General features: G+C 50.0%; 3 protein-coding genes across 3 annotated transcripts in view; 1 reads left to right on the forward strand and 2 right to left on the reverse strand.

Moving 5' to 3' along the window:
* Window positions 1-5,663: 5,663 nt before the first annotated feature.
* Window positions 5,664-91,086, reverse strand: IGDCC4 (immunoglobulin superfamily DCC subclass member 4). The gene is made up of 20 exons (XM_035554759.1): window positions 90,990-91,086; window positions 58,804-59,133; window positions 51,241-51,382; window positions 46,412-46,545; window positions 31,457-31,591; window positions 28,725-28,880; window positions 27,778-28,188; window positions 26,730-26,894; window positions 25,701-25,838; window positions 24,119-24,292; window positions 23,299-23,532; window positions 18,595-18,702; window positions 17,695-17,878; window positions 16,880-17,007; window positions 16,351-16,521; window positions 15,649-15,786; window positions 15,037-15,142; window positions 14,134-14,368; window positions 8,001-8,165; window positions 5,664-6,194 (listed from the first exon to the last, which is right to left on the reverse strand). Exons 1-20 carry the CDS (start codon window positions 91,084-91,086, stop codon window positions 5,664-5,666), a joined length of 3,882 nt encoding a protein of 1,293 aa, XP_035410652.1.
* Window positions 91,087-112,792: 21,706 nt separating this feature from the next.
* Window positions 112,793-135,186, reverse strand: DPP8 (dipeptidyl peptidase 8). The gene is made up of 20 exons (XM_035554754.2): window positions 135,131-135,186; window positions 133,257-133,526; window positions 132,173-132,285; window positions 131,050-131,223; window positions 129,991-130,159; window positions 128,628-128,738; window positions 128,124-128,252; window positions 126,173-126,234; window positions 125,054-125,154; window positions 123,769-123,946; window positions 122,316-122,475; window positions 120,776-120,855; window positions 119,790-119,942; window positions 119,027-119,162; window positions 118,076-118,221; window positions 117,655-117,801; window positions 116,765-116,917; window positions 114,570-114,712; window positions 113,746-113,857; window positions 112,793-113,155 (listed from the first exon to the last, which is right to left on the reverse strand). The coding sequence occupies exons 2-20, from the start codon at window positions 133,513-133,515 to the stop codon at window positions 113,033-113,035; spliced, it is 2,649 nt and encodes an 882-aa protein (XP_035410647.1). The 5' UTR covers window positions 133,516-133,526; window positions 135,131-135,186; the 3' UTR covers window positions 112,793-113,032.
* A 1,162-nt stretch (window positions 135,187-136,348) lies between these two features.
* The window catches only part of HACD3 (3-hydroxyacyl-CoA dehydratase 3), an 11,231-nt gene continuing 5,134 nt past the window's right edge, over window positions 136,349-142,445 (forward strand). Inside the window, exons 1-7 of the mRNA XM_035554583.2 lie at window positions 136,349-136,545; window positions 137,110-137,152; window positions 138,004-138,077; window positions 139,785-139,949; window positions 140,946-140,997; window positions 141,370-141,480; window positions 142,081-142,208. Of these exons, the coding sequence (XP_035410476.1) occupies window positions 136,459-136,545; window positions 137,110-137,152; window positions 138,004-138,077; window positions 139,785-139,949; window positions 140,946-140,997; window positions 141,370-141,480; window positions 142,081-142,208 (660 nt within the window). The 5' untranslated portion in view covers window positions 136,349-136,458. The remainder of the gene's footprint in view (window positions 136,546-137,109; window positions 137,153-138,003; window positions 138,078-139,784; window positions 139,950-140,945; window positions 140,998-141,369; window positions 141,481-142,080; window positions 142,209-142,445) is intronic.

The raw sequence follows: 142,445 nt of genomic DNA on the forward strand, positions 1-142,445 counted from the left end.
TCCTCCATGAGAGCCAGCCTTGTGGGGCTTCACTCACCCCTTGCTCAGTGAATTTCCATTAGCTCCAATACTGCTCCTGATTTACACCAATTAATTGCAGACTGAGGTCCCCAAGACACCATTAGTAGTTTCAGAGGATGAAGCAGGAGATTAACCTGTCTGAATTCACTCTATTTATTATTCTATGTGTAATCGTGGCTTCCCTGTCTGCTAACAGCCTGGGAGCTTTTCAACTTGCGTACACACACGTGGGGTTTGAGCATCTGCTTTGTGGTCAGTATTGGGAAGGAGAGCTAAAATTGGGGCACCCTACAGCACTGGGACAGCCCCAGGACGTGCTCCTAGAAGACACTTTTCCCAGTGGAAACCCTTTGCCATCCATGCTCAGGGTTGGGACCAGCCCTGGCTATGTGACAGAAGTGTCATCGCTGCAAAGAGGCGAGGAGATGGCGTCACTGTCCGTCCTTGGTGAGACCTCTCTCCCTTGGGCATGGCTGTAAAACACAGCGAGGGGGCACGCTGCTGTTTGGAGAGCCTGGGAGAGGCTTTATAACCACTAAGGTACACATTGCTCCCAGCGCAGTCGGTATCCAGAGTGGGATGGGAACGGCTGTGGAGCATCCCCGGCCACCTCGCTGCAGCAGGGCTCTTTGCCTCCCGCTGTGCTGCTTACTGCAGGGCTGCGCTGGGCAACGTGCTGCACCGGCCCCTTGCTGAGCTACCTGAGACCCCAGGAGCCTCGAGCCCAGCGCGGTGATATTGCCAGCTGCATCACAGCACAGCATGCCGCGGCAATAAATACTGCCAAGGGAATGAAATGCAAACAAATCTCTTATCTCCAGACCTCCGTAGTTCCAGCTCCCCTGTAACCACTCTGTCCATCCGTCCCTCTGCTCTGTTAATCCAGGTGCTGCCCTGTTCCCAGCTGCCCCACCGTGTCCCCTTGGCAGCCTCCTGCAAGCATCATATGCTGTGAACTGAGGTGGACGTGGGGTGTGCAGTCACAGCCCCCACAAAAGGTCCTTCCTTGCTCATTACCTGTCATTAAGAGAAAAACTCATCAGAGTTACGCAGTTTGACAGAGTTCCCTGTAACCACTATCAGCGAACACTATGCTAAGTGCAGATTTATTACCTCTATAATGCAGATAAAATGAGATTTTATGGCCCCGTAGTCCTGGCAGCATAAAGCAATAATGGAAACTATCTACTCTAGTAGGAAATGCATCCTAGGAAGAAAGGGAGATGCATGGGAGGTTAATAGTGTGTCCTCAGGCACTGCCAGACATCTTCTTGCCAATCTTGCTGGACACAAGCCACTGAGTATTTAACCTACTGCACCATCTATGAGAAGTCTCACCATTTGTTTGCTAGATGCTTCTGCTTATTTTCCCCATAAAAATCCCCAACAAGATAATGTACAAAACTGGACTTTTTTTTTTTCCTTCTAGGAATCAGTTCGACAGTTGAGAAATGAGTAAGCATTAAAAACACATTTCCCAGGGTCCAGCCGCTCCAAAGTTACAAGATGAGCCTTCCACAACAACTTTCTCTCTGAGAGCTGTAACAGACTGACTCCTGAGACAAATTCCACTGTTTTTTAAAATATTTTATTAATAATCCATTAGTTAAGGAATATAAGGACAATGTCTTCTTACACTTTAACACTAAAGAGTATTTGTGGAGTAAGAACAGTCTCTGAAGAAAGAAAGTTATAATTAAGTACAGCATGGAACCAAATACAGACACAATCTTCAAACAAGATCAAGTTCTGGTTACACATCCTTATGCAGTGTGGAAAGTTAAATGAAATTTAATTTTAAAATATTATCAAGGGAATACAATAACAGAACTAGATGGTGGATTTCTGCTGGACTAAAGACCTCTTTTCCAACAAGGGTATTGATTAGAAAAGACAAAATGATCCCTTCAAGACATCTATTTCTAATGAGACCAAAAACATATATAGCAATGTACTAAAATGGTTGTTTTCTTATACAGCATGTTTCATGGGCTGACCTCAGGATTATTAGGCTAGTAACATAAAAAACTCTCAGAACCTAGGTTATATGTTATCTGATTTTAACTATTTAAACCAGAACTTTATTGTCTGTTAAGTAAGAAATCAAAGAGTTGAGATATTCAGCTGAGTCATGTATTTCATGTAGCAAGGATTTGAAAGAAGTAAAGGAATAAGAATCGTGACTCTCACAGCAGCATGGGAAATATACAGTTGTGTAGCCAAATGGCAACGTTAATACTACAAAATTATGCCAGTGAGACAAATCTGACATTTTAACAATGTAAAACAATATACACCGGCAAAAAGCTGAATAGCAATAATCTTTAGTGTTACTGAAAGGAAAGAAAAGGGGGAAGGGAGCCTGATGCGTAGGAACATATATTAAGTGTGATGGGTAATTAAAGGTATCAACAGCTTGAGTGTCTGCGAGAAATTTGCAAGAAAGCTACTTATTTCATGATAAAAAATATATGCACTGGTTGTTTCAGCTTTACACGTAACGTGTGTACTATCTGTCTTCTTCCACTCATTTCTAACCCAGTGCCACACGTGCTCAGGATAGGGGGGCCCTGGGGCAGAGCTGCAGCAAACGGGGGCACCAAGGCCCCCAGACACCGCACGGACACAGCGCTCGTACGGAGAGCAGCCTTGCTGTTGCCATCAGCAGCGATCTCTTGGTCTGAGGGAACGGCCCTGATTTCTGCAGCTGAGGTCTGGCACTCCAGTCCACTGCCCCCCCAGCGCCCGGACATCCAAATGGTGCCAGCTTCGTGCCCTGGTAAAATTCACTGGGGTGGAACGAGATCAGAAGCAGCTTCAAGGTGGGGAACACAAAACTGTTTCTGTGGTGCCTAAGGAGAAGCGTCTGCTCTCAGAGCATGCAACTGATGTGGAGGTTTCACGATCGGCCCCAGACGATCCGGGGGAATGCCGCCACGCCATGCCTGCTTCACTGACAGGCAGGAACGGATTCCAGGCTGATCAGCAGTGCTTACCCCATGGCTGTACGATTCCTGAAGTCAGCACAGGCAAGGCAGAGGGTGCGTGTACCTCAGGGTGCCCCAGTGACTGCGGCACAGTCCTTCATCACCACTGGGCTAAGGCTCCATCCCCAAAGCCCCTGCATGGAAGCTCAGGGCCCAGGCACAGCGACATGACAGGGAGCCAGCAGAACTCCAGCACCAGTCGTGTCTGCTTCTGGCCCAACCCCTGGCACTGATCTCAGTGGCAGTGGTCCGCTGGTAGGCTGTCACACTCGGAGGTGGCAACTTGGTTTTGGAGGTGAAAAGAAGTCACCAGGGGTCCTTCTGAGTGAGCTTTTTGGGGCAGGTCCTTCTCCCTTTCTGCACATCACAGCTAGCAATGTGGCTTGTACAGGGTCTGCTCTGTCACCAGGGAAGGACAAGGGCTCTTCCATAAAACTAACAGCAACTCAGGTCCAGTATCTCCCCCCGCCCTCCGCAGCTGGTGCCTGATACTGCCCAGCTGAGGGTTTTACCTCTGCAATTGCACCCGCTCCCAAATAACTGTGAATTGCCCTTATTGCCTGCAATAACACTTCACTGCCTTATCTCCAGCCCTGCTAAGTCGTTAGTCTCAGGGTCTTGTGGCAGTGAGTTCTGGAGGTTAATTATGCACTTCCTCTGCCCAGTTACCATTTCTTGGCTTTCCAGCTCCATGCACTACCTCCTGCCTAGCCTGCTCGCTGGCACTGCTCTCCAGTCTCCGTGCCACACACCGCCTTTCAGTCATGGTGCCTCTGATCCTGGAACAGCGTTTCTGAAACTCCTCAAGACACCAAACACCAGCTGGAGCAACACCAGCTGGGAATCTTTACCCTCATTTTGTCTTTTAACAAACAGCCAGATCTCTGAATCCTCAGGAAGGCAGAACATTTACCAAACACCCCATGAGCAAAATTAACAATCCTTATCACCCCCCAGGAGTCCATCTGTAGTGTCCACAGCCGAAATCCATGAACCTGGAACAGGGCAGAGACAGGCTAAAGGACAGACAGAAGTTCACCCACCACCAGGAGGCCAGGCTGAGAGACATGTCAGCGGCAAGCCAACGGTGTCAACAAGGAAAGGCCAAAGGATGATTTTCAAATGTTATCTCTAATAAACCTAGACCTACCAGTGTCAGCACAAGGACTTGAGGACTTGATTTTAATTTTGTTCTGGTCTTAAAAAGTACTTTGGCCAGGACTCTCAGAAGTGACTAGAAATTATCACCTGTTCATCCAAAGCCTTCAGCAGGTCTACAGCTTACAGGAGGCTGAGAGCTGCTCTCTGAAAATCGGAAACAGCTGAGGTGTCTCCACTTGGGCACAAAAAGACATGTCCCCAAGATCACAGTTTACTTTTGCAATTGTTGAGTCTTTTTCCCCTAGATCACAGGTTGATTTTCTAATTGTTGTTTTTTCATCTTTGCTAGTGCAAACTTCCAAAGAAAGGCTGACCACCATCCCACCAGCTGAAGCAGCCTCCTCTGGCCAGCTCCTGCAAAACACAGTCCTACAGAGCGCACAACCCAACTCTCCAGCTGCAGGGAACGTGTCCTCCAGCAATACTTAGAAACAAACCAAGATAGACATCAGCTCTGCAGCGCTATTCAATAAAAAATAGTCAACAACCAGTGCAAACATATTCTTTAGAAAAAGGCAGTATAAGAATAAGTTAAAACCTATAATGGACTATAACAAAAGAGTAGATTTACTGCTTTTTTTTCTCCAACAGACATGAGGTAGTTGTGTTGTTAGGGAGGAAAAAAAAGAAAGAGAGAAGTAGTAAAAATGCTACTCTATACCACACACTACTCCACTTTATAAAATTAAATAATATAAAGATGCTCCAAGGAAATAAAAATACATGTTGTACATTAAAAGGACAGATGTGTACCTAAAATATTAGGTACAAGAACCTATGTAAAACAAAGTCCGGGCTGGTGAAATGACCCAGACACTGAAGAAGGTTCTATATAGTACAAGTTGTTAGAGGCACTCGTAGAGTGTGTAATAAAAGGCCACTACATCAGCCTGCTAGCAATAGTTACTGTGGTAGCGTACAAAGAGAGCCTTATAATCCTTTTAACCACGGGAGGGCAGAAAAGGCTGGTGGTTACAGCTCACTGCATTTGTTTGTGTTGGTTCCACCCCCTTGTGGGACTCTGAACAGAATTCATCCCAACACCACGAGGCAGAAGGTAGTGCCGAGGCCCTCCCTGGCGAACAGACGGTGGAGGAGAATCGCCCGGTGCACCCTGCCTCTTGCCAGCATCAGAAGGAGCCTTGCTGGGCGCCTCGAGGACCGCAGCGAGGTGACCGCACCGGCCCAGCGCAGCAGGCTCTGTCCTAGCCGTGGTGCTGGGTCAGACTTTGGAGACGGCTCAGTCCTGCTCCCACGAACACCGAGTTACTCACTAGCTTCAGCAGGAAGAAAGCTGGGCCCTTATCCGTCTACCTACCGGTTTCTTGAAGGCGATATGTACAGCTGACAGGTCCTAACCCTGTCCCGGTGAGATGCTGCAACTTCTTAGCTCGTGCTGGATCCAGCGAGTCTTGGGCATGCAGTACGTCACAGGGACAGGCCCTCCGTAGTGCTTCTAGCTCTCCCATGATCAAAATCAGATTAGTCTACTCTTCAGTGATTGTGGACACATGCCATGTTCTCAGATGCTGAGGATGAACTGGTTAAACCAGAGTTACTACACAGGGGGGCCTCCTCCAGGGCCACGGAAAGCGATTGGCACTTGACTGGCTGCACGTCCCCCCTGCATTCCTGGATGGAGTCCGAATCTCCGCTTTCCACTGAATCCAGACTTTCCCCGTGCCTGTGGAAGCCATTGGTGAGCCCAGGGATGCAAACGGCCTCGGTTTTGGGAGTCTCTCCGGTGGTGTGTAACGGCTCCTCCTGGGTCTGAACCTCAGAACTGCCCCTGCAGCCATCCAACGCTTGGCCAGCATCCTGCTGGGCGCTGGGAGAGCCGGGGAGAGCCAGCTCGCCAGAGGGCAACTCTTCAGGCTCCTGCTCCTCACTTTCTGTCTCTTCAGTGTCCAGGGCGTGCAGCTGGGAGTCGTAGTCTCTGTCAGAGGCTGAAAAATCAGAATGGACGATGACCTCTGCTTCCACTTGGTGGAGGCTGGCTAGGGGGTGGCTTTTCTTTGCTTCATTCTGTTATCAAAAAGGGAAAAAAAATTAAAAGGAAAAGTAAATTAATTGAGGGTGTGACCCAACCACGCACTGCAACATGCGGTGTTTTTTTAATCCCACAGAGTGCAATGGGATGTACACGTGCTGCTGTTAAGCATTATCTTGATATGTTTTTCAGAGCTGAAGCCTTAAGAAGCATCTCAAATCATCTCGGGATCATTATTCCTACTTTACATTTGGGAAAGCAAGTCCCAAGGGAGCGATACGCCCAAGGTTTCTTGGCAGGCTGAAGCAACCATTTCTCCAAGCCTCTGACAAAGACAACAATTTTCAAAACTCACCGGTCCATTTCTGTATTAACAGCCAGATTTCTAGAGGGCGAGCGGGCAGCACTTGAGAAAATTGGCTGCTGAGACAGCTCATGACAAGGACCCACGAGTAGATTCCAGGGCTCCCTTCACTTTTTTGGTTTAACCTTAGCTACATATCACCGTATGCTTGGTTCATTATAACCCTTGTCACAGCTTGCTAAAGATGGTGTAAACTCAAGTACTTACAGTCAGAAAGAAAATAATCAGTTCTCTTCTGCAGTTTCAATAGTTCAGGCTACGGGGTCTGCAGAAATCTGGCTCACAAGCAGGTCATTCTGCTTGTCATTCAATAATTCATCTGATCATCATGCAATAATTTACCAGTCAAACTATTTTGGAAGTTCCTGAAGAGCTCCTCAGGCAATCAGCGCTCAGATTCTGCGCCGTGTGATTTAGCAGTAAGAAGACGATTCGAAGTACGGAAGTGAGACATCCCATGTGTAATTCGTGCTCGCTGTTGAAGCCAACTTTGTGCATCATTTACATATTTTAACACTTTTCCCTCTTTGTTGACAAACCCTGATGGGTAAGCTGTGCTGTAAACAGTGCCCTGTAATTGGGTTGTAAAACATTGTCTTAACTCTATCCACAACGTTAATTACATCCTGTGTATAATTGATTTTCACACCACTATCTGGGAAGAAAACATAGGTGGCTTGCTCAGAAGAATTTGTTGGGGGTGAGCTGCTTAAAGCAGTAACCAGACAATTCTGGTACAGACAACCTGAGCAGGTACCAGCTTGCTTTGCTGAGGTGGCCCAGATGTCCCGATCCTCGCACAGACTCTCAAACACAGGCGTGCTTATTTATTCCCACGCAGCGATACCAGAAACAGCACTTCTTCCCAGTCCGTACACCCACATAAAGATGACAAATGCAGGGGAAATTGCTCTGCTCTGTCTGGAGAAGGAGTTTAAATCAACCCTCGATCTTTGACTCCTGCTACAGGCAAAAATGCAATTCCTCCATCAGGCAAGCACGCTGCAGATCTTAATTCCTCTGTGCTGAGCGCTGCAGCTCCTAACTCACAACCAGACTGCTGGTGCCTGGCTCCGGATCCTCAAGAACCAGGACTACCACAGCCTTGCTCCCAGCTGAGCTGCCTGACCCCTCTGGCCCCCACCCAAAGGCCTGAGCCCTTTTCAGCTTTTGTTTTTCTCCAGCCCTCTTCAGCACAGGCCCTTGGGGGGTGGCTTAAGTCAAGAGAGGAGACGAGGGGAGAGCTGAGGCTCTCAGAGATGCTTGGAAAAAAAACAAGCAGCTTTTACTCAAATCCCATCCGTCTCACTGGCATACACTCCTACACCCAGGAAAGAGATAAAGCCCGTGATCGGCCAACTAAAGCCAGCTCAGAAGAAAATATTTTCTCCTGTGCTGCAAAAAGGAGAAAGGAAGACGGGGAAAAAGGAGAAAACCACATCAGAATGCACAAGCCAATAAACCAAAAGACACCCACCAACACGGCATCGTAAACCAGAGCTTGTAACAAAAGCTTTTGTCCTGCGCTGGAAGGGAGCTTCAGTGATCCGTTCACAGCAGAGAGAGGCTCTTTTGTGATAGCGTCCCCATATCTGGCTATGCTGTTTGTCCAGGGCTGGTTAGCCGATTTATTCCATGAAGACTGCAGAAAAAAAGTGGGAGAGAGAAGAGATCCAATTACTACAGATACAGATCCTTATCCTCTTAAGCCTGAAATGAGAAATAGCTTGAAAAAGGAAAGTGCAAGTTGGAGAAAATCACACGGTGTTAGAAGATCGAAGCTAAATGCAGGGAACGCTTCTGGAGGCATCGAAATAGAAGCGGACTGGCACAGTCACCCCACGACAACAGGTTATTGCTGTGTGCCACGGTCTGATGCCGAGCGAGTGGCTACGAGTCGCCAGATGGCTCACAACGGGACTCGGAAGGGACCTTCCACTGATTCTCTAATTTTGAGTGTATATCAAGGCACAAGACCCACCTCAAGGTCCGCTGCAATAGATTCCCTGCAAAGCTGCCAACAGCCCCGAGCAGAACGAGCCTACCGAAAACACCGCAAAGCTGGAAGCGAACGGGGATGGTGGCAAGCCTGGAGCTGAACGACTCCAGTATTTGCTTTGGCAAAGCAACACTCCGCAGCGTGGAAAAGGACCCTCACCTGTGTGCAAGAGCTGAAGACAATGCTAAATTGCTCGCTCTGCGGTGCGGACACATTTCCTGCTCTCAGCTAGGGCCTGGGTAAACACTCGGCTATTGCCCATCAATAAAGAGGCACAAAATTCGGGGCCTTATTTCATTTATTTATTTATTTATTGCAACAGACCACCAAGCAATTCTTAGTTCAGCTTAAGTCCCCTGGGCAACCAGTGTTACCTTGTTTGTAGATCTAATTAAATTATATGGGCTGAACGCAATTTGTTCTGGGTTCTCCCAGCTTCCCCTTGCAATAAACTGTTGAATGCACACCTCTGTGCATGGGAAACGTGTGCCTTTAAGAGCTGAAGTTATTTAACAGTTCAGACTATTAGTTCACATGCATAAAAGTATTTTCTTTCCAGGGTCTGATTTTACTGGGCTGCCCTGCATCTACCTGAGCTCAGCCTCGCTACTGACGCAACCGCGCGGATTTAGGGAATACATGAGCCAGTCAGTTATCTGTAGGCTCCTTCCACAGATGTTAATATTTGTCCAGACTGACGTGAGAGGACGATGCAAGGTTAAAGCAAAGAGAAAGTGAAGAGGACGCCCTGACCTGACAAGTGTGTGCACACAGAACACTGGCGGTATGAGCGTGATGGCTGTTGAGGGTGAAGATTGAGGGTGAAGATGCACAGCACATCTGTTCACACCCCCTAACCACCTGCTGCTCACTGTCAGGCAGGGAAAAAAGGTTTCTGCTCTGCGATGTGGCCACTGCTTGCACAGCCCCGCTCTACTGCAGCAAGAGAGAAGGCAGCGCGAGCCCAGCTGAGGCAGCAAGGAGATCTCTGACATCAGCCTGACCTTGCGTGAGTCATTTGACCTCCTTGTGCTTTGGTCCATCTGGCTGGAAATTAGGTAGAAATACATGACCAGATGTTGTACGTGAGCCAGGCATTCCTAAGTCAGCTATTTAGCAAGCAGCAAACGCTACCTCGCACTGGCAGGAGGCACGTTTAAGCGTTCACGTACACGCCGAGGGGCTCCCTGAGCCTTCCCCGAGCCCTCTGACCACCCTGCCCTGGTGGGAGGCAGAGCACGTTACATCCCAGTGCCAACCCCAAGTCACAGGAGCTCGGCCACTGCCCCGGGATCAAGCCCCAGGAAAACAAGGAGTAAAGGGCCTCATTTAAGTGGCAGCACCCCACAGAATGGGGGCTTCTCGACCTGGAGCTGTGGACGTCAAGCAGTCACTAATTCAGAAGTAGATGCTGGAGGCAGCATCTTTGCTGTTTTTCTCTCCACAACCCTCAACAATACGCTCTGAGCCAAGAGCATTCCCTAACTGCTTCCCTTCTAAGCGGGCAAGCACTAAACTACACTCCAATAGCGAGAAATCAAGCAAACACTCACCCACGGCTCACAACAAGGAATATCACTAAACGCGAGTGCTGAAGCGACGTGCTCGGTTTGCTTCTCCTGCCATCTGAAAGGCTTTCTGCAGCTCCATCGCTGCCTGATGGCTTCTGTGCCTCTTCCAAGGAACATACGTTACTGAGCAAATACTGCCTGGAAATTTCAGCGCCGAACCTACACAAATATGCGCACACGCACGCAAATGTGTGGGTCCTATTATAGATGCTTGCCTGCATATTTGCCATCAGAGAGATCTGAGCATCACACGCATACACAGAGCAAACTTGAAAGCCTTCTTGCAGGCATCTTGTGAATACCAAAAAAAATGTGGAGAGAAACAGGCAGCTCTACTGCAATCCCCAATGGGCCATCTGTTAGCGGAAACGTCAATCTGCCATGTTTACATAGGTTTTGATGACTCCGGGAACAGCCTGCTCGGCTCTGGCTGAAATTGGCTGCAACGAAGAACAAACTTGTTTTGCACCACTTTGCAACTTTCAACAAACAGAAAAAACCCATCAGCCACACAACATGGCCTACATCCCACATGTTGTTGGAGCACGTTACGGTGCGGGGGATCCCTCTCGGGGCTGAGGCTCCGAGGTTGGGTAGCTGCAGTTAACTCCAGGTCTGCTTTCATCGTAGACCCAACGGTCTTGTGTGCCTGAAAGCTTCTGTTTCTTTCAGGCAGTATCTTCTGGTGTAATAAATGATACCGTTTGTTTCTACACAAGGGCAACAGCGAATGGCTGAAGACGACAAGGAAATTTTCTCTTGTTTTTTCTTTTTTTTCTTACAACAGAAGAATAAGGGTAAGGCGTGTCACTCTAACACCAATTTAGAGGGAAAAATCCCTTTTTCAGTCCACTGCAAACACAAGAATGGAAACTAATAAAAACATCTTCCAATAAGAGGTGTTTCCGCTACAGCTAAATCCTTATCAAAGCAAACAAGCCTCTTCATTTTAGCCTTCTCATAGAAACTCCAACTGATAAAAACGTGCCCAGACCATGCTGCCTTCCAGTGACAAGTAGAGATTTCATGCACATATATGAGCTGAGGATGACCATGTAGGAAATGCTGATCCTGAAACCTTCCCTATTTTATGGGGACAGTTATTTAAGCTAGCTTGAAGTCCTGCACGGAAGAAAGCTGGGGACATTTCAGACGTGCCCAGCTTTTAAAGGTGGCACAGTGGAGAGAAGGGACTCGTCGCTGAATGGTACCAGTCTGCAGGAGAGGGAAAGCCCAGTGCCATACAGACCAACAGGCCAAATCCCTGCCCACAGCGATGTAACACAAAGCTTTCCCCCGTCAGAAAAAGGAGAATCTCTGCTGGCTGTCAATGGGAGCACAGCTCTCATCTAGGACTCTCCAGAAAACATCGGGACTTTCCTTCCACGCAGAAAAATTTCTACACGCAAATGAAAAACAACCTGGGGAGACCCAAGTTCCCCGATGTGTTACAGCTTTTGCCCTCTGATTTACAGGGATGCTTCACGGGAAACGCGGTCCCCGTGGGAAGGAGGCTCCCTGGGACAGAGCTGGGCAGCAAGCAAGCAAGGTTCCAGCACAACAGCAAACGTTTCTAGGCCAAAATGCTCGGGTTTGGCTTCCCTCAACGAAAAGCTCAAGTCTTCCATGGAAAGCAGATGCTTTTTAACGCTCTCCCCCACCCCCCAAATTGCTTGGCCCCAAAGCAGCAGTGACGGAGACGTCTGGAGAAGAGCCATTTCAGCATCCTCGGTCCATCTGTCAGGGGAAACGGCGCTGCGGCACCACAGCCCGTGCATTACGGCATCACTCGTAGTGCGGGCTGCCGAGGGTGGCAGTCTGGGGGTCACTGGGAAAGGGAAGACATGAAAAAAAGGAAAAAAATCACTTGTCAGTGCTCGTACAGACCCTGGTGTGTGACCACTGGGGAACGCACAGAGAGGAAGGCAAAGGGGCTGCTCAGCAGCCAAGCAGAGGGGTCCCGTGAGGACCCCTGGGTGTGCCCAGCAGCACAAGGGCCACCCCACCTCCGCATGGTGCCACCCAGACACGATTTTGTCCCTTCCTCCTGAAGCCACGCTGCTGGGAATCCACTCGGTCCCACACTGTGATGGGAGATCAGGAGAGAGGGGCTACTGCTACTGTCCCTTCTTTGTGCCTGCACATCTCCTAACAACACGGAGCCTCAGGCTGCCACAAGGACAAAACCAATGAAGAATAATCCCCGAAATGCTACATAACGAGCCGGCACGCGAAAAGCCTGCAAGCGCAGGAGCAGCCATCGCTGCTGCTAACAGCAGTGCTACCAGCCAGCACTGAACAGGTCTCGGGAGAGCATTACGGGGTGGAGAGCCCAGCAGGTATTTGGAGAAGTCACACAGGCTTGTAGCTGCCAGCTCCTTGGCACCACAGCCACAGGAACCTGCCCAGCAGCAGCATCGGACTGCGAGTCTGTCCCAGCAACGTCCTGAGCCCTGTGCTGACATGATATGCTGCTAAATAAAAGGGATCCCTGAGACATTTCTCACTCCCTTTCTTTGTTGACTAGGAGTGCAAGTGCTGGTACCTGAACCAGAGCACCCTGGGGAGCCTCCCCTTGCCAGGATGGACCAAGGATTTCTTTCCAAAAGGATTTTCTTTCCTCTTGCCATCACTTCTCACAGAACCAACCACAGAGAGCAGGAGAGAAGAAATGAGAAGACAACAAAGGCAGTCGGCCTGGGTCTTTTCACACCCAAATATACCCACCAGGATATGAGGCGGGTGAGATGGAGCTCAGGCTAGCTCAGGTGGCACTTCCCAGCGGGAAGGGGGCAGTGGGGTCTCCTGTGCGGGCGCACATCTCCCTCCAGTGCCCGCTCCCAGCAACAGCAGCCTGTTGCTCCCGGCCACCACTCCAGTTCTGTCACCTGCAAGGTCATCCTCACCTCACCGGGCTCCTCGGGTGACAACGCTGCTCTCCGGGTGGCTGCTCCACGGCGATCCCTGCTTCCCTGTCCACATCCATCAAAAACCAGGCCGTTTACTCTGCTAGCAAAACCACTTGGCAAACTTAACTCTCACTTGCCTTTCCCCATCCAGTTAAGGAGGCAGAGAAACCACTGCCAGAATCTCCCTCTCCCACTGGAGGGCACTGCCCTCTCCAGCCCCTGCTCTGCCGCCACAGAAGTCATCCTGCAGACCTCTGCAGACAGCATTCCTGCTTTGGAAGAGATCTGGATACGCTGCCCCTAGAAAGGCCTCCAAAGGAGGGGACTTTCCTCCGCTTGACCTGTTCTCGGGGTAAGTCGCCATCGCTGAAAACATTTGTTCCTTGTTTGACAGAAAGAGCTGTAGGAAATTCCTCACACTCTTTCTTCGGCTCGGGTCCAGAAAGGCAGCTCCATTCCGCTGAAGTCCACGGACGCGGCTTGGCTGCAAAATATCTCCTTCAGCTGAGCGCTGATCCGACACGGCACTCGGGGACAGCCAAGAGCATGGCTTCAGCGCAAAGGGCTATCTGTTAAAGGCAGCTGAAGGCGTTTTATTTCCAAAAGGCCACAGCTGCCTCGCTGCTAGCAGCAAGCACAGGTTAGCCACGCATCCTGAGCTCACCTGCCCTCCTGCGACACACAAGCGTATTCTTGGTGCAAATCCCCTGCGTTCACAAGGCATTTGTCTTACTGAACCTCCTAATTACTTTACATGCTCTCCCCGGGTTACAAAGAGAGACATAAACAGATTAACTAAATTAGGCCAATTAAAGGTTCCCTAATGGAATGAAATGTTTCAGACAAGCTTGAGAGAGGAAATGGGCAGGGAGGAGTGAAAGACAACGCAACGTCAGGCAAGCCGGGAAAGACTTCTTTTCTTCTGGGGCTAAGGGTCCACTACCCCTGGCAGGTGGAACAGGGCGGCAGATGGCACGGCGATCCCAAACTTGGATCTGACAGCCTGCAGCCAAGACTACCAGCACTTTCCAGAGCCAAACAGAATCAGACCCCGACTTCCCAGCAGGATCACCCCAAATGAAGGCTCCTGCCTGGGGTAGGAGTCCAGGCACCACTTGCACAGGTCATTACCTTCCTCTTCCCATGAACGATGTCCTCAGGGAGGCTCGTGTGGATGAGGCTGTGCACTTCTGTCAGTTCTGTGATGTCTCCCAGGGGCACAGGTGCATCCTCCGGCAGCGGGGACATGAGGGACTCCAGTTCGTGCGCGTCTGAGGTGGCACTAGGAGCTGCCACCCCTTGCCTGCCCCGGTGGTAGTAAGCGTGGTTGCCAGCTGCCTGGGAATCCAGGCCTGGCAGGGCCTCCCTGAGGGAAAACAAGCAAGAGTTGACATTTCTGATCATCTTCACATTCCTCTGCCCCAAACTGCCACGAGACTGCCAAAGTTATCTAGCCCAGGCCACTCAGCCTGTCCCTGTAGAAGCAACTAGACCCAAGCCTGACACTCGTGAGGAAGCTGCTTGTTCCGAGGCCTGGGATCTCTCGCCAGCTCAAAGCTCTCCTCAGGCACTACGCTGGTTTCCTATCGCAGTCTCTCCAAATGCTTGTGGCGGGATCCAGACCCCTGGAATAGCAGGGGGCTTTGGGCTGAGTCCAATCCTACTTACACCAAGCTGTTAGCCACAGGGAGGTCGCTGTCTTTCATCACCTTCCCAAGTGAAAGTTTTACCAAACATCCTTAGAGCTGTCCAGCAACAGAAGGAAAATACTGCCCAAACACACATTTGCAAACGGCAAATAGTGTTTTTTTTTTCCCTTTTTCTTGCCTTTCCAACCCCCCCACTGGAAAAAAAAAAAAAAGTATGTTCTTTTTAGCTGGCTAGCACTCCCGTGACTCACTCTCTGCATTAACTGACGTCATGCACACCGCATCCCAAACTGCCCAGGCTGAACACAGGGAAGAAGGTCACAGTACATTTTGCCTCCTGCCACAGCAGCCTCCTCTCCCCCCTGCAAGGCGAGGTGGCACCTACCTCTGCTTGCTGTTGCGAAAGCTGGCGCACATGCAGAAGAGTATGCAGAGCAGCCCCAGGCAGACTCCCACAATGATTCCCGTGACAGAGTGGATGTCCAGAACATCTAGTAGGGGAAGGACAGGTGCATTATTTCAGCTGTTAACAGGAAGAAGGCAGAAAGTGTCCTGAGTTCAGAGAAACATTTCATTAAAACCAATGGGTGGTGCCTCTGTATACAAACAGGAAAAAAATATGGCTTGGCAGTGACAATTTAGAGCACCTTAAAGCAAGCTGGCATCCGTGTATATTCATTAATTTCCTGCTACACAGGCCTAACAAGGGCAGCGAGATGCAGGTGGCACGTGCCTTTCCAGAGGGGCCAAGATGGCAGAAGAGAGACTGAGTTCTGCTGTGGGATGGCTTCTGGGGCTGCTTGGGGCCTATGGAGCTGCACATCTAAGGACCCTGCTGTGATCCTCTGCACTCTCCTACCCACAGTCACATCTCACATTCTGCACATCTCACATTCTACACAATTCGTTAGCAAACAGAGAAATGCCACTGCTGATGAACTGTGGTTTTCAGCAATGCAACTCGTTTCCTGCCCCGGGAAAAAGGGGAAATTCGTACCAGACAATTTCTCCCGCAGCGTGTGCACATCCTTAACATTTGAATAGGGACCAGACCCCACCACTGTCTTTGCTCCCATCTTGAAGAAGTATCTGGTATCACTTTCCAGTCCGTGCACTTCAGTGCTGAAGATATTTCCTGATCAAAAGCAAGCCAAGAGAGGTTAAAAATGTGTAATTTCAAGTGCATTCACAGGGCTGCAGCAAAGCAGCAGCGGAAGTCTGCTGGACTGCCAGAAGTGAGGCATTTTGTGCCATGAGCTCTAAGAGGTAATTCAGACACCTCCTAGGTATTAATGAATGTGCTGCTTACAGAGCTGATGACACAGACTGCATACAGTGTTGCTGGCATACATCCTCCTAGGAGTGACCAGGCAGTGGCCTGTACCTGCTGGATGTCTGCTGGATGGCAATGGCTGGTTCAGCCCTAGATGTGTATGTGATTTCATGTCTCTCGGCAGTCATATCCCCGGACTCTTTTTATATGACCAGAAGCAAGGATCAGCATATGCCTCAAGAACGCTGGCAGCTTCAATTTGTTTGTCTGTAGTCAAAAATCAGCAGGAGTAACCAGCCCGGGCTCTGCAGGCTGACACACAAACCCAGGGGAGAAGGCAGGAGCAACCAAATAGCTGGTGGGGTATTTAGTTAAGCTTAGAGGAGACTGAACAGAGGTGTTTGCCTGGACCTCAGGAAGGCTCACCTTCTCGTGTCAGCAAGGTCCACATGTCGTCAGGCTGCGTGTTGTTGGCGTTGTACAGGATGAGGTACTCCACGATGATGCCATTGGGCTCGGCAGGAGGGCACCAGTGCACCTGCACAGCGTAGGGGTTGAGTGGGTGCAGCCGCAGGTCAGACGGAGGAGTCGAGGGACCTGGCAGATGCGAGTAAAGAACCACTGTGAGCAGCAGAAACAAGGAGGAGAGCACCCAACCTGCAGGGCACGATGACTGCTCCGTGCCTTCCATGAATCACTGGCACACATAAAATGACGTGTGACCCAGGTGACTGGACACCTTGTCTAAACAAGCTGTCAAGAGTGCAGAGGGAAGAAGGCTACTTAGCCCCCAACAGGGCAGGACATGTTGCACTCCTTCAGTGGGCTTGGGACCCGGAGCATCTCTCAGCTTCTTATGTACACAGTGACATCCGAGCTTGAAATCTCTCAGGGATTTGATGGAGATTCACAGAAATCCAGGAAAGATCAAGGTTCAATTCCCATAAATACTCACGGTCGGGAAGGGTGAACCGCTCCACCACGCTGCCAAAGGGCCCATCGATACCAACGCCATTGGACTGCACAGCAAACTCATACCTGGTGTAGGGCTTCAGCCCACTGATGAGGATGTCTTCATCTGAGCTGCCAAAAGAGGAGGCATTCACAAGGTCATTAACATGAGATGGAACCCATGGTTACCCTGGTACCTTACCAGGAGCACCATAAGAGGTTATCCTAACTCTTACAGTATTTGATTTTTCACCTAAAGCTTCATCTTCTGTGGTCATGTGAATGCAAGAGCACTCAGCTCCCAGATACAGAGAAAAGCAGGTTCCCAGCCTTTGGGACCCCTTTTTACGTACTTGCAGAGCAAAGCCTAGTTACAGGCTGAAAACCTGCATGGAAATCTAGATTTAAAATATATCCCCAAATCAAAACTCCTTAAACTCTATCCATTTTTAAACCAAACTTGAGAGGACCATCTCACAAATCACAGATGCTTTGAGTCTGGCCATAATTACGCCTGGCTTTGTCATCGACAGGGAAATAAAATAAGCACGTAAGGTCCATAAAATGCAGAAAAGATGCAGAGACTAGTCTGTAAATTGCCTCCTGGTATTTAAGTCATGGACAAACTCCCACTGTGGAAATCCCAGTGCCACATTTCACCATCTCTGAATTCATCCGTGACCAAGGCAGACAATCCCAGCATTTGAAACACCTATGATTTTGCCAAGAACTGGGACATCCCTGCAGATTCCTTCTCCCTTGTGTTTATTCCCGACATGAGCAATATATGGCAGATGAACCCTCAGCATCCCTCTTTACCTTGTGTAGTACGTAACAAGAGAGGCGTTTTTCAGGCCCCAAGGGCTGAAGCGCACGGTGTAGTTGACAATCTTGACTGTGGTGAAGTCAGGTTTCTTCCACCTGAGCCATATGGACGTTGAGCTGTTGGACTCTGCATAGACTTGGACTGGAGGCAGCGGAGGACCCTTCTGCACCGGGGGATCTACGGTGGTGCAAGACAAAGTGAAAGATGTGGAGATGCAATGACAGTGAGGTAAGGGACAGCCACCACAGACAGAAATTGGGGAATAAAACAGGCTGTGACGCTTGCACAAAGATGCTGTCCTCCAGTGTAACCACGGATGTCCTGCTTAGCCCATCTGTGCACAAAGCTGTCCATGCTTTTCCTCATTTGTGGGGAAAAATCCTAATGAGGACCTCCACACCACGCTGGTGGCGTACTGCTGGGGCACACAGGAGGCCAGCTTCAAAGTTACCCGCTCAACAGGCCCACACCAGGGTGAGGAGGAGCACAGGCTCTTCACCACCCTACAACAGACCGACAGGGCTGGGATCCGAGCCCCAGTCCTCAGAGCTTTCGATTTCTAACACTGAGAAACCTGGCATGCTGATCACCCACATTCCTGAATGTGTGTAACGTAAGAGACGAAACCCAGGTTACTGCACATTTCCAAAACCATCCCCAAGCCACTCATGGGGCCAGAGAGCACTAAGAAAGGGGATAATTTGCTCCTTTCTCTCCTTCCCAAGGTAACTCCTCCAAAACAACTGCAATGACTGTCAAAGGGAGTTCCCTTATGTTGGGACCTTCCCCATTTTGGTAACATCCCCGCTGAAGTCCTTCTTCTGTACCTGCACCTTTCCTTTGAAGCCACGTACCAAACAGACGAGACAGACAACGAACAGGGCATTCCTCACCTACTGCTGCTGCAGGTGCCTTTTCGGTTTTGCCCTTCCAAACGGCCGCATAACCGTCTTCGTGCTTATTGAATGCCACCAGCTTCACCTCGTAGAGCTTCCCAGGAGCTGGAAAAATCAAGCAGGGTTTGACTGGGCTTATTCTTCTTACCAGTCCCCCTCCACTCAGACATGTTTTCTTATAGCTGACTAGCTTTTCCCACCACCCAAGAAAGCAGCTCTAACAGAGTTGTATTTGCTAAACTACATCAGGACACACACACCCCCTTCCTCTTACAGGGTTTTCACATTCAAATATTGTCTCACAACCGGAGCATTTGTTGTCGCAGCTACTCCCTAGTTCTCCTTTCCCTTTTTACAGAAATTGTTACTAACAAAAGGACTTTCCATAGCCCCTGAGGGGGTTAAGCAATGTCCCGACCTGTAGCACATCATCTCAGGATCTCCTGACCCTTCTCCCCTTCAAACTACTAATGAAACCCCCATGGAAGTGAATGAACTGTGTTGTTTATTCTTGGAGTGAGGAGATCCTTCCCTCTCCTCAAAATGCACCCCATTTCTAAAGCCTTTCCTGATTTATTCACTGCCGTAAGGCTCCTCCTTCCAGCACGTCCCTGACCTCCCTGTTGTTTAAGTCACTGGGAGCTTTGTTGTATGGGGACTGTTTTGCCTCCACAGCAGAGTTCCTACATCTGCAGTTAGGAAAGCAACAGTGCAAACAAAACCCATGCCAGAAACCTAAAGATCCTCTTTACGCAGCCTTCCCATCAGACAGGCACACACTCCATGGGGAACATCATGCTCTGATCCCCAAATAAGCTGCAGGACAGGGCGCTGTGTCACCAAACAGCACTGGCGTGGTCCAGAACCCACTTCTGCCTTTCCTCCTGCCTTTCATTAGCTGAAACGTTCCTTTGCCATGCTAAGAAACATCTGAGGGGTTTTTCACGAAGATGTTTAATTGACAAAACAGCTCGGGACATCCAAAGTTCTCAAATAAGCCACTCGCCAGCTTCTCCCTTCAGCAGCCAGCCCACTCGGAAGCTCAGCAAGAGCAGTCCAGACTGTCTTTAGCTGCCTTGACTGCAGCATATTAATGACGTTTGTTGATTTGGGCCGTGCCTGTTCATTCCCTGCCCCGACAGATCACTGCTCCCTTTGCCAGGCAACGTAAGCAGAACAAAACCCTTCTTATTGATGCCAATTTTATTATTACTGCGCTGATTACGCTCCCAGAGGCTAATGGTACCAATTACCAAAGGCTCTCGCTGCTCCACAACACGTTCACGCTCAGAATATAGAAACAGTTCAGCCACATTTTTGTCCCTGAAAGAATCTCGAAAGCAAGCAGAGTTTTATCTGCCTCCAAAGCAGTCTGATCTGCGTCTCCTCACTCTCCAGCCACAGGAAAATGTTTCGAACCCACACGAGGGGGAAGAGGCCAAAAGGCACTCAACTTCCAAGCAGCTGGGGCCACAGGCTTGGTGAAACAAAGAACCCCCAGCCCATCTCTCAGCACGCCCCAGCCTCCTGCTTGAGCTTTTGGCCGGGCTCATCGTGAATGATGGGATCCAAAACGATGGCGAAGAGCTCACAGATGTGATACAGCTGCAGGCAGCTCCTGTTGGGGCATGAAGCGAGGGGAAGGATAAGGCCTCCATCTCCATCCTTGGGTAGGAACAGCACGGCAGCCACTCAGACATGAAGCCAGAGCAGCTCTGCTACACGACCAAGCAATTCGTATTCTGAAAACAGGGGTATTTTGGGTTTCTCAGAGGTTTGGCTTCAATTTTTATACACAGGCCCAGATGTTCAAACTCTTAGAACAAGCAGACATAAAGTTCTATCAAGCTGTCAAGAAGCTAGTAGGCAGCATGAAAACAGATGTATTTCACTACATTCCATCATACATTAAATATAAGCAGAATAATCTAGTCCAGATCATTTCAAATCACTAATCTGGATGACTGCGTAATATATCCAATATGCTAAATACGTTGTTTCGTTCAGTTTTTCAAGGTGTTCATGTCGGCCAGATGCCATATGTTCCCCTAAGTGGGAAATCACCCTGATCTCCGGGGAGTCACTTCCAGAGGAATGCAATCTTCCTCCACGGGAACGTGGAAGACAGGATCAGATCCCTACTGTTTGTTTTTCCTGTCGATTACGGCCCTGGTAGTTACACACCATTACAGAGACTGACTGCTAGAACGGAGATAGGAATCGATGAGAATTTCTCAGGGATAAGCCATCCTGGTGATTCAGGACAGCTTCCTTTGGTTTTCATGGGATCGTAAACTTCTGTGTTTCTTTTGTACCTTTGAACAGCTGCCCACCTCTCTGGCAGGATTTCAGCACATAACTCTGCACATAAGCCTGCACGTAAGAGCAGATGCAAAGAGTGACCTTAGTGATATCACTCCAAGGAGACACGGTTTGTTCCAGAGGTTAGCAAGAGTACAGGAGAAAATATCTTCTCTCGCTTCAGACAGCTCAAATAGAGAGAGCTGGGACATAACCAAAGGCAAAATCAAGAAACCAAATATCGAGAGTAAGGTGAAGGATGAGGAGGAAGCCTGCAGGACAGAGAAGAGGTGGTGGACAAAGCTGGCACTATTTTAGTAGCAAGACCAGCTACAACATGGGAAACTAAGGCAGGAAACGTGGGCAGGGCTCTTTGCTGGTGCAAGAGTTGCACTGTTGCTGTGAATGAAGAACTACTGTGCTCAAGAAGCACTGTCCACGGCTGCTTTCTGCCCATCCATCCACCTCTGCCTGAGACATGTCTCAAAAGGAGCTGTCTCGTCAGAAAGCATTTCCCCTCTTGTCCTGCTGTGCTCCTGGAAAAAAAAAAAAAAAAAAAAAAAAAAAATGGGAAATCAGGAAATCTAAATCAAGCTACACAGGAGTTTTACCCCTCAGGCTAACCCTAAATCAAGACAGGAGAAGGGGCGGTGTGTCCAGAGAAGTGGAGCCAAGGAGCACTGAGTGACTGCACTGCAGCAGTACATAGTGTGTATGCTGGTTTGTTTGCAGTAACACTGCATGCAGCTGTGTCTGAGCTAAAGTCTTGCATTCCCAGTGCCTAATTCTGGGATTTCTTGACACCTCATCTCTTCAAGCATGACTCAGTTTGTGGTTTCAGCCATGACACTTCAATGGCCCATCTCTTCTGGGCCAGCCTGGGCAAACCTCCCCCTGCCACCGGATAGCACCATCACCACGTGCAGCGCCCTTGCTACCTGCAAGACCCCTAAAGCAGATGGAAGTACTTGCAGTGGGCAGCTCCCTGCCATAAACCTAAACTCTTTTAAACCCCAGCCGCTCCTCCTCCTTGTTTCATGGCCATACTCCTGCCTTTCACAGCACAGCCAGATTCCCGACCCCGTTACTGTACACGTGCAGGAGTACGTCATTCGGCAGCGCAAGGGGAAGAAAAGAGAACGGCCATGGCTGGAAGAAACCAGAGCCTCTTCCTGATACAACGATAGCTGATAACACAACAGCCAAACCATAAGGAAGCTATTAGGTCTTGACGGATGCCCAAATTTAAGGAAGTAATTACAGAAGAACAAGCAGCCTTCTCAGCATCGCCATGCCAGAGCATTTGGAACCAATTCAGCCTGCTCCCGAGCCCCTCTGCTAACTGATTTGCCAGTGGTTAGAGCAGCACGTGATGATGTTCACATGTGGTTTCCTCAACGCAATAATTACAGACCTAAACTCTTTAGAGGAACTCCTAACTGTTCACACCCTCTCAGTGGCAGGATGGCTGCAGCATGCCTGGAGTACTGGAAACCTGCTCAGTGATGACACGAGCTGTCCGTCCAGGTGCCGCAGGCTGACCTTACACCGTGCACAATATACATGTCAGACGTGTAAGATGAACCAGCAGGAGAAACACTCGCCCCTCAGTCTCCGCAGTGGGCACGGATGAAGCATGAAGTGGGGGATGGAAGAACTCTAAGAAGCAGAACCCTGTTATCAGGATGCATCTGCCATGGCTCTTTTCTCTCTCTCCATCCTGTATTGATTGGCAAATCAATTCATTAGTATGATGAGATGTTAAAAACATAACCCCTTATGGGAAAAAATAAATGTAGTAAGCCAGGCAGGTAACTCTGACTGCAATGCGGACTTGTTCTCCAGCCACGGACACTCACTCTTCTATCTCTTTTCCCTCAGAGGAGGTGGAGGAGAACGCTGACCCCAAATTAGTATGCTGTGAATTAACCTATATCTGCATTTTAACATAAAGATTTTTCAAATAGCATGCAATCGTGGAGCTTCTTAGAAACATACAGACAAGGAGAGATCATTGCCCTGACTGGTGATTTTAACCTAAGCACTCTCATGTTGACATAATAAAGAACAATAATTGATGCATATCCCCTCATTAGTATATACTAAGCGTATCAGTAGCCCTTGGTTAAAAATCCAATCCCTGCTACACTGCCTTCATCAATTTCTGTCTTTCAAACTCTGCTTAGAACAAGTCACAAAAGCCCCACGCCAGAAATTATTTTGGGTGCTCTTAAAACAATAAAAAACCAATCAGGCAGAGTGCTCAGCTCATGCAGTTGTGGACTTCTACACCTGCAGGCGAGCAGATAACACTGAGCTACCTGGAAGTAACCTGGGACTGCTGTAAAGTGTGAGAGTCAGACCTGGTTTCTGCACCCACTGCTAAGACGACCAGCTCACCTAGTCGAGTCAGTTCATACTGCTTCACTTTCTTCTTTAGCTTTATGGGCCCTACGTCCCAGCTCTCATCTTCAGCACCATCCAGGGGACTTTCATCGCTGGCCTCCTCTTGGCTCACCTCGCGGTAGTACAGCTTGTAGCCTGATATCTGGGCATGGTTGGCTGGGGGTTGCCACGTTAGCAGGAGAGATTCCATCTTTGCTCGGACTTTTAATTCCGTTGGGGCAAATGGAACTAGAAGAGAAGAGAAAAGTGTTCAGTCACTTATCTCTCTTATTTCTTCGCTCTACTGAATCCTTCCTGACGTTGGCAGTGAGCAAGGGGTGTGAGGAGAGGCCATCCTGCCAGAAGGGCATCTCCGCTGTCTAACAGAACGGTGTGGTTGAACTCTCCCATGAGTTTACTAACTGCACAATGCAGGAAAAAACACTTCACAAAGCTGTATGGCAGTTTCTCAGTTTATTCGGAATTACCACCGTCTTTAACCACTGCTGGAGGCTGGCTTGGGCTCAGCTCTGTTTGGCAGAATTGTCTACCCACTCCTGAATCAGGCTTCGTTGTTTTTTTATTTGTTTGTTTCTTGCTTTTTAAAGAATTTTCACATCTGCGTATGGAGGGAGGAAAGACCCACTACGCAGCCAAGCAGCAAGACAGAGGCTGCTCAACGGGAAGCTAAAGGTTGGTAGCCTGGTCCAACCAAAGCCAATAGTTAGAATTCCCTAGTGAAAGCAAACATCTCTGGTTATGCCTCAAGCTCCCCATCTGAGAAGTAACATCCTGCAGCCCCCGCTCCCAATCCCAGGCACCATCCAGCTCCTACCGTGCGTTTGGTTGTCCCTGTCAGGAGTCCGGTGCTGGGTCCACTCAGACGGGGCCCCATAGCCCATGCTGGTGCTGGCCGCGATGCGTACTTTGTACACTTTGTTGGGATGCAGCGAGTAGAGAGTGATCTGTGTTTCGTTTCCACCCACCTCAATGGAGGTAACCTGATCTGCTGGAACCAAGGTGACACCAATGAAAAAGGGGTTTTCCCACCCAAAGTGCAGCCACAAAGCCCAGCAACACCCACATGGCCTCTTGTCACCAGGAAAAAACAGAACTAGAGATTGGGCAGAGCTGATATCCTGACTGACAACCCCCTTCATCACATTCAGAACCACAGGATGCCTTCAGCACCGCTGAGCCTGCCTGGAGGGAGCCGTCAGAACCCTTTGCTGCTGCTGACATGACGGCAGAACAGGAGCACAGCTGATGGCAAGTTCCAGTGGTTCCCATTGCTGTATTTAAATCCGCACCTTAATTTGAACCAGAACTGTCCAGCCGCCCTGCTTTCTGCAATACTCACACCTTCACCAACGCCAGATTGAGTTTTTATCACTCCCTCGTCAGCCCACCCAAGTTCACAGGGGAGATAACAGGAAATTTAAACTGAGAATGATCTGGGATTTTCACTGTAACAACTAATTGGTCTTGCAGGAGATTCATATGGCCTGTTTGGTGAATGCAGAGGTCTTGCTTTTCAGCTTCACCTGGTGTAAACTCAACTGAGAGTACTGCCCTGCCATGTAACAGTGTCTGGTTGAGTGTGAACCCTGGACTGCAAATGTTTCGAAGGTTTTACGACACCACAGAGCCACGTGCAGGCTCAAGGCAAAAAAAAAAAAAAAAAAGGGAAAAAAAAACACAACAAGAGCCAGGAGTCACACTGCAGACTACTAATCCAGATCAAACACATGGGAACATGTCCAACACTTCATCACATTCCCCATCCTTCTCTTAGTAAGAAGCATGACCCCGGGAAGTGAGAAGCTGCAGAGCTTTGATGGTTTTAAGAGCAAATACCCAGAAGGATTTGCAAAGCAAGCACACATGGAATCAGAACAACTGCATTCAGCATATGGAAACGTTACCATCTCTGCTGAAGGCTTCGTATAGTGTCTGACAGTATAAACAAAACCAGATAAAACTCAGTAACAGGGCAATGCAGCCTAGCCAGAAAACTTACATAAGGATCACTGATCAGACTCCATTTTAAAGGAATCCAATGCATTTACCCTTGTCCTGAAGCAACATAAAGCTCTCCTCCCAAAACACACAGTGCAGAGGGCACCACACGGTTGGTGATGCAAGCCTTCCTGGGGCAGCATGATCAGGTGAGCCATTCCCCTGGGGACACAGGCTCCTCCACAATCACGGGAAAAGGCACCTGGGAGTAGCAGGAGGTAGCACAGCAGCAGCACTACTGTGACCACCAACAGCAGAGTCCAGCTAGGGGAGGGAGGCTCTCAGCAAAAAAGGGTCCCTCCGCTGAGGGATCTTGCACCTCTTCGCCTCAGCATGACACGTTGTTAGTGCTGCAGGAGCAGAAGACACAACCCCTTTCCAAATGTTGTTTCCCTCACCTTCCTTGAGGGTGCAGTAGTCAATCTTGTACTTGGTTATCTTGCCGTTACTCAGCTCCGGAGGAGGAGGCAGCCACGTCACACGGATGTCACCAGGAGTCATGCTTGACAGGGACAGCTGAGGGGCAGCACTAGGAACTGGGCAGAAGACACAACACAAAGTCGGTAAAGACTGTGTCCTCTACAAACTGGGCAGGTCAGCAGAATGGTTAATCTGCCTGCGCTGTAGTGTGGAGCATGAAGAAGACGCTAAAAGAAATGCCTCACCGATTCAGGCTTCAGCCCAGGAATCCCCATCCCCTTGAGAATCAGAGCTCTGTGCTGCACGCAGTTTTCATGCTTTCAGCTGAGCTCTTCAGGCTTCTGACACACACACATGGGACCACGTAGTTCACTACGTCAGGAGCATTAAAAGCACATAATGCACCCTGCGGCATAGCAGGGGTGTGCCTGAGGTCTGCCAAAACCATCGTTTCTTGCCTCTGTCATGCAGTCTGTTGTGAGCTGTGCATGCAGTCCCCTGTTGGGCAGCTGTCCCTCTGGCACTCTGCCTTTACCGCTCAAAAAATGCTACGTGGTAAGTGCTAATATTAACAAAAACTACTGACTCTTAAGGGATCCAACCTCAAGACTGCTCCCACCCCCTACAGGTTGCAATAGATGTTTTTCCTCTGAGCTGAAATCATGTCTGGCCCAGAGACAAAGTTTGGAGCAACACCACATTAGGCAGATGAAAGTCCAGAGGAATTGACTGCAATTTGTGCAGGATTCTCAAGGGCCCCAGTATCAGTGAGGGCATTTTCATGCTCTTCATCACCCAAACTGATGATCAGACCAGGATGGGTTTATTATTTTTTGTTGTTGTTGGATTTTTTGTTGTTGTTGCTGTCTTTAAAAGGGCTTATAGAAACAAACTGTAGGAGCAGTAGATTGAGGTTCCTAGGATTTCGTACTATTCTCCAGAGCATATTCAATGCCCACCAAGAAACTGGACAAGAATATTTGTTATACCCATCTAATTCAACGCACCGTCCTCCAGGGTCTGAACAATTATGGAAGAGGATGTCCGGCTGGCTCCGAGCTGGGAATACGCGACCACGTAGAAGACATAGTTGGTGTTGGGTTCTAGGTCCTTGACTTGCAGTTCAGTGGTATCATTATTGACAGCAAACTGGTACTCCACATTATCTGTTCCTAGAGCCAAGGAAACACTGATCAGCAGGTCAGTGAACTGCCAAGACATTCCCTGAAAAAAATGACTTAAATCACAAGACCCATAGCGTAAAACCACCTTCAAACTCATTAAGCCCTGTCCAATTTTTCAAGTGTCTGTACAAAACCCATCTCTTATGTGAACTCACTGGGCAAAACATCCAATGCTTGATTGTTAACATCTCCATTTTGACTCAAGCTCCTCGATCCATGCTAAAGCAGCTGAAATTACCATCCCAAATTTCAGAGGAGCTGAGGAAGCAGTTCAGCAGGAGTACTGGCTTGTTGGCTGTTCAGGCAGACAGGCCCCAAGCAACCCAAGTGCCTCACTCCAGATTCTGGCTGTCGGTATTTAGTAACCACCTCTGTACACGGTATAGCTGTTCAGTATCTCCATTAATAATCACACGCTTTGCATATAAAATCGTGTTGGAAGTAGAATAAAGAATGGAAATAAGTTTCCAGAAGTGTCTACTAGAAAGGGAAGAAAACACAACTTAGGAGATAACTCGGGTTGTTTCCAAACCATCTGGATGCACTAAAGCTATCCTGACCCTGTTGGAACAGAAACAAGAGTATGAGAGTGGATCTCTAAAGAGGTGTTGCAAACACCAGACTACAGCAGCTTGAACTATCCAAACTAACACACCCAGTTCTTTGCCTTGAGCACAGTTCTGCTGAGAGCATGCTAAGAACAACCCAGGGGAACTCCGGCAACTATAAAAAGCCCAGTACTAAGTGCAGGGTAGGCCTCCTGGCGTTTTTGGAAGGGTCTTCTCTGCCCAGCACCAGGGACACAGACTTTCCCCCTTTATCATCACATCCCCACAGCCGCTGCCGTGCTGTGCAGGCAGATAACACCTACCCACAGCCCGCTGGTAATGCAACGAGAAGCCAATGATCTGCTCGCTGTTGTACTCTGGCCGCTCCCAGGACACTAAGACTGTGGTGCTGGAGAGAGACACGGCTGAGACCTTCTTGGGAGCGCTGGGCAAGCCCTCCCGCACAATCACGGAGAGCTTGGCAGTGGCACAGGCCATGCCCAGGCTGTTCTCAGCCACACACTGATAGTAGCCGGCATCCTCCAGCCCGATCTGGTTGATGACAAGGCTGCCGCTGCTCTGGATCTTCACCCGCCCGTTGGAGAGGATGGCCTCGCCGTTCTTCAGCCAGTGAATGGTGGGGGCTGGCTCACCCTCCGCCTTGCAGACAAATCGAGCCGTGCTGGCTCGGGTGCGTGAGATGGTTTCAGGAGCCTGGGAGATGCTGGGCGTAGCTGGGAGGAGAGAGGACAAATTAACGCAGGAAGAAGGAGGGAAAGAGAGTAGAGCAAATCCCTTCTCCTCCCCCCTCGCTGCTATGTTTTATTCAGTAGCAGCTTTGCTTACAAGATAGGATTTGCCAGGCAGACTCTAGAGGCTTAATTTAGACTCTGTCCAAAAGGAAAAATAAATTCCGTATCAATCATGTGCTGCGTTCCCTGATCCTAGGCTGTTCTCCCTACTGGCTTCCACAATGCTGAAAGTTAATTGCTGATACAGATTTCCATGGGGGGACCCAGGAGAACAAAAGCAAGGCATAAAACGCTTCAGCAAACACAAGGAACTAAACCCCAAATTAAAGAGGTGACACTCCCACAAAGAGCTATCCCAACCCAGGGCCTCCTGGCTCTAGCCCGACTCCTTTCTTCCCCAGCACGGTTCACAAACACGACCTCTTGGGGAGCTCCTGGGTATCAGACCAGGTAATCCACAGCTACATGGCCAGCATTTCCTCACTTTACCTGGAGCATTTATCCTGCTCTCTACTCACCAAGGACGCGGAGCTCAGCTGCGGCTGTAACGAATTGCCTGGTCTGGGGTTTGTTAGCACGGCAGACGTACACTCCAGAGTGATGGGGCTGGCTGGAAGGAATGAGGAGGTTTGTCCGACCCAGCACGATCACATCTGTGGAAACGGGCTTTCCATCTGCAGGAAGAAATGTGCACAAATGTGGGAGGGAGCCTCAAGCTGCCCGTTAGGAGGGCTCGCACACGACGTGTCTGCCTAGATCCAGGATTGCAGCTGAGGAGCAGAGAGACCCTCAAATCCCAAACCACGGCCCAGCAGAGGATTTCAGCCCGGACATTCCTCGGTGCTCGACAGGCATAGGCCAGCCCGAGAGAACACTGACCCAAGGTTTCGTTTAGCAATAATCAAAAAAGACCTGTTTTGGATCAAAACGGTCTCTAATGCCTAGGGCGTGCCTGGAATGAGACCCTCTAGGAATAGCACATTTAAGGGAAAGCTATGCTAACATCTTATTTGGAAAAACACGCTGCTGGATCTGCCTGCTGACCCCATACACAATGCACGTCTCCTCCCTTCGTGTGTTAATGCAAATGTCAGTGAGAGCACTGTATGGCTAATGGCTTGGGGGTTCTTCCCTCTTCTGGGTCCTGGAAGTGAACCCAAATTGGAACCTCCTTGGGTTCATTGGGAAGCTTCCACATTTACCAGCACTGCTGAGTAGGGGAGGAGATGGTCTTCTGCATCTTCAAACAGCCCTAGGCTCTTCAACGTGTTACAGACGAAGACAGTCAGCTGGCTGCTGGGCACTGCTTCCTCCCAGCATTGCTCTGATGGGAGAAACGTGGGGACCATTGTGTGGGTACCTGAATGAGTGAAGGAACAAAGGCAAGAGCTGGGGACAGGGTATGGACAAACCCAGTGTGGCCAAGGAAAGGTACAGCTGGGCAGTCAGGAACCCCCTGGCAGCACTTAACAGGATAATAGAGCCAGCCAGCTTGGGCAGTACCCGCACAACACCAGGCCTTGTCCCTCTCCAGCTGCTGATGAATGCAACAAAACCTGCAGCACTTCCCTGCCTTCACCTCCAACAAATTCATCTGACTCTGCACCTCAAGACAGGAGCGAGCTCTCCGCCTCCACTCGGAGCAGCTGCACCTACTCAGCACCATCAGCGGGGAGCACGGCTGACATCAGATTCTCTGCCCCCTCCATTTATTTCAGGGGCTTTCTGCTGGCCTCACAGTTCAGTGGCTGTGCGCTCAAAGGAGCAGAAAGGCTGCGCACCCCCCTTGCACAGGAGTGGCTTGAAAACCTGCCTCCAGATGGTAGCAATTAGCTGACACCACCAGGGCTGGCAAGAGCCAAGCTGGCAACCTGGAGGTACAATCCTCCGAGTTACCTACACGCCAGTAACCCAGCCTGCTCCTTAACGTTGTCCTGCAGAGGAACATGCTTGTATAACACAGAATTACTATTACAGTCAACACATCCTTTCCCGCTTGAAGAGTCCACGCTGGAAAGCAGAGGGGACCAAGCAACGACTTTAAAATAAAGCGTGCAAGGAACTCTTTCACCAGCCAATTCACCTGGGAACCAATTCACCAGCCTTTCACCAGGGAACTCTTTCCCCTTCCTCTCCCGCCATCCGACACAATTTCATAGTGATAATTTAACTCTGATAACATCTATTATACTCTGGGCTTTCAGTATAGTAATGAGTAAGTAATCTAGCATGGGAAAGCTGTGTATTTCTAATTGTGAAGTGCAGAGGATAAAACAGAACCATTGCTGCCACAATATTTAATCCTTGCTGATTTGATTTCCAAAGTTGTGTCCCTTGAGATTTTTTTTTTTGCTCCTTTTTTGAAGGGAAGAGGAAATATTTGTATACACTAAAATCACTGCCTGTGGACAAGTCTGGGCTGAAGACCAACTACAATAAATGGTTACAGAGGGAAGGAGTCTTAAATTGTGATCCAGATTTATGAAAATGACTGAGAGCCTTTTCTGGGAGGGAATCGATTCCTGAACTGAGAATGGGTTCAGTCAGAGCCTCTGAAACATCTGATGGATGTGACACTCACTGAAGTGACACTAGCATCCTACTCGTGACTGAGGCTATCAGTGCTGGGTAACATATGCCAGTCTGGTTTATTTGTACACCTCGAGCAAGATCTAAGCATCTTCCTGATCTTTCCATTATTCTGGGGATTTTTCTCAGAAAAAAAGCCAACAGTTTGAACACAGGAAGATTTTTGAACAAAAAACACCCAGCAACATTCCCAGCTCACAGCCATTTCAATAATTAACAGATCTTACCCTGTTTTATAATCCTTTGAGATAATACATTTTTTTCCCCCAGTGCAATGGCAGATTCCACAGAATCCCCGCTAACCTCAGAGTCACTGGAGGAGTGGCAGAGACCTGACCCCATCTGGTGACCTTTACCACTCAAGCTCCTATAATGAGTATGACTAATTTAGATCAAAAGGCATCCAGGCACCGGAACTCCATATATTTCACAGGTCAAACAGATATAAAGTGAATTGTGTGCTTTGTAGCCTGCTAGATTTAATCAGCACTTCCAGTTTAGCAAGGGCACCCTATCCTGTGACACCACCTGCATCATTAGGCACTGATGTAAAAAGCACCTTTCTCGTCCCCCAGATTTTTCTGCCTTTTAACAGATTTTGAAAATAGAGTCCCCGGGTTCCTCTTGATGACAAAAGCTTAATTCTGTCCCACACACTCACCCTGTCGTATCCAGGAGACGAAGGGGGTGGGATCGGCGGCTGCCATGCACTCCATCACCACGCTTTCCCCCGCCACCACCGTGGTGTTCTCTGGAGCAGCAATGATGGTGACATCTCCTCCTGCTGGCTGGGAACCTAAGGCCGAAAATAAAGAGAAGTCTGTTCCTCCAAACTGAGAAGCTCCCAGGAAAGCAGAGAACACCAAACCATCCCAGCCATGCTTCCCCAGGTTGTCTCACGTGCGTTAACAGCTCGTGCCTAGTTGGAGGAGAAAAGCAGGTCTTGAGTTTGTGTTTTGATGAAAAAATAACAAAGAAGTGCACTGAAGATGTATTCTGATCACACCAGCACTAATAAAAATTAGTGTCAGGATTTTCGCATGGAATATAAGCAGAGTTTCAGCCCAACATCTTCGTCAACGGTTGCTAAATGGATGCTAGTTAATTAGACGGAACAAGACACCTCTATCCTCATGTGGAGCAACTGCTCAGGACACAACCCAGCCTTCGCCAAGGCAAAGTAACGGCGCAGAAAGAATCTAACAACTCGGTTAAAGAAATTCTGATATCCAGACGTGTATTGTAAATTGCAACAAAGAGAGGTCGAGCCTCTGTGTCCAGCCCTTCACCCCTGAGCACAAAGGCTAACTAAATCAGTCACCGCGCATCTGGAGGGGGGTGTGCTATTTAGCTTACATGTGCATAGATGAATGGCCAGCACGTAAATCAAGTAACATCTACACGAAGATCTACAGGCTGCCTTGCACAATTTCTTGAGAATGGGATGGGGATTTTTTGCTTGAAACGAACCTTCTGCGTCTACCCACTGCTGAGCAGAGGTTAAGGGAAGGTGAACGCAATGCCTTTGCAGCGGCCAGATTTCTGTTGTCAGATTAAAACAACTGGAGCACGCTTGAGAAGACCAGACTGTTCATGACCTTCGACAGCAGCAGTGCTGTTTTTCCAGCTTTCCCCGGAATGTCTAACTCTGAGGGACACTTCTGTTGTTGTCCTCAGGAAGGCAGAAGTAACTGCAGAGGAGTCACGTAGCGTAAGTAACTCCTAGGCCTGCTCCAGGTGCTCCCAGGGCCTAGCTGCGAGCCTCACACAAATAAAAGCAGGACCTTTCTGTACAGCCCACAGTGAAACTCCCAGTCTCAAGATGCTGCAGGGTTCCCACCAAAGAGGTTCAGAGAAGCTCATGAAGGACACATTTACCAGGACTGTTAAATTGAAGGTCTCGCTACAGGCCCCGGCCCAGGATGTCCCTACGTCTCTGACCATCAGACGCTGAGGGAGATGTCCAAGGAAAGCGCCACGTCCTCCAGACCCAGCTTCTAATGTACCTTTCCCTTGAGTCTCCTGTGGTCACTTTTGGAGATGAGGCCCTCTGTGGCAGCCAGGCAGCATTTGTTTGTACTGACTGGCCGGTGAACACCATCAGCAAATGGAGAGAGTGGGAGCCTGTGCTTGTCCAGCAGATGGAAGCAGAGACCGAGGAGCGCCCACGGTCCCCCACCTGGGGCAATGGCTGGACACAAAAAGCGACCCCAGCCCTGTGCAAACACCAGCAAAAATAGCAAAAATAGCTGCCGCAGGGCACAAAGGGAAGCCGAGCCAAGCATCCTCTGTCCAGCGGAAGGAGTAGGCCGCTTGCAGGGCCTGGTGCATACGGGCACGTAAACATCTTTTTGTGCTTCCAGCACAGTGTGGGCTGGCCAGGGCTTTGCCACATTCGGTTACAGAAGGGGGACAAGACGAAACCACAGACCAAGGATTCAGAGGCCCCCTCGCCAAACAGACTGACGTCCTGGCCACTCCTGACTGCAGCACCGAGCTGAGCCGGAGAGCTACTGAGAGAAAAGAGGCTGAATGCAGAAACAGGCAGGAGAGCTTCCACAAGAGGCACGTAAGCTGAAGGCTCTCAGAAATGCAAGGCTTTCCAGAACAGCAGCTTTCATTTAACTCCAGTTCAGCAAAGCACTAAAATCCACAAGTAATCGTTAGTCCTGCAGAACAAGCGAGACATGGCTGGGCGAGCGCGGCTCGGTGCGGTCTCTTAAATTAGCAGCGCACCTCTGCCCTTGCTCTTCCCCATACAGCAGACGAATGAGAACAAGGGGAAGGAGCTTTTGAGCCAGGATTTTGGGCAGGGCATGGCTGTCTGTCCACGTACCCCTTGGGCAGGACCCAGCTGCAACACTCCTGTGTGCACAATGCTATCTTTTTCTGCATGGTGCTAGGGAAAAAATGCCTAGAATGACAAAATAGCACCAGCCAGATGGCAATACATCCCTCGCCAGACTTCCAAGCAGCTTTCTCTACCGTTTTTAGAGGAAGAGAGCGAGCTCCCCGACCCTTTGCACCCCTCTGTGTCAGCCAGGCGGGCAGCCCCCAGGCGTGCCTGGCACAAGCATGGAAGAGGCTGCAGGAATTTCATGCGAACACACCTTTCCTACACCCGGCATCACGTCACTCAGTCCCTCAACAGCCACGTAGGGCTGTCGGTCACTGGGAGAGGGAGCTGACGAGCTGCCCAAAGCCTCCCTCACTCTGAAAAGGTCCCAAGTGCCACTAGCCGCGGGCAAGCCACCGGTAAGAGCCCCAGGGCTCACGACTGGCTGCTCCTCAGCTCCATGCTCTGGAAGGTAGAAAGAGGGCTGATACTGGGGCTTCCTGGCAGCCAAACCCAAGGCGCACAGCAAGTCTCAGTGGCTCTGACAACTAAGGCGGGCAACAGCCACAGGGATCTGCAGCTCAAGCATCCCTTCTGCTCCCCTCGGCCAAAACTCCGGTCCCAGCCTTGAAAAACTATAGGGAAAAATGTATTAGCTCAGATGCCAGGTCTGTTTGTCACTGATTGTTACTGAAATTGTATTAAAAAATTAAACAGTTCTGCTTTTTTCCTCAGTACATTCCTTGGTGTGTGCATGGCTGAATGCCCTGCATACCTCTTGCACCCACGAGCAGTTCTCTCCAGCTCCATATTTCACTGTGGGGCTGCAGAGCAAGCCTACAAGTCAAGCTCCTCTTTGGAGGAGCACATTTTTCCCTTGCTTTCTCAACAGGCCAGTCAGACAGGATGGAGCTCAGGTTAACTGCTACAAACTGGCTTTGGTTTGGTTTGAAGAGTTCCCAAGAACAGACTCGGCTAACCAGGAAAACCTCCGCTCAGTGCAGTCTGACAAACATCAGAGCAAAACCAACTCTAGTTTTTGCCTCCACTGCCACTGAAATAATTTCAGGTCAAGAGGGAATGTTGTTAGAACCAAAGGAAAAAAGAGCTGCAGTTTCCAAGACATCTTTCACTGCCTGAACAAAATAGGTCACCAAACACATCTGCACCATGCCGTCCAGTCTGGAGCACTAAAAGCTTTCCACAGTGCTGCTATTTTAAACTTGGGTTTTGAGATTCCTCTCCCCCGTAACCCCCTCTTTGTTTGGTCTCTCCAAGGAGCAAAGCTGCCCCAGGCAAAAGCTTTGCCCAGCCCAAGGCATGACCCATGAATTCAGATAAAAACTCCGTCGCCGTCACTGCTGCCTTTGCGGAGTTTTTGCCCTTCTGAATCAGTTGGACCAATTTTACTCTCTTTTACCAAAAACTGTCTGTAGGGTGCAAAACGCTGCTCTGGGATGGCTCTGAAGGGGGTACTGAGACTGAGGGAAATCTCCTGGGCACTGGAACAATTTGAAATGAAGGCTCTGTTCATCTGCACAGATAGACTGCAAGGCTGCAGGCCCAGCACAAGAGACAAGATGATGATACTGATGATAGCAAGAAATATTTCAAAAATATTCTCCCAGTTTTTACTGTTTATGAATGACTCGCTCCAGTCGATTTCTCAATGTTTATGCATTTTTCTCCCCTCCTACCACGAGTCAGGAAAGTCAGGCCAAATGGGGTCCAGGGCCAGGTGGAGACAGGCCCTGAGGAAACACCACAAATCACTCACTCATCAGCAGATGTAGTATAAAAATCAGAGAGAGGTAGCAAGGGGAGCACAGGGAACAGACAGCAATCGTGAGCATGCCCAGCACATCTCTGCCCACGAGCTGCCTAACCTGTAAGAAAATCCTGTATAGGTTCACAAAGGAGGGAAACTGCACGGGGATGTGAAGGGAGGCACCGTGGGGAGCTGCTTGGGACGAAGCGCAAAATGTTTATTTGAAGTTTTAGCTTGAGTTATAACATACGTGAGTGACTTCAAACTCCAAGAGTTTACAACTTGGGCCTGCCTCTAACACATCCATAATTCCTCAGCTACCCTCTCCCCCCCAGCTCCTGCTAGCTCGGAGTATCAGCTAAGAATTCAGGCAGTGCAACAGGAGGAAAAGGGGTTTTGTTCAGCCCATTTGCAACGGTCATTTGCAGTGACAAGAGGATGACTTCTTGGATGGGAACTAACACCTCTCTCTTGATTCCATAAACACCCTGCCTCGGCAGAACTGCTGGAGGTTAAACATGACTTGCATGGCGACACGTTCAGCTCTCAGCTGTCGGCAGCTCAAGATTTGGAGATATCCAACAATCAAGCAACAATCTTCTGTTCTGAGAACTTTCTCACCCTCTCCAGAGGAGGAGCATGAAACCTTATTCATCCCTGCGAGTCTCCTCCGGGAATAGATTCTAGCACCAAGCAGCTGTTCATTAGAGAAAGTCAATGCTGTCACTGCTGTTATTCTGCAGACAATAAAGGAGCAAATTACCCATTGCAAAGCACACACCTTCAAAAATGCAGGCGCTCTGTTTGCTGAGCTCGTCCTACTCCCACTCCCTAACTCCCTCCCTTCTCTCACACAACTCACAGACCTCCTGGATCGTGCAGGGAGAAAGCTGACAGCAGCCACAGAAGAGAAAAAACATCCTCCGCACCTGCCTGCCTTTGTCCTCTGTTTACACCGTCCTGGAAATTTATCGATGATTTATTTCTACTTCTACTCGGAACAGGAGATTCTAGCAGGCAAAATGTCGAGGCAGGATGCTTGCCTAACTGGATCGTAAGATGCTGGCACATCTGCTTTGGGGCAATACAAACAATGTCAGGTCTCAAAACCGAGCACGCTTACCAGCAAGCATTTCTTCTTCTGCAGCTGTCCTCATCTGAGCACAGTGATGCACAGCTTGAAAACAAGGAAGTGAAGCAGCCAAAGGATCAGCCCCAGTGGTTTCCAGAAGTGACTTGAGATGTTAGACACCCAAAAATTCTGGCCTCCCCAAAGTGTCACAAGTCAAATGTTACCTCTTTTCCCCAAAAGCAGCTCTCACAACCATGCACCCTTTCCAAAAATTGCTGTTAGCTTCTCTCTTAACTCCCTCCTGCCCTTTTGCTATGCCAATCCCTGTGGCTATCTGAATCCAAGTTGCTTTCCTTCATCGCTGAAGCCAGGGAGGGGTAACCTTTGGTTACAAGCTTACAGGCTCAATTCACCAAATATTCGTTACTGCTTTGATGTTCTCTGCACTGAAAACACCTCCTCTGCAGAAGATCAGCCTCTGGTTCACAAACAAGCCTTGCAGGAGCTTTTAGATGTGTGTCTCAGAGGCTCGCAGAGACAACAGAAACTCCAGCACTAACCACCCTTGGGTACTGAGACTGCAAAGTTTCCCCACTGCAATCCGGCAGCACCAGTGCCCATAGCCTCCACCATCAGAAATGTCCCTTCCTTTCCCTTTTCAGGAGCTGCAGAGTGAGACACGAGTCCAACCTGGAAGAGCAGCTGAAAAGGAATTTGGTTTTTATTGCACAAGTGACACTGTATTGGCGTAGCTGTTTTTTTTCCTGCCCAATAACGTAAATGAGCTCAGTAAATCAGTTTCGTATTGTCTTTTTACCTCACCTCCTCAAAACATCTTGTAAACAGTTATGCATTTGTCAATGCAAAAGTTTCATTGAAAATCTGAGCGTCCGCATTTTGGAAGAGGGATGGAGCCTGTCTTCCTCAAGTCAGTGCTGTAGCAGAGCAGCTACACAGAATTTATCTTCTTAAACATCACACAAAGAAACACGCATAAATGATTAAAACACAGAAGTCTAATCACATTCTTAGAGCTATTAAGAGACCTCCACATACAGCCATTGTATTCTCAAGCTACTATCACAAAATCCCCAACAAAAAGTCAGCAAACAGATCCCCAAACGCACAGTGCAGCATTCCTTCTAACAGCAGGCATGAAACCTACAGCCTACAATACGCAAAATGGAGAATTTAATAGACAAAAATACGCTTCTTTGATTTAAAAAACATAAGAGATTAATGAGTTTGGACAAGGAGTGTTCATTCACCACCGGACACCCTCCTCGCACCTGCCACGGCCTCTGGGGTCTCTCCTTGGAGCACGTCACTAGCTGAGTGCGGCAGGAGGAGCTGCTCTAGGAACTGCTTTTCGCTTGGCTGGGACAAACAGTCTGTTCAATGCTTCCCCCAGCTCCTCGCCCCTTGTCTGGAAGCCAAGGGAGCACATGGATCCCAGTCCAGACAGGCAGAGGGGCCATCAGGCAGTCCTCTTTCATTCCCCTCAACTTCTTTATACAGCTGACAGCTTTCAGCCCAGAAATTAAATCCCTTAATGCACTAGCTCAGCCACAAGCTGACACCCCGGACTGGGTGTAACCAGAAGCCCAGGAAGAGGTTGAGCAGTGGCAGCTTTCCAGGAACAGCCTAGGATTTTAAGGGGGCTCTCCCCCCACCCCAGGTTTTGCCCCCTATCCTTCGGGGTACGGAGTTTTACACATCCAGGGAACGTTGAGCCCTGCTGCAAAGCAGCCTGAGCGTGCTTTGCCCACCGCTCCAGCTCCCGTAAAGCTGTCAACATTGGCTCTGTGTTTGCGTACACGCAGTTGGAACTGCTCTTCGTTACGCCAGGAGGGCCCGGAGCCAGCCAGACTTCACGACGGATTCCTGCTTGCTTCCCCAGCAAGCGTTTGCAGCGCCCCGAGCGGGAGCCAGGCTCAATAAACAGGAGGCGCCGCGCCGACAGCCGCGGCCACGCAGCCCCAGCTGCCCTCCGGGAACCGGGGCCCTTCTGCTTTTCTGCTGGGGTCCACAAGGTTGGAGACCTCAGGACCGTACGTCTGAACCTCCAGTAGTGTGAAGATGCATCGCAGGGAGCTTCTGGGAGGCAGAAGACAGAACCAAAGCTGGGACATGGCAGAGGCAATGGGAAATGCAAGCCCAAGGCACAGCAACCTACCAGCACCACATTCAAATGCCATTGGTAACGTCACTATTGTAGGTAAAAACTATTATGTATAAGCTTTGAACAGCTCTTTGTGCTTTTTCATAGCTCGGTGAGAGTGAGAAATTTCTCAATTTCTGACTGAGAAAGGCACTCAGAGCAGGATTTAACCTACAGAGGATGAGAAGCAAGGAGCAGGTACCTGGTGTACCTGAAGCACCTTGGAGAAAGGCAGAGCAGCCCCGTCCTAACCTGCCCTGAAACCCAAACATATAGCCCCAAAGGGCCAGGGGAGCATAAGCTCACCAGCCTCTGGGATTGAGGGCTCCCACATTTCTTTAATCATAACTCTATTTGTAATTAAATTGGGAAAGGGGGTCTTTGGAGAGGAGCGCAGGACACAAAGGCTGTCCCGTGGCTCCTTTCCCCACATACGAGGTGCTCACGAGGAGGGTTAGTTAGCTGACCGCTGCTCCGTGCTAGCAAGGCAGCCCGTCTCCGCATTTTGGCTCTCAGACCTGCCCTCAGGATAGTGCACGGGCAAAAAAAGACTTGGTTGTGTGCACCTGCCTGGACAATGCTGCAGGCACTGCCACTCCTGGGTTTGAGAGGTCACCCCTGCACCGAGCACGGGGCAGAAGAGCTGAGGCGGAGCATGGGCTGGACTCGCTCACGCATCCCGACACCAGCCAAACACTTGCCCGGGGGATTTCTCCAGGCCAGTACATCCAACTTCCAGGATGCTGCCAGAGAAATCTCTCAGGAAAAAAAAAATAAGAAAGAAAAAAAAAAGCAAGCTGTAAGGCAGGCAAATATACTGCTACCTTTTCTACAGAATTGAGATAGAGACATGGTCAACAGAAGCCCTTTCTGGCTCGCTCACACACCCCAAGCCCTGAAACCCCTCCTTACTCAGCCACCTCAGCTCATCTCGGCGCCCAGAGCCATTTCACTCCAGTAATTTCCTGCTTGGGCTCAGAGGTTGACATTTCACAGGGGCTGACACCTATTTCATCAGCTCTATTTGCAATTCAGATCCACTTGCAACATCAGATCTGTTTGTAATTCGTGTAATCCGTACCTCCAGCGACAGCGGAGGGGGAACCGGCTGGGGGCCCTGGGCCGAAAAGAGAAATGGTAGAGGAAGCCACCTCGTGGTGGGGTCTCCCCGATGCCAGGGATGCAGAACGCTCCCTACGAGTGATGCTTCGAACACACAACACTGGGAGCCTGCAGTAACACAGTCTGGCAGCAAAGGGAGGCTGCCAACTTGGAGGGAAGAACTAAAAGCAGATGGATGCATCTGCATTAACTCGGGACAATGCAAATCTGTTTTTCTAGGAAAAGTCTGGGAGGAAAGCTGGCTTTCCACGGGGAAAGATCGTTAGCAATAGCCACACATTGTGTCAGACCACTCCGGTTGGACACTTTCTTAAAGCGCTGCAGGGATTCCCAACCAGGCTGTGCCTGAGGACAGCATTCAGTAACCTCCCGTCCCCTCACCCCATCCTTCTCTTCTCCTGCTTCTCACTTTTATGCACAATTCATGCGGCATTGCGCCTCTGCTGCACTGGGCACAGAGCAGATCCCAATGAAGGGAAACTCCCAGCTGCGTCCCCAGTGATCCCTGGTATCTAAACGAGGCTCACAGCCCCTGCGATCGAGGCTGACTCACCCCAATCCTGTGCCTCAGCACCACCGGGACGGAGACAAACTTCCCCCTTATGTACCCCCTACGTCTAAAGGAACAGGACCGTGAGCTTTGCTGCGGCTCCGGAGCCTGGATGTCTTCACTCCAGCTGCTGGGATGCTGCAAGCGCCGCGGGGCACCGCTAGCCCTCGACCTCAGAGAGCTACTGAGGCTCTGCTGCAACGCAGGCGATTAATAATTAACAAGTGCCATCAGGAAGCCAACCGCAGCAGCCTTGCTGTCCCGCAGCCCCTTGCAAGCTGCCGACCTGATTATTATCGCTGCTGTGAGCTGCGGCCCCGGCTCGGCAGGCAGGCACAGCCTGTTTAACATGCCCCGGGAGAGGCCGGCTGGGATCCCTGCAGCGCCGACACGCCACAGGGGTAGGCCAGCACCAAAAGGCTCCCGGAGGAGAGCTGAGTGAAGCCTGCGGCGAAAATCCTGCTTCAGTCAGAGCCTTACCAAACACCAGCTCTTGTTTCAAAAAGCCTCAGAAGCGCCGTCGATCTGGGTTGTTAGGAGATGCAGGTGGAGAGCAGCGGAGGACTGCGAGCCATCCCCAAATCCAGCCGGCCCTCCAGAGGCAGTGCCTGTAGCACAGGAGCCTGGCAAACCCCAAACCCTGCTGGCAAACCCCAAACCCTGCAAGCAGCTGTCGGCGTGCGTGGGAGAGACCAGCTGCCCCTGGAGACCTGGGAACAGCTCACCTCTTCCCTGCCTTACATCCCCTGTTCTGCTCGATTATCCTTGACACCTCTGTTGCCACTCACTTTGGTTCAGCTGTTCTGTTTAATGGGAAGTGAGGGCTCTGGGTTTTTATTTATTTATTTATTTATTTATTTATTATTTAAAATCAAACCCTCTGTCACCGCGGGCTGCTAGAGCTGTCAGGAGCGCAGCGTATCATAGCCCTGCAGAACTTCACAGACAGCTGAGCTGAAATTCCCCCTCCGGCTCCCGGGAACAGGCTGCTGACACTCCAGCTCCGAGTTGTTCTCCCTCGGCGATGCGCACGGTGTGATGCATGCTGGCCCCGGACTGACTCCAGCAAGGAACGAGCCGTGTGTGTTTGGAGGGGTGTCTGATGGGTGTCTGCGCCAGCCCTTCACGAGTTTCATCAAAAAGCTGGGGTCTCAGTCCTGTTCCATGCCCGCTTGAAGTCCCTGGCTTTGCTAGGCTCAGTAAAAGGGAGACAGAATGAACGTTTACAGTCCATTCTAGGCAGAAGGTCACTTCTGGCTTTAAAGATTTCCTTATTAAGCTAGAAACGCTGTGTAATTCCTCCGTCACTTCGCCATCCTTCGAAATCACACTTACTACGGTTGGCTGAGCATCACCTACCACAAAGGAAGAATGGGGAGTGCTTTCCCCAACCCAGCAGATGCGTTATGTGGGCAGCTTCAGCTACCTGCTGCCCAGGAAACACGTGCAAAGAGAGTCCTCGTACGTGAGCATTTGGGATGTCAAGAGCAGAGGGAGAAGAAAACCAGGGTGCCAGTTAAACCAGCAACTCACAGTAAAGGTGTTTTCTCCCGACAAGTTTCCGCGACCCCCCTTGTCTCCCAGAGCAGCCTCTTGTGCCCGGACCGCTGCAGATGCTCTCCCTGCTGGAGGAAAACCACCCTGCTCTGGTCAACGCTGCCCTTCTCCAGCATCAGCAGCACCACAGGATCGATGCCCGGCTGTGGTTGGGAGGTCAGAGCAGAGCGGCACCGACCCGAAGCCAAGCTGCCCCGTCCCGGCGCCCGCATCCAGAGCGGCGAAGGGAGCGCGGCGCGTGTCGGCAGGGCTCAGGCTGAGAGCCAAGCCAGCATCCAGCACGTCGTTCGCACATGCGGGGACTGAAAATCCACTTGTGGTAACAGCACGTCTGTTCCTGAGAGGTGGTGGCCAACTGCGAGTGCTGCTCACTTCATCAGCACCTCCCCGGCCCTCCCCAGGGCTGGTCCCATCCACGGGCTGCGTTCTCCTGCAGCCCCCGGGAGCAGGAAGCACCCAGAGCCTGGCTCTCCCTTGGGACCTCAGTCACGGCCGTACAAACACCAAAAGAACAGAAAACGCAAAGGTGTTTCAGCTGCCTCCCAGCTCCGTCCCTGTTACCGTATCTCATACAAATATTTGACTGAGAAATACATTTGCTGGGACACTGCTGCAGCACGCTGCTACGGCTGTCAGCGTAAATGACGTTCTGCCAAGGGCAATCTCGCGGCGTCACCTCTAATAGCACGGCACTAAATCCCAGCTCACGGGGGACGTGCTCATCTGCTGGAGGACTCTTTGGTGGCGTGCTCAGCCCAGACCCCAGCCCGGCTGTGTGCGCGTGCACGGCGCTGCTCTGCGCTCCCCGATCCTGCAGCTACTCCAGGACAGGCACAGGACCATGCGGAGCGTGTCTGTGGGACCACCACAGTAACACCCCCGCAGAGACCTTGTGTCAGCGCTGGAGGCAGGCTGCTGTGTCCAATTCTTGCCAGCCTGGCCTGGGGCAAAGGTTTTACCCACGTACCAGCATGACGTGCCACCGACATCGCAGCTAGGGTTACTCTGCATGCACAAATCAAGAACAGAGTGCAGAGAACACAAGAAAGAAAAAAAAACACTCAATCAGGTCCATATCCACATCCTCCTCTCACCTGAGCACACTGACCTCCTGCACCAAAGGCCCGTACTGCCTCCAGACTGACACGTCGCTGCTCCAAGCCTGTTTATCTGTACTTATAGAGGTGGAAATCGAAAAGTTAAGGAACTGATTCTCCCAGTGGCACACTGTCAGGAAGGAAAGGAGAAACCCGAGCGCCCTGGCTCCCAGGACCTCGCTGTAACTCTTCTGCAACGACCACCCTTAAATGCGAAGGGAGACAACCACTGAACTCTACAGGATGGGGCTGTGGGGTCAAGATCTCAAAATGGATGGTCTTGTTTTAATCTCCGTACTTCCCCCAGCCCAGTCAAACTCCGTTATGATCTGAAATTGATAATCTCACACACAACACTGCGGTGCCCAAACCTTTCTGCTGTCCTTCCTTGAGAAGGCGAGACTTAGCATTTCCCTGTGTGCGCGAAGGACCTGGGACACAGGGGAAATTAACTTTTTATCTATGAGCCCAGAGCAGGGCTCCGGAGCCTGCTTCCTGAGAAAGAAGCTGCAAGAAACAAGACGCAGCCCCGCAGGAGCTGACCCCAAGCAGAGGCAGCACGCACCGACAGCGCCTGGGAAAGGCGCCCTGCAGCCAGCTCCTAATGCCCTTCTTGGCAGCGCTCGCAGCGGGGCTGCGGCGTTCATCCATCATCTGTGCAGGTGAGGGGCGGAGGGACGGCGCTGCCAGATGTGCTCGGTGCTCCGCCTGCCAGGGAGCAGCGGAGATCCACGGGGGGAAAATCCAAGCCCTCCCTCCGCTTCTGTTTCTCCGGCGGGCTCCGTTTCGGGGCTGCGCGACTGAATCCCGCTCTCCGCCTGCTCTCCTCCCCTCCCGCTCAAAATGCCGCTTCCCCGGGGAACGTCTGGAAATTTGCACCATGAAGTCTGCACAGCCGAAACATCTGCAGGGCTCGCAGCCCTCGCTCTGCCCTGCCTGCGAGCCGCCAGCGCGCGTCTGGCCGCTGACGCACAATCCGGGCTGCTCCCCGCGCCAGGGCAAGTCACGGCGGCACGGGAAGGGACATTTTGGGGTTTTAGGCCGTTTTTTTAGGCCGTGCAAGTATGGCAGAAAGGGGTCGTAATAATTGCTGTCTCTCCTGGGTAAAGGCCTTTAATAAGGGAGATGGCTCGTGCCCCAGCCATCATATCTGGAGTGAGGGAGAAGGTGAAGGAGAGAAAGGGCAACTGAAGAAGAGTTTTAGGGAAATGAATTCTTTTGCTGTGCACAGCCAGTTCAAATCCAGCACTGGCAGCCCGGTGCCAGCGGCAGTGTTTGCATTACACCAGCACGACCCAAAGTCCATCGGGACTGCCCAGTGCTGACACCAAAGCTGCAGGTGCAGGTGGTAAGGAGCCTCTAGCTCCCATGGCACAAACCCCTTCCTTCAAAGACTGGACCCCTCTTACCCCAAAATCAACGGCTCACTAGCCAGCAGCATGCTTAGCTGCTCCTTCCTGCAGACACAAAGGAGTTTGGCCTCTGAAACATCCAAACGAGCAACTCAAGCAATACTGAACAGCTGTATCACAGGCCTTTGTTATTTCTTTTTTCCTCCCTTTCCTTTTCTTCTCTGTCCTCTAACCAGCAAAGGATTTCTGCCTGACCAGTTCACTCCAAGTACTGCCAGCTGCTTCTGACCAGGGAGTAAAAGACTCCTCGAGCCAGTCCAGGCATCCAAAAACGTGCCTCTGATAGTGAAGTGCTAAAACAAAAAAAAGGATCAATACCACGCCAGTCACTCGTTGAGGAGTGTGTGGCCTACACAGGTCACTGCAGTTTCCCATCTGTCTCAGAGATACTTCTCCCCAATTATAAAAATCCCCAGAGATTTAACAGGCATGTTTTTCATCACGATCAGCTCAATCTGGTGAAAAACTCAACCTCGCATATTTGTTTTTGCAGCCAGCGGGTGGTGTGGTGCTGCAGAAGCGAGATTTGGGCGAGAACTCCAGGCAGAAATCTGCTCGGCCGGCTGGTGCTCCAGAAGGAACGCTTCCCATTTAACCTCTTCCATCGCCTCCATTTGCAAAGCAGATTAAACACTGCAGAGTACAAGATACAATTATGCAGAACAAGTTATTATGCCAAGGACGGCATATTCACCTTTGTAGCCTGATCAATATTACTTATCAATAGCAAACCAGACCCAACACGGGAGCTGTCTCTGGAGCAAGCCCTCCCCTTGCCTCGGAGCTTCGTTAAGCACACGGAGGATCTGGCAGAGGCTGCCAGTTGGATACCGAGCGTTCAACTGCTCACAAATTCTCCGCAGATTCCACACAGATTACCTCCACGACACAATCCATTGATCAGAGGTGTGTTCTCAGGCCCCCGTTAGTTACATTCCCTGCTGATGGATGAAGAGCAAAGGCGTCTCTGGGAAAACACGCTGGCAGCAGCATGCCAAGCAATACAACCCCGAACAAAGACAAAAGGGGCTGGGAAGCGTTTCAGAGCATTCGAGGTTAAATGTGCCTACAAAATACACCGGGGTCTGCAGGACCAGGAGGCGGACGGGGCAGGGGGGCAGTGTCCCAAGGGAAGGGACAGCTCAGCCAGACCCGGGGGTTTTGCCACTTGCAGAAGGGGATTACACCACCGGGGAGGCAGCCAGGCGTGCTGGGAAGGATGCCAGCGTCTGGAGACCCCCGCTGCACTCACACTCGCTCTCAGCTACCTTCTCGTGCCCCAACTTGCCCACCGCGCTCTCGGTTTACAGAGAAAAATGCACTCCGAGGCTGAGGCCCGGATCGGGAGGCGAAGGACAGCTCGCATGCAAAGCCCTGCTCCGGCTGCGTCGGCAGCAGAAAGCCCAGCTGAGAGCGCTCTCAAATAGCAGGAAGATCTCTGGAGCCTGCCCCCGAGCCCGGCAGAGAGCCAGCGAGGCAGACGCAGCGTGCTAGGCGGGTGTCTGTGTGCTGAAGCTCCTCTGGACCCTGCTATGTGACCTGGGGTAGACACAGCCCTGCTAATTACTCCACCCTCTGCTTCTCATTAGCTTGGCAAGCATCCTCCTCTGTCCGTGCCATTGCTTGCCTTGCCATCCGAGGCCCCTGGAGATTAGATCACATCACCACTGCGCCTCCCCGAGGTGCAGGCAGGGTGCCTGACCCTTTCTAACAGCCCTAGCACATAACTGCTGTTACAATCCACCTGCAGAAGAAAATCCCTGGGCGCAGAGAGAAACAGACCCTTTATTACTGTTGGCTGCCTGGTCCTGGGGCTGGCCAGAGAAGCCAGCTGCAACCCCCAGGTGGCAACACCTCCCAGCCCTGCTCACCCCATCACAGCAAAGAGAAAATCCTTATTAAAACGCCTTCTCTGCACGTTTTGGCCAAACGCTGCCCCAGGCAGACCCACCGGGGCAGGAGAGATTCTCACCGACGTGTCAGCTCAGCTCTCCATCACACAGCAGCTGCGTGGCCCAGGCCAGCACGCTCTGCCCCTTACCTTTCAGGACTCTGAGGACCGCGTCGTTGCTGTAGCGCTTCCGGGCAGCGTTGCTCGCCACACAGTGGTAAGCCCCAGCATCGCTCTCCTGCACGTCCACGATTTGGAGGACACCGTTTGGAAGAGTTATAAACCTGAGAGAACAAATGAAAAGCGTGAGATAGGATATCTTGCCTGAGCTATCCGTCAATCAAAGCCCTTTTATCCCTGCTTTTTCTCCTACAGACAAGTCGCGTGCAGGAGCTGGTAAGCACAGCAGAGTGGCACCAAGAAACCTTTGAGCCATCCAACCGGTGGTTCTCAAAAAGCAGCAGGTACAGACCCATCCGCAGCACTGGAGCCTTTACAACAGAGGATCAGCTTCTAGGACACCAGGCCAACAGGGCTTTGCTGATACAAACCAACTGTATAGCAGCAAACAATTAGGTACACACACAGCTTTCCAGACATCCCCAATTGTACAAGTGCCTTCACACGCACAGTCTGCTACGATCAGCCTCAGCACTTGCTCTTCACAGAGGTTTGGTAGCCAGAGTAAAAAACATCACAAGAATTCTGAACATCATCCTTTTCCTGCTGCACCTCATGTACACGAGCGGACCGAGCGTCCCACAGATGCCCCTTCACGGCTCAAAGCAGCCAGGACACCGCTCCTGTAGTGAGCGGCTGCCTGAAACTGCGCCATCCCTGGGCCGTGCTGATTGCTTTTGTTCTTCCAAGAATTTCTGGCTTTCGCGAGCTGGCAAATTCACACCCAGGCATTCAGCATCCCCCCCATTCGCCCATGGGGCACTACTGGGGAACACTTCCACGGAGTGAAATGGCTACACGGCTCACAACATGAACACAATCCTTGCTGCATTATAGCGAACAAAGCAGATGATTAGCAATTAGCATAAAAGTAGGAGCTGGCTGTCAGCATCTCCATTTTCTGCCTGGATTCCTAGGTGGCAGCCTCTTTATTCTTGAATGCGAGGTGCAAAGCCTACGTGATCCTTTTTAATTATATATGAGATCCATTTTTAATTGCAAGCCTCTATAAACAGAGCTGCCGAGCTTTGACAGGCAGCTCTAGGTTATCAGTCTTCATTATGAAAAGGACACATTCAAAGGCAATTGCTAAGGGGAGGGATAGCAGCTTCCACAGGAACAGCACAAAGACAAGTTATAACCACGAATGCCAGCCCTTCCATCCATGAAGATCCCTGAAAGTAACCCTGACATTAATAACTGTGGTTCTGCAGGCGCTGAGCCAGCTGGAAGCCATCAGCAAGGGTCATGGAACCAGGGGGACCGTAAGAGATGAGCCACCCCATGTCCAAGCCATGGTCACCAACAGCACACCCATTCCTGCAAACACTTACCTTGTGGTCCCAAACCTCCAGCAATGGAAATCCCATCCCCACCCCAAGCAGCTTATTCCAGACAAATATCCCTGCTGCAAGCCTAGAGCCTAGCCCAGACCTCAGCTGCTGCGATCTGAGCTCATCACTTCTTGCTCTCTGGGCAGCAGATGCAGAAGCAGAAGAGCTAACAGAGCTCCTCCTGTGACCGTACTGTCACTGTATGCACGATCCTACAGCCTGATTCAAGGACGCAGTCTTGGTGAAGCTTCCCACGTAAGCAAGGGCCACTGCTCCACATCCCCAAAGTTGTGCTCTCACTGCCTACACAGACACACTTTGCTCAGGATCACGCTCCAGAGACTTCAAAGGAGACAGTATCCTGAAAACCCTTACCAGGATGCCTCATCAGGACACAGGAGAACGAGGACAAATATTTGCATCTTCTCAGCACTGCGGAGGAAAAGCTTCCCACTGTGATAGTATTTATTTTTGTCGTGCATCTGCTGTTCGAGTCCGTAATTAATATCAAGATATTTCAAGCAGTAGGCAAAGCATCTTCCAGCCCCAAGAAAGAGACTCCAATTCTCCATCACAGAATCACCGGGGCTGGGAGGGACCTCTGAAAACCTGTAGTCTTCTCCCTCTCGGAGCAGGGTCAGCTGGACCAGGCTGCTCAGGACCACGTCCATACCGCGTGTATAGCGGAGAATATTCCAGCGCTAACAGCCCCATTCCCTTTCTTACCTTCTCCCCAAGAAACTGCTGCCGCATCCTTTCTCGCAGGCTAACACAATACAGGCTAAGGTACCCCAGGACAAGTGAGGAATCTGCTGCTTTGTTGCAGGCTCCAAGTCTGCTTTTGCTCACTGCTGCAGAGCCGTGTGGGTGCACCCAAGCACATTAAGGCACTGCTGACACACGGCAGAAGTAAACCCTCCATGAAGATAAAACCCTCCCTTAGCCGAAACGTCGATAAAAGATGCCGTGACTGCAGACCATGTGGTCTACGGTATGTGGTTATGGGCAGACCTCCGAAGACCTCCAGCTCTTAGCAAGTACTCATCTTGGCTCTAGAGGAAATAATCAGCAATTTGGAGCCTAGTGAGAAACACAGCCTGTATGTAAAATAGAGAAGAGCCTATGCCAAAAGATGTAGCACACACCCCAAAGCAACTGCGGTCTAGAGAGATCCTGCAAGCCACCTCTCAGCAGCTGCTGCAGATTTAAGGCTTTTTTTTTTTTTTTTTTAAAGTGCTTCAGAGACAGAATTGTAAAAAGGATTCTATCTTACTCCCATATGGAAGTTGGATTCTGTCCTGAACTTTGGCAGGGTGGAAAAGGTATTTTGAAAACCTCCATAAACACTTCCATACCCTTTGGGTTGTTTAAGTGCTTTTTAAGCTCAGCCTTCAAGACCTTTGAGATGGCACCGTGCTAGAACCCGCGCCCAACAGCAAAGGCCAAAGACAGCGCCCAAAGGCGATAGGAAATATAGGAAAAAATATGGGGGAAAAAAAAAGAGAACAAAAATAGTTATTAGGCTTTTTTCACTTTACTGTGATTGCTCTATCCCTCTTTACGTGCACCAATATCATAGCATTATGTGGAAGGCTGTATCTGTAGGCCCAGAGCCTGATTTGGGCATAAATCTGACGGTGCTATTTCGGGATACGAAGCCATCATCCTGATGCCTACCTACCCAAATGATTGCTTTTTCACAGGCTCATCAGCCGTGTGCACAGGAGGGAGCGCACAGCAATCAGAGGCTGGCCTGGGAGCTGGTCCTCAGGCGCGATGGGGCAGGGCTAACAGAGAGGTCTGGGTGGCAGCCAGCGGTTCCTGGAATTAATTCCTTCGAAAGCCGGTTACATTAAATCCAACAACAACAACAACAACCAGACAACAGCAAAAAAAAAAAGCAAATCCTTCTGAAAAAGGATATTAGCTAAAACACGATTTAAGAAGCAAGATCTGCAGCCAGAGATTACGGTCTGTTTTTTACAAGGAAAACAATTTTCAGGCTGCCCGTGTTGAAAGCAATCTCCGAACAAGTAACTTCACAACATCCATCCAGCTGCCTCATTAAAAAGCCACTGCCCAATCTACTGCACACTTCCTTCTGCCAACCCTTTCTTTTTTTATTACCTTTTTTTAATTAATTAATTTTTGTCTCATTACAAGGCAACAGCTTCCTATGAACCTTTACACACCACACTTCATACTCAAGGATATAAGCCGTTATTCTTACAGAAACTGTCTTTGTAGTAAAATTATTCCTAAACCTTACCCCCACCCCTTTCCATCCTCCCCTCCTGCCTCTTGGATTGGCTTTCCTGGGAGGGAAACAGCTCCTTCTCCAGAACAGCAAAAGAGTTTTTAGGAACTAAAGGGCAATGCAGTCACTGATCCCTTGCAGGGATGATGTCTACAGACCAGCTGAAGCCCAGCTAATGGTTTATTCTCTTTGCCTGTAGCTGACTTTCCTTAATAGAAGGTATCATGCTGCAGGGATGATTATCTTTTCCTTATCTTATCTTTTCCTCCCCCAGACAAAAAAAAAATAAAAAAAATTCAGGGACTTTTACTAGATCACCTCCATACATAGGAATAAAACAAATGGCAAGACCCCTCGGGTTACCGAGCACACACAGAGCTCTAGAGCAGTCATTAACCCCAAGACAGATCTGTGTGGGACAACAGTGAAGAAACCAACTGGCTCTAAAACCACAGCTAAATCTAAAGAAAACTGCATCACCGTTCTGCCAGCTACACCCCAGCACCGGACCCCACAGTCCGATGGGGAAATATTCCTCAAGCCAGGACCCCCAAAAAACTTCTACCCCACTTAACTTTGCATGAGAGGACGTGCCAAAGGCAGCCCCCACTGCACTGTGTGCCGTGCTCCGTACATGCAGGGGCCTTCCCAGGGTGCAGGATCTGTGCGGTACCATCTGGCCCGATTTCAAGTTTCTCCACTCACATTTATGCTGCTGTCTGCCCTTTGGCACACTCTTCTCTGTCTCCCTTCAACACTCCAGACTAAGAGTAAGAGGCTGATATGGAAAACTGAAGCTCAGGTCTCGTTTAATTACTTTGTTTATTAGCCAATTTCTACCCAATTTCAGTTCCACTGAACTATCTTTTATAGACTGAGCGCTTGGTCCATCACAGCAAAGGTTCCAGAACAAGAGGTCAGTAACAAAAAAGGGCATGGTTTTGTTGGTGTCTTGTTGGTGGTTTTTTTTTTTGGTTGGTTGGATGATATCTGGGGGAAGGCTTATTTTATTTTGGTGTTTTACCAACCTATATGCACGAGTCCCTCAATTACCTGCTCCTACAGCACTTCATTTTTCAGGTTCAAACGTGGTCTATCGTTTTTCTCTTCATTCTACATTTCATGAAGGATTTTCACATCCTAAGCGGTCATGTTTCAGATATTTTTTTTTTTTTCAAGCTAACCCAGGAAAACAATCAGAGCATCACCTAGGTTCCTGTGGAACGGCTACGTGATCCTTCTCCCACGTGATGACAGGGGAGGGCAGCCCTTCGATCCGACACTCGAACCGAGCCATGCCATTTTCTTCCACTGTCTGCGACTCCGGCTGTTGGAAAAAGCGGGATAAGGCTGGGGAAAGAAGAAAGGAGGGAAGGTTAGTAACTCAAGTTTCTGCTGAGAAATGCAAACCTGTTATGATGCATGATTTAAGAGGAAGGCTTTTGTCTATGAAAGAGCCTGAAATGTAATCTCTCCCTTTCCCATGTCCTGCAAGCCCCCAGGAGTCTTTAGGACAGCAATTGAAATGTTTCAATGTGCAAATTTCCTTCTTGCCTCATTTTCTCCTTGAAGGCAATAGCATGAGAGAAAAGACAGGCCATCAGCTGGTTTGGCCAGTCGCTTTTCTAAATCACTTCCTGATCTGTTCAGTTACTCCACCAGGGAACAACACCCAGAATGAGAAAAAAAGAAGAGGGGGAAATGCCATGGCCCTGAGAGGCAAGAGTTTCCCCTTGCCTTGTGACACCCCCGCAGCCCAAATTAAAACAAGGCAAGAGGAAGACCAAAGCCAGATGTCAGCTTACACAAAACAACCGCCCCCAGGTTGACAGCGCTGCAGGCAAGGGTGAGAGACCGTAAGGGCAGGAACAGCTTTGCTGCGCAGAAATGAACCTCACCCCGCTCAAACAGATGAGACACAGCAGCATCTCATGGATGGAGCACGTGGGGATGCAAACAGCCACCTTCCTAAGAGGAGGAGGACGGATTTCACACAGGCCAGACCCTCGATCACTCTCCAAGGCTCATCCCTGTCTATATGCTCCTTCCTATAGCAGAGGCTGAATGTGCACTAACATTTGCGATAGCTCTGGGACTGCACCCTAGCCATGGTTCACACGTGGCTGGCTGATCTTCCTCCCCTCCCACAGGCACAGCAAAACCCTGCTGATATCAGCAGGGCGGAGATTGTCCCCCTGTGGCCATCAGCATCCGACCCATCAATAGCACAACCCCAAGGCATCTCAGTCACACACAGTTTTGGATATGCACGCGGGCCCCTCAACTGGAGCAAAAACTCAAATTCTCTCCAGCAGACCTGGCTCTTGCTTTGAATAAGTCTCTGTTGAGCCGCCTTTGCTGTTAAAGCCACCCTGAAGCACAAATCCTCCAGCGATGCTGTAACACGAGCGCCAGAAATCCTGACCGTGGCACAACAAACACAGCAAGTCTCAGCCAGAAAACAGGCTCCATCGCTGGGTCAAGCACAGCGCTGGGCTTACAAGGACCCTGGGTGACCTTCTGGTCCCCCACAAGTATGTGCTTGCCCCCCTGCCCCTTCCCAACAGCATCATTACTTCACATCTTATAGAAACCATAAATTCTGTTTTCTTTGCATCACAGATACACATGCACACACGCACTTCATTGCAGTGTTAGCCTGAGGAAGAACGGACCACGCTGTAAATAAAATGCTTTTACATGCCCTATTTTAACCCCAGCGTATTCTCAACTGTCATTAGTATTTTTCTTTAACTTAAACGGTTATCGCGTGTTTAAAGCGACTCATTGCTCTCTGCAACAGTTGCAGACCGAATTCTCCCACCAGCTGTCTGCCAAGTGTAGTTCTACAATTCAATACAAACGGCAACGAAAAACCTTTTCCTGGAAAAGTCTGAAAAATAAATCAGCGTAAGGCCCCAATTCAGGCAAACTGCTTCAGTGTTTTCAAATACACTCTGCAGAGCACTTTAACACAGCATAATTTCCAAGAACTGCACGAGATTTTAAGCTCACGCTAGTATATTTTGCTGAACCCAGAAGTTTAAAAGAAAATCCATCAAATGCAAGAGCACTTTCAGGTTGGCAACACCCAAACAACCTCCTCCTTGTACCCTTAATGCTCTGTCCCATTACACTCTTTTCATCCTACGAGTGTAAACGAGAGAACTTTGGCAGTCTCTGAAGGGTCAAAATGCCTGGATATGTCACACGGGGAGGCACGAACCCCCCTAAAAAGATTAAACCTATCGGTATCTCTGTTCCCTCTGCTCCAAGTCAGGTCACTTGTTTCTCTGCCATTCACTAAGCGGCACAATCTAAGCTGATAAAACAGAGTCCCAAAGTTTCCAGCAGCTTTAGACCAGCCTCCAGGGACAGGTAAACTTATGCAGCCCGTGGTGCACATGAGCAGCGATGCCACCGTCACCAACAGCAGTGAAAAGGCTCCGTAAATTACAGCGGGCAGCTCCTCACTCTTTTTTCCATCTCCTGCATGGCAGCGAGCAAGCACGTTGTATGCAGTGTGCCAGGAGATGCAGGATGGCTACCAAGCCAGGCTTACCTCCAGCCATTCTGCCATGAAGTGCAAAGGGCTATGAAAGGCAGCAGTGTTTCCTGGGTCCCTGGGGTTACCCAGGGCAGAAAGCTGTCCCAAAGCGAGGAGCTGCCACCTATTCCTCCCCATCACCTGCCAGAGCTGCGCCTGCGAGCCTGAAATTCACTGCTGAGAACCAGACCCTGCCCTACGCCTCCCGCCAGCCCCACGCCTGCTGTGCTGGGCTCCAGCCCGGCTCTTCAAAAGCCCAGAGCCAAGAAATGCACCCGTGACGGATTTCTCGTTAGGGTGTGGAGGAGCGTGACTAAAGGGTGACCCTGATTAGGGAGCGCGGCGTCCCTCCTGCTCCGCGCGGCGGCCAGGAGCAGCACGGCTCCTTCAGCCCCGGCAAGGCCGAGGAAACCCTGCCTGGTGCCTTCTCCTGGTGGCTCTGAGGGTGGGATTCGGGGACTGGGCAGCTCTGCTGCTGTCCCCTTACAGCTTCAGGGTAGGGCCCGTGGGGATTGCTGAGGCCAGGCTGGGAAAGAAGGAGCGGCCTGCCCGGCTGCGAAGGCCACGCACCGACTGGTGAAGGAAGGGACAGGCAACAGGAGTTCCTGCTCCTGGGGTCTTCTGTACACAGAAAGCAGCACCGAAGCAAGGCAGGAGGAGTGAGAACGTGTGTTTGATGCAGGAATGAACAGGAACCGCAGATCTCAGCGCTGACAAGGCCCAGGCAGAGCCAGCCTTCCCGGCCAGGTTCATCGCTGCTCCACAAGCACCCCTGCACCAGCCTGGGGCCGTGACCACACGCTGTCACCCTTTGTCCTCCTCCTCTCTTGTCCCAAGGGGTGCCCGGGTGGAAGAGAGGTGGCAGGACACGCCTGGCACCTACAGTGTGGCCAGGCCTAGGCTCAGGGCTGCGCTCCGAGCTCGCTCTACGGCCACAGGGGTATTCGGGAGGGTCTGTGCTCGGTAAAAATCTCTGACTGCAGGTGTAAAGAGCACCACGGCAGCTCGCCCTCAGCAACGTGCCACAGCACCATGCTCTGCACCACTCCCTCCGCACTGCCACGTTAAACCCAGCTGGAGCCAAGCCGCGGTGCCAAGGCTCCCAGCCCGAGGTGCCGGCAGCACGGGAAGCCCAGCGCCCTCCCCCTCTCCCCCCGGCCTGATCCGCACAGGAGGCCCCGAGCTTGGAAAGGCTGCCAGCCAGCAACACTACACCCCGGGCAGAAAATGCTGCCTATGCGAGGAATTCGGCCTTCTGAAACGAGCTTGCTGCTCTCTCCCACAGCGCTTTGCCCCCTGATTCTCTGTGTGCTCGCTCCCCGCGTGCCTTTCGTTATTATCGCTCGGTGTTTCCAAGATGGGGGCAACTACAGCCCCCACTGAGACCACATACATGGCTAAATGGGACGGGGAGGCAGCAGGGAAACGTGCAGGAAGCCCTGGGGGTGATTTGCCACAGCCCCACAGGGTGGAGACGGCAGAGCTGGAGCTCAGGCTGCAGGGCCGGAGGGGCACAGGACCGGTGCTGCCCAGCAAACCTTTGTGGGGCTCAATCTTGCCTCTGTACAGATGCCAGCTCCTCACCTACTGCAAACAGCACCCGAAAGTCACACCGATGGATGTTCAGGAGCTCATGCAGTTATCTGCTGGAAGTTTTCTGGCCAGAGTGGTGGCAAGCAGGCAGAGACCCCCACCAACACCTGGACCCGCACACAGGTCTTCTTCCCTCAGCTACGCACCTAATCCACAAAACAGCATAAAATCCATAAAATAAATCCTTCCGATAAGACCAAATGCCGTTCTCTCAGACACACAGTGCATCACAGAGAGCAGCTCTCCTCAGGGAGAGGAGCACAAGCGTACACGTGCACTCCTTCCTGCTCGGGCTGCTCCTCCAGCTGCAGCAACACCAAACCTCGCCGTCAGCTGCTGCCAGCGCCGCACGGTACAGGCCCGTTCCCTGCAGGCACAGCAGACGTCTTCATCTGACAGCTACAATTACTGTAATTTTCTAGAACCTCCCTCGCACAAAATGTTTAAGCTAAATTAACAGCTTTAACAAATCTTCGCAAATGTAGTTATTAGCAGGTAGAAAGCTACACCTTCCCACAACTACAATAACGCCCCTGGTACTTCCACATGGGGGAAACCTCCAAACCTCACTCCTCAGCCGCAACAGCTGTGCACAGAGCAGGTATGATCCCACCAAGAACCCTCAGTCACTCCTCCTGCCACCACCATGAGCTGTGGGTGGTGGCACGGGTCTCAGCCGGTGGCACGTGGGGACGATGAGCAGCAAGCCGCAGGGTGCTGTTGCGTCGCACGTTTATCCAGCAAAACACGAGCTGACACGCGGGTCACGCTGGAAGGGAAAGGATGGAGGTCATCGCAGTGTTTCTAGGTTTCCCTGGAAGACACTGATGTGGCCATGACATCGGGTCACCACCGTACGTGGCAAAGCCGCTGGTCACCACCGTCATCTGTCCCACAAGGGCTGCGCTCCCAAGGCCTCCTCCACCGGCTGTGGCTGTCCCCAGCAATCCAAGCCCTGGCCCAACGCTGTCCCGGGCGCTCAAGGCGACAGGCTGCACCCCTGTCACACACGTGAACGTCTTCTTGGCAACTCCTACAGCAGCACTGCCTTTGAGGCCACCTTGATTGCTCAAGCATGGGCAGAGAGCGGTTTTCCTGTCAGTGCGCGTAACGGGAGGCTTATGCATTCTGGCAGCTGCTGTCAGACAAAAGAGACGTGGCTTTTTGCCCCTGTTTCACTCCGTTTCCGTAATCACCTCCAGCAACCCACAACTCGGCAATCCCTCTTAGCGCTCCGCTGTCACCTGGGCAGCCTCTGTCAATCCAGCCCTCGCCGGGGACGCCGTCTGTCTGCTCCGATCTGCCTCTCCGAGCCTCCCCACTCACCTCGGCCTGACGCTTTCCCTTCCCAGCTAGAGAGCCAGCAGCCCTCACCCAGGGAAATGCCAGAGCTGCCCTCGCTTTTGGGGCTATCAGGAGGGCAAAGCTGACTCCTGCACACCTGAAACACAGCGGCCGTGTCTAATGGCAGTAGAAGAAGCACTCACAAAGGCCACTCGTTTCACTCAGTTCCTGCACGCACCGGTGAACAAAGCCGGTAAGGACTAGGCACGGCACGGGCAGGCAGGAGGAGAGGAGTTCATCCCCACCTCCACTTGGCACCTGCCTGCAGGGAAGCCCGGCAGGATGGGTCCCAGTCCCCCCGGACTGCCTGTGCACCGACTGCAGCAGGTGCTGGGCCAGCCCGGAGCTTCAGCGCCACCGCTTCCTCGTGGTACTTTGCCTACATGGGGCAAGTCAGTCGTGAACGAACAAAGAAACGGCTCAAAGCATGAAGAGCCACAGGAGACGACTCGATATTGTGAATACCAAATGTTCTTACTTGTCTTTGCAGCACTGTGCAGCGCAGAGCCCAACTCAGGATCTCCTGCCCGGGGAAGGGAACGCGCTGGGTCAGGAGCAGGGGCTGAGGCTACCAAAGCCTACCTGCTGATCGGGTTTGCTTCTTCTGCCTCGTACTGGTCAGCAGTGCCCAGGGCAGTCAGCACAAAGAATAACTCCATCCACACGTAAACAACTTTGGGCAGACTGCTGCATTCAGCCAGCAGGGAAAAAAAGCCTTTAGGATCCTCATTTACACCAGCTGAATGCTAATGTGGCAAGCGCTTCTGCCCAACCCATAAAAAAAACACAGCCCGAGATGCATTTCATTAATCAATTCCCTGGCTGCTCTCCCTCTGGGAATGAATATCGTATGTCAGGTGCATTCGCTTGCTACAGAAGCAGCACCTTCCCATGCAGATGGCAATAAGGAGATGTGAGTCCACACAAGGAGAGACAAGCTGGGAAGAGTTCACCTGAAATTCCTCGTTCCTGGGAGAGACATCTTACCTACACTCCTCTGGAAAAATCCAGGGGAAGGGAAAGGCAATTTCAGTCTGCCTCCTGTTTTTGAGAGATCCCCTGGTCTGGCAAAGCCTTCAGCTGCTGTCAGGACTCCTGCTTTCTACAGCCATGCTCACGGATGCCACACGTGCTTGGCCAGACCTGCGCCACCAAACGTTAAACACATCACGGTGTAACGTGGGTGTTAGGACATCCTCTCTGGGCGTTCACCTACGACAGCCCTGAACAAGTTCAGGAGCACCTCAGCCCCAATTTCCCTAGGCTAGAAACACATTTCAGGCCTGCATCTCAGGGTGCACTGTGCAGCCACATCCAGCAACATTTACATAGGCGGCTGTACTGGAGAGAAGTGTTTCTGTGCTTGCGTTATTTTCTAACCTCTCTTGTTTGGGAGGTCAAGGAATCATTTACTGACACTCACATACTTAAAATAGCTCCAGTAGCCATTTCTGCACAGAAAGGAATTTTATTCTTGAACGCTGCACAAAGATTCGGTAGTTTAGATCTTAGAGTGTTGTTCCGAGACTGAACTGAAGACCAGCCTGAAGAGCTCTCTCTTTCATCTCTTCCATTAGAGAGGGAGATTCACCTCAAAACAAAGTCCTAAAACCAAGCAGAGCCACAGATTCTCTGACACACAGACAGACTGACTGACACACAGACACACTGAAGCCATCAAAGTCACGGCGTCACCAATAGGGAAGGCAGCAGATGCCCCTAGCAGGCTGCTATGATCTAAGCCAGCGACCAGGAGCAGGGACAAAGGGGAACTCGGACCCCCTGCGTACAGCCCGGCCTGCTTCCAGTGCTTTCTGCCCTCACACAGCCACCCACTTCCACTTGCCCATTTCTCAGTGATCAACTCTTTGATAAAAGAGCCGGTGCTCGGACTCAGGGCAGTGCTCCTTATCTACACCACTGGGAAATAAGCCCACCACGGCCTTGGCTGGGGCTGCCAGAGCTCTCAGAGCCACCTTCCCATGCAGACAGTGCTGACTGGGGGCTTTGAAGCGTTGATTTCCCTGCAAAAACAAGCACTGGTTTTTGGAGAGTGAGGAGAGTCCTGTTTTTAATTGGTGGCTGATGGCACTTACCTGGGAGAGTCGCACAGGATGTTAACAGTGGGTCAAGAGAGAGACATCACAGCTTATTTAGGTGCTATCCCAAATCCCACCTACACGTCATTAATAGAATGTCACTTCATAGACATTATCTTAAACTCTCTGGGTGGTAACGGTCTGCACAAAGACCAGAGGAAAAACAGAAAAACACGAAGCACACTTACTTGAAAATCTGACAGCAGCTGTTTGACTGGTGACAGCCCCTAGGGAGCTGTGAGACACGCAGGAGTAATTACCCTCAGCGCCAGCCCTCTCGGGATATTTGCTGTCCTTTGCCACAGCCTGGGACGAGATGAAGAGTGATCCATTCGGAAGCACGTGCAGATGTTCCTGCTCCACTAATGGAAAGCCATTCTTCTTCCACGTGATATTGATCACCTGCTCAACGGGGGCCAGGTTACAGTCCAAAACCACGGCTTGGTTCGGCTCCAGTATCACCTTTGCAGGACCAGCGCTACAGCTCAGCTCCAGAGAATCCCCTTCCAGCAGCCTCCCTGCAACGAAAAGACAGCGGTTCCTTGGGGGTTGCTTTGCGTGGTTAATCACAGCCCACTTTTATAACAGCACAGTGTCTCCATCACACATCTCTCGGGCTGCAAGCACAGCCTGCATCACCTCCGCTGCTCCCCCTCGTGCCCGGCAGGCGCCTCTTCTCTCCGCACTTGCTTTTTCCACGCTGGGTTCAAGCAGAGAGGAACAACTGGAAGAAGGTGGCATGGCAGCAACAGCAGCAGACGCCCAAGATGCAGCAAGAGCCCCAACCTCTCCTTCACCTGCCAGTGCTGCCCGTGAGAAGCGAGGGCTCCCTCCCACGTGCCGCAGACCTCAGCCTCCCTGAAGGCTGATCAGCCCCCAGGAGATGGCTTAGCACAAGCCAGGGTGTTCGAGCCCAGCTTGGGAACCCAGTGCCAACAAGGGCAGCCTGGCTGGAGCAGTGCTCTCCGCAAGTCGCACTCCAGCCTGAGGCTGCTGTGGCAAGAGCCGAGCACAGACGTGGTCAGAGCACTACGGGGGTAACAGAAGCCACGAGGCCAGGCCAAGGCCCCGAGATCTAAGGACAGCGCAGCAAACCTGTTCAGAGGAGATGCGGGATGGGTTAAAACGTCCTCAGGGGGAACTGGCAGAAAAAGCTGTGGCTGGGAACCCGGAACAGCAGCGTCTCCCAGTTCACGTAGCGGGATATTCATTTCAAAGGAAAGACGACAAAAGAACGGTTAAAAACGTGCCCCGCTACCTTTGGCTGTTTTATCCCATACAGCCGTACCCAGAACGAATGCACGGACGCATTTTCCCCGCTGCACCAAAGGCTATCCTGGCTGCGAACCGGCAGTCCGAGAGGCTGCCGCACCGCGTCTCACCCGGACCGTGCCCTCGGGCACCCCGCCTGCTGCGGCCGGAGCCCGGCGCGGTGACCAGCAGCCGGAGGAGCTCAGCAGGGCTCGGGGCTGGCCCATTTCCAAACCCACGTACTCGCAGGAGAGCTCCACCTCCGAAACAAGGCTCGGCGTTTCCTGAAAGAATATTGCCATTAATAAAATGCATTTGCCGTTAGAGTTCTCCAGAGACACTAAGTCAATGTTAGCTGGCAGCGCTGCTTCCACACACCAGCAATTTCAATCTCTGCTGTGCTCAAACCATCACCATCCACTCTTTTTATGGCTCCGCTCCAAATTATTTTGTCACCGCTCCAATCAGAAATGTTTCCTGCCTCTATAACAAGTTTATCAACACTGGATATGAACCACATGGCTCCCTGCCCGTCTCCTATCGCGGAAGGCTACAGATTAATTTTATAGGAATTCAAACACCCTATTAAACCTGCTACTACCTACTGCTGATAAAAGGGCCGCGTTTTAAAGGCGCGTGTGTTAAGCACGCAATTAGGGGCAATGACACGCAGAATTACATGTGCGGAGAGATGGAATAATTTCGAGGCGTGTGCCGGGAACTACAGGTGCCCCCGAAGGAAGGAGCTCACCCTGCCCATGCTCGGGGCTCATTCGGTGCCCACCCAAGCTCACAGGGACAGGTACTTGTCAGGCCTGCCCTGACTGCTGGTTGTAGCAGCCCACCGAAATGCAGCCCCCAGCCACACCATGCTTGCGATCGGGTCTCTCGGTTCGTCTTCTTACACCCAACGGGATGCACGTGGGCCCCTGTTCCCCTCCATGCCTTTGACCAATTCTCCGAACTCACCACACGAAGCCAGAGATGACCACAAAGTGATTTCTGGACCCGTCAGCCACCGCAGCCCTGCCAAGTTTCTCTGCCCAGGCCCCTCAGGCAGCACGGGCATGGCTAGGGAGCAAGCTGAGGCCCGCAGGGACTGTCACCAAATGCCCAATTCATCACGTCTCCTCAGGAAGATTAGTCCTTTCAGGATCACAGCAAGCTACAAAACTCACTCACTGACTCCACAGGAGACCAGAAGTGGTGGGAACAAAGCTGAAAGGCTGCTCTGGGAAGACGCTGCCACTGGGAGCCCTCCATCCAAACAGCCACTGCAAAAAAACTGCATGAATCGGGAAAAACCAAGCAGAGAGCAAGTTCCCAACAAGTGCACGGCTCCGGCTCTCTTTGTGTTCTTCCCCTTGCCTCCTCCTTTAAACCCCACTGCCAGCAGATGCACACCATTGTATTTTGGACATCCATGGGCAGCCCCAGCACCACAGGCACTGATGCTGGCGGTGCCTCCTCTTACCTTCCTTCCTCGCAGAGCTTCCCAAAACACGGCACGGCTGGCAGGGCACCGGGCATCCCGTGTGCCATCGTGCACCCAGCAGCTGTCCTGGCCCTTCCAGACCCTCCAGGGGCTCGTGCTCCATGCCAGGCACTCCTCCTCATCACGCAGCAAAACAGCCTGAGTCTCTGTCCTATTTTCTGTTTTCCTCAGACCGCAATTAAAATGGTATTTTGCTGAAAATACTCCTCCTCTTCAAAAGGTGCAGCGAGATGGGGCAGCTGGCTGGCTCAGGCAGCCAGGAATAGAGCAGAGCTCTGCACTGCAGCTTCCTACGCCAGCACAGGTCGGTAGGAAGCAATTATCAGCCTCTCAAACTTCAGTCTTTTAAATATCAACCTGCTTGTGGCGAAGTAAAAACAGCACCACGGCAGAAGAAATACTTGGGTTTTTAAAAATACACGATGATGGTTCTATATCCCTAAATATCGCCCAGCTCTTTTCCTCTAAGACAAAACCTGGACGGATCCAAGCTTCTAGTTGGTATGTCAAAGAAAAAAGGGGCACTTACAAAACTCAGTGCCAGATTGCAGAGCTCACCCACGCCAAGCCTGATGGGCTGGTTCAGGCCTCTCTGCTAGATCAAGAGAGAAGAAAGGACCACTGGAGGGAAATGCACTTGAAACTGGACGTCACAGGCAACTTTTCTGCCACAGAACACACCAAAGAACGTGCCCACAAAATACTGCAAAGGATCCCCCACAAAATACTGCAAAGGATCCCCCACAAAATACTGCAATTTTGGGGGACAGGCCCTTTGCACACACGGAGGTTGGAGCAGCATTGCCCAGGATCCAGACTCAGCATTGCAAAAAGCCCCGCTACGACTGCAGCCCTTCCACGTTCAAAGAATGGTATAAACTCTCCCTGATGAAGCAAAAAATACCTTCCAGGCTCTGAAAATATAGGAGGAGGTCTGGTTCAAAACACCGCACTAAATTAGCGAGCCTGACAATGAGATAAAAGCCCTTTCAAGGGAAAGGATCAGAAGGGAGTAAAATTACTCCAAGTGAGATCAAAGACAAATGAAATCAGGAATGTTAAGTGCTTACAGAAGCTGCCAACTATTTCCAACTTCCATTCCTCATCACACGGTGACAGAACTGGATACGACCCTGGTTAAACACCCAGCCACACGCAGCCTCCTGCTCCCCTTCTGCCCCGTATGTACTGGAGTAGTAACAAATGCAGTGAAAACCACCCAGAAGAGCCACCTGCCTCGTCCAGCAGACGCAGCTCCTCCAAGGGATGTCGGCAGCAGCACGGAGCTGGGCTTCTGAGCCAGAAACATTTCCTCTTCCTAGTTCAGGCAGTTCAGCTACAGACCTGTGCCATGGAGCTGCAGGGCTTGCTGCCTTTGGCTCCTCCTGGATGCAACTTCAAGCATCGAAGCCCGGCAGAACTGGAAGCTTTCAGCTCATGGATTTCTAAATGGAGGGCCACAGAACCCTGTAGAGTGTTCCCCTAGGGAGGGTGACGCTGCACGTACATTCAAAGCAGGCTCTTATATCACGGATGTGCCAGCCCACCAATACCCAGGAATTACCTAACACAACTGAGAACATCTCGCAATAACTCTCTGGAAGGCAAAATGGGGAGTGGGGAGAAAGGAGCCAAAAGCAGAGCGGGGATTTGCAGGGAGAGAGGACCAGGGCACTCTGTGTCCTGCCAGGTACCAGCAGAGCTCATGCCGAACCCCATGAATCCCAGCAAATTGCTGAGCTATAACAAGGCAGACTGTAGTGGCTTCAAGACCATAAATATATGTGCAAATAAATATATGTGCACATATGGGTACAGGGAGCATATATATGCATGCACACAGTTCTGGAGGAACACAGGCGTACTGAAACGTTAACGTGCCCTGAAATGGAGGGTCTTTGATTTGATATTCTCTGGCCCCAGCTCTGCAGGGTTATTTTATTCTCTCCCACGTTGCTAATACCTAGGATACTTTATGCGATAATAAACAGATAGATAAATAAATAAAATAGCCCAAGAGAAAAATGTTCTTTTTCCACATCTATTTCCATCACTTCCTCGCTCCTATTACCAATCCATCCACTTCTGCTGTCCAGGCTCAGTCAAATAAACGGAAAAGTCTCCTGTTGAGCAGCAAAGAAGGAAACGGGGCCTTTTGGATGAACGTAGGTTGTAAAATCTTCATGGCGCAAAAGTGTCCCCTGCCCTCCGCAGCAGCCCCAAAGCAGACGCCTCCAGCCCACGCCTCCCCTCCCAAAGCATCTCAGCGCAGAGCCAGCACCCACTGCTGTGATCTCCTTCCCTTCACATCAGACAGAGGCAGGAAGAGCCCAACTTAGCATCGAGCAAAGGGGAAAAAGAATCAATTCTCTGCTTGCACGATTACAGGGCTATAAATAACCAGGCGAAGCGCAAGCTCGCAGCACAGCGAGGTTTGACAGATTCCTGACGTGTAATTACTTGGTCAGAGGCAAGACCCTCAGAGCAATGTTTTCACATCAAGATACGCAATACTCCAAGCCCATAAATCAGGTGGGAGCTCGCACTCAGTGGCTGAGACCGGCACAGAAAACCACTTGCCTCCTTGTACGTACAGTTATTTCCCTTCCCTGGGATTTCAGCACCTAAACTGAGGAGGAAGGACCCAGATGAGTGAGATGCTTGTGGTGAAATTAAGGCTATCAGCAGTAAACACGTCCTTGAGCCCTGTTAGGCAGCACAAGCAAATAAAAGGTTACCGTGCAACGGGAGGCTTTGTTTGGAGGAGTAGGAGTTGTGTTTTGGTCATTATTTGAAAAACAAAACCATGCTGGCATAAACAAAAGGGGAGGCACTTCTGTGTAAGCCGCTGGGGTATCTATGCCTCCTCGTAGAGCACCTCACATGCCTGGCTCCACAACTGGGCTCCCAAATCCCTGGGGAGCTGTACTGCCTTGGTGCATAAGCTGGTGGAGCAGGAAGAAGCCAACAACATTTAGGTATACGTGAGGTCTTCCTCAGGCCTGACCTGGGTACAGAAGCCATCAAGAAAAGCGCAGGCAGCTCGGGGTATGACCAGGCTGCACCCCAACACGTCCTCTTTGATGCATCGGGGCTGTGTCAAAGCCAACGACAGCCTCGTGCACCCAAACACCTGCCCGTTTGTTCCGTCAGCTCACTCGGTAAAAGCACCATGACCAAAACACTACTACAAGTGACAGGCCGCTTGATGTTATGGCTTGCAGGCACCCACTGTCCTGCAGCAGAGACCCCAAATCTGCCGCCCTGCCTGCCCTGAGAGCCCCACAGCCACAGGACATACGGGACCGGTGGGGACCCTGCGAGACCCGAGGTCCCAAGGCACCTTCAGCTCTCTGCCACCAACCCCAGACCCTTCCGACAGACACACGGGGCAGCAATGACAAGGTTTAGACCTTTGCTTCAAAGCAGGGCTGGATAGGGCCCCAGGAGCAGCTCGAGGCCAGGATCCAGCCCAGCCCGCGGACAGCCTCCAGCGCCTCCCCAAAAAACCCCTCCAACGCTTCTAACCCAAAACAAATAAAGTTGCACCGAGCCAGACAGGACCCGTTACAGCGCAGGCCTTGGGAGATTAATACTTCACAGGGAGCAAAGTACAAGGGTTTCGAACCTGACACACTTCCAGGGCTGACATCACTTGGAGCTCTTGGCAGCCGGCGGTTTTCCTGGGGAGCCGCGGCTGTGCTGCAGGTCCCGCAGCCTGGAGCCCGGCCAGCCCGTTTCCTATTCCGCACACATCTGGCACTTTGGAAGCGGCCCGTGCACCTTGCAGAGCTCCGGCCAAAGAAAACCTTCCCAGGAGGAGCAAGGAAAGCGGCTCAGACGGCGCGGGCAGAGCGCTGGTCGTCGTGTGTGTTCTGCGGGATGCGGGGCGGTAAGGGAGGGAGGAGGGCTGCTCCCTCCCCTCCGCATCCCGCGGGTGGTGGCAGGGAGTCAAGGCGCGGTTAAAGCCTCCGCGCTGTCGCCCGTCTTAATTTATGTATTTATTTTGGATGCTGAACTCGGGGAACTCAACAGCACAATTAATCTCATTTAAGTGGGAGTGAACAGCACCAAAGAAAAACTGGAGTTATTACTTCCAAAGGGTTTTCCTATCAACAAGCCAACTACTGTGCTATTATTCTGCCGCAATGTCACCTTCTGCTGATGCTCTTCAGATGCTCTTACAGCCATAGAAAATCTTTAAATTCCCATTGTCTAATTCAGAGAGCAGCTATACTTCAGCGTGTCCCCATGAAAGCAACACAAAGCCTTCTTTCTTCTTGGGAACCTTATGCACTGGCAATTAAAAGTCAATAGCTTGGTCTCAGCCCATTTTAGGGCAACTGCACTTGCCAAGTAGCAACCCAGAAAGAAATCTGGACGGAGATCTCAGGCTAAGCCTGCACCCTGAGCGCCCAGCACCATCAGCACCAACAGCGGGGCCAAGGGAGCTGTGGGGTCAGAGGCTCCAGTTTGCCAAAATACAGCTTCCATGATCTCCACCAGTATCTGAAAGAGCAGTTGTGCACCTAAATAACAAGGTTTTCTTTCCTTCCCCCCCCGCCCCCAGGAAACATTCTTCCACCCAGCTGTAATGAGACCTGTGAGACGGAGGGGTCAAGATCTTCACGTTCCCTTCCCAACGCCACCACCAGATGTTACTGGAACTTTCCAGCTTGTAACGCAACACGAGCGAGCTGAAAATAAGAAAGCAACACCTTCAGCCTGTACTAATGCCTCTCAGGAACAGGAGGCTCCTAAAAGTACCTTCAGGGCTGCTGGAAAGATGATTTTATTAGCACTTGGTAACCACGCGCAGCTGAGCGATCCCAGTGCTGAGCAGTCCTTGCCAGCGGGAGACAGGCCTTACCCTGTTCCTGCACGTACGCAGGCCTGGTGGTTTATTTAATAATGCACCACCTCCCACTGCTGCGGGGATATTTATCCAGCCGGCAGCAAGGGACTCTCAGATCATCCCTGTCACCCAGCAGAGCCCAGCCTTGAGAGGAGCAGCTGGGTGCCTGCAGCCATACAGGCTGCCCCTGTGCAAGGGGTTCGGTATGGTGCCGTGCCCTGCACACCCTGCACGGAGCTGCTGCAGGGCCCCTCGTGTCCCTGAACACGTAGGGACACGGGGTGAGCGCTGTAGGGTGAGCACGGTCCCGTGGAAATGCCCAGCAGCTGGCTGGCCCCAATGGCTGCAGCAGGACGACAGCTCTGGAACTGCATTTTAGACATTTGTAGGATGGTCTCAGCGCCTTGCTCTGAAGTTTTAGGAGGGTCAGGGTCCAGACACTCTTCTGAGTGAAGTGCTACCTGGGAGCAAACGCACCCGAGCCCTGCTAACTGCATCCGCCCAAGCAGGCGAGCCGTGGGGTCCCTGGAGAGGTGAAAGCAGCCCGGTTACTGCAACAAGCCCAGCGGAGGGAGCACGCTGCCAACAAAAATACCCTCTTCCTACAGCTCTGCTCCACTTAATTATAAGGATCTAGGCATCTAACAATTCGTTACGAGGCTTTGTGGCTTTGGGACATCGATCCAAACCCATCCACTTCATAGCGGTCCATTATTATATTTTCACATGTATACAAAGCCCTTCCATTTAAAAGTTAAATTAATCACAATTTATCGATTTGTTGTAGCAGGCTCTAAATGCAACTCTCCCTAAAGAACCACGCTGGGCAAGAGACCCTTGTCTTTGTTTCTAACTCCCAGTTAGAAACGAGAACAGAAGGGGTGGCATGAAAAAAGACATTATCTAAACCAAACGCAATGCCACATCACTGTTCACAGACCATATCCGAAAAGCTTGATATTATCATCTAAAGCTGTAATTAAGGTAAATAGGTTAATGACTAGATTCACTTGGATAAAAGCAAAAGCTGCCAAAGCCCCGGGTAAATGAGTATCTTTGAGTATAAATATCACACGCCAGGCATCAAGGAAATAAAGCAGCAGCAAAGGTTCCCATCCAAGTGTTTTTAAGGATGCCTCCGATGCCCCGAATGCTGAAGCCAGCTGCAGCTGCTCCCTTCAGCTGCCCAGGATCAGAGCCACCAACCCATGGTGGATGTCACCCTGTTGACTCGAAGGTGGCCCATTAAAGGGTAGAGCTGACTTCTACGAAGGAAGAAATGCTCTCATGCTTCTGTGCAAGCATCACGTTTGCCAAAGCACCTTATCTACAGATGACGACTACCAGATAGGGACAAATGCAAAACCAGCTCTCAGCAGAGCTCAGTTTCAACAAGGTTCGTGTCATTCTAATGTATCTCCTGCAAACAAATGGTCCAGAAAGATGAAACAAATCAATAGCAGTAATAATTTATTCATTGCGTCGAATTGTCAATGGCAATCATAATGCTAAAGTGCTTGACTCTTTCGTGAAGGTTAAGCCTTTGTTATTTCCTTCTCTCTGACCCCAGAAAGGCTTTTGAAACAGCAGCTGAAGGCAAGAGGAGGCCAAAACCAAGACTTGTTAAGCCAAGCCTTCTTCAGGTCCTGTCCCCACTACTGGGAGCAGCGCAGGGGGCGCAGCCCCAGGCTGCCCCTGCTCTCAGTAACATCAGCAGCAGCCTTCCTTGCTCCGAAGGACAGTTACTGAAGCGCCAAAGTTAAAGGCTAAAACCCCTGAAAACCACTTTGCAATCCCACGTTGCCCAAACCAGGGAGGGCTGAGCTGCTTCTGCCTCTTTTCCACCTGCTCCATGCCAAGCACCCAGCACGTGGACCTCAGGCTTCACTCTACAAACATCTCTGCGGAACCCTCCTCCTCCTAGCTGTCATCCAAAAGCCACGGAGGAACAGCCGAGACGATCTCTGCCGAAGCTGCTGCAAGCGTGAGACGCACGGTGAACTCAGGACAGGGCCTCGGCTTCGCGTTCATAAATTTACAGTGTGGAGGCATATTAAAATTACAAGCTTGAACAAACACACTGGAACAATAACGCATCAGAGTCCCGTAATTGGGCCCTGAAATATACTTACCGAAAAATACAGACCAGCTGCAACGTTGGAAATGCTCCTAATGCAATCCAAGGTAATTATTGGTAACAGACCATCAAACAAGTGCATTAATATGCTCTGATCAGAGAGAGAATCAGATGGACAGTCTGGCACAGCAGCTTGTACCTGCAAATTATGTAAATTATTTGAAAGAGCAAAGCCCCAAAGCCCTAGAAACACTAACTGTAATGAAAGTTATTAAATGCTATTTTTGCTATCTGCTGGTGTTAACATTATAAGGCCCATTTGCCGAGGTAACTGTAATTTTGCTGCTGAGCAGCAGGCCGAGCTGAATAAGCCTGATATTTGCCATTTTAAAGGACTCCATCAAGCTAAAATGACTGGCTCAGATTTGCATGATTTCGTGGGCAACATTTAAACACATAACTACTTTTGGCATTTTCTCACTGGTGTTAGAGAGGAAATCCAGTCATTTTGGTTTTGTTAGATGCAGAAGTTCCTGTTTTTATTTCATGCATCATCTACGCGTTTGATCTGCAAACATCACAGGAGACTCTGAACCGATCTCCTGGTACAATGTTATCTATTTTTGTACTTGAACTATTTAAGTTTAGCATATTTTTAGGATATACTTTCATCTTTCAACGCCTGAGAAAGCTAAAAACATGCAATATGATACAATCTTCAGTATTACGCCTCTTGAGAATAGTCACTTAACTAGAAACTAATATTATCAGCTAAAATACACAAAGATCCTTCACCTATGGGCTATAATTAAAACTCCAAGTACATTTTGTGGCTGGTTTCCTCTCAGTTAGTGACTTTATGACTCAAAAAATAAATAAATAAGAACACAATAAATGGAATAATATTCAGCTCCAACAGTGAATATCTCATCTGTCAATTCTTCATTACCCTACAGAGAAAAAAATAAGCATCATATCCAATTTCAAACCTTGGGAAAAAAAAAAAAATCAAGGCACAGAGGAATGAAACAACATCCCCACTGCAGGGCTGAAACTAGCACCAAATAAACCCGTATCCTCTCTACCAACAGCACTTCAGCCTCTGCACCTCAAGCTGTTTCAGGCAGAATCCTAGAATCATTAAGGTTGGAAAAGACTTTCAAGATCATCTGGTCCAACCATCACCCCATGCAGCCCTGCTGCAGAGTGAAGGAACATCCTGGCCTTCTCTACTTTTGAAGGCCTCCAGGAACTTGGGCCACGCTTTGTAATTTCCAATGCAGGACACCGTCTGGTCCCAAAGACTCTCCCAGCTCCGAGGCATGGGCACAAGCCCGGCGAGCACCAGCACGGTCCCCAGGGGACCACGCGGTGCAGTTCAGCACCTGCTTTGCTTCCCAGCAAGGCGGTCATGGTGAGCACCACCACGGAGCGCGAGAAAGCTCAGAGGCAAAGGCACGAGGAAGGTCCTACAGGGAAAGGAGGACGCAGGCGCTTTGGCTCTGCCCTTGCTCGGGTATATGAGGCCTGTGACGAAGGACGATGATGACAACAGCTGGTGTAATTTCTTGGCTGCCTCTGCCCACACTCACCAACCCTGCACCAGGACGCACAGCTCCATTTGCAGCCAGACGGAAACAAGGGGCACGACTGGAGGCAGCGGGGAAACGCTTCTCCACCACGTGCGCTTTCCCCTTCGCGGGCTCCGCTTCCCGTTGCCTCGCCTGTCATTAAAAGGAACTTACACCGTGCTGCCGAAGGATGCGGTGCGATCAATACAAACAGCCGTGAGAGCCCTGAAAAGCACGTGGAAGCACAGCTCAGCAGAGATATTTACGAGTGCAGGATACCGCAGACCAGAACAGCACCAACTCTCCCGAGTATTTCCACTATTTACACTGAGATCAGAAAATTAAAATGATATTTTACGCTTAATGGCTCGAACAAGACCTGTGAAGTCCTTCTCGCGGTCCCATTTACAACAAACGCCAATGACAGAGCAGCAGATGGTCAGAAACACTCCCCTAGAATATTCAGGCGATTCAACTTGAATCTGTGCCCAAATCATTTAACTTTAATGGATTCTTTCATTAACAACCAAAGAAAGGGAATATGGTTGCCAGGACATTAAAATCACTTTTTCAATTATACTGTTATAAAATCGAACAAATTAGCTGTAATTCTTAGCTGAAGCCTAAATGGAAGCACGACTTTATGAAAGAAATGAAAATTGATTTGGATTAGTGGGCATCAAGGGCTTTTTAAAAATTAACAAGATTCTTATGACTTCATAGCATAGATGGATTAGCTGGAGGTTTCACTGCCCCGTGTTTGTTACCTGCCAAAGCACTGCAGCTGGCTTCACAGCATTTGTTACAGCAGGTTTTAATTAGACTAAGGGAAGAGGATGCAAAGATTGGAGCTGGAACCAAATTTCTGGAGAAGCTGGGTGGTGCCCGAATTCACCCCTTGGACCTGGCCCAGCAGAGTCTTGGCAATAACTAGGGAAATCAGAACCTCTGAGCTTTAGTACGATAGGGACTGCAGGCTGGATGGTTTTGCGTGGGGTGGTCCTGCTGTAGGATCAAGGCAAAACTGCATTAGATGCTTCACAGAAAATAAATATCAAGCCCAAGATGCTTGCTGCAAAGAGCTCACAAACTTAATAAAGACTATTAAAAAACAAAACAAATGAATAGGTAAGGATAACCATAGCAGCATGATCAAGAAAGAACAATGCATAAAGGAACCAGGAGCTGTAACGTTGGGCAAGGGAATACAGTTCCCAGATACAAGGGAACTGAAGAAGGCAACAAGAGAAGTGGGGTCACCCTAGGAAGGAAGAAAAATGGCTTTTGTATTGTATATTACAAGCTTAATGAATGAGACATTCACTGAACACAGCTTACAATGATCCTACAAACCCAGGAGTCCTAAGGTATATTCTAGAGAGCCATCCTTCTGCCAGGAACGTAAAGATTGAAAACCAATCTGGAGACTTTTATATCTGCGTGGGACAAAGTGTGGTTGATTTTTTTTTAATTAAAAAAAGGGAAGGCGGCACTACAATCTCTCTGGGTCTCTGGGTGCTGAGAGACAGACGGGATGTTCTAGCACACCCCAAACATCCCCAGGATGATGCGGTGCCGAGAGCACCTGCCAGCTGGCAGAACTGGCCTCGGTAAGGTAAATGCAGCAGAACATTTCAAAACCATTTTCACGAACTCTTGCAACACAAAGCACTTTAGATGATTCCCCCTTTACGAGTCAGCACTTCATAGTTAGTTATTTCCCCTCTTTATTGCAACACAGTGGTTGACAATTTGCATCAGTGAAAGCTGGCTTGAAAAGTTAATCTTTCTTTGGACAATCCGGGATATTCCTTCTTTGCCATGTTCCCAATTTGTCACCCCTTATCTGGCTCTCCGATGTGTCACAGGGTGGGATTTTTCAATATATACAGAGCTATTCCCTTCGAGCCAAGCCTTGCAGTGTAACCTGTGGTCTCCGTGTGCTTGTTAGCAGTTTTGGATGTAAGAAACCAGAACCACGCATCCTAATACAGAACCTGTCCAGCTCCACCTACCTTCCAAGTCTTTCAGGGGTCTGAAAACCAGGGGACCCCTTGGTTTTCTGTTGTAACTCACGTGGCAGGATTTGGCCTAATGGGATAGCAACTGTATAGGCAAATACAGCAGGTGGAAGTAAGAGGTTTTATCTTATCTGGGGTAGCTACTTGCAAAGCTTTGAGTTAGAGCGTTTTAAGAGAGGACACCCCCAGATGCAACTATCACTGCCAGTGATTTTTCTGTAAGGCAAAGCAGAACTGGCCTAAGCAATGTTTTTTGTTTTTTGTTTTTTGTTTTTTGTTTTTTTTTACTGTTCCACCACTGCAGTGGAACAGGAGCATGCACACATCAAATTATCGCGCTTCTGCTGAATGGCAGCAAATGCCAGGGTAGGGAACAGTAATTTCCAGCTAAAAGCATAGGAACTTCCTGACCCAAGCTGCCTGACACATCCAACCAGCACAGATGAACGCATTTGCCCATACCTGTGAAATCCGGCCTCCCAAGCTCGTGCTACTCACAAGTAGAAGTAGGCAGAAAGCTGTGCACACACAGCACCTTCCTGTACATCAGCGGGAATTTAACAGTGCCTATGGGGGCTTCTGAATATCCACTTTGATTGTCTATGAGAAGAAGCTTATTATTATTGTAATTATTAGCAACAATTATACAACTATTATATATGTTAATATATGTCAACAGAATAAGGATATTAACATATTCTCTACAGGGTATTCCACAGAATTAATGAGACCTAGTAATGAGACTAACCTCTCTGACATCTCGCTGATGCTTATTTCTAAGCAAGCTACTGAATTCAGCAGGCATCTGCTCCGGCAGAGCACCGGGGCTGCAACTCAATACCTGTAGGTCAAAGGGACACGAATGCTGATGAACAGAGTTTGTGCCTTGCTCGGGGCAGCGATGGAAAAGGTAGACATGCATTTGCTTCGGGTACCCGTGCTAGCAAGCTAGCACCCTCCTCCATGGGGGCTGGCAGACAATTTTGAGCAACCACATCTCACACCACACCAGCTGCCTGCTGCAGTGAATGCCAATCAGCCCCCGAGAGCTCTCTGCCATCGCCACGTTAATTAAAGCACATCGCAGGGCTGGCCCTCCCTCCAGTCCCACCTCTTCGCAAAGACCTTCAGGCTTGGCAGTGCTGCGGGCTGGAGGAGGAGACTCCAGCGAGGCTGCTGCTAACCAGATGATGTTTTGCTCGTGGTTTTAGCCGGGACACAGGGCTTCTCGTCCTCTGACACCTTCCCATCTCTCTCAGGTGGGAAAGAAAGAGAAATAAGCTCTGTCCAATGCCCTGAGAATAGATCAGGGGCAGCCTTAAAGACGGAAATACACCCCAGGGCCCTCAGGCCAGCCACAGGGGCAGCCAAGGCAACTTTTGTATTGTTTTGCAACTTACCACTCCTACAAGCTGGCTACCTGGTAAGAACAGGTAACTCTCACTATTTCAGCAGCAGACCCTAAAAGCCCTAATTCTGGTGTAGTGAAATCAGCAACAGAATTCCCACAGACTGAGGGTGGAAGATACTGCCCCAGAGAAGTTCCAAACAAAAGCAGCATCTGTGACTCCCCCATGAGACCCACAGCACACAACGGTGTGAAAAATTACATTCACGGGGACCTGATGTTGCCTCCTGGAAAACAATTTTGGAGCCTTTCTGCCTGCATTTAGAAGCACACTACAGTTGTCCTAGGAAAGCCAAGGGGGGAAGCTGACGGGGACCCGCTCCTGTACCTCACTCAGCCTGCGAGCCAGACAGCGCTGTCAAAGGGCAAAGAATACACTCTGGAAACAAAACCTCTTTGTTCCTCTAATTTTGTTCCAGTTAAGTCAGTTCAGCTGTTCCATACAACCAGTCAAAAACATTCAGCATTTCCCAAAGTATTTTAAGACTTCAAAGTTGTAGGTTTTATTTTGACAGTTTTAAACTGCATAGCTTCTTTTTTTGTTTACGGATTATTTTTTGCATTAAAAACAAAGCTGTTTAATAAATTAAGCTTTAACGCAACCACTGCCGCTCTGCTTTTATCATGGCTCCAATTAAAATACTGTTTCTTGAAGACAGCTAATGACTGCTGAGAAAAAAAAAAATCACAAGGGTGTTTCACTGCGAATGTTTCCAGTAGACTCCATTTGTTAGAACTTCTGATTAAAACCAAACTCCGAGTACAGCAGGCTCAAAACTGGGGCATTTAAAGTTTGCCCAAGCCGCTGATCTGAACTCAGGACTTCTCGGCCTTAAATGAGTGTATTCACCCTAAAAAACCCAAACTGGTCTCTGGGTCCGTTTGTGCACCACCTGCCCCGAGCCACGTCCACTGCTGTGGTTCTTCTGCCACAGTAGGGCTGCAGCAGAGAAAGCCAACCCTTTGGAAAGGGATGGATCCCTCTGGGGAGGCTCTGCGACCCCAAGAGAGGTGGGGAACAGCTGCTGTAGGGGCACGTGAGGCTCCAAAACCGAGCGGTCCCTCCTGTGCCTATGTGCAGGTAGATGCTCGCAGTTACCTGGACGCAACAGAAGCGGCGGCAAGGGCGAGAAAAAGCAGCAGGCAGCAAATACCTCTCCGGCACGCACTGATGAGGAAAATGCAGGAAAAACATTATTGAGAGCAGCGCCTGGCAGCTCGGCAGACAGGAGCTGATCGGGAGCAGACTGTTCCAGAACAAAACCTTTCCGCATAACCCAGGCAACAGATCTGACCTTTTCATCCACGGAAAGCAGTCAACCCACCGCTGAACTCATTAACGCGGGAGCTCTGCCCCTCAGAACTGTTCTGTTAGCAGTCTCGGGGGCAGGCCTGTGTTGACACTGATTGCCTCCTGTCAGGAAAGCGCTGGAACAGCTCGGGGACGAGACCTGTGCTGAAACCAAACCTGTCTGAACTCTCCCCGCGTAACGTGAGCTTCACACCCTTGAGCTGACGCTGTCCCGACGCCGACCGGGAGCCAGGCAGGCAAGCGAGGAGCTCGCGTCTTCAAAAGCGAACAAAAGAGGGTTATAAAAACTAATTAGCTTCCAACTGCCGGGTGCGATCGCAGCTTTGCGAGCACACCTCCAAGGGCTGCTTCCAAGCAGGGCTGGGATGGACGGGGCTCGGCACCGTCACGGTGCCAGCAGCTCAGGCCCTAATCCCATGGTTTGGAGGCCAAAGCTCCGCTCGCACAGTTCACGGCGCGGCCTCCAACCAGCTGTGTCAGCACAACCGAGAGAACAGGATCAAGCAGCCGTGGGGAGGGAGCTTTTAAGCCGGCGACGCTGCCAAATGCTTCATATCACAGCCCTGCCTATTTGCATTTCTGCCTTGGGCCCCATCTGTAGCTTCCCACCCATGTAAAAGCCGTCCCCGGGGAGAAGGCAGGCCAATGTCCATTTGTTCAACACATCTCAAGCGCATCCAGTTTCAAACGAGCTAGGTGGTAAAACCCCTAACGCTAATCTTTTCGGTGCGGTTCTGAATCTCTTGTCATCTGGGGGGGGCAGAGGAAATCAGAAAGGGGAAGATCTGGTCCAGCGGCCCCAACCAGGCACCGCCAGGCACAAAAGCTGCACCCACCGTGTCCAACACCAGCACTGGGCTCTGCCCAACCCATGGGAAATGCTGCTTTACTCTTCAGACAGGGTGAGCCTATAAGGAAGGTCTCCAAACGTAGCCTCAGTTAAATCACTTTGCAGTAACACATAAGGAATAACGTATCTTCAGAACATGGTTACATCCTGTTCTAGAAGCCTTAATGGACCATATTTTTAGCCCAGGAACAACCTGAAAGCCAGCACAGACATACTGCAGCACTGAAACTATGTCACGGCAAAGCTATTTCATTACCAGCCACAGCTCTCCTCGCACAGAATTTCTTCCATGAGCCCAAAGGAGCTGGTGCAGAGTTTTCCACCGCGCGCCCGTGGAGGGCAGCCAGGAACGAGCCCAGTTTACCATGAAGAAGCTGAGAACCAGGAGAAAGAAACCGAGGAACACAGGAGATCGGTCCCTTTCAACAAACAGGGCTCAGCAGAGGTCACTGCAATGACTTTGAGCTGGAGGAGGGCCAGGGCACTGTGCAGGCATCTGTTGGAGATCCCACCCAGGCGCCAGGCAGGCATCCTCAGACACGTGCTGACTGCAGGAGCAGGGCAAGCAGGAGCTCAGGCTGCGATCACACATCCTCTTGGGCTCCCAGTACCTGCAGCAAGGAGCTGCCCAGCACAGCCGAGGAGTTAACGCTGCACTCGAGTGAGCACAGGGTGCCAAGGAGCTCTGCACCAGCCTGTGCTCCTCCAGGAGGCCTTTCCTCCTGCCCCCCCCTGGGAAATGGCAACAGCCTTTTTGATTTAGCACGACTCCGAGCAGCTCTGGCAGGGTCTGCAGGCTGGGTTGGGAGCAGCCAAACATCTTCCCGTTCCAAAGGACTGCAGATCAAAAGCCTGTCCTTGCGGAGAAGCCCACGGAGCTGACAGCACAAAATAAGCAGGGGGTGATGCTGGCAGTCCATGTTTTACAGGGGTTTTAGTGTGGGTGGTGGGCAAACCTGGATCTCTAAAGGGATCCAGAGCTCTCAGCTCCAGGTACCCCAAGGTCATTTCTGCTCACACCGAGAGATCTGAACAATTCAGCAGCTCCTACAGCAGCTCAGCCCGAGCCCTGACCTTGGCTTGGACACTGCTGGGGACTCCTCTGAGGCTCACAAAGTGCAGGCTAGCTGCTCCTACCCTGTCCAACTGATGCCCCCTGGAGCAACGTGAAGACAGGGCTGGGGATAGACACAGCCCCAGCCCGTACCACGCATAATTCTGGGGGTGGGAGAATCTGCATCGCTGTCCTCTTCCCTCCAAAGGGCAAACAGGTCACAGGCATGCCCTTGGCAGATGCTGGGAAAGCTGAGACCCTTCAAGGTTCGTCCGACACAGAGGGGCAGCATGAGACTTTGGTGGCTCTCAGCCTGTGGAGAGAAATTTTACCGTGCTTTTCTGAAAGCTGCTCCTTCCTGTGCGATCCTGGAGGAGAACTGGAGCAAGAAAGCACCCACACGGTCCTTATCTCCCTCATTAGGAAGGAAAGATGTTGCCCAAGAATCTAAAATCGGCTTCTCCTCGGAATCAGCTGCAAAGGTGTCTCAGGAAAGGTACGTTATCTCCCGGCAGCCCAAACCACTCCAGTGTGATACAGAATAATAAAGCCATTAGTACTGCGCAATCAGACTATTACACTGTTGTTTTACATGGCAATAAGTTAACAGTTCCTCACTGTTTGCTTTAGGAAATCTAATCCTTGAAAGGTCTGTAAAATTATGAACTCTTGCTCCAGTTTGAAAACGTAGGCATGAGCAGGGATTCCTGGTCTCTAATTAAAGTCCCATTCCCCTACCAGCAAACACCAGCTCATAGGAAAAATCTTTTGTTTATTGAAAGTAAATCGTAATGTGGACGTTTTAAACAAAAAGAAGGTGGGAGGCTGAGGGGAACAGACAGATGATGTTTCCCACTTTCATTTTGCCTTGTGTCTAAACAAACAGCTCCCAACAGCTTTGTTTTCCAAAGCAACTTTCTCCCAGCGGCTGCCTGGAGCCACGGAAAGGGAAAGCCATACCCAAAACGTGCAAGGATCGCTTGACTTCCACACTCACTGTACTCAGCAACCAGTGTCGTGGATATGCAGTCACGTGGAGCATTATTAGGAAGAAGCCACAGCCTTGCAGAGACTGGCTACAGAGCAGTACAGGGAGGGTTCGGTCAGAGCTCCCAAGCCATGCAGGGGGGGGAGCCAGCATTTTGGCAAGTTTCTGTGCCAGCTCACTTGCCACAGGACCAGACCTGTCGCCTTCCACCCAGTCACAACACACATCAGCTTGGAAGATGACTCTGAATCTATACAACAACAGCTATGGTAGAAGACCAGAGAAAACAACTCTTCCAGATCAGTCACCTGTGGCATCTGAGCAACAAGCTCCTACCCTCAACGCTTTTAGCTCAGGATCTTGCCTGTTCCCATAACGTAAGGGCACCATGAAGACAGTCACCCACAGAAAACCCAAGAAATCGTGCTAGGATGGAGTACATCTCATGTTTCTGAGTTTTTCATTATTTTAAAGATCAAAGATCTTTCTAATCCCTCTGCCTTCAACTGATGATCAAGGAAGGCATCAGCTCCTCTCTCCCTTTTTGCTACACCGGGTTATTCAGACTGGATCTGTTTTAGAAACTCTGCCTGCACAAGGGACGTGGCAACATCGCTAAGGCTTTAGGATAGGAATAGCCAGGTAGTAGTATTTTGATGCCTGTTCCATTCAAATACCGGAAGATTGCTTATATCTGACCGTAAAGGGAGATACGTCTCCACCAGTCTGAGATGATGTGCACGTACACAGCTCTGTCACAGCCCTTGTGCACACACCTCTGAAGCTTCTTCCATGACCAACCCACAGCACAGAGCACAAAACTACGCAACAACCAAGCAGTCGTCCCACAGAGAGGGACAACGGGGAGCACCGTGCAGCAGCAGCTAGACACCTGCATTGACAGAAGACCTCTGAGAGACACCACCAGCATCCTTTGCCCCAGGCAGAGGGAAAGGCCCCAGGCCATGGCCCAGCCAAGTCCCCTCCCTATGGTCCTCCTTGAGAGCAACGAGGCACGTCTACATCCAAAGCGAAGGTGGTGCTGCCCACCTCTGTGGCTCCAGGATCCTGCCTCGGCTCCCCAAAATTGGCCTACAGCCACCTTCTTTTGGGAACACCCACCTTGGTCTCGTTCCTAAAGCTTGTTTGTGAAATTGCTTCGTGCAGCCTCAGCGAATGCCTCCTGCCCCCTCCCTGGGCGTCTCTGGCCATCTGCTGCCACAGCCCTCCAGCAGCCGTGCCGAAGCCGTGCCCGGCCCAGTTGTTACTTCCACAGATGGCCCCTGGCCCCGCTACCGGAGTTTGTGAGCTCTGGACGTGCTCCATGCTGCCCCCAAACACAGCTCCTTCTGCCTCTGCTTTCCCAGGGCTACAGGCTCGCTCCTTACCCCTCTGCTGTTAGAAGGGAGTTGAAGAGAAAAGGGGGAAAAATGCAGCTTGCCGAACCCCTCCGTACCTGGCCTGCTGGAACTACGTGCGGGCACCTAACGCTGCCTGAGGGAAGTCACACACACACCGCCAGCAGGCCTGGATCTTCCCCCGGGGGACAATCGATGTTCAGCCAAACGGCAGCTCTCACATAACCTTAATCTGCTTTCACCACCCCGATGATGAAAGAACTCAACCTTGCAAGCTGGACTTTTCCACAGGCACTGCCCAGAAGAGGCATTTGTGGGGCCACAGACGGGGCCTAAACCGCAGCGACTTCTCCCCCGTACCTCCTCACCCCATACAGCTCCTGCAGGGAATCCCGCAGCACACGTACAGCCGGGGAACAAGCACACAGCCAAGCCAGCAGCCAGAAACACCCCTGCACAATCCCCTTCACGGGGTTTTCTTCTCCCACACAGCTGGCCCGGCAGCTAGGTCTCCCTGACAGCACATAGATTTCACTGCTACTCACAGCACAAATAAGATAATGAGGCCAGAAATCTTCAAAGCCCTGCCACTGCTGTTGGTAATGAGATGCTGTGGTTCTCCTGACAGTAAAATAGGCAGGAGGAGGGCAGGTAAAGCCCATTCGGCCTGAAGTCCACCCAGCTGCCCGGTCCAGCTTCAGCCAAGAGGCCCTTCCTAGCAGCTGGGAAGCCCACGTATGAAAACGACCCTTAAAAAGAGGAGCATTCGTACAGGGAAACTGATGGCATGACATATCTGCCAGTAAAACACAAGCTACAAGCAGATGAACTGTGATGTTTTAATCAGTGACAGACCTTTTATCTTGTTGCGTTCTCTGCAGAAAGGGAGCAGATCGCATCTCCACTCTTACTTGAAAGCTGCCTGCCAAGAAAAAGGGCAAAGAAGCCTTCTGCAGGGTGACACTGCTCTGACACACATCCCGAGACACGCTCACTCCGCAGGCTGAGCTGAAAGCTTTCACAACAAACAAAATCCCCTGGGATGTATTTGGAATTATTTTGTGTATGTTTTTTGACGTGGGTTTTTTTGTGTGGTTTTAAGTGAAGCGAATAGTCTCCCTTGTTTGCTCCCATTGTCTTGATGGGCTGGGGTTCAGCACCGGGATGTCTCTGCGGGGCAGGATGCTCAGTGCCACTCTACAACACAGACCAAACACTCCTGCCAAGAATAGCTCTGGGTTCAGGTTGACCAGGCACCTGAGAACTGCATATTCAGCCCCTCTCTGCTCCTCCAGAAGCAGCCCCCCCGTCCCAGAGCCCCAGCAGTGACGCCTGTGTCCCGGCTGCCATCCCAAGACCACGAGATCCAGCTCTCACGTGCTGCATAATTACAAAGTCGCCTGCCCCCAAGAAGCGAAGTCAGGCTCATCAAACTCCTGCCAACTCTCTTGCATTTCCCAGGTAATTGCACAAACCAGGAATTAATGAGAAATAATGAGCCAGCACACAGGGGAAGAGAAGACAATTCCGAACAGCAACAAAGCAAACTAATGGGAAAGTATGTTTTAATAGCTCGCTGCAGATGACTTCCAGCCTGCATCACCCCATGAGAGGCTTTCAGCTCCCCGGGAAGACACAGGGAGCTCGGAGCACACGTTATCACTTCACCCACAAAAGCACATTATCAGTACGGCTAGCTGACCAGCTGTATGTGGACGACAGCAGGCAAGAGGGGAGGCTTGAGGAGGAGACATTAGAAATGGTAAAACACAAGATGCCAAAGCGTTCAGCCACAGGAATGCCCGCAGCCGGACAATCCCACGATCTTACCAAGGCCTTGATCACCTCAGGACCTTACATCCTCCTGGCATAACTTCTCACCTAGTTCAGTTTTAAAAGATAATATTCTACTGTGATCTGGAAACTCGGTTATCATTGCAAACAGAGAGGGACCATGCTAGAAGAAATTAAAAGATACTGCCCACATCCACGGCTGCTGGGATGCACATGGAGATGGGGGAGTCCAAGGAGCAGCGCTGCCTCCTGAAGCTTGTTAGGACCCAGGCTCAGAAGGGGGGACAATTTTCCTTCCCATTCCCAATTTCAGCTTCTATCATAACAGGAGGAAAATAAATTTCACAGCTCCGGTTCCAAAACCCCTCATGTCCACTTTGCTGTTTAACTCTCCAAAATCTACAGTGCATTTACCCACTGTCAGCACAAGTTTCTCTTCAGAGCACATAAATCTTCCCTTTTTCCAAAGCCGCAGCCAGGAGAAACCTGACAGTTTGAGGACAAAGCAGTAAAAGGACTGGGTCTGTTTCCAAACAGCAAAGGACATGCTCTCAGCTCTATAGCACCAGTGCAGGAGAATGCCCCTGGGGACGGTCACACCGCTCTGGGGTACTGCTGCCTCCACGGCGCCCAGCCTCCGAGGTGATGCTTCTCCCTCCTGGCCCTGCACCGCTGCTCCTTGCACCAGGACGCATCCAAAACTGAGACCTGGGCTTCCACAGAGATTTTAGCAAAAAGGCCTAAATTGCCCAATTTCTTCCACAGTGAGAAAATGTTTGCCTCTGTGTACCAGACTGCTGGATAAGCACTATAGATGAAGGCTGCTCTGGACCACAGAACACAACCTCATTTGTTAGTAAAAACAGATTAATTTCCATTAATCTCGACTAATTACTGCTGTTCCTCTTTTAATGAGGTCCTGTGTGCCTCAGCACATAACACCAACGGAGGATAAATCCTCTTCTTTATAACCAGGCAACTTCGGGGCATTTTGAATAGCTCCTTCTCTATTATAAGGAGATAATGATGAGCATGGAGCCTCTTCCAAAGAGCCAGTTTCATTTCAGGAAATGCTGTGTGATGTGTGTTCAGGTCAGTAACAGCACTGCAAAATCTCTTTGACTTTATCCAACTTTTACTACTGCTGAGCAGGGATTAACATTAATTGCACCCACCCCATATTAGCCAAGGATTATTTGTTAGTCACCAGCCTATAATCACTTGCATTTTCCAGCAGAGACCTCATGCACATCGCTCAGATAGCTAGCAGGATAATCCAAGTCACATTTCTAATGAAATCTACATAAAAACGCACATCCACACCCTTGTCTTCCCCTTTCCAAAATACCCAATTAGTTCAGCTTAGGAAACGCCATAAAAATTAATACTGTGAAATTTCCAGTCTCACAAGTTTCTGGTGAGAAAAAAAAAAATATGCCCTACGAGGGCAACATATTTTAAAAACCACAAACTTTAAAATACGCGAACAAGTCATCAGTCCTGAGGAACTTTCATTTCCAGGCCTGCACATACCGCGTACACATCTGGGGGTGCACGATGCACCCCCCCAGGGCTGATCACCAGCCAGGCACAACCATGCCCTCACAGCTGCATTTCGTGCAGCCCCCACCTCCCCATCCCTACGGGTCTCTCCATTCGAGGCTCACACCTGCAGCACTGCCCCGCAGCCCCTGCACACCTCCTAACGCGCTCCCGCTCCATCCCTCAGAGGGGAATTGCAATACCTCGTTTTACAAACGGAAAACTGTGATGCACGGAGGCTCGTCAAAGCCACACGTAAGCGTGGCATGCAGCAGGCAACCAAACGGCTGCTTCCTAAAGCCAGGAGGGTCTTACTAGAGGTTTCCTGCTTCAGATGCTTCAGGCGGACAGCCGTGCAGAGGCAGCAGATGTTTACACTGTGAAGTACCAACCGTGTTGTGCAGGCGACATGGCAAAGGACAGAGGCACCTTTATCACCAGGAGAGGGCCAAGCTCCACAAGCTCCACCCGTACTTGAAGTGCCGATGGAGGACAAGGCAGAGAGGTTATTTGGTGAAAGCTGCTGTAGGACCAAGTATTTTTCTAGGCCAGCATAACCGTACTGACAGACCATGGGGTGCGATTCCAGCGTAGACGGCAGCATTTCTCTGCAAAAGCTGTAAGGAAGCTGCACGTGCGTGCCCCATCTCCTCCTCCAGCTCTTGCAAAACCCAAAATCTGCCCCAGCAACAACCCGGCTGCTCGCCACGGAGGCTCTCCGGGAGCAGGAGGTTTCTTTACCTTTCCCTCTCCTTGGCCCTGCTCCAGTCACATCTGGAAGCCACGTCCAGCCCCCACCGAACGGCAGCTCCGAGCTGAGCTGCGGGGAACAGGTGCCCCTCGGGTCTCGCAGGTCCAGAGCCAAAAAGCCGGGCTCTGAAGCAAAGCAGTGAAAGCTGCTCTGCTGAGCAAGCAGCGAGCTGCTGGGAAAAGCGAGGCTTTTGCTTACATTGGTGTCAGCTACAGAAGGCTGAGATTAAGGAATGGAAAACAGGTGAGAGACTCAAGGCCCTGCACGTACTCGGCTTAGCAGGTTAGCAGGAAACCTGATCAGGGAGGCACACAGGGAGGCTTTTCATACCGCGACGTGCCTTCGTACCCACCGATGAACCACAGCCAGAAGCAGTCAGCCTGCATGCAAGTGCGCGTTACCAGCTCACCAAGGGGCCATGACAGGCAAGCACCCACCTCTAGAAAAACAGCTGAAGTCAGAAGTAGCTGTTCCTCTTACGGAGATGCTCTTGTTCAAGCACAATAAACATACTTGGTTCCCGCTGCCCACAACGCAGGAAAGCAGCCAAACCTCGCTAGCCATAAACCTACAAATCTACCCAGCGCCTCGGCCGGTGTAAAACACAAAGGGGGCAGAGCGATGTGACTGCTGAGCCTCCTGCCCGCGTGCTGAAGTGTTACCGAAGCCTTTCACCCCGCACTTAACTCCCTCGGCCGCCGAGCAGAGAGCCCTGGCAGCAGCCGCAGGCGCCAAGTAAATTGGAAGCTATTCTCTGCCAGCAGCTGGGAGAAACTTCCTTCTCTCCCCGCTTCGCACGTAAAGAAAACCCTACAACAGTACTTGAGGTAATGCTGCCAGCCAGATTTCCAGCGGCAGGCTCTTGAGGAAAGCCTCCAGACACGAGGGCTGCTTCTAAAGACCCTCTTCAGGCGGATGGCATCCGATTGTGGGAGCTTACGGCTCATCTCCTCCGGGAAAGGTCCGCTTCGTTTTCAGCACAGAGAGAAGGAGTGCGAGGGAAAGAAAGAAAAGTTGAATTTACTGTGACCTAGGAAAAACAGAGCTAAACAGTTTTGATCAATATTTTGATTTCCCTGACAAAAGCCGCAATCAGCACTGACACAAACAACTGGTTAGCAAGCTGGGGGGGGCCGGAGGGGTAAATCAAGCCAGAGTTTCGAGACACTTATCTTTCCGTCACAACAATTGCCACCAATGACAGTAATTTACATGGCTAATAGGCAGCATTATGTTTACAAAATCATTCTTGGGAAGAAGGCACTAAACAGTTTTTGCCAGCCCAGCAAAGAAGATGGTATTTGATCAGATGCTGGGTTTCTTTTCTCCCTTTTTATCTTCTATACGTATTTCGCCAGGCATCAACACAGCGCCCTTGCGAGTGCACACAGACCATGGAGCATCCCATCTCCTCCCGGGACGGGCTCGGTTCTAACAGCAGAGGGGAGAAACGCCAAGCCAGCAGGAAATAAGGCAGCCCCAGATCCTCCACCCCACCCCACAGCTCTTACCCCACTGCTGCAGATCAGATAACCCCCGGCCAGCCCCAGCATCTCCACCCAAGCCTTATCTCCTGCCCAGGGACAGGTCCATCCCAGCGCCCCAGGCTGAGCCCCGGCACATCAGCACCAACATCTGCTAGTCCCCTGCCCTCCCTGACCGCCTCCTGCCCGCTCACGAAGGGCTGCACGTCTCTCCTTTCCTCAAGGCTTTGCCCGGAGCCAAAAGCAAGCGAGTGGGACTGGTCAGGCACGAAAAGGGGTTGCAAGCAGCCCGGTCCCTTTGGGTCACCCCGATAAAGGGAAGCGCTCTGCGTGCCGTCGTTTTAAAGCAGCACTGGTATTTCCAGAAAGGTAAGAGCACATCACGTCATGCGATCTTTCCAGAAAGGTAACAGCACTACAAGGGGCACGCTGGGGTTTTTCACTAAGTCATCTCCAAAGGCAGAAAAATAAAAAAAGGGACAAAGATTTCCAGTGGGACAGAAAAGCCTTCTCAGCTGCAACACTAACAAACCAGTAAATACCCAACGAGTGTTCTTTTAATACCAGACACAATTCCACTTTTGTCTGCAGAACACATGCACCTATGCTGGCACTCAGATCCAAGCAGCCAGCTGCGAGGCACGGAGAGAACAGCCTCGCATTAAGAGCAAAACTTCAGGTAATTTTAAAGCCTGAAAGCCTGCAAGCATTGCTGATGCCAAAAAAAAAAAAAAAAAAAAGAAAAAAGAAAAGAAATATTATCAAAGCTGTGCATACATAAACAGCCAAGTTTGGCCAAAACCCTCTGTGTATTCACTGAGCACAGCACTGGAAATCCATTCCATTAAGTAATGACCTCTTTGGTCACACCGATTAACTTGATCATCTATCGACGGTCAATTTGGAAACTCTCAAGGCTGCGCATTTCCCAGCGCAGACGGGGAAACAAAGCAGGACCACATCCTATCCCCCATCCTGGCACCGCAGTGGCACCCCAGGTCTGCTCCACCTCTGCTCCAAGTTCTGCCATCCCAGCACCCTCCCCAGGGTTAACTTCCCAAATCCTTACACTGAACAAGGTGATAAAAGTCACCCCAACTCCAAAGGGAAAGCGGTTCACAGATCCGAGCAGGAAACGAGAGCAGGGAAATAAGTCAGAATAAGGGAAAGTGATGCAGCAGGCTGCACGTACGTGCGAGACCTTCACGTGCTAGATTTTTAATTCTCCCATCAATTTGCTGAGAGCAACCTCTGGAGACGCTCACATTTCATTAACGCACCTTTAATATTAACAACCTGTCCTCAAAAATTCCACACAAAGACCTCCCAAAAAAATTAAACACAAAAGAAAAAAAAAAAAGAAAGCATAAAATAACCTGCACAGGTTATTCTATGTTAAATTAAATAGTTAGTTAATAGCTTAGTTTAATTTAATAAGGCAGGACCAGGCAATTTAGTTTAAAATGCAGATACAGGTTTTTAAATAATTTCAGAACATTTGATATTAACGTTCCAGAGGGGTATTGTAATTGCTTATCATAACAGCCACAGAGCATGTTTATTACCCACTAACATCATAAACTGCATCATATTACTCTCTGCTGGACTTCTCAGATAAAGCAGACCTGAATCGCGACGGCAGCATCCCACGGATTAAGAGCTGGACAGGATCTGACTCAGAACCAGACCCCAAAAGGCCTGGGTGGCGCGAGCAGAGCCCAGGGGAGCGCGGCAGCAAGGAGGAGCACCACGACCGACCCACCCGCGAGCGGAGCATCGTGACACCTGCAAACCAGAAAGCGTTAGGAACACTCAAACCAGGCTGGTGACAAGCGTTTGGGTTCTGCTGGAGAATTTATCCTCTCAGCAGCTGCCACTCTCGCAGATATCTGCCTGGCTGAAAGTAAACCCTGGCCGGCTCATCCCCTCCCTCCGAAGGCTCTGTTTCTTTCAGAAGCTGGAAAATGCAGTGGTGTTTCACAGATTATTTTGGAGTGGCAAGTAAAGTAACACAGTTTTAAGGAGCTCTCTGGTCCTTCCGCCATGCCTGGTGTGGGGTTTAGCGTCTCCAGAAGTGCTCCTGAGAACGCAGATGAATTCTGCTTTCCACGAAGACGGCGGATTCAGTTTTGACAACTGTGAATCCCAGCACCAAGAAGCCGTTAAGTCAGAAAAGCAGTGCATGGAGGTCGCTTACTCCAGAGATTTTAATAAAACTCCGGGGATTTTAACAAATACAAGGCTGCTACTCAGAGTGACAGCTTTCTCCATTCGGTCAGTGTGCCACGGCATCTTCTACCCTGGAAGCGAATGGGAAAACTGGAGCAAATGGGGAAACTGAGGCAGAGATGGCAAGTGACCAGCACAAAGCCAACAGGAGGAGCCCACATCCCCGCGGCTCCAGGTCCTGTGTCTGGGAGATGTTCTCCAGTAATAGAGGAAAGCAAAGCAGCTACCAAGCTCTGTGACGTGACTGCCGGCATAACAATAAAACAATAGCATGTTTTAAAGCACAAAAGACTTGAAAAAAATAAAATAAACAAGTGGATACAAGGACTTGAGATGTGACTTCCTGCAGCTTTGCTTCTCGTGACTGAAATACCCCGTCCTGTCCCAGCAAGGTGCAAGCCCTGATCAGATCAGAGCTCATCCTGCAGCTGAGGCACTTCGAGTTCCTCCCCCAGCCAGGTTTTCCAGCTCCTCTCCTTCATCCCACGTGTCCCTCTTCTCCGCTCGGTCACTTATTTTCAAAAACACTGTAGAAATGTAGAAGCTCTGAATTCTCCATACCCACACTGGTTATGACCGACCAGCAGGTCCAAAAATTCTTTGGACAGACAGCATGACCACATCAGCCTCTTCTCCCGTAGGTAACCAGGCTAAAACAACCGCAGGCAGTGCGCCCAGTTCTGCTCCAGAAAGCAACGAAATTGCACCAGAGTTGATTTTGGCCCAACGTGTACTTGGCAAATACAGACAACAAGGATTTACCATATCCCCTCTAATATTACAGCTGACTATGAAGCAAACATTTGCTTCCTACAGATAACAAAACGACTATGATTGCTCCGGGTTTATAAAGGTTAGGGTTTCTTCACCCAAGGCAAGCCTGCAGTTCTCAGTGGCCGAGCAAAAGGCGCTCTGCATGCAACTCTGGCCTCAGTTTTTCCTCAGGTACCCACATACCTCATGCAGAGACACAGTCAGAGATCAGCTTGGGATGGATTCCAACAACAAATTACAATCAGATTAAATATTAATTCCCATCTTAATTATATAACCATGACTAGGCTTAATGGTCAGGCAGCCATTTAAACAGCACAGGAGCGCGTAAAGCGCGCAAGCGGCATCTCCTATCCTGCAAATGCCCGACCTCCCCGGATTTTTCCCCGGGAGATTAGCCAGCCTTCGGGAAAGCAGCTCCAGAGAGGAAGAGTTCAAACAGCCCAGCAAGTGATGCAGCACCAGGAGTCAGCTGGAATATCTGAACCAGCCTGGGACACCGCAGCATCCCGCCCCGGGACACTCACACGCTGCGATGCAGAAGATCCCATAGGTGCTGAGCACTCACGGATGGATTTTATCCCCTCAACACCTTTGACAGAGAGAAGCATCGCTATTTTTGTCTAAAGATGGGCTCTGAGGACACCGGAGCAGACGAAGCAAGGAGCAGGAGCTCAAGCGAGATGTTCCCTGTGCCACTGCGACACCCAAGCCCCCGGCACAGGTGGCTCTGGTGCCCCCCGAGCACTGAGCCAAACCAGGCTGCGAGCACACTCAGTGAGAGCCGCCTCCCTCCTTCCCCGGGGAAAGGCAGATTGCCAAACTTTTGTTTTTTACATTATTACTTGCTCCCCTTTGAAGTGGTTCGCGTACCATCAGCGACACACCCGCCCCGCATGGGGCCCCCCGCGGCAGGATCAAACTTTCTACAGCTGTCAGTAGCAAGCCTGCTGCAGAAAGTGGGAGAAACGTCAGAAAATTAGCTGGTTCTGCTTCACTTTAGACTTCGAGGCAGTGAAAGGAGAGGGCATTAAGAAAGAAAAGAAAAAGCTGTGGGGAAAACAAGAACGGAACCAAGCCTGAGTGGTTTCTCTTTCAGCCTCAGTGCCAGCAGAAAGGCTGCCTGCTTCGGAGCAGCCTCTGCAGTCAGGGTGTGAGCACCGGCTGTCACGATGGCCACGGCAAAACAGCAGCAACCTCCTGCAGGAGAAGCCTGCCCCTGGGAAGGCGACACGGGCAAAGCCTCACCGACGTGCTGTGCACCGCTGTTCGGCACTGTCGGTGCTCCATGGGGGGAGGAAGGGTCTCAGATAAATGGAAAAATTGGGGACTAAACACCACCCCTTCCCTGCACCGCTCATTCTGCCTCCTTGCAACCAGAGAGGTGTCTGCATGCAGGTGAGGTTCTGCGAAGAGAGATCCCAAATAACAGCAACACTGACTTCTCCAGGTGGAGAGATGGGGCCAGGAAGGAGGCGACGGCAAGGGCAGAGCAAACCGGAGCTAGAAGTTAGGTGATGTCAAAAATCTGTTCCGCAGCAGCAACGGGGCTCGACCACAAATGCAAATGCCACAGCCCCAGACGGATTTCGGCTGATCACTCGGATGGAAAGCTCAGCCCACTTCCCACTGACACATCCCCCCGTAGAGAGCCCGGAGGAAAGCAACCAGCACAACCCCCTTGCCACAGTTAACTGAAGAGGTCGGTGGTGTGTTGCTGTTTTTTCTTAAACCCTTTCCCACTACTGCAGGGAAAGCAGTCTCAGAGCAGGACAGGCAGAAGGCTTTCAAAGCGCTGGCTCACACCCCCAGCTGGCACAGCTGCCGTCACGTCCACCGAGGGGGGAAGGTTTCCAGCCTGCTTCTCTCCAAAGCGTTTCATACCCAGCAAAGCTTGAACTTTGGATCAAAACACGTGGGCTTCGGGATCAGATGCACACATGCACACTTTCCCCAAACCATTTCAACCCGCTGCCAAATTAATCGCAGACTGAAACAAGCCCGTGTTTTTCTTTTCACAATCGAACCCACCTGTTGGAAAGCACACCCGCGTGCACCGCGCCGCACGTCCACAGGCTGCGTGGACAGGCACACGCCACCTCCCTGCACGGTACACGGCCCACGGGTAGAAAACAGAAACAATTTCCACAGGTTGCCTAATCGCTTGTAAAAAAGCAGGGAAGCCACAACTGCAGATTCTCACAAAGCTCCTGAAGTTTTCTTGTTGAAGTGGGTTTGAAAAACAACGTTCTCCCTCCCTCCCCTCTTTTTTTTTTTTTTTTTTTAAATCATTGTACTCCGTCAGCAGCCTCGGGATCCACGCTGCGGTTTGCTGGAAGGGGCAGGAGACACGGCTCCCACCCGCTAATCCGCGGCTAGGGTCACAGCCTGCCATCCGTCTAGCAAAACCCACACGCCCCGATGACAATGGGCCATTTCCATGGACCGTTATTCTCTCCTAGGCACAGCCACCAGCACGCTGCACCTTCAGCAAATGCTGACCCAAACCTTGCAGGAGCTTACCAAGGACTTACACAATGCTCAAAAAAAAAAAAAAAAAAAAAAAAAAAAAAACAGCAACCTTCCACCGCACTGTATTCCTCCCCAAAAGGCTATTTTGGAAGCCATAAAGACTAAACATCCTTTATGCTATAATTACCTTCTGCTGAACCTGAATGCATTTTGAAAAGGGATAAAAACACCCCATGCAGCAGGGGTGACCCCTCCACCGCAACCTAAGCTTTCGGAGCTTGTTTTAAACCAGGGGACGTGCAGGGCTTGCATTTTTTGGTGTGACTCTGCCAACCCACACCTTCCCTGCCCCTCACGGGGATGCGGACAAAAGCCGACAGGTGCCCACGTACACGCAGGGCAAACACCATGCACCGAAGGTCCAAGATTCAGACAAACCTCAAACTTCGACAGTGAGCACGGGAAGCCAGACGGCACGATGCACAGCACCCCTGTGTGTGCCCACGCACAGAGCCCTTTATGCAACCGTTATGAAACGGGGCGAGCACCGGATTCCTTCGTGGATGGATCAAAAGGGTTCATGCACCAGGACCGGGGCGATGCTCCCTGTTTGGGGTTACCTGGGCCCACTGTGAGCTTGGCCAGTGCTTCGTCCTGGCTCAGCACCCCTCCGGATGGATGCTGAGGGCTGGTGGCTCAGGGGGCCGGGAGCTGCCGCCGTGGTTCCGAGGGGTGTCTCCCCATGGGGCTCGCCCCAAAAAGTGACCCCAAAGGAGGCACTGCACAGCCATGCACTGAGCGCGGCGGCTGCTCCAGGGGATGGGAAGGGGCTGGAAAAAGGGGAAAAAATGGGACGGGGGGGAGCGGGGTGTGAAAGCTGGGGACAGAGAGGGGGGAGAGGGTCTGAAAATGGCCACTGAAGCAAGGGGAGAGGGACGCCGAAGGGGATAAAAACCCCATAACCGGGGCGCGCATCCCTGCGCTGCCCGCGGGGGCGAGGGCAGGTGGCGCCGCGACCCCACGCGTGTCCGCCGCCTCCCGTGGGCGCGGGGGCACGGACCCCGCCCTCCCTCCTCCTCCTCACCCACCTTGCACGGCCAGGACGGCGAAGCAGAGACAAAGCAGGTCCTCCAGCGCCATGTAAGCCCCGCCGGGCGCCGGGAGCAGGGGCCGCCGCGGCCGCATCTACGAGGGGAGCGCGCCGTCCCGCCGCCCCACCGCCATCTTGTGCGAGCGCCCCAGCCCCGCGCTGCCCGCCGGGCCCCGCTGCCGGCCACGGGGGGGGGGGGGGAGACAGGGAGGCGGCCGGGGCCTGCCGCTGCTCCGCCTTTGGCAGCGGGACTGGCCGCCCAACCGAGCCCGGGGGTCGCCTCCTCCTCCTCCTCCTCCTCCTCTTCTTCCTCCTCCTCCTCCTCCTCCTCCTCCCGCCCTCGGGTCCAACAGGTTGCTGCCAGCCCGCGGGCGGCCCCGCTGCCTGAGGGGGGAGCGCGGTGCCGGCAGGTGGGGAAGTGGGGGCGTTGTGAGCGTTTGTTGTGGTTTTATTTATTTATTTATTTATTTATAATTTTTCCCTTCCCTGTGTTTATTTATCTGCTGGCGCAGGTGAGCGTGGAGGGCACCGCCCCGCCGCATGAGGAGGAAGCAAGCTGTCCTCCTCATCACGGTGCTGTCCGTCCGTCTGTGTGTCCATCCGTCCATCCATCCGTCTGCCCGTCCGTCCTGCCTTCGTGGTGTCAGCACCTCGATGAGCAGGCTGGAGCCACTCGACGGCTCAAATGGGCGACAGGGAGCAGCCACACACAGGCTGGGGTCCACGGGGTGAGGGCTTGGAGTCCACGGTGGGCTTCAGGGGTGTGAAAGGGTAACCTGTGCTTTCAGTCATCTTTCTTTAACAGAATAAAGCCACCCAGACGCAGCCTGCAGCCTGTCTGCACCCCGCAGGAGTGGGGTGCCATCCACCAGCCAAGCTGAGCAGTGAAAATGCCCAGCTGAGAGTGCTGAGAGATGGAGACCGAGGCCGCTGCCTCCCCGGCTTGGCTGAATCCCAAACACAGCTCCGCGCTGCACGTGTGCGCCTACAGGTGCAGGTTTAGTCCTGAGGGTAAATGACACCCAGTCCTTCTTGCCACAGCACGGCTGGCACAAAGCAAAATGTGGCCACATCTGGAGCAGGCAGGGGATGGTCTGCTCCGGCCTCCGAAAGGAGAAGAGGCTGCCTGGCTCACTGGGATGCTTTATCGCTGCGGGGTGGAATGCAGAGAGGGCTCCAGCTATGCAGAATATGAAAAAGGAAACCGTTTTAATGCAGACCCTCCTATTTATTAGCTTGTTTAATGAACTATAAAAAATTTAAATGAAACCAGAAAGGCTGCGTGGAGGGAAGTGGGTTTCCCATGTGTACAAGTTGTGCAACTCCCAAGTCAGCGCTTGGCACTGTCAGCACAGACGAGTCCTGGAGCCAGCAGCTCCTGCCCTGAGCAGGGGCACGCAGAGGCTGTGCCCAGCACCAGTGCCTCGCTGTGCACCTCGATGTGCAGGCAGCTACAACACAGCCACAACAAACCCACCAGCCCTGCTCCTGCACCATCAACAATAACATCAGTTTGATGCCACATTGCCCACTTTGGGTGCCGTTTCATTTCAGAGCAACAAAACACATAGTAGCTTGGTTTTAATGTGCATGGACCCAACATGGGGCTATGCTTTTGACAGAAAGGAGACTTTAATCAACCCAGCTCCCTCCTGCATTACTCCCATGCAGAGCTGAAGATTATCAACCCCTGCAAGCTCTCCTTTCTCTCTAAATCTTTCTTATCTGCTCCTTTCTGGGTGAGGTGGCTTTAAAGGTGCTGTCAAATTGCTTTAACGAGGCTAGAGGAATGCCTCCTCATTATGCTTGCTCATGGTTTGCTTGCAGACACACCCCTGCTTTTTTCCTCAGATACTGGACATTTCTCCCTGCCTTTAAGCAAGGAAACCTTTACTTAAATACCTGGCAAGTCCAGCATAACATAAATAATGAAAATTGCTATCAGTCTGCAGAACACTGTGCTCTCTGGCTAACAGCACCTGCCTGCGTTAAGTCATTGACCCAGCTCCTTCTGAGCAGGTGGGGCTAGAAGCAGGGACTGACCTGGGCATCAAAAGACACAAGTGCAATTCTCATCTTTGCTTCCTGCCTGACTTTACAGTGTTATTTTAGACCCTTGCATCACCTCTCTCTGTCTTCTGCATGTCAGTGGGAGCAGGAATTAAAGCAGCATTTTAACAAAGCCAAGCTTGCAGCAGATATGTTTCTTCTCTCAATGAGAGAAAAATAAATGAATAAATAAAGGGGGGGGGGGGAGGAGAGTGTTTAGCAAACAGCCTTGAACTGTGCAAATGGCTGTAACATGACCTGGAGCACCAGCTCCTGTCACACGTACAACACACATACCCTGCGAGAGCAACACCAAGTCCCCTCCGTCCCCCCTGTCACCTGCACCAGCAGGGACAAAGCGAGCTCACGATGAGTGATGTCCCCGTAGGGCGACTCCTTTACCTTTGCAGGACCCAGCCCCATGTACCCAGGCAGGCATTCCTGGTGTCACACCGCCTGGGTAGGCATGAGCCCCTTCAGCAACTTGCAGGGATGCCCTGCGTGGTGTGAAATGACTCCTCGCAGTGTCTGCAGAGGAAGGAGAGCCTGGGAGAGAGCCACTTTGTACATTCGGGGTGGATCAGATAACCCTGGCTGTAAAACCATAAAGGACAAAGTGACAGCAGACTGTGCCAACAGAAGGGATGTTCCTTCCCCGGATAAGGACAGTTCTGCCCCAATGCTTATGGCAAGTAAAAAACCCCATTCATGTGCTGCGGGCTCCCTGGTGTTCCAGTCCCTGTCAGCAAGGAGTTTCATCCTGCCTTTCAATCGCTGCAAACCTCTGATATTTTGAGCTGAGAAAGTGTGAATGGCAAAGAGCAGCAGCAGCAAGAGGCAGGTGTTTGAGCCTTCTGCTCCCTGCTTGGGAGACACTAATCTTTGGTGAGTCAGGTGTGTGGAGGGTACATCGTACACATCTCTTGGTTAGTATACGATCCCAGCAACGAAGAGGTCATTAGGGAAAGCCACCTAAAGCTGCTTCAGATTAATCCAGCTCACCAGGAGCTTTACCCATGCAGTCAGCCAGTAGTCCAGGGGGGACAGTGATTTTGGAAGGTGCTCTCTCCTGCCTCTGGTATAGATGGAAGAGGCCCCGAATTTGCAGCACGTGTTGCAGAGGTACCTGAACCAGAGCTTCTCCAGGCTCCGAACCCAAGCCCACACTGAGCAGCCCGTGTCCACTCCCAGATGGCCGTGGCTGGCTTCAGGCTAGCAGGATCCAGTTGTGCAAGACACGGTGACACAAACAAGGTAAAGAATAAACCCTGCGCTCAAAACAGACACACACATCAAAAAAAGAACAGAGAAGAGCCATTTCACAGAGGAAGCACTGAGGAACAAGAAGGTTCACAGCACATTGCATGGGTTTGTTGATTAGGCAGTGCAATATTAACCCAGGTTCAGTCTGAGTCCTACACCTAAAATGCTCTCTGCCTGCCTCCTGTGGGGGTTCAGAGCCTGCAGAACATGTGATCCAGCGTCAGAGAAGGTAAAGCAAATGAAAGAAATGGAAGTTAATTCAAAATTAAGAGAGATACAGATTTTAAAGAGAATAGCCATTTTATAAAGGCTAAGGTTGCTTTATAATCTCTTAGCTTGCCCCACTTCACACAAAAGAGGACGGTTTACATTTGGGATAGGCGCTTGCTTCCCCACCCAAAGGTGGTTGCTGACCATCTTTGACCACAGCCAGGCCTCCAACACTGAGGCTGACATAGTGTGAGGGATGTAAGCTGCTCTCATTGCCAGAAGAGGTGGCTGCTCTTTCCTTTGTGCCATCATTCATGCTTTTAGGAGGCTGGAGCAGGGCAGGGGAAGGGACGGAGCTGGAAATTTTACTGGCAACAGCAATAACAACGAGAGCAACCCTCTGCTCCAGCTGCCCACACAGTCACCCGAGGGTCAGTGCCAGCACCAGGGAAGCAATGGGAATGTACAGGCAGAGGCACGAGGAAGCTTTCAGTGCAGCACAAAGCTGGATCAGCTCAAACTCATCGCAGAGCTGCAACCTCGGTCCTCCCACAAAAGGAGTCCCTCAGGGCCCTTTACCACCAGGACTCACTCCGAGGCTAGACTTCTCCTTGCCTGGCAGCAACTTCAGTGCGAGAGGGAGCGTTGACTTCCAGATGAGAGAAGTGACGGTAGCCTCCTGCTCCGTATGTGCGAGCAATGCCAAACAGGAGCAGCTGGTTGCACATAATAACATGCGTTGTGTAAGTGAGCAACACAATAAGCAATTTGCTCGACAACCCGGGGACATCAGGACAATTCTGTATAACAGAGAAGAAAGAAAAGAGGAAAAAAACATGTGATGACCAAACCCTAAGGGAGCCTCAGTCTACTACACATTCATTTCATTACGCTTGCTCTTATAAATATTTATTACATGGGCTATCTCATCATTCTTCCAGGAATGGGTGTTGTGTTATTGCTGTGCCCAGCGAGGGCTCTCCCTCTTCCCTGGTCCTGCTGCAGGCAGTCGGCACTTGCCAAAGACAGATAGGGAGCAGGAGTGTGACATTAACGATGGAAAATGCCACTTAAAATGGGGCTCTGGGGCAGATATTGGCAGGTGCATTGTTAGGAGAAAAACAAATGGAAGAGGGAAAGCCAGCGGGTAATGAGATTCGGAAGCTCGTATTTAAAATGGGTTTGTGGTAAAAGGGGCTTCTGCAAACAGGGGCCCTGGTCCTACAGGCAGGACCACGAGTGCGTGGAGAGGCACACCCTGCAGGATCCTGCGCAGATCTAGGGTGGGGGAGCTTGCTTTCAGATGAATGCCAGGCTCCGAAACAACTCGCAGTGAGGCAAAAGTGTGTTCTGAATATCAACATCACCTGCCTGCACATGGAAAGCTATCATGTTAAAGCAACCTAAAAATATTCTAGCACTCACAAAGCTGTTCAAATAAAACTTTGTTGTTGTTGTTTTGTTTTCTTTTGGTTTTTTTTTGTCTCTTTGACTCATATTGCTGCCTGGACATCCTCTGTGCCCTGTTTCTTGATCACTGGGACTTGTCACCCGAGCAAGGATTTGCAAAATGAAATGCTAACTTGCCTTGCACAGAGCCCCATCCACTGATCCATTATTCAAGATGAGTGGCTTGGGTTGGGTTACTGAAAGTCTGCTTTAGAAAAACATACTGAGACAGCCCAGATTGGGCAGATTTAGATGAGATGAATGTTTCATTCAAGGTCGTCTCCCTTGCTGTCACATGAGTCTTTTTTGTGCATGTGTATTTGTTAACCAGCTTGTTCACCAAAAGCTATAATCAAATAAAGGTCTGCGAGAAACATCCCGACGCGTTATAAAGCAGTTGCATGGAACATCACTGTCTTGTAAACAGACAAGACTATGAAAAATAATATTTGCTCATAAAGAACACCTGTGGGCTTCTCCTAACAGCAGTTAGCAGGGCCAATAAAAGTTTGGATCCCTAAATAGTCTGAATTTTATACGCTGCTGTGCTACCTACTAACCAAGGCTGGGTTTAGGCGTAAGGAACATATGTAACATCAAGGACTGCTGCACAGTCAGCGCTGCCGTCAGAAACACCCGTCAGGCTCCTCTGTAGTGGGAAGCGTGTTCACGTGCCAAAAGGAAAGATCTGCTCCAAAGTTTTATTAGATCTCCAGAGCTGGCTGTAAAATGCCACGCTAGAAGCAAAGCGGCGGCAAGCAGGGAGGCTGCGTGGTGAACATCATCATGCCACCCTCTTGTGGCTGACCCCAGAAAATGGAGCAGTGAGCACCCACGGATGCAGGGCCGTGCCAGCGGGGTGGTTTTTGGAGCACCTTGCTGCGTGACACGGAGCAGGACACATGAGCACACGGCGACGGCCACCTCTTAGCTGGCGGTGCTCGAATCTGGCTTCCGAGCAAAAGGGAAGGTTTGACTAAAAGCACTCCTGCACCTCAGAGACTTTGGGACCTGGATCTGACCTGAGGACGGGATTTCATTCCAGTCCGACACGCTGAAGCTCTGCAGATGTTCGTGGTGTACAGATGTTTGACTTCTACGTCTCCGGCTATTCTCTGCTCAGGAACTGGAACCATATACTAGCCTCTTGAGATAGTTTGAGCTCCAAAATCCTGTCTTTCTCTGATATTTCACACTGAGACAGAGAACCTGACGTTTTAACGCATTTATCTTCCCACACCAGGAACCCCCATTGCCCTCCACCTTTCACACAACCCCACAGAAGGGCATTGGGAAGGCGACTTGGCAGCTCTCACGTCTCTGTACAAGTGAAGATTTTTAACATCAGCGCTCAGAAATGGCCAATTTGCACCAAAATCAGGCACTGGCTTCCACAGCATCCTCAGTACCCTCACTGTACAACACAGGCTATTCCCATCCATCACGCAGTCCCGCAGCCCTCCGTAGACGATGTATTTATTTATGGATTATTGACCACAAGAAAGAGAAGCTTTGCACCATTGTCAACCTTACAGCATTCGCTCTGCTATAAATAATGCATCATTGTTCAGTGTTGGTTTATGGTTTAAGTTCCAATGAGCACCGCAGAGCAGCAGACTCAGCAAAGATGAAAGCAGCGCGGGGCATTAGTAAGAGAAATAGTACCGTCGGACGAAGAGCATTAGAAAAACAAAGCCAAAATGTACTGTTCCCGGAGTTATTTTAATGTCAACTTCTGCAGCCAAAGACCCCCTTTTACCTCTAATTGAGAATCATACAAATCTACGATTATCCTCTGATTTTCACTCTGCTTTCTCCCAGTTGTGAGCTAATTCGATTTCAGATAAACACTAATTAACACAAGAGGTCACCGCCGTGACCAGCAGGCACCGTTGCAACACGACATTCAGACACACTGAAAGATCAAAAGAGCTGCCGCCGCTTCCTTTGAAGTACCCAATTAAATTTTCCACAAATAAAGCTATTGTTTTACATCTGCTTCGTCCACGGGGGAGAGAGGGCAGAGAGCTAAGACATCGCTGCCTCTAATTGGGCTCTTTTCCCTCCCTTCCGACAGGTTTCTTCCGTGTGGGTTTTTTCCTCCAGACCGGTTGGAGGAAAGCTTGGCCAGGCCATCCGAAACACAGCTATTATCCTGCGGGGCTACACGGGCTGAAAGCAAAGCCATGGGGAAGCTGATTTCCCTCCGGCGAGCAAAAAGGGCATCGGTGCCTTTCTTGGGACGTTTGATTGATAGCCCGTAAGAAGGGCTCATAAAACGTGTCTCTCTTTGGCTGTTTAGGCAATTCCCTTTTGATGATGAAGGAGAATATTAGATTAATGCAACTGCTACAATAGCATTATCTCCTGCTTTTAAAATAAAGCATGTTTTATGGCATACGTATCCTCACGGACACAACCTGTGGCTGCACAAGCCCCGGGCTGGTGCTGTGCTGCTGGACATGCCGTGGTCCCTCAGAGGTCTTCTTGGAAGGGATTTTTGTCCAACTTGTGGCAAAAAGGTGGGAATACCAGAGTTGTGCCACCACTCGGCAGAGAAACCGAGGCTGTGGCAGACAACGGGAACTGAATTCTGCTCTTACCCGTGGGGGAGCTCGCTTAAACTCAGGATTAAGGCAAAATAGCACGGAGAAGGCTGCACAGACAGGGAACATCAATCTTGAGAGCTGTCAACCCAGAGCATTCTGGAAGAAAAGAGAAGGAAACACCGGGCGGTTAGCTGGTGCTATTCACCCGGCCAGGGGCTGGCACCCTCCAGGCTAGGAAGCAGATGGGCTCTGGGTGCCTTCAGCAAGAGAGAATAGAATCACTACTAATGTGATCCTGTATCCAGAAACGCCGCCAGATGATGTATCAGTGTTCAGAAATGTTGCCAGAGGATGCTCTTAGAATATCCCGAGTTGGAAGGGACCCATGAGGATCATCGAGTCCAGTTCTCTTGCTGGGAAGGGGGTTGAGGAGTGGGTCAGGGCATCCTCCCTCCACACCGGCCTGCTCTGGAGGGAGAGAAAAATTTACTTGATGCCCACAGACGAGGTCAAGCTGTGGCTTATGCTCACTCCCAGCTCAGGCTCAAGCTTGGGTTTGCACACCTAGCCTCTTACCTCGCTCACCGCGCGGTTTTCATGGATTGCCTTTTCTGAAGCTCTGTCCCTCAATTCACCAGCCAAGCCGCCTGACCCTCTGCTGAGGACACTGAGTTACCTTAAAATACTCATTTTCCCCACCACTGTGCTCCTGGATGCTGCAAAGAGTGCTTTGCTGGGCCCAGGATTTAATCAGATTAATTAAGCTGCACTTGTATTAATTTAAATTACAAGTATCTGAGGGCTCAGCCAAATCAAGTGATTTATGGGCCATATCAATCTAATTAATACCACCAACTCTTAAAATAAAAACCTAATAAATGAGTTTATTATACAGATGTAGGATTGACTTATTAGTTTTGGGTCTCTAGTGACATGGCCAATTTGATGGAAGTTTTATCTCCTTGCTAGGAAAAGCTCTCCTTTTTTCCCCTTCCCTCTTGCTGTGTTTAAAAAGTACATTGTACAGGGGGAGGGGGATACAAAATAAGGTCAGTTCTCAAACACTATCCAAGCCAAGAGGTCCCCAAAGCCTTGCTGTACACAAAAGGTGTGGGTTTTCACACCTGTGAGCACCCAGAGGATGACAGCTGGCTTGCCTTCTTGCAGGCAGGACCTAGCTCCGTATAAAGATAAAAAATAACTCTTACTTTGATGCAGCTTCAAGATGTGCTGGAAATTGTTGGGTTCCTTTCTTGGGCAACCTACGTAAAAGGCTTGCCGTGACGCAGCCTGATGCAGCCCCTGGCTGGGCAATGGGGCTAGCAAAGGAAGAGGAGGAGGATTAAAAGATTTTAAAGCTTTTTTTAAGAATTAAAACCCATGGCAAAGCATGTCGTTGGCAGGAAGACTTCAAACTTTCCATCAGAGAAAAGTTTCTTGTGGTCATCGTGTGCAGAACAGCAGGAAGACCTCAGTGGCCGTAACTTGCAACAATACGGCAGAATTACCTGCTTTATTTAAAAATGCATGAGCTGGAAGAGGAAAGAATTTGAGGCACAAATAGATTTTATTAGAAATAATTACATCCAGGAAGAGCGAGGAGAGGTTTTATCACTCTGTGGTTTCAGGCAGCGTTGCGTGTGGGCAGGGGCATCGTGACAGCGCTCTTGCAAATCAGCGTCTGCGAATGCCAGGTATCGCAGAGACATTTTCGAATGAAAGCCAGAGCTAATCCAGGAACGTTGTTAAAAGGTGTAAAATGGCTGGATGGCACGGAAATGTTTAAATCTGTCCTTTGCTAAATGTTAATGGAGAAACTCCACGTAATACATCCTACCTCCTGCAGGAGAATAATATCTGGCCAATAGAAGGATTAGAGATGGAGACTAATTTTGTATAAAGATGAAAAAATAACTCTTACCTTGATCCAGCTTCATGCTGCATTGGAAATTGTTGGGTTTTCTTCTTGGACAACCCATGTAAAAGTATGACAGAGACGTCATACTAGTGCAAGGTAGTCGTCTGGCTACAAAGAAAACTAAACCTCAGTGTAAATACACAGATGAGACTGGGATCACCGATTGCTCTGCCACAACTGGGACAAAATTCACAGAATCCTTTTTGCGTTCATCTCCAGGAGGTGCCGGTGCCCTTCCTGTGCATGCAGAGGGGTCCCACAGGGGATGCTCTGGCCGCGATGCACCATGGGTTTCGGAATCACCTCATCCCCCTAGGCTGTTTATCATCTGTTTTTTTTTAGGGTCGTTACTTATCTCAGGTGTGTTTTCACCTGCAGGCGGGTGTGAAGCTGCCCCAACCAGAATGAGACACCCCGAGCTGGAAAGGCCATAGGGGCAGCCCTCCCGAGCTGGAAGTGAGCTGTGCCCGCTGCCTGCTGGAACTGCAGGGCTCGGGGTGGGTTTGCTGGCCAGGAGCATCAATGGGACCAGTGCTGCCGTCCCTGGCCCCGACGGATGTGTAGTTTAAGTGGGGCTGGCAGCAGCTGCACTACGGGAATGGGAATTCCTCCTGAGCCAGAGCACGCAGTGGGGAAGAGCATAATCTGCGTGATTTACGGGCTGCGGCTCTAGTTTAAAATACATTAGGCTCCAACTATTTAATTACTGGGCACTACCAAATCACAGAGACAGAGGAGTCGGTCACGTCTGCTAATGCCAACATTTATCATCCTATTTATCTACTCCAGCTTCTGAGACCCATATCGAATCACTTTCCTCTATTAGCTAATAACGCGCGAGTTTATTCCTCATACCTCTGGGCGGCCCTCGATGGATATTGCAGCACTGCTGGCAGCACGCATCTACCTGGGGATAGAAAAACTGGTTTAGAGCATATAAAGAATTGTAATCACCAGCCAAAACTCGAATCAAAATCAAAGCCTTTTTCCTGCTGCCTCCTGGCCCCGGGACACTAATTCTCCCCAGAGAGTGAATGCAAACAGCGCTTGGGTTCTTGGGCCGGTTGATGCCTCCTGAGATCTCCAAGAAATCATTAAATATCTACAATTTATGGTTACAGAAAGGCAAAGAAAAATTAAGCAGCTATCTGAGAGCTGGTGAATGGGACCAGCGCCTCCTCTCTAGCTCTGGCCAGGGTTTCTCATCCCAAAACCATCCCGAGAAGCCTTGCAATGCCCGCACGAGCACAGGTGAGGTCTCCACAGACAAGCCCAGTCCCACTCAGCAGGAGGCAAAGACAGTTTCAAGCAGTCTCATTGCCAGAAGACACTCGTCCTCCTCTCAGCATCGCAAGTTTTCCTGTCCTGAAGCTGGGCATTAAGCAGAAAAAAAACCCTCGGGCTTTCCCTCCTTGTGCATTCACAGCGGAGGACAAGAAAGCAAAACCTTCGATTCCATGGCAGGGATTTTTTCACTGATGCCTCTAACTTACATTGCTGTGATGGTGATCTCGTTATTGTTTATATGTCACCTCCATTAGCTGGTGTGTTCGTATTAACCCCTCCCACCAGCTGCCCAATTTCATTTCCCTGGCAGGTGAGCCTGCGCTCGAGCTGGTGACACCTCGAAAACCCGAACAGGCTGAGCTGCAACCGGGCGGCCGGTACCGGAAAGGCGACGCCGTGCTGAACGGGGCTTTTCAGGGAAATTCTCTCTGGATCCTGGCGAAGTCCTCAGGAAGAGTTGGGAGCCGAAGCTGTCTCTAATTGATAGCCTGGCCACTGAGGAGGCAGTATCCATAGAAACCGAGGGGCCTCGACAAGATGACAAACAACGCTGCAAGGGCCTAATAACAGCAGAAATAACGAGGTGTGGCCAAAAAAAAAAAAAACAAAAACAAAAAAACCAAGCAGGCACCTTGCAGGATCGAATGGGTGGGTCCGGCCTAACGAAAGCCTCGCGGGTGACGGCGGTGGCCGGGGGGAACGCGAAGCACAGCCAGAGGATGGAGCAGGGCCACAGCATCGAGGAGGCTCTGCTCTCTTTGTAGAGCCAGAAATTGGGAACAGCATTTCTCAGGAGCATCTTGAGAGCACGGCACAGGAGCCTGGTAGCATTTTGGAGCCACCTCATCACCTTGGGGACAACGTTTTGGCCTACGGGGACATCTGGCCGGGCAGGGAGCCCTTGGGGACCGCGGATTTGGGGCTGGGGCTGAGCGATGCTGCTCCTGGCCCCACGTTCCCACCCGCTGTGGCCGAGCATCTCCTGCCCGCACCGCCAGGCATTGGTAGGGGAGCCCTGACCTTTTCCTTAATTAGCTTAAAACCGCACAGTAAAATAAATAAATAAATAAATAAAAAATGGGAGCGGGGGGAGAAAAACCCCTCTGTGAAAGCCAGTCGCAAACCAAAAGCGGCAACAGCGAGAGCAAGCAATGTGTCACCACAAGTGTCCGAGCCAATGGAAACCTTGTTAGGTGGGGAACAAGGGTCTCCGCTAACAAGCTCTTATCTGTGTTTTTGTTTTCCATTGAAGGTGCATGTCATTAGCAGGAGTGTTAACAAGAGCTCTCAATAGCTTCATATGGCCAATGGCCTCTGAATATTCATGAAGGTGTGAACAGAATGTGGGAAAGCCGGGGAAGAAAAGGCAAGAAAGGCAGCGAGAGGGCTCATTGTGCCCGGAAGAAAGGACCCATTGCTGGGTGGGAAAAAGGGCTCCTGAATCCCTGGGACAACAGCCCGTTCCCCAGGCAAAACCTGTCCTTCAAGCCGTGCCCTGGTATTGATGGAGCCCAAGACGGGGATTTTTTGTTTTTTTAGCAGCGCTGGCAGGAAACCAGCGCCCGTCATTTCAGGTATTTAGCCAGCGACTGCTGTGATTTTATTTGAAATGATAATAATAAAGAAATAAAATAAAAAATAAAAGACTTCAAGGTGAAGGAGCACACCCAGATGCTGCTCCAGCGCCGCATCATGCAAAGGGGAACGGCCTCTGCAATCTGAGGCTGCTGCCTCCCGGTCTCCCCCGTGCCCACACGTCCCGGAGGAGCCCCAGGTTTGCCTCCAGCAGGACCCCAGACCCCAGAGGGGTGGCAGAAAAGGAGAAGCTGCAGAAATTGGGATTTAGGACAAGGAATGAGGGCCGTTGTGGCACGGGGTTTTGGCCGGGCTGTTTCGACGCAGAGCAAAACGCCCCCCGAGCTGCTGCTTCTCCGATGGCTCCGGTCGCGCGTCAGCCCCGGATAAATAGTTTTCATTCAACAAATCGATGAATAGAAGCAGAGCATGGCAAAAATACCGCCGAGTCCCTTCACTGATAACGACAGCTGCTGGACTGCGAGGGAGAGCGGGAGGGGGGAGCGGGGGAATAGATTAAAAAATGTAAAAAGCAATGAATCACAGCTGGGGGGGGAATTGTAAAGCTGCAAGCCGCCGCTGCTCCCACGCAAATGTACGTGGTGTTTACTCATCTATTTCTCGTGAAATTTAAAGCAGAATAGGAAAGGAGAGGGGGCTCGCAGGTCTGGAGGAGCCGGCAGTTGTGGCTGCCACGGGAGGAGGGCCAGGACAGGGCGCCCAGAGAGGCAGACAGACAGACAGACTCCTTGCCAGCTGGAGCAGGAGCGCTCCGCTGTACAAAAAACCCACCCAGCCGCTGCCAAAGTGCCCCCAAACCACCCCAAATTCCCTCTCTGCATGGAGACGGGGCGCCTGGTGAGGATGATGTCCTGCCATTTCAAAGCACGCGCTTTTTAGGCCCCCAGACGCTGCTGCTCTTTGCTTGAGACTTGGACCCTCCCTGGCCAGCCAGCATCTTGCACCCTGTCCTGTCGGCGCACTTTGCCAGGCCTTCCTTTGGTTTTGAAGCTGATTTCCAGCAAAAATCACCTTGACGGTCACAAACAGATCCTTGCAGCTGCTGGAAGAGCTTCTAATGGACACAGCACAGAAATGCTTTGGGGCAAACCGTCCACGAGGTGAGCTTTGCTTCGCATCTAGGAACATTTCCCCCATCAGCGAACTCAGAGATGGCAAAATTCGGGTCAAGCTGTACGCTGCCACGTCTATTTTGACAAGGCTTTGCCTGCAAGATGACCTGAAGAAAGTTTCCAGAAGGTCAAAAACACTCTGTTCCCGCAAGTTTGCCTTTCCATTTCAAACAGGTTTTGAGGTTTTAACTAAAACGCCGTCAGACACAAGTGTAAAAGGCTTAATTCAAAGTGAAAGGGCTCGTTTTGTTTTGTTATTTTTCTCTCCCAAATTTCGCTTGCCAGGGCTATCCCTTGCCGTTTGTTTTCGATCCGCTTCAGACGCGAGGAAATATTGAAACTGCGAGTTCCCTGCGAAATGCACAGCCTGGCTCCCGGCCAGCCCCGGCTACGCCGCGTGGGAAGCGAGCGGGGAGGGAGCGCGAGGCCAGCGCGCGAGGCTGTGTGCCTCCCGGGCAGCCTCAGCGGCAGCTCCCGGTGTCCCTCCGTCTGCTGGCTCAGCCTGAAAAAATAATAATAATAAAAAAAAAAAAGACTCTGGGGAGGAAGACGCAGCTATTTACTCTCCACTGCCATTTGCAGTTTCGTTCCCAATCCCGTCAGGTGCGCGGAGGGTTCGTTTTGCCTGCTGCGAGTCCTTCCAGGAAAGATCTTTCCCTTGCGCTGTCCCAGGCCAGCACTACGAAACCCGAACGTTAAAAATAAACCATGACTTCAGCCCCAAAGGACAAATTCCTCCTCCGAATGCTCGCTCCCGTCTCTCAGAGCACGGACATTGGGAAGGCACTTCCAGCAGCGAAGCTGTGCCCCTCGTGCAGGACAGGGCTGGGACAGGACCAGCGCAGGAGGCAATGCTGAGAGAGGCTGGAGGGGGAGCAGCTTTTATGGAGCAACAACTCAGCATCGTGAACCCCAAACCAGGATCCTTGGTGCTTTCACGCAGCAGGATTCACCTTGTGCCAGCCAGGACGCCCTGCAGAGTGAGCCGTGATCCTCTTACGCATCGAGGACAAATTCTGAGCATCACTTCATCTATGGGACATCCCAGCAGCAAGCCCATGCCCCCGGGGAAGGGGATCTAGGGGTACAGTGGCCATGTGAAGCCCGGTGGCAGAGCCCTCATCCGTCTAAACCTGGTGAATGAAGCAGAGCATCCCCCAGCCCACAGGACGATGTCCAGCTCCCTCCAGCAGCAAGTAGCAGGAAGCACACACATGCCCGCCAGCTCGCCCCATTGCAAATAACTTCCCCCCCCCCCCCCCCCCGCCTTTAAAATCGTGCTGGAAAACATGTTTTGTCGCAGCCTGAAAAGGCTGTGAAGTGCTGCGGCGATGCCGCGGGAGGGACAAGTCTCCATGGGAACTGCGGGGTTATTCATCTCCAACAGCCAAGCGAGCGGACTTGTAACGCGCCACGTCTGACGGCGGTGTGCAGGGGCTGGGGAGAGATCGGGGCTGAAAAGCCCGAAGGGTTTGCAGAGCATCATCAGCTGAAGGGCAGCGTGCAGCACCATGGCCGTCCGCTCCCAGGGTTTCTCCCCCATCGGTCACGGTGGGACCGGGAGCAAGCGGGTGCCCTGCTGCTGCCCACAGCCTCCGGCGGTGCCGGCAGATGGGGGTGCTCAGGGAAAGGCAGGACCCTACACCCAGGGACCCAGCCATGGGTTTCCCTCTTCTAAAAACCAGGAAAAACTCAAAAAGGATTCCCAGAATTTCAGAGGAAAAGAACTGAAGGGAGGGAAGGGCTCTGCTGGCATCCCAGAGCCTGGTGCTTGCAGCAGGATGAGCCCTTCCCTGCTGCACTCCACACACGTGCCCTTCTTGGTGCCGTGCAGCATTTGGGGAGGCCACGGGCAAGCCGAACACCCTGAAAGCAATGCTGGTGAAACCTAGGATGGGTCAGTATTTGTATCTGTATTTGAGGCAGCAAACACAGGACACATAGAACTCATGGCCAGAAAAGTCACAAAATTAACTTAAAACTTCCTGGACTGGTACAGTCAAAAGGATTTTTGCTCTTTTCCTTCTAAATGCCTTCTGCAAACACCAAGGAGCTCCCAGGGACACCAACTCCTTCTCTGAGGCCTGGAAATGCAGCCAGAAGTGCCCCAGCACCACATGGAGGGTGTTTGGGGCAGAAAGCTGTGCTGCCCTCGCTCTGACAAGGGCTGCTCCCGTGCTTCCAAACCAAAGCTTTGCGGTGGCCATGCAGAGCATCTATTGCAGGGTTCGGCCTCCTGAACATGGCAGAATCATCACTAGGAAATAATTGCCCCCCTAATTGGGATGCTCAGCCACAGCAGCATGCTTTGGGTGCCTCATCTGCTGTAAAGCCTGCTCCGGTCTCCAGAGCTGAAGACAGGGGCTGCTGCGTTAGGGCGGCGAGCGGGACTGCCTAATGGCTCATGGAATTGGTTTCCTCCTCTTCTGCGAACACGGTTTGATAAATGGTTGCTTAAAAGACCACTGCTTGTTTTCCCAAGTCATTTAGAAGCTGAGGGACGGCACAAAGTGCTTATTTGCCAGCGTGAGGCGGGAACGTGGGAGCTGCCAATTCATCATTCCCGACCCAGCGCCTCCGCCCGCTGCAGGAGCCCAGCGCCGCGGCCGCCAGCCCGTGTTGGCGGCCCCTGGCCTCGCCTCGGCAATCGGTTCCCATTATGGAGGTGCGAACGCTGCGGCAGCTTGCTCTTAGATTTATGATTGCACCAAAATCAAGAGGCCAGGCTCAGGCCCTGCTGAGCCGAGCTCTACCCAGCAGTGTTTGGTAAAAGGGGAGCCCAAGGCAAGGACAGGGGAGGGAACCAGGCCATGGAACCACGCCCCAGCAGAGCCAGTAATGCAGCTGGCAGTGCACAACGCTTCGGGCTTCACCGTTTTCCCTGACACCATCCCCTTCTTCCACAGGTCTGTACAGGAGGCATCGGCCCCAGCTGCTTTCCATCAGCCCTACCTGAAGCACGGATCCTGCAGCACATTGGTTTCCAGCCTACACCCATTCAGAAGCAAACCTGACACACAAACTCAGATGAAAGTATTCCCACGTGTTCACAAAGCCCCGTGCACCAAACCAAGACCCGAGCAGCCTGTTACAGCAGCCTCCAGCACGCAGAGCTCACACTGCGGCTGTGGCAGCAAAAGCCTGAAAGATTTCTGCAAAGCCTCAGGCCAGCTGGGACACTGCTTGAGGCTCATCCTCTGCTGCAACCTCCTCATCTCCAGGAGCGTGTTTTGCTTTGCCCAACTCAAGTATCCGCAGCAAGTGTATTTTAAAGAGAAATACTTGCTCCCGTTGCATACCCAGAGGGACAGTCAGTCCAAGTGGTAGCAATTAGTCACGGAGGCAACTTCATAATTTATTCATCAAGACAGAATAAAATCACCACCACCCAGAACGTTTGCAGCAGCTCATTCGCCTGGAGACCAAAACGCCCGACCGGAGCGAAGGAAGCGCTCAGCAGTCGGTGCTGAGCAAACAGCTACGCGTGGTGGTTTGCAGCAGCCTGGGTCCCGCTCCTCATGAGCTGCTAATGGGCAGCACAGCCTGCTGATGGGCCTGAGCTGCAAAAACCTGCCAGAGTTTATAATGTTAGGCTGCTGGAAGGCTGGGCTGAGAACCTGCCCCCTTTCCTCCATCTGCGGTGAGTGGGGAAGGGTTGGCTGCGGCCCTCATGGGACATTGCAAGGCCTTGGGGCACCTGGAAGAGGCCAGAAACTCTGTGATAAAATCCTCCAGGCATGCAGCAGCACACGTAGAAACTTCCCCGCTGCTTTATGGTGTTGAAGACACCTGCATGTCTGGCTCGGAGGCACCAGCAGGTCCCACCACCACCGCAGCCCAAAGCCCACGGCTAGTGCCAGTCTGACACTTGGGGCCCTGCTTGTGCTGCACAAGGGCTCCTGAATGCTCCAGGGGAAGCTTTGCCATGTTATAGTAGGGTCTACACAAACCCCAGAGGGAGACACAGTGCATCATCACACTGCTGGTTACTGGCTCATCTCTGAGCCACCAGAACAGGGGGTGCTTCTAGTTTAGATAGGAGGAAGAAATTCTTTCCTCTGAGGGCGGTGAGGCACGGGAACAGGCTGCCCCATCCCTGAGGGACTTGCACCTCAACGTGACTGCCCCGTGCCCTCCACCAGCCACTTTAGGGCAGCAGAACCGGGGCACCCGCAAGACCGTGTTGCTTACCAGGACAGGAGAGGTGACACTTGTGGTGTTCCCTTCCATCTTGCCCCCCAGGGCCCTGCAGGCACCATGGTGCTTGGCCCCCAGCCCCACACAGGCCTCAAGCTGTGGGTAGGCCACAGGCGGTGCCACAGCTCCAGCTGGTGGCTCCCCTCACAGCACATGGAAACACGAAGGAGCAGGAGCATTGTTAGGCCAAGCGAAGGCCCAATCTTCCTATTTAGACCAATTACCTAATCACAAGGGACAGGAAAAATCACAGATGCTTTCGCTAAACACCCAACAAGCGTATAAAATGCACACGCGCGCTCTCCATCACTGCTGCTCTCCGCAGCACAATGAGGGAACAGATCTAATTATGCACAAACTCTACTAAATCAAGGAGAGAGACGGTTGTAAATGGGGCAGGGAGGGGGGGAAGGGGACATTTAATTCAATTTATTTAGCAGCATCTTTATTGCAACAAAGGTTTTGTAATAAAATGCAGCAAAACTAATGTCTCCACTTTACATGATTAAAAGCTGGGTAGCTAGAGAGGTGGGGAGGGAGGGAGGGAGACCAGCAAACCCACCAGGGTGAGACATGCAAGTTTGTTAACACAAACAGCAGGCACTTCATGTTCTAAAATTAAACACCTGATCTTCTACTGTGCAGAACATCCAAGTAAAAAACACATGAACTTCTCTCTTCCCCTTCAAAAGGACTGGCCTGAAGACCTGCGAGGCGTACACAAAAGTCTTTACAGGGCTCTGGTACTCGGGTAAACAGGCAACTCAAGGCAGTGTCCTCATCTGGCTGATTATTTATTTATTCTCTTATTATTGCCTCACCAGAAGTTGAGCGTCATGCCAGCAGCAAAACAGCCTGCCTTCCACACGGGCATACGCAGCAGAAACACAGCCCACGTTTCCTCACAGGGAGGAGGTGCAGGGACCCTGTGCTCAGTTTGTGAATTCTCCACCATTTGCCACACAGGCTCCACGTACACTGCTCTGGGGTCAAAGCATTATTCCACCTCTCTGCTCAAAAAGGGTTTCCATAACTTATTCCCAAAACGGCACTAACAACTAGGGAATGCATTTTCCATTGTAGTGTAATGAAGTTAGTTGATTTTCAAAGCTTTACGTGGTGCTTTGAATTCATTATTTCATTAACAAACATTTTGAAGTTAAATAGAGTTTATGAAAATTAAGCGGCTCTGGGTAATTACCAATTATAGTCTGTTCTGAATAAAAGGAGATCATTGAAAACAACAGGGTGGGGTAGGGAATACAAATCTTATGTGAAGGGTGAAACTCAACTTCAAGGGATTACTGGAAACCGCCTTAAAAAGGGGCCAAAGAACTTGCCCCCACAGAAACAACCTCAACAAATTCCAAGCACCGTGAACAAGAAAACTGCTGGCATCACCACTCAACTTCAGCATCTCATCACTCAGGTCCCCAGGTTTCATGTATTTGATTTCAAGATATAAAATTAAAACATTCATCTCAAAGATACCAGTGCAACTGCTGGGAAGAAACCAATATCCGCTATGCAATGAAGGCTCAATCCTGCTACTGCTCAACGCAGGTGTCCTGCTGGGCACAGAGCAGACTGCTGATGGCAGATCCCCCACAGGGACGCACTAATCTCTGTTTTGGGAGTTCTCAGCATCTCCCCTACCTCATCAGTCTCAAACCTCATACAAGACAGCTCTGACACCTTCAACTACAAGCAGGCGTCTTTTGCGAGAACTGCAAAACTCTGATGACAAATCCTCACAGCATTACTGCAGGATAAGAGAGTATGGGGTCTTAAAGTGCTTGACTGCTGTAAAAAGAAAAAAAACTTTTGTAGGAAAGAAAGAAATACATAATTTATGTTGCAAAATAGAGTACAGTACTTTGTACTTTAATAGCTTTTCAATATATATATATATATTTAAAACAAAGAAAGGATGCATTATTTAGAAGTTATATGTCAGCTCTTAAAATCACATCCTGTGCTAAATCAAAACCTAGCCCAGTTTGCTTGCATAACATTTAGTTCCTCAGTTGCCAAAAAAGCACTGTTTGATGAAGGCCATTTTTGTTTTTTCATTTTTTAAACAAAAGGATCCATTTTGTCTTAAAAATCATATACATTTACATTCAAGGGTAATCACCTCTAGAAAAAGAGCAAAAACATCCCCCAAAAAACAAGTTAATTAAATATTGAACAAAATATAAACAACCTTGGAAAAGGTGATACTATCCACGTGTAATTCTATACATATATGTATATATGAACAGATATAGATATATGTATATATAATACAGCTTAAACACTTAAGGAACAAAAAGGAATTCAATAGTAACAGCTTATACTTTTCTCTACTCACTGCCATGCTCCAGTTCAAGTGCATCAGCACACTTATTCCTCTCTCAGTACTGACTACAGCACACTCCATATAGCCCAGCTTCAGTCACAAAAATTAATTACTCAAAGAGAAGACATTATAAGGAGCTGGGCTCTTCCCACGCTATGCCCTTCCCAAAATCAAAACGGTAAGGTTGTAATTGACCTGCTAGTAGTATTTTATCTGATCCCACTTAAAAACCCCTGTGATCTGAAAAACAGAAAACATCCCAAACCAAACACCCCCACGTCAGAGGAAATTTACACTTACTGGATGCCTGTTTGCTTTGGCTGTCTTTTGCATAACCCACAAAACAGATCCTGTTCTCACACAGCGGTTTTACAACCGTGTAACTGCACCAGCCCCGATCGCTTTGGTGCATATGTCCAGCAGCCTCACTGAAAAATGATGCGATTTGATACAATACAACCAGATTGTGTTAAATCCCGGAGCTTCAGGGTCAAGCTGAACAGTACAAAAGCGAGTAAAATACAAGGTTACGACATGTGGAGTACTAAGAGCGTAAACACTGAGAGTGATTCCAGATTTTTAAAAGATGAAAAGAAAAATCATGCTCTGCTTCTCTCCAGCACCAAAACGGAAAGAAAAGGAAGTTCTTAGGTTTCTAAGAAAACCATTAAAACTTATAGGAGTCTCAGAGGCAGGCCCCAAGGGGAGAATTTCCTGGATTAAAGAGAATCATTTTGCTATGGATTTCTATCTTAAACGACTTGTTGCAAGTTAAAAGAGACTTCACACACGATGCTTTTTAGCCAAGCCTGCTGCTTAGTTAAAACCTCACTAACAAAAACACAACTGGGATTGCATATCCTTTAGGCTTAGTGGGTTACCTTAAGCTATACAGAACGGGGGGGTTCTCAAATACAGCATCATAATCATGCTATGCAGCAGTGCTAGAAATGACCCAGGAATGGAGGACTGAAAAGAGTGCGAGTCTGGGAAATAATCCCTTGAATAAAGTAGGAAATTCACTGCAACAGTTTACATTGCCTCACATGTAGTGTTCGTAAGGTCTCTCCTCACCAAATTCTCTGTAGACCTTTGAATTAGAGTAATGTATATTAAAATTGTAACAGGATTTATATACCTATATCATGCTGATGTGACAGTCAGAAAACAGTACTGCAAAAACATCTCCAGAATGAACAGCAGGGAAAAATGTCAACAAGAAATGGGCTACACTTTTAAGCTTGCTTTAAAATTCACAAAGTTTCAGTTCTTTGTCTTAAATTAGTTTGCATCTCAGAATAAAAGATTGTTATGCCCACATTACAGTAAAACATCACTTCACTTCCCCAGGTGAAATCAAGTACAATCAGGACAGAGTATCAAGCTGCTGAAAGGAAAAAAAAAATAAAGGTAGGATTTATCCTGGGGACAGAAGAAATAATTGAAAAGAACCTGGCATCAACTGAACTGAATCCAAAATTTAAAATATTTAGGAAGCAGTTTAAAAGTGTTTCTTTTTAAAAAACAACTGACATCTAGATAGGAGATGGGTCTAACTTGTGACTGACTTCTCAGAAGTGAGACACATCCCCCTCATGAAGCATAAAAACTATACGATAACATTTAAAATGTAATCTAAGTTGTAACCATCCAGGTGAATTTTTGCTGTGTAGTACACCTTCTAGTATTATGTAATAAGATACCTAAGAACACATTGTAAAAATACATCAATTAGATCAGAATGCTTTTAAAATGTGAAGTTCTGGTGCTGTGGAAGTATGTTATTTCCAATTTCAGCTCCTCCCCCAAGAGAACACCCATGGTACTGCATTACACCACAGACATTTGATTTTATTTACATCTTAAGCTTTAAAGTTATTAGGCCACCGTCCTTTAATTTCCTGTATGGCACCGAATTTACTTTAAAAAAAAGTGTCTCCGTGTGTGTGTGTGTGTGTGTGTGTACACATGGCAGGCACCAAAATGCAGTGTTCCATCCTATTTTCTCTAGTTTCCTGCATCTCCTCATTCAGTAAAGCAGCCAGTTGAGCAGAGTTCTGCAGAGGTCAGTTACATCGCCTTCAGGGCAGCAATGCGGGAGCCCAGGTTCTCCTGAAGGTAATACAGTAGGTGGAGTTCATAGTGCTCTCCCGACTCGGGTACCCTTATACTGTGTCTCTCCTGAGGGTAGATCTAAAATATAAAATAAAGTCATGAGTATCAACAAAGGTTTTGGGCCCCAATGTTTAAACTGGTCCCCAAAGCCAGGTTCAAAACGTGCATGTGATCTCCCTGCACTATCTCTGTGTGCACTCGAGCTAATACATTTCCCTCCTCCATTGCCTGAACCTGGAGACAACCCGTTGCACTCTGTAATGCAGCTAGTGCTTAGCTGGAGGCGATCAGCATGGCTGAACAGAGGCAGATCATCATGTTCAGAGCCATCATGTAAATCAGCATGCTTCCAGTTCTGCAGCACGGTGTAGGATACCTGGGCTGCATCTGCACAGAACCAGCAGGGTTTAATTAAATACATAACCCTGCTCTACACTGCACAAACACTGCTGTACTGCTTCCAAATTGCAGAGCTCCTTGGGAGCAGCCTTAACTGCTCATTTGCCTAATAATGTTTTTGTTTACTCCTAAAGTCTCCCCCTTAAAAAAAATGCTACACTCAAATACTAGCGTTTTATCCTAGAATTCCAAGCTGCCATGTTACAAGCTGGAATTTTGTACTCCTCAAAGACAGATACAATATTTTCACGTCCTGGTTCCAGCCTTACCTGTAAGTCATACGGTTTCCCAGCTCTCACTAAAAAGCTGAGCAAAATACTAGTGTGTGCAAAGTGAACATTCTCATCCAAGAACCCATGTAGCAGCAGCAAACGGTTTGGTCTGAGAAAAGCAAGAAACAAACATTTCTAAATAGTATCCCAGAATGTGCCAGTCATTCACAGTCCACAAACACCCCTCCTAAAACACTCAACAGGAAAAACATTAGCATTGAAGAGTGACTTCGCTATTGTAAATCGCTCTGAATGGACCAGCAGCTGGTCCCAAACCGATCTTTTCCTCCTCTACAAGTTCTTCCTGCATATGCACATTATGGTCAGACCTTTCATCTGTACATCATCATCATTTTCAGAAGTATTCCTTAGCTTGGGCAACACAATGGCTTAACATTTGCTCAGAATCACTGCTGGCTTTCAGCTCTTTGGCCAGAAAGCCCGTGATCTCAGCCTGCTCTGTAGACAACTCCGTGCTGATACACACTGAGAGCACGAAGAAAGCATCCTGATTGACTGATTTTTGTCTAGCTTAACTCAACTCTGAAGTGCTAATCATATAATTGGGGATGTGTTTGTCATTTCTTTAGACATGAAAGATGGTCTTTAATTACAGCTAGAATAAAAGGGATTACTTGGAATGGTCTGTAATTATGCAAATGTTCATTCAAGTCTATTAAGTTTATTAGTGCTGTTTTTGTTTTAATACTAGCATTTATGATTCCAGGATTTAATTGCCAAGAACAGGGAGATAAATATATGTCTGTGGGGCTTGAACTTCCCTGACAAGAATAGAAAGGAAGAGCCAGAACCAAACTTACTCAGAAGGAAACTTCTCAGCTTGCATGGCCACCGAACCTAGGTAATATCCCTGCTCGTTGTGATCCGGGTGGCCCATGTAACGCTCTGTGTAACCAGTGTCATAGAAAATCCACAGCGTGACGGGTGCTCCGGCAACAGCAACCTGCAAATTCAACAGGGCTCTCAGCATAGGGAGGGGAACGACACCTCCTGACCTGGGGATGTCCCTCTCTCATCTCTACCCCACCACGACTGCAATTGCTCAAAACACACAAGTAATTGCTCCTTACATGCAGAGCCTGCAGCAGAAAACCAATCCTCCCCCAATCCTCCCTTTCTTCCCTCCCACAGCTTTTATTTATACATATATATACATATGTCAACATATATATATATATATATATATATATATATATATATATGAGCAGAGTTCAACTATAGACTATGTGTACTGAAAATCAGGCAGCTGCTGAAAACCAGGAAGATCCTATAGACAAATCAGAAGCAACACTAAATATACCACCTGCAAGTCCTGCTGGAGGTAAGTGAATTTTGTTCAAAATGAAGAGCGCTTTGCTTTTGGGTCACAGAACCTTCATTTAAATAAATGTCTAACAGAAATTGGCCTTGAAAGCTCCCCAGGACTCAGCAATCCCCCTTGGATACCTACCACAAGCTTGCAGAGAGGCTTGTGAAAAAAGACCAGCTAAAAACAAAACAAACACTCTTCCTCGGCCAGGTATTTTTAAAAGTAAAAATACAAAGATTTTCAAGGACATTAGAAAAATAATGATTAAACCTCCCAGGAATATTGAGGTTGGACTTACGCAAAGCAAGAAGACCCCCAAAAAACAAAACACGTCCTGAGGCAATATTCAGCTCTTACCACATCTCTGCCTCTGACACTTGCCCACCAATGGTCTGACCATTTGCTATAGGGGTCTCAAGTCACATAATAACAAGCACCTCTTTTTGGCACCTCTCCCCGCTGCCAGGTTGCCCTGTGGAGCACACTGCTAGAAATTTGATCTGGGAATAGGTCAGACCGGAGGAGGAAGAGACGGTGGTGTTGTTTTTCAGCAGAATCGTTTCCCTTGGTTGGTTCACAGCACAAAGAGCTCAGCTGGCACAAAGCAGGCAACAGCTGAGACTATATGAGGTACCTTCAGCACGTGATCTCAGATTGGTGGAGCTACACCAGCACAGTTATTGCAAGCTCGACAGTCAGTCAGTATAATGAAAGCTCTTTCATGCAGTTCTAGAGAGGAAATATCCTTCTGTGTTCAGCTGAATGGAGAAAACTGTTGTTCCTCCTCGCCCCAGCTCACAAGAACAGACTCTCGGAGTAAAACTGGCCTACTTGAACTACCCCCACACTCCTCTTACATGCCTGGTTTCCTGGACACAAGTGTGCTCTGCCCAAAAGACCCTGCCTGCATCAATGCGGGTAGACTCACGGACAACACAGCACCTTCCCGTCAGGTCAGGATTATGCCTGGCTCATCTGGAGCTGGGGGAAGCAAGTGAGCACAGTGATGGTGCAGTCACACCGCACTCCCCTGAGGATGAAGGCTGCAAACTTGTGTGGAGAGGTGGGAAAGAGCAGCACAAATACAATTTTCTGATTTGAGACATCTTTATTAGTATTAATTAGAGGGGCTGCACAGGTATCACTGTCTCTGTTTGAAAAGCTGAATCACGCAGCTCTTCCAGTACAGACTCAATGTGCATGCCAGTCCTGAACACCTCTCAGAGCCCAGCAGTGACAGCATGTTTACAGAGGAAGAGCATCTCATCCCCACGCTCCAGACAGAAACACAAGTGCAGAAAACTGAAGAGACAACCTAAGATCACAGAACGACAGCTCTTGCAGTACCCACTGAATGCTGGTTTAAAAAGGCACTGTGGCTTGCTAGCAAGCACTAGCTTTAAAGAGTGAATAGATTTGCAGATGCTGTCTGTGCAGTATCAAAAGGATAACCAAAGCCTGGAAGCCTAATTAGAAATACTGTGGAAGGAATGTATGCCAGAAAAGCAACTTTCATCTGAACTCACCCAACTAGAAGATTCTTGAAGAAAACAGGCAGAGCACTGTGTCCTCACTTGCCTAGAGCTAGCTCAAAAGTCTTTGTGCTGTGAACACCTGAGGGAGGTCACACGATTAAGGGGAAAATTGTCTGCATCACCAGAATAAGTACTCAATGTACGAACATACCCTGAAGATATCTGACCTCTGCATTAAAGCCATAAGAGAGAGGTAGCCTCCGTAGGACCAGCCGTGAATGCCAACACGGTCCAAATCAATAAAGTCATACTGGGATGCTAAGTACTGCAGCCCTTCCACTTGGTCATCGATTTCAATTTGTCCCTGGGAAGGGAGAGAAAAGGCAAGTTGTAAGTTCCAGGCAAAAGTTACATTCTCAGGATTCCCAAAGGCTGCACAGCACCCATCCAGACACCAGCGCTCCATTGCACTGGGCATGTTAGAGAAAGATGACCCCTTTCCTAAGACAAGAAATACACGCTAAGCCACCTAATAACTATCTTTTTCTTCATTTACCTCCTTACCTGGGGACAAGGAAGATTTCTCAGTATTTTTACTTTTTGCTGTACAAAGGCAAGGCAGAATTCCAGCTCCACACATGAAAACGCTCTTCCCAACAGTAAGCGCTACACTGCAATGCCAGCAGAAACTGGCACAGGCTGTCCCTGCCAGTACACATGGCCAAACACGTTCCCCCTCTCCAGCCTGACACAGGAACTGCCCCAAGTAGTAACCCAAGCTATGGAAGAAACTATCCTGCACTGTGAGAGCAGCAAAGCATTTCTGCTCAGAGAGTCAGAGATCCCCTTACGAATCACACTCCCTTGCACCTGACAAGCTTGCCAGCTCAAAACCTGACCCTGTATACTTTCCACACCGAGCATCTTTCCTCCCTCACATCCACTCCACTCAACTACATGTCGTTTCCCTCCCAAACCTAGGCAGTGTCACACAAGCGATGCTGGGCATCTGTGCCAAACTGGTGCTTCAGCTCAGATAAAACCGGGACTCAAACCTGTCTCTGGCTGAAAACGAAGAACCTGATTCAGAGCTGCACTTACCATTTTGTATTTAAAGGCTCCTTCAAACTTCAGCCCTCGGTGGCAGGATCCCCGGTTATCAATGACAACAACAACGTAGCCTAAAGAGGCCAAGGTGTTCAAACGGAAATATTTGATTCCTTTAAACCGGTTGTTCACTAGCTGTACCTAGAAGAACAAGAATATAAGCATTTATATAAAGAAATTCAGAGGATACCTACTAAGCCGATCTCGTAGCAGACTACAAGCAAAGAGAGGGAATCCTACAGGAGGGATCTTGAAAGATTTACATTGTAAAAATGTGTAAAACATTTACAGTAACTAAAATCTGAAATTGGCTTAGTAGGCTATCCCCAGCACAGAGCAGGAGCTGTGCACGCAGGAGAGCTGGGAACGAAGTGATCCAGGCCAGCCCACCCCACCACTCACAGACTGCACTCACCTGAGGCCCTCCGTAGATGAAAAGCACAGTGGGGTACTTCTTCCCAGGTTGCAGATTGTGAGGTTTGTACATCATCCCATAGAGTGTAAACCCCGTGGAGCTCTCAAAGGAGAACACTTCTGGGGGAATGTAATCAGGTAGAGGGCCTGCCACGGGAATGAACAAAGCCTGGATTAACAGAGAATGGACAAATAATGCAGCTCTGCTCCAGCCCTGCCCCAACACCGTTCCTGCTGCATCCCGGATAACGCAGCTCTCCCATGCTTCCAACGGATGTGGCTGGGACAAGGCACAGACTGGAAATGCCCCGGCCCTAGAGGAGCTTTCTCAGCCCTGTCATGTTTCCATTCCTGTTCTCCTCCGAACAATGGTAACTGTTCTCCACTGACAGAGACATTACAGATATACCATCCCTTCCTAACTCCATTTAGGATTCGCAGCATTAATACACGGAAAGCATAGGATTTGGTCTATTCCTCAGGGAAGGAGAGATGAAAGGTAACAATCACAGTGGAAAAATAAAAGCCTAAGAGCCAGCTCACAAAGACATGAGCAGACAGCAGCACAGAACTATTTAAGGAGTGAGCGGCCCTCCCCAGAGGCCCAGAAGCAGGCTCACTAACACATATTTAGCATAAGAGTAAATAAGCTCACTTAAACCCACCCCCACTAATGATAAAACTTGCTTTCTAATCTTTCTACAGGCTCCGGCACTAGAAACTTAATAATTTCCACTCTAAATTCCTTCACAGCCAATTTATACCCATTTGTCTCCAAGCTGAAAGTGTCACTCTTTAAAGAACTTCATCTAAGAACTTCTCACACGAGCGTGAGCTTCACAGAGAAGCCAAGAGTTACCCACAACAGCAAACCCAAAATGAGCATATTCTGGGAAATGTTTCACTCTGTGATCCTGGTTGTCCTTTGGCTGCTCCTTAACAAAGCTGTTACCTGCTGAATCTAAAATGGTAGCCCAGAACTCCTTTGTCCTGTGAGCTGCATCATCTTCAGGTCCTGTCAGCCGGTAAAGTGACACACAGTGTGGGCTCTTCTGGTTGCTGTACTTGCTGATGAACATGTCACAATCCTAGAGAGAAAAAGAATGTTATCGTGAACTCCTCAGTACAAGCAAAAGGGATAATTTTTTTCTGCATTTTCATCTTTCAGATGTTTAGAAACCAAATCCCAGGAAGTCTGGGCTATTTTGTGATAAGAGCAGATAGGCTCTGAGAAGCTACAATACTCAGCCAGATTCAGATATTAACATCCCCAAACTCAAAATACACCTGCAAAATCAACAGTGGCATGAGGACCTTGTTGCACACACTTTTCTGGGCAGAGCAGTCCCAGCTGAACAGGTTACTGCCCCAAACACCTGGAACCCCACTCAAAAACACTGCCACAGGCTCACCTCCTCAGGTGACTGTTCCATAGCCCATTTCTGGCAAAAGGAGCCAGGCTCAAACAGTTTCAAACAATTCAGCCTGGCTACTCTTGTCTAAGATGAAGAGCAACTTCAATTGGGAGGTCAGATCCGTTTTCCAGAGGTGGCTACACACTCACCGTACAATATAAAGAGCACACCATGTAAAATCTCCTTTTGCTGTATTTAAATACAACCTTGTCCGTTGACTGATGAAGGACCAAGATGGGTGATAAAGCACAACACACTCAGCCAGCCCTGCCCAGCCAGGGCCTCACAGGCGAATGGTACCTGGCTGACACAGCAGGCATGAGAGTAACCACGCTCTGTCAGTCGCTTCACTTCTCCAGGATTCTCGTAGTTAACGACGTACAAGTGATGCTCCAAAGGCGAGTCTTTTGTGCCTTGAAAATACACCAGTTTTTTGGCTTCGTCTACATAGATCTGTCAAAAACAAAACAACGCATCCCTCAATACTGAGTTCTTGAAAGAAAAGCCCAGGTCCTTTCTCCCCACCTAGCCTTCTCCCAGCTGCTTCCATAATTTGGAGTTATAGTCCAGCAATCTGTAAGGAACAAGCCAAACGACTATTCTTGCTGTCCACAACTCTGCCAGTTATGAACACCAGTTGCCCCTTCTTTCTGAGCAGACAGCACAACAGATTCAAACGCAGCTCTACTTGCACGCTTCGTCCTCTAGCCCCATTTCCAACTACCATTTAGAAATGATTTTATCACAGACCTTTACAAACTCCGTATCAATCCAACAGTCCTCCTTGACCTGTTGTTTCATTCAAATGGTCATAAAAATTTAGCCAACCTAGAGCTAGAAGAGCAGCAGTTTGGGAGCATTCCCTAACTCCTTGTCCAAGTTCAGAGGCTACATGGAACACAAACACTGTGTATTCTGGCTAAAGAGAGACAGGGCCAACAGATTTATTCTGATCCCTCCAATAGGTATCTCCTGGCTCCAGAACAGCAGCTGAACATCACCACGACATTTTGGTTCTCATGGAACATGTGGAATTTCCTCACTGATGCTTTAAAGAATTTTTGCTTCCTTCTCTTTAAGGCTTAAACTTAGTGGGGAAAACTTGTTAGGAAGTTAAACACCTAATGTTGCCTGTGATGCTCTCCTTCACTGCCAAAAAGGAGCAGAGCCTCACTAATGCAACATGTACTTATCTGCGAGGCCCCAAAGACCATTTCTCTGCAGTGCTGTCCTCCAGCACGTGTGTGTTGCTTGCAAGATATCACACAGCAAGAGCAGATACTTACATTTGACCCATGTCTCCCAAGCACTTCCCATTCCCCACTGGTAATGGCTATCTCCTCTTTGATGGGGCACTTGAAGTCACCTGCAAAAAAACCCACATACAGAGATTTTATACTTCCACGTTTTACAGCACACACAGTCACAATGATACTTTTTCATTCCAAGCTTTTTTGATAGACTGAACCCAAGAGCAATGTGGCTTTGCAGAAGACCCACACCTCTGCCAGCTCCTGAGACAAGTGTCAGGGCTGGTATATTTAGCACCCTGAACCATGTATCAAAGGATCCACAGGTGCTCTCAACCTGAGGCCTGGGCTAGGTTGCTTCTTGCTTTTTTTTTTTTTGTTTGTTTGTTTTAAAGCATTTTGTCATTTGCACAGAAATGAGGTTTTATACTGAAAAAGGTGGAAAGGGAGTCTCAGGTGTCAAAAATGGAGACTTTTGCTTTGGGGTGGGAAGCAGCTCTGCTATTATAAGATGGCTTCATTTCCCTTGGAATGAGGGAGATTTAGCAAGAGAAAGAAGTTGGATACATTCACAGAAATCTAATGAACCCAATATAATGCTTTCTGGAAAGAAACAACAACACAATTGCATAAAACTAGGACCTCTCGTAAAATAAGGTGTATTTTTTTCTGCATGCAGAGCTCAGCAAGTGCCTTCAACACACAACAAGTAAATTAAGTATCACAGCATGAAACTGTAAATGAAAGAACACATACTGTGGAAAAAACATTCCAGGAGCTTTGCACACAGTTATACCATGTATTTGAGCAAGGCCAAACTTTGACTGCAGCTTGGAAGCACATGGTCCTTGAATTTTTTTGCTTGAAATTACTCTTCCTGAATTTCCACTTGCAACAGCTGCCAGTAATTTTCTCCTACTAACATCTCTGTCTGTACAGCAATACCATGATTGTTTTTAAGAGCAGATAGGAATTCTCTGAATAGTTGTCATATCATAGGTTTTGCTGCCAAGCACATATGTTCATTTTAAAGGGACTAACAAGTGGGCCCCCTCAGACAGGGAGGCCCTCTATGGACCTTTTTGCAATATGTTCAAACTGTTCTTTGTCAGCCTCTCTGCTACAATCTGCTTGTAAAGGCTGACAGGGACTATGTTGGTTTTAATTCCAGTCACGGGTCTTGAACCAATGTGTATCTACTGGATACATTGGACCCTGCACAGAGAAAGCCACGTTATTGCTATAATGATTAACCTACAGCAGTGAGCAAACAAACAACCCCACCACTGTCAACTAAGTAAGCTAAGGGCATTTTACACCATCACAGCTCATTTCGTATCTGATTTTGTGAAACTCTTCCCTGTAGTCAACAAGGAAGAATCAAGGTTGAAGCTAAGGCATGCTGAATACAGAATAACCCCTGTACAAATTCAAGAGGAATGACTGTACAGCAAAGTGCTTTCCAGGGCAACAAGAGGAGTTTCCAATGAGACAATGATTCCTGCCACCTGGAAAGACATTCATTTCCCCACTAGTCAGCAGCAAACGCCCAGTGAAAGAGAATAATTTCACTTACTTGGAGCAGGGAGACCTCCAGATGACCGCTTATACTTGCTCTCCTTCAAAACCGAGGTGACTTTGTATAGGTGCCGGAATCCCGTTTTACATTCGGAAGCAAAAATGAACTCTATCTCATCTTCATGGGTTTGAGGGAAAACATAGAAGATATCATGGATCTGGGGAGACAGAACAGTGGGTTACTGTTATCAGCAGGAGGCTGGCACTGAAGTCGCATCTAAGTTCCTCTGACACAGTTCACACCAGCAGGTTGTGGCACACTCTGTCCCTTACTGGGAAATCTAATAATGCTTATGAGCCAGGGGTGTCTGCATACAGCAGCCACATGCTGCACAGATCCTGGCTCATCTAACTCTAAATCCTGGCCACAGAAGGAATTGAGAAAGTTTTTATGCACCTGCCTGTCTGGCTCAGATACGGAGATGGGTCCAGCTCTGCAGCCAGCATATGAGAGCCACCCAAAGATGACAGAGCTCAGTGGCCTCCTCTGTCCAGTGCTATCTAGAAACCCAGAAGGGAAGGGCTATTTATAGAAAGATGAGCTGTCATCATCTTCCCACTCATGAAGATGCCAGCTCTTCCATCAAGGGACAATCTTTTGAGGCATTCAGAAGCATTTATCTGCACAGTACGAGGTGCCAGTAAAAAACAACTCCAGCCAGTAAAGATAATGGAGACAGGACAACTCACTGCACCATCCTGAAACCACGTACACTACTACTAAAAAGAAAATAGTATTATACACAGCACTTATAGCACAGAGACCGATCACTGGAAGGCTTTGTGACCACGCTCTCTGCTGAAAGGTGCAACTACCCCCCAGTGACTGGAGCTCTCAGGCTGTCCTGCACCCTGGTACACCTCCAACGGGATGTCACTTCAGGGACACTGATCTTAATCTGCAGAACTGTGAGCAGCACTCCTTTAAAGTGTTAGCCTAGCACGCCAGCATCCATTGTCACACAGCACTCGCCCTACAACACACCTCCAAGAACGCTACACAGGAATCTGTTTCACCAGAACATACGTGGTTAAGGAGGGGTTTCAGTGATTATTAACAGACTTCTGAGATTTGTTCCCCCAATATCATCTGGAAACATCTTCACTGGCTGACGAATGCTTCATCTGCTGGGACTGCTGCTGGTGAAAAACTGCACAAAGGAGCTGGACGGTGTCAGTGGGTAAAGGCGCTGCCTGGAACACCAGAGTCCTGGGCTCTGTTCCTAGCTCTCTGATCACCAAGCAGCCTCGAGCAAAGCAGCTCTGCTTTCACATCCCAGATCTTTTTGTTCTCTACACGTTGCGAGTTCTTTACCCAGCAAGAAGAGGCACAGAACTTGCACAACAGGAATAGTCTCCTAGGCAGCACAACACCACCAACATCGCTCAAGTGCTACAGATAGGGCCTTGAACAACAAACTGTCAGACAGCGTTAAAGTTGAAATTCTTACATTTATCCAGATGTCTGTTGTTTCTTCATAAATTATGAAAGGCGTAACAGAATCTGGTACAGTATCGATGAGTTTCTGTCTCTCCATTGCATCATCTTCTACTGGGATGAATAATGCAGGAGGGATCAAGACTATCTGAAGTCGAGTTTGGGACCGATCCAGTAAGATGGACCAGACACTGTTGAGGAGACAGATATTAGAGAAAATAACATGCAACCGTGAGTGTTAGACTGATCTGAAAAACCTCAAAACACACCTATTACCACTAGGAATCTCAGGGGAGTCAAGAATGTTCAATCCCAGATTAAGCAAAAAAGCCACATGTAAAATCTCACCCACAAAAACAAACCCCTTCAATAACTTAGGAACCTATTTCACTTCACTTCAATATTGCATAAGCACTGCAGGTTGAAAAGTTTAATTAATTCTATTCCCCCAGAATTGGATTGTGCTTTAAGGGAGAAAGAGAAAAAAAAATCAGAGGGACTAATGAAGCAGAAAAAAATTAACTGATGTTCCAGGATACTTGTAAAAATACTGTTTTAAATCTATACCTGGCACAGAATAACACTGGCACTCAAATGAACTGGCAGGAGACCCTGCCATGCTTCTGACTTTACATGTAGCTCTAAAAATAATCCTGCAAAAAGCAAGACAATGGAGCAAATGTGTCCCTGCATTTCTTCCATATTTGAAAAAAAATAATGAAAAGGTGAAAGTCAGCTTTAGATTCAAGAGCTGGAGAAATGCACTTCCAGAGAAGTTTCTGGTGAGTTAGAAACACTGTACTACATCATCTACAGGGTTAAAAATGACATGCAAATGTGAGTAGCACTTACAGCAGGTTTTCTGATCAGTAAGCCTGGTCAGCAAGGATGGTCCAGTGGTTAGGGCGCTAGCCTAGGGCCTGGGGGACCTGGGCTCATTTCTCTCCTCAGCCACAGACTTCCTGAGCGACTATGGCAAGTCACTTAGCCTCTGTGGACCTCAGTTCCCCATCTGTAAAATGGGGATAATAGCACTGCACTCTCTCTCACAGGGATGCTGAGAGGACACACACATCAAAGGCTGTGAGTGCCCAATACCAAAGCAGTAGGGCCAGGTCCCGGGGAAGGAGACAAGGAGGGCTGTTTTGGTTTGGGAAAAATCGCCCCCTTTACACAAACACGTTTGTAGCAATGCAAAAATGAAAGCAGGCTTAAGCTTGAAGACAGGGACCACTACGTTCTGCTTCTAACTGTGTTGCCCCAAACCCTCTAAGCAGAGACAGGATTAACATACGCACTATTTTCCTTCTGGCGTCCACCCAGCTCTAGCAATGTACTCTACTCCTTCAAAGAGGATCTCGAAGGGCTGAACTAGCTCTTTATCCACAACATCTGCAATCTGTTGACAAAGCAGCAATTCAGTGACACTGAGATGAACCCGCACAACCACTTTTCATGCACAATGAGAGTCTGGACCAGAAGACGACTTCTGTGCAGCTCACGCGATTTAGATTGTTCAGTTCAGCCTTTCCAACACAGGGGCTTCACCCCATCTGTAGCCAGACACCAGAGCAGCCAGGGCTAGGACTTGAGAAATCTGGATTCTGCTCACAAATCCATCGCTTGTCTCGGACAAGCCACTTGAACAATCAGTTTCCCCATGTAAAATACAAAGAGGGGGAGAGGGGGATTTGTACCAAGCTGTTTTGTAAGGTGTTTTCACTGGTAGATGTTCAACATCCTGCATAGCATTCAGTTATCAATGTGGGTCTAAATCATTCCAGGCAGTTTTGCAGTCTGTCCCTGCTGGGACGAGGCACAGTGGTACCCCAAGGGACCTGACAGCTTTCCTTGACGTTGCTGGCTGATGTCAGCATTGCTACCCCAGCAGGTCAGTGTTGATGGCTGAAGTAGCTGCGTAGAGGATCCCAATAATGCATGGATGTTACTGTGTCTGTTTGATAAAGATTAATTTCCCAACTGTCTGAAGATCTTGGACTGGGCTATGGAAATTTCTGTATTTGTTAAAAAATCCTGGAGTGAAAGCAAAGTTCATCGCTCTCACGTGTTCATGTTTTTATAAGGTGATATATTCTCTCTGCAATCAAATTTTCCCCATACCTGCAGCCAATAAGGAGATCTGTCACATAAGAAAGTCTAACCGTCCTCACCTAAAATATTCTGCTCTGCAGCCAAGTTCATAAACCAATGGTGGGGAAGAAAAGGACAGCCTTGAGAAATACTGCTGTACACACAGACACCAAGTATCTGCAGAGGAATGAGTGATGTGCACTGCCTCCAGAGAAGCCATTAAGCTAACACGCCATAAGAAAGTTTACTTATACTGAAACGAATTTTACCAAAAAGATTCACAGAAATAGGGTTTATTTAGAAAACAAGCAGAACGTGGAACTTACTCTTCCTTCTGCATTGATTGTCACTTCAGATATCTTGAAAGTGACCTTTGGATTTGCTGTACCTATGAAAACAGATGTTAGCAGTCAGGCACCAATTTGTGTTTCCAAGAGGACAGACTTGAACTGATGGATTATTGTGGTGTTGCTCTTTGATCAAACAGCCTACTTGCATACATGAGAGAGAGCAAAGAACCAGGCAGGGAAAAAAAGAGACTGCAGACATGAAGCAGACTCAGTGATGTAGTCCTGCAAACAGATCTGATCAAGAGCCATGCTACTGTCACAGTCTTCTCTCTCACAAAGGATGCACGTACGAGCTGGAAGTAAATGCACAGGAGTGATCAGGATATCAAAGCAAGCTTTGGTTTATCGTTTGGCTGTTATTGTTGAATAGAAAGTGGTGCACAAAAAGTGATCCAATGCTACGAAGCATCTTAAAAAATAAAGCAACTCATTCTGGAACCAAAGACTATTTCTTTCTGCATTCTTATAAATCTATTGCCATGACTAGCAAAGTTAAGATAAACTACTTATCTGTGTTGAACACGGAAAACCCAACTAACTCTCTGCAGAAAGCCTGCCCAAAGCAGCTGTACAGCACCTGAAGTGCTAAATGCTGGGGCCTGCAGCAAATGCGAAGAATAAAGAAAAAAGCTGCTGCCAGTTGATCCACAAGAAGCCGTATGTGGTAAATTCCATGTACTCTGAGCATTCTCAGTGCTGCTGTGAGGTACTCCCACTTCATCGACCCAGTTTTATACAGAAACTGATGCACTGAGGTGAAATGACTTGCTTTGGGCCACAGCACTGTCCTATTTAAGTACTTATCTTCCCCCTGGTAAGACACTGACTCAGGCTTTGCCCTCATAACAACCTGCAGAAGAGTGCTATGGCCCCTGTGGCTCAGATTGGAAACTGAAGCCAGAGATTAAAACTTTGGTTGTTTTAAAAGCATTTAGGCTTTGGTTGTCTGATTTTCCTAAACTGCTGAGACTCAACACTGAATAAAACTCTGACGAAACACCCTCAGAAATCGAGGCGTATGCTAGCGCTGAGAAAACATGAGCAGTCATCTCTTGCTTCCCAGGCTGACACAGCCTTTCTCGTTCCTTGAAACAAGCAGTAAATCAGGATCATAAGCAGAAAACGCTTACCGGTGGATCAGGGAATTGACAAAACCTGAAGCTAATTCTGCAGCTGGGGACGGTCAGTGATCAATACACCCTGCTGACACAGCAGTGAAATCTCAGAAGAGCAAGGGTCAGGCTGTTCAAACTGGCCCTATACACCTGACACATGGCAGTGAGGTGGCCCTCAGCAGGGCTGCATGGGTTTCACTTGTCCACTTAACAGGAGCACTCCACTTGATATGCTTCACTCCTGCCTTTACTCCTTTACTGTTGAGGCTTTCACATCATTTACTGTTTGAAAATATGACAGCAACAGGTTTTTTCCTGGCAGGCTGCAAGCACGCAGAATTTTCAAAGCCCAACGGCAATCATGGAGGCCAGAGTACTTCAGAACCTGAAGAGCACCAGGTTACCAGCAGCTAAACAGAAACCCTCCCCACAAAAAAAAACAAAGCAGTATCATTTTGCAGCTATTCCCTCAGAGACACAAGGCTGTAATGAGAAACAACTTCTCTGTGCCAGGATCTGAGAGAGCAGCTCCAAAATAGCGATGATCAGGTAGGGTTTCTGCCAGCTCCTGTGAGACCCGGACTCAGAGCTCTTAGTAACCACACGGCTGGAAAGTCAGTACAGCCACCAGTGACTAAGCTAACCTCCACAGCAGCAGTTTTTCCAAATTTCCACCACTTGGACACTAATTCAAGGACTACACAACACGTCTCCAACCCCCTGCCCTAAGCTAGGAGAGTCCCCGGTCTAAGGCACCTGGAATAAAATGTGCATCTCCTAGAAACAGAGATGCAAGGTCATCAGGCTCTCACCAGTTTTGGGGTACCGGAAGGAATCTGTTCTTCTCGTCTCCAGCATTGGCGATGTGACGTGAATAATTTCCACCTCTGACTCATCATTTTCTTCATAAAGAATTCGAAGAACTTTACCCCCATTCAGTGCTGCAAATGAATTAAGATTTCCTGGTCAGAGGAGATCTCGTGATTGGTATTGCAGAAACCAGCATTCTCCCAACAGAAAAAGCAGGTTGGAAGGATGAAGAGAAGTCTATGATTCATGTTTCATTAAGCAAAACACCCCAAGACTCTTACAACTCCTATCACTATTGTGAGAAGGGAAGTCTCCTCCTCCAGTAACTTGTGCTAGCGAGGCTCCTGTACCACATCCACCACTGCAGATGCTCGTAACGCCTTTTGAACTATAAGGTTCCTATCCTGGATAAAGACAAGTAACAGAAAAATGAACTCTGCCCTGAACAGCACAGCTTGGGGGCCACTACTTCTGACTGTCAGACACATTGGATCCAACACACTTACTTGGCTGTGCCTTTGGGCTCCACCAGTAGCCAGTGTATCTGTCAAACTCCTCCTGCAGCACAAAAGTAGCCACGCCAGCAGATTTTGGATCCTCCTCAACATTGGCCAGTTCTAAAAAAAGACACAGAAGAATTAGTTCATGATGTACTGCAGAATCAAACCAGTTCTGCGTTATCCCAAACATGGCCCAAGTTCAACCCCCAGGGAACAATTACATGATAATAAATCTGGCTTCTCAGCAGACTTGCTTTCTGCTTCCACCCTGCTCTGTTGATTTATTTGGGAAAGATCTAATCCTCTCTGACACTGCAGCTTCTTTTAGGAAAGGAAAGCCATCTCCCCTCCTTACTCCTACTCAATTAGTCTCTCAATTTTCCATGTACTCAACCAAGAGAGAAAACATTCTACCTGAGCTCACAACTTTTAAGAAAATCAAAGGAAAAAAAAACTTCCCGAACGACTGACACTGAGAACACCAACATTCAGAAAAACAAAATTATCAGCACTTCATTCACTGTACAGACCAAAAGTAACACACTTACATAACATCTCAACATGATGACATATCCATAGGGCTTCAATATTTTTCCTGTTACCCTGGAGGTAACTTAGCAGCGCTCCATAAATAATTATCATCTGAGAAGGAGTCATTGCTACAGTTTATTTTTAATGTACTTACATAATATTTTAATATCTAACTTTTAAATAAGCTAAAGCATTATTATGAAGTGTTATAAATTTTAATTTAGCTAAAAATTAAATGATATAGTTTAAATACATGAAGTGTGATTAAATTGCAAAACACAACGGATTTTTAGACATTGGTTTATACACAATTTTCCATTTTCCTTCGTCCAGGATACGTGTCTAAAAGGGAGTTGGAGAGGGTTAGGAAGCACAGACCTAAGTTACTGAGTCTGAGGGCACCAGCAGAAGGCACGGTGCTATTCAGAAACTGTCTGTATTGTTTCTAAAAAGCCCTGCAGCCTGACTTCACTGACAGAAACTTTCCTCCAGTTCTAATCCACCCACAGCTCCTTCACACAAAAAAAGACTGTTCCAGTGTTTTTAAAAAAAAAAAAAAAAAAAAAGCATGTTTCAGGAGAACAGCCCTTCCATATGTATTCAACAAATAACTCATTTTGACAGATTCTGGTTTTCCTAGTTCCACAGGGAAAAGAATCATCCTACAATATTTGCCATGGAAGAAACATGCAGAACATGACAAATAATCAAATGCCACGTAAAGCGGATGGTGGCCATTCCCTCAGATTTCAGAAGAACCCCAGGTGCCATTACTTAATTCAGCACAGCAAGAACAAGTGCAGAGGAGGTACAGAGATTTTAATTCAGGATTCATTACCATTGTGCACAAACGTTAGCCTCCTCTCTTCTCTGGTTTCTATATTAGATATCCAGATGTCATTGCTGTGGATAAAGGCAATCCAATTTGGATCAGCTGGACAAAGCTTGGGATCCATCCGGATATTTGGACAACTGGTCTCTACCAGAACGGGTCTTAAAGGCTGTTGCTGTTTGAAAGAAGAAAAAGAGAATCGTAAGCAATGAAAAAAACCACATACAGAAACTGAACTGGATTATCAGGTCTCTAAGATCACAGCAGTGTGGACGCTGACTTCAGACACACAGGTTTACACGAAAGCAAGCCATTTTCAACATACGAAAATGCTATGCAGATATTTTATAGGGCTAAATGTGCTTCTATCATGGTTGCACAGATCCCACCAGGATCTCTTTCACCAGTGCTGAGGATTCAAAAAAAATAAATCAGACAAATCAGACGGATCAGAAATTTGAATCAGAAATCAGAATCCTGGCACACTCAAGAACAGCACCCTAAAAACAGACAGGTAGAACATATAATAATCTGGTCTTCCTAAAACAACTCCAGATACGGTAAGTTCCGCCTGACAAGGACAGACAACAAGCATTTGTTATAATATGAAATGGTTTCAGCTTTGAAGTCCAGGTTCAGCACACGCAAAGAGCTGCTTGTTCTTAAAGTTAGACAGCCAGATCTTGTAACACATACAGCACTGACCGCTAAGCAGTGACCTCGAAACCACAGCTAGTGAAGAAAAGCTGCCTCTGACGTGACTTCTCGCTACGTGAAAGAGCATGGAGTATCCCAACCATTGTGTTGCCTTTTATTGGCACTGCTACTAACAAAAAAATCAGCGAAATCTGGTGTCATGCCTTGCCACCACAGTTTATAACACTTCTTTTCCATCCATGTTTCTACAACCACGGAAATGCACCCCTAAGGGGGATTTCTCCATGTCTCAACCGTTCTCAAGGCTACTTGCCTCATCAGCGCAGCAAGAACTTATGCTCGTGCTCTTTGCTTCTAGCTTAGAGGAAAGAAGTACAGTGGTAGAACAAGAGAGCTGAGTAAACTCACAGTGAATCCATGAGGACCTCCATCCTTTACATGATAAATTCCACTCCCAGCCTGAAACAGAAAGGTGCCGCTTTCTTGGTGGTAATCATAGGAGGCAATCCCAACGGTGCCGATTCGCTTCCTCTCCCGAAGCAACTCCTCTTCACGAGAGTACATCCCATAGTCCAGGATGGCCTGAATACGGGCAGAGAAGCACAATCAACACCCCTGCTCTGCATTTCTTACTATACTGTCAGAGCATCTTGGCATGCCAAGCTTCCAGGACCAGATGGCTGTGCAGACACCCTCCTCCTCCTCCAGAATCCTGCTGGCAGCCAGGAGCCCACTCCTGCTTGTGCCTCTGCCATCAGCACTTGTAGGTGCAGGCCATAACTCGATCCCACACATCTGTGAACCTGAGAGCCACTTCTCCCTTAGCACGACTGGCACTATTTCCAACACGCACTGGTATGAGAAAGATCAGACTGAAGGCCTGTTATTTCTAGAACAAGTAGGACGGTCTCTGCTAACTTCTGCAAAGATACACAGTGACTGGTCTGGTGGGAGGAGAGCACAGCATGAATTTTATGGCTGGCTGGCAGCCTCAGGAAGCAGCATGGGGAAACAACACACCTAATTCCACGTGGGGTTTGTCCCGCCTCCTCCAACCTGCCATGGTGCATGGGGGACTTGTGCAGGCTTGCTTTGCACAGAGGTGAGAAGGGGACACGCGTCCCAGAGAGTGGGAAAAAGATCCTCTGCTTCAGCATGAGTCACGGAGCCACTGACAGACCCTCAGGGGGACTCATCACTTCCCCCTGCAAAACAGCGATTATTGGAGACTACAGGCTCCTTCAGCAATCCCCAGGATCCCGCAGCAGAGAATCTGGTGCAAATTAGCACTTGCAATCTCTACTGGCAAAGGAGAAATCAACCAGCACACACATTTTTTTATGACGCGCAAAGGCTGCAACTCCAAACCCTGATGAGAAAGCTGTGCTTGTTTTCGAGATGGCTGCAGAGTTAGCCAAGTACAAGGAGAACCTTAAAAACATTTAAGACCATAATGACGGCTTATGGGTGCAACCTCAAAGCCTGCCTACTTCCTATGCGGCTAAAGAGCAAGAAAGAAATAAGGACCCACCGGAAAAAGATCCAAAAGAGGCTTCCAGGAAAGCAACAGGACGGCAGCTTTGTTTATGGTTTTGGGAATTTCAGAGTAGAAGAGCGTGTTCTCCCTGTTCTCCCCAGACATGGCTATTGTTGAAGTGAGAAGGAAAAAAAAAAGTATTAGCTTTCTGATAATAATCCAAACACTCTCAAAAGATGCTCAGGAACAGTTTCACAGGCCCTGCCTACCAGAGGAAGTACTGACAGTCTCTGTGCTGCAGCCTTGCACTGGGAATTCCCTGTTTCACAGAAAGGTAAATCACAAAGAAGGAAGAGAACAAGGAACTACACCTACGCTTACCACACACTGCCTGAAGCATATCTCCTTCTTTTTGGGGGGCTTGTTTCATAAGCTTTTAAATTCAAGAAGGTCCGTTCTGCTCTTTCCCTTGGCTGAAATGCTGCACAATGCAGCTTGTGTTTCAAAGATAATGCATTTTTAGGAAGGTTTGAATGTCTCTTTCCTGCTCGTCTCCCTCAGTGCTGTTCAGATTTCTGATAGCTCCTGCCAGGGCATGTGGGGATCAGCCCAGAGGGAGCCAGACATGCACTGAGGAAGGCCAAGCCTAACCGTCAGCTCAGGAAGCGGCACACAGGAAGCCAGAGCTCATCCCAAGAGGATTAGCCCTGCCAGCTTTAACCCATCACCCTCACTGTGCTCGAACTCAACTTTATTTAAGGACTATGACCCCCCATTCTCTGAAAAATGGAACAGATATGAATCAGCAGCTTTGTCACAGCACATCTAGAGACTTGAAACCACAAATCAGAGCTAAAATAACTAGCCTAAGCAGCAAGCAATGGGGCTAGAACACGGTTCTGGCTTCTGGTCCTTTGTTCTAGCCATTGCTTCTCACCCAGATCCAGATTTTCATGGATTTATGTTCAGCCAGTGCAGCTTTTAACACAAGCACTCTTCTACCACAAGACCTGCTCCAAGAAGTTTGCTCACAGTGACATTTACAGAACCAAATCACTTCAAGCACAGCTGAAATCAAACCCCAACGGCCTCTGCAGTGACAGTTTAGTCAAGACACAGGCTGTCCCAGCAAGCTTACCCAGATAGTAGATCCTATCAGAATGAGGTCCTTCAGGATCATTTTTCTTAACAAACGTGAAGTCGTGTGGGGCTTTTGCCATCATATACCCATGATACTTCCGTGTATCCGTGAGCAGTTTCCTGAGCTGGCTCCAGGAATGTCTCTCTACATAGTAAGGTTCCAGTTTTGGCTGTTCCTCTCTCTGCTCCCGCTCCTCACGGCCCGCCGTTTCAAAGATTTCAAGGCCCGGCTGTTCAGTTTCCATGGCTGCTGCCATGTTGCATGGTTCTGGAAGAAAAAAAAACACTGGAGGTTCAGCATTGCCTTTCAGCTAATGATCACTTCAGATTCCCAAATCACAACACAGCAAAAGCGTGATAACAAAACCACTATTTCATGTGGTAAAGAAAAAATCCTGCAAAAGGAAGAGGACAGTGGAGCTGTACAAAAGAGGCTGCCCAACACTTAGCCTTTCAGAAAAGACCCACAGACCCACACAGATTTATTGCTGTTTGCCTTTTTTCCCCACCATGTATCAATTACTCAGTTCACGAAGATCGCGGACAAGCAGCTGCTCCGAGGAAATGGCATTAGCAGCTGATTTGGAACCACCTATTGAACCACCAACCACCGTAGGCCATACCAACGGGCCTGGGCAACCATTACTGCCCTATAACTTCTTGGGTTTGTGTCTCCTCTCAAACAAAGCTCTGAAGGGTCAAGCAACGCCCATCACTATTATATCATCCCAGGCACGGGATTACAAACGCTGTATGGATGAGACTCTTCCAGAAGCGTCAGGCAACACCAGAAGGTGACACAGAGAAAAGAACATTTTGGAAACTGACTTATCTACAGCATAAGTCCTACTCTCCTGAAGGGGTTAAGTTAACAGATATTTCTTCCTGCAGTTAGCTGGGCTTTACAAAGCGTATCTGAGCTAGACAAAACAGCCCACAAGTCCTGCAATAGGAACTGAAGTCTTTCTACCATAAATCCCAGATCCGAGTGCAAATCTCAAAGGATCCCAGCTATAAACTCCCACCATGTAATTCATTACCAGGGACACCAAGGTGTGGGGATTGTCAACCCTCAATTTCTTTTTCTATATATAAAATAGAAAGGGTGCACAACTGCTTGGCACGCTGCTAGGGAACAGGCAAAGCCTGGTGGCCTGAGCCTGCCAAAAACACTAATGGGAAACAGATCGAGCGCTTCCATCCTGCACACAGGCGCTGAAGGGCCACGGGATCTCGAGGCACGGGCTAGGTCAGCACAGCTACCCGGGGTAAAGCTCCCCGATGGAGCTGCTTCTCCTGGGGCTCTGCACAGCAGCAGAAAAATCCCTTCAAGGATGAGTGAAGAGGAGACTGCGTGCAGCTCGGATCAAGCCCCTCTCAACGCAAAGTGCTAAAAGCGAAGCAGGGCAGGTCTCAATCAAAGGCTCGGCCCCACCTTTACGAATACAAAAGCAACCAGCACAGGCGTTTCCTTCATCCTGTTTGCAAACCAAGAATAAAGCGGGATTTCGGGCACCTTTGTCCTACGTGCAACAAAGCAGTTTCGGGCACCCGCTAACACCGCCGGCAGGCCCAGCGCCCCGAGCCCTGCGCAGGAGGCAGCGGGGGGATTTCAGGGGGGCCCAGGAGCCCCCCAGCACGACCCCAACAACGAGAACGCCCCCCCCCCCCCCCCCCCCAGCCCGACCTCTTTCCCGCAGCCCCCCCAAAAAAAAGGAAGAGGAAGGCGCGGGGTGGGGGCTCCGAGCAGGGCCGAGCCCCGCAGCCCGCAGGGGGAAGCGAGCCGGGGGTCCCGAGCTCGGCCTGCCGGGGCCAGCCTTCCTCCTCCTCCTCCTCCTCCTCCTCCTCCTCCTCCTCCCCGGCCCCACTCACGGCGCTGCCCGGCGGCGATGCAACCCCGCCGCTGCCGCTTCCGCTTCCGCCAGCACGGGGCCGGGCCGGGCCGAGCCGTGCCGGGCTGGAGCGGGCTGGAGCGGGCCGGGCGCCCTCCGCCGGCCTGGAGGAAGCGGCGCCGCCGAGCCCCCCGGTGGGGAGGTGGGGGCGCCGCCTGCCGGGCCGCGGCTGGGGCGTGCAACAACCCGGGTGTGCAACACTAGGTGCGCAACAGCCCCGTGCGTGAGGCTGGGTGTGCAACAAGCCCATGCACAACACTAGGTGTGTAACAACCCAGTGCATGACACCGGGGTGTGCAACAACCCCGTGCATAATGGCAGGGCGTGCAACAACCCCATGAACAATGCTTGGGAGTTCAAAAACCCCGCGTGCAACAGCTCTGTGCACAACACTGAGGCGTGCAACAGCCCTGTGAGTGACATCAGGGCATGCAACAACCCTGTGCATGATGATAGGGGTGTGCAACAACCCTGTGGACAACCCCGGGGTGTGCAACTACTGTGCGTGCAATGCTGGGGCGTGCAACAACGCTGTGTGTGATGTTGGGGCGTGCAACAACCCCATGCACAGCACCAGGGCATGCAACAACTCTGTGAGTGATATTGAGGTGTGCAACAACCCTGTGAGTGATACTGGGGCGTGCAACGACCCGGTGCACAACACTGGGGCTGACACGCATTGAGCCCAATGCACCCGCAGGCTGCAGCACAGATATATAATATAAATTTATCTATTATATCCCAGATATATAACATAAATTTGCTTTCCCCCCGTAAAGCACAGCCGCTGCTCTGTAGGTGTGTGTCCCTCTGACCGCCACCGAGGCCCTCTCGCTGCGGGTGCCTCCCCGGGCAGGCAGTGCCGCGGTGCCGCCAGTTTTGGGGTTTTCTCGGCGGGCCCTGGGGGATCAGCGCCCCCAAACGGGGCACGGGGCAGCGGGACCCCCCCGCCCCACAGGGATTACACCCCAACTCCCACAGCCGGCCCTTCTCCCAGCCCAACTACGGGCAGCTCAGGGCTTACAGCTCCGGGAGAGCCAGCCGAGCCCCGGCCCCCTTCAGAACGCGGCTGGGAGCGGCTCCCCATCCCCAAGACCACCTCAGGAGGGTGAACCAGCCATAAAGCGGCGCGGAGCCACCCCACAGCACACCCCACCACCGCAGCCCCTCCTCCCGCCCTGCCTCCCTCAGCCCCGCAGCGCGCAGGCGCACTGCCGCCCTCCCGCCCCGTGCGCGCACGGCGCAGGCGCACCGAGAGCCGCCGCCGCCGCCTGGTGCCGGACCCGCGGCGGGCGGGCGGGGGGCGCCATGGCGGAGCCCAGGCTGCGGCCACACGTGCACTGGGCGCAGCGGCACGGCGAGCTGTACCTGCGGGTGGAGCTCAGCGACGTGCGGGTACCCGCACCGCACCGCCACCCGCACCGCCATCGGCACCGGGGGCGGCCGCTGCTCGGGGGAGGGCGGGGGGATTGGGATTGGGATTGGGATTGGGGTTGGGGTTGGGGTGAGGGGGGGATTGGGGGTGGTGGGATGAGGGGGGGAGCGGTGCGAGGGCGGGATTGAGGTGGTGGTGGTGGTGGGATCGAGGGAAGGGTGGGGTTGGGGTGGGATGGGGGTGAGGGTTGGGATCAGTGGTGGTGGGATTGGGGTGAGGGTGGTGGGATTGAGGTGGGATGAGGGTGAGGGTGGTGGTGGGATCACTGGTGGTGGGATCGGGGTGACGACGGGATCGGGGTGAGGGTGGTGGTGGTGGGATCACTGTGAGGTTGGGATCGGGGTGAGGGTGGGATCAGGGTGAGGGTGAACAGGGCAGGAGCAGCAGGAGCAGGTCCCGGTGTCCCCCCGAGGCACCGTGCTCTCCTCTCGGTACCGGCTGGGTGCAGAGGGCTGGGAAGGGGGAACGGTAACAGGGCACGCTGCCCGCCCAGGCCCTCCTCCAAAGCTCTCCTCTCTCCCCAGAACCCGGACATCACCATCACCGACAACGTGCTCCACTTCAGAGGTAGGTGGCCGGCCCTCGCCCGCAATTCCCTGCATGCCGGGCACAGACCATAGGCCTCGAAGCGCGCCCACGCACAGGCCCCGGCGTTCCACCCTCAGCCATATCATATCTATTAGGGAAAACATCCCACCCTGCATTTAAATGTCAGGGACACTTCCCCGCATCTCTGCTCTCTGCCTCACCCCAACCCCAGCAGCACAGCCCTTTTCCTTTCATAAAGACGTCATTTGTGAGCGTTATCAAAGGTCTGCACCAGGAACTAGCGCGCGATTTGGAAGGTAAAGCAGATCCCTTCCCCAAAGGCCGTTTTGTTTCAGCCGGGCGGTTGCAGTGCGCTGGGGATGTGCTGTGGCTGCATTTATTGGGGTTTGGTCGTTTATTTGGTCGTTTTCTCCAAAATCCGGTAAACGCTGCCTGGTGAGCCACCGCCAGGCCATTCGATAGGGTATGGCCGCGTATCCGTTCACTTGAGGATCAGTTTACAGCACGCAGGGGTGGAAAGGAAACTTGGTGTGCAAGTTTCGCTCCCACCGGTCACCGCTCGCCCTGGTCACGCAGCACGGCAGCTTTTCAGCTGGGCTCACACTGGGCACGAGCAGCCTTTTGGGCTCCTCTTCTGCGGGCTTTGCACTGCAGGTGCTTTCCCAGCACCGTGCAGAGGTGCTGAGCCCAGCCGCTGTGCCTCTGAGCGGCTCCTCGCTTTGGGGCTTCATCCTCCCTCCCAGCAAGGCAGGGGAAGGCACTGTTAAAAATAAAAGTTGAATGTTTCTGCGTGTAAAGTACCCTCTGCAGACAAGGCGCGTGGATCTCGCTAGGCCCTTCGTGCTGATGGGTTAATTCTTGTTTTTTAGCACAGGGTCATGGTGCCAAAGGGGACAACATCTACGAATTTCAGATCGAGTTCCTAGAACCAGTCGAGCCTAAAGTAGGTATTTTTTTTTCTTTTGTAACTGTTGTAAATGGAAGGTAATATATTGAGAAATATGGAAGGAAGATGGCTGTGCATGAAGTCCACAATATGCTGTTAGATTTTCTTGGAGACTGGAACTGCTGACAACCTAAATGCTGTCTGTGGCAGTCCTTGGTCCCTGTGCTCAGCCACTGTTCTGCCTTAATGCAAATCTCGCTGGAGCTAGCGCTCGCATGGGTAAATTTTAATAGAAACAGGGCCTTACGGTTATCATAACTGTTACACGGTAGTTACGTTTTTTAGTAGGGATTTAAAGCAGCAAAATGATGGGAGAATCTGGCTATAATTTTCCTGATGCAACCTTGCCTTGGAGAGGAGGGGAACGCTGTGGTACAGTGTCAGTGTGATGTTTCCTGGCTGCTTTTCCAGACAAAAGGAAGTCATGGGAACTGTTGCTTTTGGCTTGTGCAAATTCCTTAGGTTGCCAGTACAGATATTGCAGGTCCTATTGCAAAACGTTGTTATAATTGCTGTTGTAGTCTGATAGAGCTTGGCTGGGAGGGCAAGCCCTTGCAGGTGGCTGTGAAGTCTGCCTTCACCTCTCAAAGCTATCAGGGGCACAGGGAAACCCTGGGCTCTGCTCCCAGCGGAGGATTTGTGCTGCTTATTCCTGGCTGCCAGCAGTCGTGCCAGGAGCTGTGATTCGGCTTCGCTGCTTCGGCAGGGAAGAGATTGTTCCCTCTGTGCAACCCAGCCGAGGGCTGGAGGGTGAATTTCTGGGGTCTGAACTCCTGAAACGAGTGGTGAACTGGAACCTTCCTGGGAAAAGACGTGCCAGGCATCAGCGGGCACTCGCTGAAAGAAGGCCTGGCACGAAGAGGTGTGTGGTGGAGCACCAAAAGCCCTGGGTCTCGGCTCTGCTGTCAGCAGGCGGGTTTCTCGTGTCTGCCATTGGATACCTGGTAGGAGCTACAATTAATCCTTGCTTCCAGGATCTGGCTGCCTGTTTGTCACCTGTTCTGTAAAGCAGCAGGTGCATGGCGTGGGGAGAGGCACCACCGCCACCCGTCCTTGTCCCTGTGGTGCTGTGAGCCAGGCCCGGACAGTGCAGCATCCTTCCAAAAGTCTAGTAGTCACTTGGAGTTACCTTGGAAGGGGCTGGGTGCCTGGAGGAGGATCGACTCTGAAATTTGTGTGACTACAGATGGTGGGGACCAGGGAATAGGGTTTTCTCCAGGGTTTTCTCTTCTGGCTTTGGTGCGCACCTTGAGTGCCGCTCGCTGGCGCTGAGCTGGCCGCCAGTGAGAGATGGAGCCTCTGCCAGGCACGGAGCAGGCGTTAGCAGCTGTGAGTTACAGCTGCAGCCTTCAGATGTCCTGGGAGCATCCAGATAGCCTTGACAGGAGTGCTGAAGAACATGCTCAGTTACGAATGCACGTCATGGCTCTCCTGCATCGGTTTCAGCTGCGTTTAAGAAGCAGTTTGCTGCAGAGCACCCTGGCGTGGGCTGGAGGTGCAGAGGGATCTGACGGTGGCAGTACGGGTGGCTAGTGCCAGTGTGTGCCTGCTCTGTGTGGTGGGATGCAGCGGTGCTGAGCAGTGGTGCTGTGCAGGCTTTCCAGCCGGTTACGATCGAATCACAAGTCCCTTACCGTATCGGTTCAGTCCCGGAGCTTGTTTCTTAGGGCTTTTGTTGATGTCTGCTCTTGTGTCTGCCCTCAGCCCGTGTGCAGGGTGACTCAAAGGCAGCTGAACATCACCGTGCAGAAGAAGGAGAGTAACTGGTGGGAGAGACTCACCAAGCAGGAGAAGCGCCCGCTCTTCCTAGCTCCCGACTTCGACCGCTGGTTAGATGAATCGGATGCTGAAATGGAACTGAGGGAGAAGGTCAGTGCTGCGGGCACGTGGGGCTTGTGCAGCCAGCTTCAGAGCAAGGATAGCTGTTCCCCTGCACGGGAACTTGTGTTCTTCCTTTAGCTGGAGTTGCCTGGCGTGCTCGCTGCTGATGCTTTTTCAAACAGATGTCAGGTAGAATTAGTTAAGCAGCTCAGATTTTAGCAGGAATTCAGAAAACGGCGCACTTCTGGCTAAAAGGAGCAGCAGTTCTAATCTGAACTGTTGGCTGCACACTAGGTCAGCGCTGGCTGAGCCTGCAGCTGGAGACTTTTACCTCCTGCCCTGTGCCCTAGCAGTCCTGCGTCCTGATCCATTCGTGTCAGTGGGACACAAGAAGCCCAGAGACACCAGTCCTGGGCGTTGCTTGTCTGAAAAGCTTTCAGTTTCTGCGTGTATTGCCATAGTACTGTTTCCTGAGCTGCTGGGCTGGCCCTGACTGTGCGTTCCCACCATATGGTGAGCTCGAGCAGCTTAATACAGCAGGGAAGTGAAAGCCCATCTTGGAAAACACTTGAGCAGACCACATTTCTGCTAACTTTTAAAACAAACGCTGCCCTGTTCCCCTCCACAGCCACTGAGGAGAAAGGGCCGCTGCAATGCCAAAAGCCAGAAAGCAGCAGTGAAGGGCACGCAGAGAGCCAGGGCTCGATGCTCTCAGTTCCCATCAGGTCTCTGGTGGGTCTTGAAATGTTTCAAGGAACAGTTCTGAGAAGCAGCAGTAATTGAGAATTAACACAGAAAACAGCTGGCTTTTTCAGCAGAAGCACCTACCATAATACCCAGTGAAGGTAGGGTAACCAGTTAACACCCTCTGCCTTCTTGCTGGGTGAGAAATGTGCTCTGTTTTACGCAGGGGAACATTTGAACCTTCTAGCAACGGGCTGCTTAGCTGAGGTTTAAACCCGCTGCTAGCTTTGCAGTAGGATAGTTATCAAATCAGTTGCTAATTACAGTAACACTTGCTAAAACCTTATCCTTCATCTTAAGGAAGAAGAAAAGATTAGCAAAATGAAAATAGAATCCAGAGTCCCAAAAGACCGTAAGTAACCGTACCTGTCTAGTAAGGTGGGGTTTAGAAAGCTTCTGTTGCTCAGACGTGTGAACCTCAACTCTCACGGAGCAATTTTGACTGGCTTGGTGCATCTTGGAGGGGGATCTTTGTATTACACTATTTAGAAATTCAGTAAAAATGCAGTAAAATTTAAAAATCTGACTAGCGAGACTTCATCTCTAGCGGTTGACGGTAAAAGCAGGCAGAACCCACAATGCACACAGCTACCCTTTTATCACAATCAATAATTCCCCTTTTTCTTGTATTCTGGGTTCTCACTGAAAGCCTGGTTTGCAGCTGTAATCTTTGCAGGAGTGTTACCATTGTACTCTGCTCATCTGATGTGTTTATTGATTTTAGCTTTCAAACACCTGAAGAAAGGATACTTAATCATGTATAATCTCGTGCAGTTTTTGGGATTCTCTTGGATTTTTGTGAACATGACAGTACGACTGTTCATCTTAGGAAAAGGCAAGTAATAAGCACTACTTTATTCACATTGCAGGGGATTGTTCTGTTTCTGTTGTTGTCTTTAATACTTCCTAAATAGTTAAGTCTAAAGGAAGACACATTTAGGAAACAAAACAGTAAATGCACCATTGAAGTGCACAACAGAAGCCTCTCAAAAGCCATCACAGTGTCAGGGAGAGGAAGACGCTGTCTTGAAATGACAGTTGTGTATTCTGATGAATGATGCTTGTACTCTGCCAAGATTACAGCTAAAGAAATCAGTTGAAAGAGAATGTCTCGCTTAACTGCGACATAAGTATTTTTGAAAATGACCTGGGCAAAATACTTTGAAGCGAGAATTCTTCATTCTGTCGCAGTACAGCGCTATCACTTTTTGAGTAGTTACTGTAACAGCTCTTGATCCCTCTGTGTGTGAAACAGAGCACTTGAGCAGTGCTTCTGGCCTAACTGCTGGGACTTCAAGGTAAGGCCTATGAAGTGTAATTACGCATAATGCTGCTTCAAATATAAATAGAATCCTGTTATCAAAAGCTATGCTGCTGCCCCAGCTTTCTGAACGTTAACGTTCGTTTGTCTTTAAAATGGTTTTCTGTCTTACAGATTCCTTCTATGATACATTTCACACTATTTCTGACATGATGTATTTCTGTCAGACCCTGGCATTAATGGAAGTCGTGAACTCACTAATAGGGCTAGTCAGATCACCACTGATACCTGCTATAATACAGGTAATATTTTGAGATTCTTCTCCTTGTTCCTCCCATGTTTAAAGTAAAGCTGTATTTTACTTCAGTGTCTTCACTCTCCTAAGATAAGTGGTACAACCTCACTGGCACTGAACTAGAGAATGTTACCCTAGAGACAGAAATCCAAGGTTCCCAGCCTTAGTTATGGCAGGCGCTCTTCTTCCAACACCTGCGTACGGTACTTTGGGACAACAAAAGCAAGAAGTAGTTGACAAAAAG

The sequence above is a fragment of the Cygnus atratus genome, chromosome 11 (assembly GCF_013377495.2).
Source record: "Cygnus atratus isolate AKBS03 ecotype Queensland, Australia chromosome 11, CAtr_DNAZoo_HiC_assembly, whole genome shotgun sequence".
NCBI lineage: Eukaryota > Metazoa > Chordata > Aves > Anseriformes > Anatidae > Cygnus > Cygnus atratus.

Excerpts from the sequence above, each read along its gene's own strand:
- IGDCC4 (XM_035554759.1), bottom strand. The coding sequence starts at position 91,086 with ATGCGGCCGCGGCGGCCCCTGCTCCCGGCGCCCGGCGGGGCTTACATG. Across the intron at positions 18,703-23,298 it reads GTATGAACTGACTCGACTAG|CTCCTGGGAAGCTCTACGAG; the intron begins GTGAGCTGGTCG and ends TGATTTTTCCAG. Across the intron at positions 14,369-15,036 it reads TTTCGCAACAGCAAGCAGAG|GGAGGCCCTGCCAGGCCTGG; the intron begins GTAGGTGCCACC and ends GTTTTCCCTCAG.
- DPP8 (XM_035554754.2), bottom strand. The coding sequence starts at position 133,515 with ATGGCAGCAGCCATGGAAACTGAACAGCCGGGCCTTGAAATCTTTGAA. Across the intron at positions 128,253-128,627 it reads GAGCCCAAAGGCACAGCCAA|CACTGAATGGGGGTAAAGTT; the intron begins GTAAGTGTGTTG and ends ATTCATTTGCAG. Across the intron at positions 113,858-114,569 it reads GCTGAGAAGTTTCCTTCTGA|ACCAAACCGTTTGCTGCTGC; the intron begins GTAAGTTTGGTT and ends TGCTTTTCTCAG.